The sequence below is a fragment of the Dendropsophus ebraccatus genome, chromosome 4, assembly GCF_027789765.1.
Source record: "Dendropsophus ebraccatus isolate aDenEbr1 chromosome 4, aDenEbr1.pat, whole genome shotgun sequence".
Classification (NCBI taxonomy): domain Eukaryota; kingdom Metazoa; phylum Chordata; class Amphibia; order Anura; family Hylidae; genus Dendropsophus; species Dendropsophus ebraccatus.
In genome coordinates this window covers 163,028,434-163,172,612 of record NC_091457.1, presented here as the reverse complement: position 1 = coordinate 163,172,612, position 144,179 = coordinate 163,028,434, and the positions used below count along the sequence as shown (strand labels likewise).

At 45.5% G+C, this 144,179-nt stretch overlaps 1 protein-coding gene across 3 annotated transcripts; it reads right to left on the bottom strand.

Annotated features, from left to right (window-relative positions):
• Positions 1–24,974: 24,974 nt before the first annotated feature.
• Positions 24,975–103,666, bottom strand: LMO4 (LIM domain only 4). Of its 3 annotated transcripts, none has more exons than XM_069969070.1 (5): positions 103,497–103,666; positions 60,448–60,686; positions 39,958–40,054; positions 39,626–39,781; positions 24,975–25,781 (listed from the first exon to the last, which is right to left on the bottom strand). In XM_069969070.1, the coding sequence occupies exons 2-5, from the start codon at positions 60,681–60,683 to the stop codon at positions 25,773–25,775; spliced, it is 498 nt and encodes a 165-aa protein (XP_069825171.1). In that variant the 5' UTR covers positions 60,684–60,686; positions 103,497–103,666; the 3' UTR covers positions 24,975–25,772. The 3 variants fall into 3 exon arrangements, with proteins under 3 accessions (XP_069825171.1, XP_069825169.1, XP_069825170.1); XM_069969068.1 differs by lacking the exon at positions 103,497–103,666 and adding an exon at positions 66,087–66,175; XM_069969069.1 differs by lacking the exon at positions 103,497–103,666 and adding an exon at positions 64,654–65,103.
• Between the last annotated feature and the right edge of the window lie 40,513 nt (positions 103,667–144,179).

Sequence of the window (144,179 nt, the reverse complement as noted above, 5' to 3'; positions counted from 1 at the left end):
AACAAGATTGTGTTCCTTACAAGTAGAATGTTCCACATTTGTTGTCCCTTTAAAGGGCTACTCCGGAGAAGAAAAAAAATCAACCTGTGCCAGAAAGTTATGAAAATTTGTAATTTACTTCTATTTAAAGAAAAACTCTAGTCTTCCAGTACTTATCAGCTGCTGTATGTCCTGCAGGAAGTGGTGTTTTCTTTCCAGTCTGACACAGTGCTCTCTGCTGCCACCTCTGTCCATGTCAGGAACTGTCCAGAGCAGCAGAAAATCCCCATAGAAAACCTCTCCTGCTCTGGACAGTTCCTGACATGGACAGAGGTGGCAGCAGAGAGCGCTGTGTCAGACTGGAAAGAATATACCACTTCCTGCAGGACATACAGCAGCTGATAAGTACTGGAAGACTGGAGATTTTTTTTTTAAATAGAAGTAAATAAAAAATCTATATAACTTCCTGGAATTTGTCACCCTCAAAACTACTGCCCCTGTGTTATGGTCATGCAACCTTTGTGACCAAGAAAAACCTTGCTTGACATCCCATCTCCAAAGTGTCCAGGAGGCGGGGTCTTCATGTTAGGTGCCCAGAGCTTCCTTAGTCCCTCCTCTCACATTTGAGTGACATCTTCAGCATCCAATCAGGTGACCACTATAGCCGTCAGGCCGTAATGCAGAGAGTTTATAGCCCGCCTTCTTGACTCTTGCTAGGACTGTGACCAGGGCGTCCATACACACCCCATCTAATGTATAAGGCCTAATTTGTTGCAGAATTCCTAACACCCTGCCTTCAGTCTATCGTTGCTACAGTTATTACTATCTCGAAGGTCGATAATCTGTTAATCCGTCACGGCGGCGCGGTCAGGTTACCGTATAGCTCAGTATCGGCCCCCGTGTTCATCCCCCGGCTGATCCATTAGCATATCCAGCTATTACTTGTGTTCCCTGGGATAATATAGAAATGTCAGATCTACATAAATAAATGAAGGCGTAATACAAGTCAATAAATCAAACATCCATCCCGGCCGATACAGAGGGAGAAAGTCACGGGCAACAGCGCACGCACACCAAACGCTTCGCCATCCTTCCGGCCGCCGCGCACAGACAGCGCTCTCATTGAATTAATTTATTCCGGTTATTACTTCTGTTCCTGGGAGTATATCCACATACACGCAATCTGCATCCAGCGCCGCGCTCCTTACAAGACACAGACGTCTTATTACACCGACGCAGCTCCCAAGACGCTAGTCACAAATTAGGGGAATTTATGGCGCCAACTTAACTAGTACTGGGAGGAGCCTGGGACTCGCTTTACTACGTGTTGTGCTAGGGATATTCTATAGGCGTTCTCTTCTGTTCTCTTGGCAACCCATCGACAATTACTCGACTTTTTCGGGATAATTTGAAATATTTAATTTAATTCCGATGTGAATTTTTCCCGTGATTGAAAGCGAATGGTAAATAGATTTTAGGGTCTCTCGGACCCTGTAAAATTTCGCTTCCAATTACAGAGCAGGGTAAGTGTGCGGCGGCTTTGCAGGATTTATTGTGGTATATTGCTGTCTTCTATTGCACCGAGTTTAAGTCGTTTTAAGAAGTGCTCCCTCTTCCAGGACTATATTACTGCGGGAGTGGGAAAGGATCACAGAACAGGAAGGGATTGTTTCTATGTATCATGGTGGAATATAATAGAAATCATAGCCCTTCCATTGAGAGAATAACGGGAATGGTTGGTTTTGTATTAAGACATGGGGGGAGATTTATCAAACATGGTGTAAAGTGAAACTGGCTCAGTTGCCCCTAGCAACCAATCAGATTCCACCTTTCCTTCCTCACAGACTCTTTGGAAAATGAAAGGTAGAATCTGATTGGTTGCTAGGGGCAACTGAGCCAGTCTCACTTTACACCATGTTTGATTAAGCTCCCCCATGGTATTTCTCATTAGGGAATTTGGGGGGGGGGGGGGGTTCCAGGATCTTTATTGACTGGAGAACAGCTGCAAAGAGCGTCTCCCACTCTGGAGGACCTGCCCCGTCCTGTATCACCCAGACATCCCAATGTATTGAATGAGCAGTGTGTTATACTTAAATTCACCTGTGGTGGCGCTGCAGGTAAAAATAGCACTTACTGTTAACTTTATCCATAAATTACAGCTGTTTGCTTGGGTGGTATGAGCGAGGAGGGGACTTGGTGATCGGCTTACTGTCTAAGGACTCAAAGTAGGGAAAGTGGAGAAGTCAAACCATGGTTATCCATGGTGAGCACAGGATCTGGGGGAAAAATGTCACACAGGAAGGCTTGGGAGAGTATTAGTGTTGAGACCAGGTATGGCACTAGACTACCGGGGCCGATGGAGCCACCAGACTAACAGCATTGGGAAAGGCTCAGGTGCAATAATGGCAAACAAATATGGTTGGGCGTACTAACCTGGGGACCACTGGTGGGTCGACTCTGGTGCATTAAGGCCACACAGCAATTGTAGAACATACCCACTAGAGTGTCAGCCTTGGGACTAGGCTCAGGTAAAGGAATGGCCCCCAAAAGTAATCAGAAAGATCCAACCAAGACGGGTCAGACAAAATCACCAGTCTATTAATGGTGGGACCCTGGGTGCAATAAGGTTACACAAGGGGCAGCATTGGGGATAGAGTCAGGTGTAGTAAAAGAACCAAAAAGTAATAGGACAGACCCACCAGAGGACAAGCATGGGGCAAGATTCTGCTCAGTAATGTCACACCAGAATGGACAGACGGGCAATAATGACACACCAGTCAGACAATATCACTAGATCACCAATGGTGGGCTCAGGCTCTGGTGCACACAGGAATTGTAGGAGCATACCCACTAGAGTGTCAGCAGGAGGACTAGGCTCAGGTAGAATGATGGCATCTAAAAGATATCGGACTGACCCACCAGAATGCCTGCAGTTTCCTAACCTCTGGGGCAATAATGACAGACAAGATGGGTCGGACTGAACCCCCCAGAGCTCCAGTAATGGGCCCAGGCTCACCACTGACATACTCACTATAGTGCTAGCACTGGGGCTAGGCTCAGATGCAGTAATGGCACCCAAAATTAATTGGACTGACCCACCAGAAGACCAGTGTTGGGCCAGATTCTGGTTCAGTAATGGCACACAAAAATGGACAGATGGGCTCCGTTACAATAAGGACACACAAGACGGGTCGGAAAAAATCCCCAGAACACCAGAGGTCCAGCAATGGGTCCAGGCTCATATTAACTAGGGTCAGACGGACCCACCAGTTGGGTTAGGTCTCCAGTGCCAGGAGAACTCATCCTCATTGATTCAATTATTAGAGGACTATCTATACATGGATTCAGGGTGGACTCTCAGAATCATTTGCCCATTGGGTCCACAGAAGCCAAGTCCATCATTGCGTACAGGCCGTAATAACTTGTTATAGCCGTAATTAAAGAATCCAATTAATACAAAGTATTATTTAATAGGGAACGAAAGTCACCAGAATATGGAGAGACTATAAAGAGAATCCATGATCACACATTACATAACTGTGCACTGTCGATTTTTTTCTCTGTCTCTAAGGAGTCATCGTCTACAAGACTCGGCGCAGGAGACGCTGCCAGGATCAAGTATGGCTGCAAGGAACATTCAACACCCACCAGGACATCAAGGGAATTACGCTGTCATCATAGCGGAGCTCAGGCCGGGCGGCACCATGAAGATAAAGTGAAAAGAGTGCAAAGTATTTGGGAGAAATTCCTCTCTCAGACCACTGGGACCTCGATGGGAACGACGCGCGTCGTAGTCAGGCACCAAAATATAAAAGAAAAGCTGGAGACGGATAATGGTGATTGCCACATAGTCAACACAATGGTATCTGCAATGCTGATAAGATTCGTAAACATTAACCTGTATCTTCATGAATAATATTACCATCTCATAAGGAGAAGGAAACTGGCATATCCGGTTTAGCCATCCCTCCGTCCTGCGCGGTGAAATCTGAGCCCGTGATTGATGGCGAGTTTGCTTTAGAATGAATTTGTGTGGGAAGCTGTAGTGACAGATAGCGTATTCTATAAGGAGTATTAATATTGCATAATGATCCGCATTCCTTAGAGAACACGTCAGACGTGGGGCAGGACACGTCGCATTGCATCAGCAAAGTCAACGATGGGTCAATGGAAATGGTGCGTGTCCAAATAATGGGATTTATTAAACTAGATGTGGAATTTAAGGTGGAACCATAGCGGAGAATGTCATCTGTGCTGGTAAACGTTATAGAATGAAAAGCACTGGGGGTTTCACTTCGGCTTGTTGCATCAAGTAAGAAAGATAATAAGAGTCGGACTGGCCCACCGAAGGACTGGAGAATCCTCCGGCAGGCCTCCAGCTTTAGAACCTGCACTGACACTGACTGACATGTCGTTTCTCACTGGTTCATTATTGTTGGGTCCCCAGGATTATTTCCTCTGGTGGTCCCCAGATACCCCAGTCCGACACTGGGGATAATAGTGCGATAATTCATCTCTACTTTACTCTGACAAATAATGATAAGGGCCCGTTGCCAGCTGAAGGCTTATTCTGGAGTGTGCATGTGTTCTTAGTCCGGAGACTGAAATAAGCTGCTGCCAGACACCTCTGTTAGCGGCTTATTCCTACTGAGAACAAAAGGGTCGGGCATTTTGATACTGCCTAGTCCTTCCCATTCCTGACATCTACCCAGTGTCAAACTGGCCCACCAGAGTACCAGAGGATCCTCCGGTGGGCCCTCAACTTTAGAACCTGCAGTTTTCTCATTGGTTCTTCATTGGTGGGCCCCCAGGATCATTTCCTCAGGTGGACCCCCATATACCCCGGTCCGACACTGCATCTACCACTGGGACAGACTGGGGAGGCATACACATAAGCTATTCACCCATCCCTGTTAGAATGAACAGGATTGGCCGACTTTGCTCTTATGTTTATGGACGGTTCCAGTGATGTAGTGTAGAGATCTAGTGTGTATGAGGACGGGCCGATCACCTGATTTCGTGCATTTGCACATGCCCTACTCCTTTGCTCTATTGTGAGAAAGCGCTACTAGAGATGAGTGCAAGTTGAGCATGCTTGAGCAACATTTGAATGCAGGTGGCTGAAGAAGTTGGATGAAGCCTGAGGAAGTCCGGGAAAACATGTATACAACCTATAGCCTATGGCTGTATCCATGCTTTCCAGGACTCCCACTGATAATCAAATGCTGAACAATCGGACTTCAGGACGCTCGACTCGCGCTCATCTCTTGGCTCTACCCAAAGTGGTCTACAAGATCCTTATTCCCAGTGCACCACTGACTGCCAGATTTCTTCTAGTCCTAGTAGTCCAGAGTAGCTGAGGCTGATGACCTCTTGGCTAGTGATGAGCGAACATGTTCGTATGTTTGTACGAACATGACGCTAATTGTTTGTGTTCGCCATTCGGAATAGTTATAACAATCATTTTCGAACATATTTGAACTTGCGAATGTACGCCACTACGCAATTTACGTTTTGCATCTGATAATCTGTATGCATGTGCGTAGACCGAAACGTACGCTTCTACTGTATGTTCGTTATTTGTTCGTGAATGTTCAGCGAACACAAACCAACCACAATAAGAGAAAATTTATAATCCAGCAAAGAAAATTTCGGCACAACCAACCGGAGAGAAAAACCGCACCATGTGTATGGTCCCTTGATCCCAAACAACGCTACTGGTGCTCTTTCAACACGTAGACTGCACGACTGATAGTAACTACAAGAGCACTTAAAAGTTGAGGCACTCACCACTGCGTCTTCATAAAATAGTTTTCTTTATTCACATAAATGCAGGAACATAGATACAAACGAATGGAAGGGCGGCAGTCTGTTTTGCGTGCTGACTGTGCGCGCGAAACAGGCTGTCGCCCGTCCATTCGTTTGTATCTATGTACTTGCAGTGGTGAGTGCCTCAACTTTCAAGTGGTTACTAAGTCTTGTGATTACTATTTTTTTTTTTTATGTTTGTGTTTGGGATCCGAACCAAACGTCCCAGTGTTCGCTCACCACTGCTCTAGGCATCGGCTTCTTTTGCCCCCAGCGATCCGGCCCTGAATCTTTTAGAACACGTAAAATGATTTCCCAGACTTCAGCAAGGAACGTCACTCCGGCTCTTTGTTCTGCCGAGTCCTGTTGTACGCTTACTGGGTGTTTTTGCTTATTTGTTGCCTTTTTGCTGCACCAGTCAGTCTTTTATAGGCTGATAAATGGAGCAAACATCTTGCAAATGAACAGCTTAATATTATTAATTGTCATTTTAAAAAGAGATAGCCAGAAAGCGCTCGAATGGAACAGATTATACCTTTAATTACATCCTTATTTCTGCTGATTTCTCACTTAGCAACCGCATTTTCTGTTTACTCTTTAATTGTTGTGTGTGCGAGGAAGAGATGAATCACCCAAAACACGGTCCGCAATCACAACTGCTTACAGATAGAAAATTGCAGAAAGAGCTTTTAATTTCTTCCTTTCTTTTTTTTTTTTTACGTTTTTTTTTTTTTTTTAAGGCCGCCGTCCCGCCTGCCCAAGTTTGAGAGGGCGAGCATGAAAACAGCCGAATGTGCAATGTATCTCCGGATTTAAAAGAAAAAAAAAAAAAGTAATTTTATTATTATAAAGATTAAGTCCAAGGGAAAAAAAATTCTTCTCTGTGAATCTGTACGAGCAACAAGCACTCAATTTCAAAGCCTCTAATCTTTTTTTTTTGTCCCGGTATTTCATAGTGCCTATCACTCCCCGGCAGTCTCTGTTCCCTTGCATGTATTTTATCTTCGCTCCGTTCCAAATCGGAAACATGAAAACCAATACACTTGGCCACAATGTAAATTATACCGACACATACGAGGCTGGGTGTATGTCTAATTATACATGTCCCCCCCCCCCTCGTATAATACTGATGAGCGGCGGCTTAGCACATGCTATTTTGACATGTGTAATCCCGTAGATTTATTTAAACTGGTTTATATATTCAAGTAATGAACGAGGTATGGAAAATCCACCCGTTTAATATGGAAGTAGCACGCGGGGAGCTCTCGCCAACTCCGCTGCATTGAAATGGAAATATTTTCACCGTGACCTTTTTGAGAGAGTTCAGCAGGTCTTCCCGTTTTTTTTTTTTTTTGGCTTATATTGTATTGTTACCGATTTCGAGGGCACAAAAACATCATGGAATACTATGAAATTCCTTTAATCCGGCAGCAATGGGCCGTGACAGATCCGGGTTAGGAGATATTATGTAGATCTGCTCGAATCACTCAAATTATGCAGCAATTTGAAGGCTCTTTTTTTTTTATCTGCTAAGTGTTCACCCTTTCTAAATGATATGAAGCTGGTCATACATGCCTGGAAAATGCCTGTTCAGCTACCTCTACCGTTCCCCATACGCATGTACGTTCCGTTCAATCGCATATATTTTCAATAATACTGGAAGGCAGCCGTTGACAGGCGCCAATAGCAGTGGCTTATCTTGCCTAGAACAAAAGCACAGGGCATTCTGTAATGCAACACACTGATGCTTCTCTGATGGTGCTCTACTTTCATCCAGGGGCAGACAAAGACTGCAGAGAATCCCTGTGTGAAGAATGTGTCTGGGCTTCCCATAACCTAACCACCCCCAACTTCTCTCATATAAGGGATTACAGTGCAGTTACATCCAATGACTCACATGGGACATCATGGAGGACCTTAAGAAGAAGGTAGTGCACTTTTGAAACGCGTCATCTGCAAATTCAATAAAGTAATGCTGATATGATTCCCGGTGAATGACAGTGAAGTGGAGTCTGAGTGCCTTTTAACCTTTTCTTTTCATCTAGTGATCTCTTCAATTAAACCTGATTCTGGACCTTTAGCTTGTGGTGGCCACTTCCCTGAACGTTGATACTTATTTACGTGCTTCTAGACATCCTACCTGTTTCCACGACCAACCCAGGGGAGCACGCTTTGATCTTTCCCAACTACCACCTCAATAACCACTTTGGTAATGGCCCACGCAAGCGCCTTGCTCTCTTTTTTCTTTTTCTTCATGTATAACTCAGGGGCAGACAAAGACTACAGAGGATCCCTATGCAAAGAATGTGCCTGGGCCCCCATTATGTAACCATACTCCATCTTCTTCCCCCATATAAGGGATTACAGTACAGTTACATCCAGTGACTCACATGGGGCATCTTCTCTGAGTGAATCACAGGTGACGCATTCTCTGATCAATGCTGTCTCTGCAAAATCTTCCAACACTTCTCACTAAAGGCCCTAATACATGGAATGATTATTGGCCGTAACGGACGATAATTGTCCTGTGTAATAGAAGGCAACAGTCAGCCGGCTGATCGCTGCTATCATAGTCGTTCGACTTTCAACATGTTTAAAGACAAACGACTGCAATGATCTGCTGTCGCCGCACCGTGGAATAGGAGCTGCGGCAGCAGGCCGCTATCCTCTTTGGGCTGCAGGGACGATCACCCTGGCAGCCCCGCACCCCCCCCCCCCCACCTCCAGCTCCCGGCAGCTCCTCGCAGCCTCCCCTATACTCACCACTATGCCGCGCGCCAACAGTGAGCGGGGAAAGAGGAGCTGACAGCCCCTGTGATATATCCACCACTGCTGTAATCCGCTGCAGATTTTTCATGTAAAAATACAGCAGGAAAATCTGCAGAATTTCCTTATTCCTTATATGAAACTCATAAGTGAGGATGAGGAATCCCAAAATATTTCCTCTTTGACGCGTCACGTTACATCACAGTTCTGCAAACTCGGCCTGGATTCGATTATTAGACATTTAGAATATTGGACGCCAAAAGGAAACGTTCCCGTCTTCTCTTTCGATGGAGACTGGAGCTTCACGCAATGGTTCACTTGGAAACAGAATAAGCAAATATCGTGTTTATACGTGTGATGCAAGAATTCCCGGGAAAAGAAGTTTCCTAATTATATGCAAATGGGGTCATTAACCCTCTCACAGGATTGTGACACCTATTTATTTTCTCTATTTTAATTTTCTGATTGGCAGGTGGTTGTTTTTTTTTTTTTTTTTTTTTTTAGTTTTTTGCTTTTTTTTTTGTCATTAGCCCATAATTCTGCTTTGTTTAAGGAGAAGTCCGGCCATTTTTAAACTCCAGCAGCCAGCGGGGGCGAATTTGATAACGAGTAGGAACTTACCTCTCCCTGTGCCTGCAGTGAGCAGTGGGACTGGCCTAAGGACCCCCCAGTCTCTAGGATCTCAGTGCTGCACTCGTCATGACCTGGTTGATAGTCTGGCTGCTCAGACAGTTAGTCACTGGGCCAAGACGCCACTCCTGTCACTGATTGGCTGAGCAGCCAAGTCATGACGTTGCCACAGCTCAGGGGGAAGTGCTTTCCAGCAGGGGTCCTGGGGCCGGTTCCATCCCTTACTGCAGGCAGGTAAGTTCCTATTCGTTATCAAATTCCCCCCTGCCCCTGCCGGCTGCCAGACTTCTCCTTTAACAAAATTTAAAGAGATTACAGCATCTACATGGACATAGAAAACAAAAGACTGAAGCCGACTTATTGATTTCTATGGGACAATGTAGTGAGCATGCTCTGTGACTTGTGCAGAAGTCATAGTGGGGAGATGGGAGGAGCTCCAGTGACTGATTGCTCTAGTGGTCTCCTGACTGGACACTATGGGTATCAGTCATAGTTGAAATTAGGGGCTGGGAACACACTCAGAGCTCTGGGCACCTAACCAATAGATCCCACCCTCTGGACACTTGTGAGTTTCAGCAATATATATCTCCATCATGACTAAGACTTCTCATATGGTTGCTCCCTTTCCTCACTTCCTTATAGCAATGTGAGTCATTTTAAGACCTTTGAGGAGTTAAAGGGCAGATCTTCACCTGTAAACAGTGTTTGTATAAGTGATGTCACGATTCCTAGAAAATAGTTTCTATTTACCAAAGTTTTTTTATGTTTTTAGAGTTGAGACGCAGCCATCATGATGTTGTCAAAAAATGCTTAAAGGGACAGTATCGCTAGAAAATGACCTATTGTATAAATCAAACTTTTTATGTTAAACATAAAAAAAAAAAAAATGCAGATTTTCCTAATTTTCCATTCTACTATTTATGCTATAAAGTAATCTTACAATCTTGCAGTTTTTATTCTGGCCACTAGACCTAAAAACAAGCTGTTCTTCCTGTTCTGTCTGTGATGATAAGGAGGAGACTGTTGGAATGGGAACCAATAGCAATGCCCCACCCCTCCTTGTAGAATTGCAGCGTCCTGGTCTCCATTACTCTGCTGCTGATATGAACTAATCTTTTGGGGTGCCAATTCTCTCACTTTATTGATGTCTAGAGGTACCATGTGTTTATATTCACTGACAGCAAGCATGTACTGTAGTAATATATACAAGGGTTAGCTGTATTTTTATGTGTTTTATGATGATTTAGTGTGCCATTTGCTTAGAGACAGTAAATCTGGTCACCTCCATCTTCTAAGCCTATCAGAGAGAACCATCCCCAAGATCCAATGAGTGCCGGAGTTACTTCAGTCCTCTCTTCACCAATAGGAAACCTCCTTGTACCATATAAAAGGGTGTATGGTGCAGATCTAGGGGTTCTTGTCTTTTTCCAGATTCTGCTGCAGTAGCCAGAGCAAGAGTCAGTCAGAGAGTCAGCCTTTCCAGGAGCCTGGCTGTCGGACAGGGCTCGCACCTGTAATCCAGTGTTCCTGAGTTCCTGTATACCAGCTATACAGTGATAACCACCTGAGGTGCGACTACCTCTGAGGTTTTGCAACTCCACCCTGCGAAGTCCATCATCATCTCTTGTCTTCCATCTTTGTCCAGGGTTGGAGAAGTTGCCATCTTATCTGCGTGCCCCTTGGCTCACAATCTACTTGTCTTCTTTCAGGCTTTCAGTCACAGAGGGTACTGATCGGCTTCCACGTAGGTGGTCATGGTCCTACAATGCTCCCGCATATGTGACAGTATCAGCAGAATTCCCTGTGGGTACGGTTATCCTCTGTTCCCTTCACACCCACCCCAAGCCAAACTATGCAGGACCTCACCGGCAGAGTCTATTGCTGTTTGAACTGATCATACCTTACATAGTCGCCCGTATCACCCATCTCACCTCTCTAAATTCACCTCTATAAAGTCCTATCTCTCAAGCATAGCCTTTCTGCAACTCCGCTCAACACTAGTCTTGGGATAACCCCGGGATCCTTACATCCCATATCTTACAAGATTACAAGATCCAAGATTTCATGGCCACCAAGGAACACGTGCCCGGGGATCCGTCGTCTTGTCGTTGTCTCCGTCAGCTTCTCATCTATAGCAACTTAATAGATACTATTCCCAAAGAGCGAAACCTGGAGAGGAGACCGATATCGCACCGCGAGTAAAATAATAATAGTAAGACGGTACAAGACAAGGCGACAACAGCTGATATCGTAATAGGATAATGTAGAACATGGCGCACACCCGGGCTTCTGGTGTCTTCTAAATCAAGGGATAATCAATACATAATAGAGCCGAACAAGTTTTCATTTTCCTCCCGTTATGCTGCAACCTGATAGCGGTATTGATTGTTTTTGGGGCGATATCAGGCAGTAATGAGGCTAAGCAAACAGCAGGGGGGGGGGGGGGGATCTCTATTGAGACTATAGCTAAATTGAGAGTGGCACATGTGCGAGCATGTCGGCTATGATGTCATCCGCCCGGGCCGCTCCGCCACCTTACGCCTAAGTGCTCGGGTCCGGGCCGTATGTTTTTATTGGTTGACGGCTGTCTGAATGCGAGCACAAGAAAAGGCATTACGTGCTGCACTTCTCTTCAACCCCTTTAAACGAGAGGAGCATGTCCCGACCCGCATCACGTCATCGATTGTAGCTCTTCAATTTAGCAGAATCAACATGAAGCTTAACACTTTCTCTCTGCAATCTGCAAACAGTGGTGTTATTACAGATTGCGCCGGGAGGATACGGTAAAATAATAAGCCGGCTGAAAGTTTAACCTTGCGAGCTCGGCCGTGACTCATTACAGATCTCTGCATGTTCTACATGAGATCAGCGCGCTCTGCGACACAAACACCTCTGGATATGACACGGAGCTGACATGGATATAGGTGAGAGGGCCGCGCCGGCCTGGCCCATTAGGCATTGCTCAGCATCTGTGCCGGTGGCGGTGGCGCGCTTGTTGACTGTTTAGCATGCATCCGCGGTATCTCCCAGCTAAAATGGCATCTCAGCAACTGCTTAATTATGACTTAATGGGAACAAATTGATAGTTATCTCCAATAAGCCGTTCTCTCATTCCGATGACCTAACAAGAGGGAGAAAACACCGACCGCACAGCAGAGCCGGAGTTACTGATAGGGCAGAGCCGGGAATAACCGGAGAGAATGAAGTATACAGGCATGCTGCTGAATGGAGGAGGTTATGTATGTATGTAGATGTAGCAGAAGAAGGGGCAACACGGTGGCTCAGTGGTTATTACATTTATCTTGCAGCATGGTGGCTCAGTGGTTAGCATGTTATCTTGCAGCACTGTGGCTCACTAGTTAGCATGTTATCTTGCAACACGGTGGCTCAGTGGTTAGCATGTTATCTTGCAGCACTGTGGCTTGTTGGTTAGCACATTATCTTGCAGCATTGTGGCTCAGTGGTTAGCATGTTATCTTGCAGCATTGTGGCTTGTTGGTTAGCACATTATCTTGCAGCACTGTGGCTCAGTGGTTAGCAGGTTATCTTGCAGCATGGTGGTTCAGTGGTTAGCATGTTATCTTGCAGCACGGCGGCTCAGTGATTAGCATGTTATCTTGTAGCACGGTGGCTCAGTGGTTAGTACATTTATCTTGCAGCACTGTGGCTCAGTGGTTAGTACATTTATCTTGCAGCACGGCGGCTCAGTGGTTTGCACATTATCTTTCAGCACTGTGGCTCAGTGGTTAGTATGTTATCGTGCAGCACTGTGGCTCAGTGGTTAGTATGTTATCGTGCAGCACTGTGGCTCGGTGGTTTTTACATTTATCTTGCAGCACTGTGGCTCAGTGGTTAGTACATTTATCTTGCAGCACTGTGGCTCAGTGGTTAGCATGTTATCTTGCAGCACTGTGGCTCGGTGGTTAGTACATTTATCTTGCAGCACTTTGGCTCAGTGGTTAGTACATTTATCTTGCAGCACTGTGGCTTAGTGGTTAGTAAATTTATTTTGCAGCACCGTGGCTCGGTGGCTAGCATGTTATCTTGCAGCACTGTGGCTTGGTGGTTAGCACATTATCTTGCAGCACTGTGGCTTAGTGGTTAGCAGGTTATCTTGCAGCATGGTGGCTCAGTGGTTAGCATGTTATCCTGCAGCATGGTGGCTCAGTGGTTAGCATGTTATCTTGCAGCACTGTGGCTTAGTGGTTAGCATGTTATCTTGCAGCACTGTGGCTCAGTGGTTAGCATGTTATCTTGCAGCACTGTGGCTCAGTGGTTAGCATGTTATCTTGCAGCACTGTGGCTCAGTGGTTAGCATGTTATCTTGCAGCACTGTGGCTCAGTGGTTAGCATGTTATCTTGCAGCACTGTGGCTCAGTGGTTAGTACATTTATCTTGCAGCACTGAGGCTCGGTGGTTAGCACTTTTACCTTACTGAATGATGGCTCAGTGGTTAGCATTTTGGTTACCACTTTGTCTTGTATCTCGGTGGTCAGTTAGCACTGCTGCTAACTGCCTCTTTTTCCTTGCAGCATGACAGCTCAGTGGCTACCTCTTTTCCTTTGTTGCATTGTCGCTTAGTGGTTATTTCTTTTTCATTGTTGCACAGTGGCTCAGTGGTTACCTCTTTTTCTTTGTTGCACAGTGGCTCAGTGGTTACCTCTTTTTCTTTGTTGCACAGTGGCTCAGTGGTTACCCCTTTTTCCTCGCAGCATGACAGCTCATTGGTTACCTCTTTTTCTTTGTTGCACAGTGGCTCAGTGGTTATCTTTTTCTTTGTTGCACAGTGGCTCAGTGGTTACCTCTTTTTCTTTGTTGCTCAGTGGCTACCTCTTTTTCTTTGTTGCACAGTTGCTTAGTGGTTACCTCTTTTTCTTTGTTACACAGTGGCTCGGTGGCTACCTCTTTTTCTTTGTTGCACAGTGGCTCAGTGGTTATCTCTTTTTCTTTGTTGCACAGTGGCTTAGTGGCTACCTCTTTTTCTTTGTTGCACAGTGGCTCAGTGGGTATCTCTTTTTCTTTGTTGCACAGTGACTCAGTGGTTACCTCTTTTTCTTTGTTGCACAGTGGCTCAGTGGTTATTTCTTTTTCTTTGTTGCACAGTGGCTCAGTGGTTACCTCTTTTTCTTTGTTGCACAGTCGCTCAGTGGTTACCTCTTTTTCTTTGTTGCACAGTGGCTCATTGGTTACCTTTTTTTCTTTGTTACACAGTGGCTCAGTGGTTACCTCTTTTTCTTTGTTGCACAGTGGCTCAGTGGTTACCTCTTTTTCTTTGTTGCACAGTGGCTCAGTGGTTACCTCTTTTTCTTTGTTGCACAGTGGCTCAGTAGTTACCTCTTTTTTCTTTGTTGCACAGTGGCTCAGTAGTTACCTCTTTTTTTTTTGTTGCACAGTGGCTCAGTGGTTATCTATTTTTCTTTGTTGCACAGTGTCTCAGTGGTTATCTCTTTTTCTTTGTTGCACAGTGGCTCAGTGGTTATCTTTTTCTTTGTTGCACAGTGGCTCAGTGGTTACCTCTTTTTCTTTGTTGCACAGTGTCTCAGTGGTTACCTCTTTTTCTTTGTTGCACAGTGGCTCAGTGGTTACCTCTTTTTCTTTGTTACTCAGTGGTTTTCTCTTTTTCTTTGTTGCACAGTGGCTCATTGGTTACCTCATTTTCTTTGTTGCACAGTCGCTTAGTGGTTATCTCTTTTTCTTTGTTGCACAGTGACTCAGTGGTTACCTCTTTTTCTTTGTTGCACAGTCGCTTAGTGGTTATCTCTTTTTCTTTGTTGGACAGTGGCTCAGTGGTTACCTCTTTTTCTTTGTTGCCCAGTGACTCAGTGGTTATCTCTTTTTCTTTGTTGCACAGTGGCTCAGTGGTTACCTCTTTTTCTTTGTTGCACAGTGGCTCAGTGGTTATTTTTCTTTGTTGCACAGTGGCTCAGTGGTTACCTCTTTTTCTTTGTTGCACAGTCGCTTAGTGGTTATCTCTTTTTCTTTGTTGGACAGTGGCTCAGTGGTTACCTCTTTTTCTTTGTTGCACAGTGACTCAGTGGTTATCTCTTTTTCTTTGTTGCACAGTGGCTCAGTGGTTACCTCTTTTTCTTTGTTGCACAGTGGCTCAGTGGTTACCCCTTTTTCCTTGCAGCATGACAGCTTAGTGGTTACCTTTTTTTGCCATGTAGAATGATGTTCAGTGGTTATGGCTTCTGGTGATGTTGAGCTTTAATCTGCTATTAGTGCTATAATTTTCCTATGTAATCTCTCTAGTCCCTGGGAGGTCATTGGTCAGTGGGTGCACCGCTATCTCTCATTCTCTCCACGTCAGTGATGGGACCAGAGCCGGGCCGTTCACTGGACAGTTTCTTCTATACTTACTAATTGCCCTGGACAGGCTGGTATTATACTAAGCCATTCTGTACAGTGACGGCAGGTGAAGGGAGAAGGGGTTACTCATACACTGAGTTAAATTAACAGAAATGAAAGAAACAGCAGCAGAACAAAGAAGGGGTTATGGATACACTGGCTGTGCAAGATGTTCAGAAATTAAGAAACAGCAGCAGCAGAACAAAGAAGGGGTTAAACTCAGCACTGAAGATAAGGGGGGAACCTTCATGTACCTTTTGGGCACAGCATGAATTTCCCAGAGGCTGCCGGGAGGCTCACAGGTTGCAGATATACAGTAACCTGTGTTCTGGTTAGTTGTCTTCTGGAGACGGACTGAGCCTAACAACAGGCAGTGAACAGCAGACTGCAGGGAGGTGAGACACCTAGTGGCCGAGACTTTAGAGGCAATGACATAGAGGGAAGTTGTAATGACAGGGACTAATCTATGCTCGATGACCTGTATACCGGACCCTCTAAAGCCGCCCGTACGCCAATTCACATAAGATAGCGACGGTCAAAAACTCAATCTGATGACGTTATTAGGACGGACTGATCGGCACCAATATGGCGGAGGCCCCATCGATGTTCCCATCTTCTGCTGTATTCACAGACCGGTGCAGAGATCTGCGTTTTGTCATTGTAATGAACGGCCTTGTTGTCTGTAACAACCATCTAAGCCGATCAATTACACACGACAAGTCATTCATCACTCCGCCATCCAAAATCACTAATGTACGGTCGGAGGAAGGCGATGGGGGCTACGAGTGTAGGAACCAGGTGGTGTGGAGGCGCGCGGCATGACTGATCAGCCTTACATCTTCCTTCTACCGTGTCTGTAAACATAAGAAATGCAGAACAGATAAAAAACAATGTATCCCAGTCCTTCCTGTGGTAAAGCGGGGGTCTCACCAGTATCCCCCATGTACAGAAGAGGGTATCAATGTCTGACTACTGGGATCTCCACAACGGGGACTCAAATCGCTTCATTCATTCTCTATGATGGGTGCTGGAGATAGCTGAACACTGTGCTATCTGACATATAGAATGGATGGGGGGGCCGTGCACATATGTACAAGCTACTCCACCCTGATGGGAGATTTAGTGGCCGGTTCTTGAGATTGTAGGATAGGGGATAACGTCTAATAGCGTTACTACTGCTTTAAAAGGATTGTCCAATGATAAAACCTATTTTCAACACAACTTACAGTCTGGTTCCTATGTACAGGACACTCTAGCTGGGAATTCAGCCAACTCTATCTTCCTGCCACTATGAGTTAAAGGAGTATTCTGGATTATTTTATTTATTTTCAAATCAACTGGTTATAAAGATTTGTTTTTTTACTTCTATTTAAAAAAAATCTCCAGTCTTCCAGTACTTATCAGCTGTTGTATGTCCTGCAGGCAGTGGTGTATTCTTTGCAGTGTGACACAGTGCTCTCTGCTGCCACCTCTGTCCATGTCAGGAACTGTCCAGAGCAGCAGCAAATCGCCACAGAAAACCTCTCCTGCTCTGGACAGTTCCTGACACACGGTCAGACTGGAAAGAATATACCATTTCATGCAGGGCACACAGCAGCTGATAAGTACTGGAAGACTGGAGATTTTTAAATACAAGTATGTTTAACTTTCTGCTACCAGTTGATTTAAAAACTATTTTCTGTCTCCAGCGTGCCCTTTTAAGTGACATGAGAGCGAGATAGAGCTGGCTGAATTCCTGGCTAGAGTGTCTTGTACATAGAAACAAGAAGTCAGGATGTCCACCTGACTTCCACATCCACAGGATGTCCACCTGACAGGACATTGGGCTGAAGACAACAGAGCAGACACTTCAAAATCAGAAGGAAAGCATGAAAGACTCCAGAGGTAGAAAAATAACATTATTTACCAACTTATGTTCATTTATTAGATGAAAAGAGGTTTCATCATCAGACAACCCCATTAAAGGGATTATCCAGTATTGGGGGGGGGGCGGCGCCATCCCTGTCCTCAGGTTGTGTGTGGTATTACAATTCAGCTCCATTCATTTCAATGAAATTCAGCTGCAAAAGCCATAACTAAACTGAGGACAGGAGAGATGCTGTTTCTGAAAGAAAGTGGACATGTTTTTCTAAGCCTGAACAAACCCTTTAATCTCCTATTATCTTTTATTATTATTATTATTATTATTATTATTACTATTATTATTAGAATGTGTCCCAGGAGATCAGTAGTAGATTACCCTCACTGCTCTCTGTTTCCGGGTCGTAAAGCAAATGCTGCAAACCAAAAGTTGGGTCGAGGTTTCGTGTTTGTAGTTCTGATCCATTAAGGATCAAATAAAAGGTATTGGAAGTGTATGTATGAGTTTCACAGTAGGAGGAGCTTAGTTGTCCCTGAAAGCGTAGTCCCGCCCATTCACTCCTAAAACAACATAAGGGGCGGAGCCTGACACACTTCCTGGGAAAAATTGTCATGGCGTTAACAGCTGTGTTATTTATATTATACTATAAAAGTGAAGGTAAGATATTACACGCAGTATGGAAGTTATGTATGTGTATATATATATATATATATATATTTCCTTCCAAAGACAGCTGGGCTCTAATCAAGTCAATGAAACTGGGCTGCAATACCACACATGACCTGAGGACAGGTGTGGCGCTGTTCCTAGGAGAGAGCAGACATGTTTTCCTGATCATAGAGAACCCCTTTAAGAATGAATTTATACCATGTTCCAGTCTATAGACTATAGGAGAGATTTATCAAACATGGTGTAAAGTGAAACTGGCCCAGTTGCCCCTAGCAACCAATCAGATTCCACCTTTCATTTTCCAAAGAGTCTGTGAGGAATGAAAGGAGGAATCTGATTGGTTGCCGGGGGCGACTGAGCCAGTCTCACTTTACACCATGTTTGATAAATTTCCCCCTATGTGCTTCTCCTACGACACGGCCAGCGACGTCCAGTGGTGTCACCTTGGTAAAGCTCTGGTTATGCACGTCCCGGGCTGTGTGAGCTGATCCTCTGCGGCCGTGTGCCTCTCAGGGCTGCGGACATCTGTCAGACGGCCAAGGCCAATGCATAGCAAAGCTCTTCCCAGGCAATCCCCTGTCAGCCGTCAGCCGCGCTCAGCCCGTCATGCTCTCCGCAGCCCCCATCTACATTAACTAGGACTGAACGTTTTAAATGCTTGTGGTAGGGAACGAAAAAATGTCGGAAAACCCATTCTAGTTACTACTTAAATATGCACTATTGTATATTAATAGTGCCATTAGCCCGTCTCCAATTTAGCACATCAAAGCAAAACCTTCATCTCCTGCCGGTGGATTATATGAACATGAGTGACATCTGTAATCTTATAGGTTTGCAATTTAGGAAATGCTTTTAAATCTTCCCATTAACTGAGTAGCAGTTCTCTAAGAAGCCGCGGATATAATGGCTCATTTAAAGCGCTAGCTGAACTCCGACCCTTACAACACTAAATACCTTGTTTTTTTTTTTCTTTTCGGATCCTGACTAATTGTTAGCAGCCATGTTTAGCATTCCTCGCCTATCATATAGGGGGCAGGATTTCAGCCGGTCACGGGGCAGGATTCCCACTAATGTCCTGGGATTCTCACTACTCAGCATAAGATACATGGACGAGTCCCCCTGATGAGTACGATATACGACCCGAGAGGTGACGCTCCAAGGGCGAGACTACTGGAAACCATTAACCTCTACTAGAGATGAGCCTACTCAAGTCTAATCATTCGGCATGTGATTACCAATGGGTGAAGAAGTTGGATGCCGCCCTAGGGAGTATAGAAAAACACAGATACAGCCATAGGCTATGGGCTGTATCCACCAACACGTCCTCGGGCTGCATCCAATCTCGCCAGCCACCAGTGCTGAAATGCCGAGTTGCGCTCCTCTCTAACCTCTACCAGTATCCTAAGGGCCCCATTACACCGGGCAAGTATCGTACAAAAAATCGTTAGATTGTTCGGATTTGGACAATAATCGTCTAAATTGTTCGGATTTGGACAATAATCGTCTAGTGTAATAGCAGAGACAGATTAAATGACCAACGAGAAATCGTTGGTTGTTTGATAGACTTTGGACCTATTTTTATCGTTGATCGTTTGCAAATCGTTCACATGGAATATGACGTCGTTCTGTCCTTCGCAGTAGCAAAGAACGCAATAGCGACAACAAGACGACCGCAAGAAGGATCATAAGTAACGATCATCATTCCATGTAATTAGGTAAACGATTTCAGGTTGTTCGCCATTGAGATCATTTATCGTTTTGATCGTTGAAAAATCGATTTGTGTAATAGTACCCTTGGGCTGAAATAGTCTGCGCTATGGCCACTGTCTTAGAGCCCTCTGGTCTGTTATGATTGGATGAGTATGCATGTTAGGCCCACAACCCCAGAACGCAACATAAAATCCAGTCATCAGTTTTATGGGGTTCAGTCTCCATGTGAATCCACAATAGATGGGAAAATCCAGGGATCAGGGTCATTTGGATGTGGGACCTGGTCATAAGAGGAAAGCTAGCTGGGGTCAGGATCTTACTGAGGAAGAAGGAAGGCCAGACAGATTTCTGTGGAGAAATATGGCCGGTCAGATGGATCCAGATCTCCATAGAGAAACATGGCCGGTCAGATGGTGGATACAGATCTCTATAGAGAAACATGGCCGGTCAGATGGTGGATACAGATCTCCATAGAGAAACATGGCCGGTCAGATGGTGGATACAGATCTCCATAGAGAAACATGGCCGGTCAGATGGTGGATACAGATCTCTATAGAGAAACATGGCCGGCCAGATGGATCCACATCTCCATAGAGAAACATGGCCGGTCAGATGGTGGATACAGATCTCTATAGAGAAACATGGCCGGTCAGATGGTGGATACAGATCTCTATAGAGAAACATGGCCGGTCAGATGGTGGATACAGATCTCTATAGAGAAACATGGCCGGTCAGATGGATCCACATCTCCATAGAGAAACATGGCCGGTCAGATGGTGGATACAGATCTCTATAGAGAAATATGGCCAGTCAGATGGATCCACATCTCCATAGAGAAACATGGCTTGGTCATATGGACCATGATTTTGGGCACATTATGCTGATAGGGGTGAACAAGCAACATTAATGGATGAGCCCTCTTGTCAGACGTGAACAATTCTGGCTGGTGGAGGAGATGTAATGGTGGGGGAATGTTTTCCTGGTGCACCTTGGCTCTTCTGATACCCGTGGATGGACATTTTGACAGTAGGGCTTACCTAAGCATTGTGGTGTCCAAGTTCATCCCTCAATGGCAACTGTTTCTTCTATGGCACAGCAACAGAATGGCCCCAGGAACATGACCTTCTCCGGCTTTCACAGTGCATAGATCTTAATCTCAAAGACATCTTTGGGACAAGGTACAGAGCATGTCAAGTCCTCCATCTCATATGTTTTAAGAAGTGATCCAGTCCACATGGCCAGATATTCCTGCAGAACACCCAGTGAAAGCCATGTTGTGATGAATTGCTGCAGGTCTAAAGGCCAAAGAAGGTCCATCGTGCTACTAGATGTGGGTCTATAATAGAGTGGCTAGAGAGTCCTACATTGACTAGTGTCCTATCTAGTAGGGTCATAATCATGTGACTTCCGGTCAGACTTCTTCTGCCTCTAGTGACTCTTGTTTGGAGGTGTCATGCCAACCATTGTCTAAAACAGTGCCATGGCCTTCAACATATGGTGCCACTCGATGGATCTTATGGTTGTGTGACCATCATGAGGCTGTGACTGCTGTGTATAGTTGTCTTGGCTTAAAAGATAACTTCGTCCTGGCAGACGGCCATCCAGACAGGTGCCACTTTGTTTTGTACACCTCTCGTTCCTAGGTGCTTGGTTATCGGTAGTTGTCGGCTACAGAGGACTGAGGAGATAAATACTATAATTAGCCAAAATTACGACTTAATGGCTTCTATGACGTGCAAACATTTAGGCGGAGGTTCCACCAGATGATAATGGTACGTTCTCCTGCCGATTCCAGACTGAGCACATGATGAAGCGTTCTAATGGCAACCCGATATTCCGACATCAGCTGCATTTCGTGCCGTGCTGTGGCGAGTGCATAGTTCAGGTACCCATAATGCTCCCATACACACAGAAAAACTGTTCAGCAGAGAATGTGCTCATTGGGGAGAATGGAGAAAGCTGCTGCCGGACCTCCCGGAGTCCTCCATACTCCTCTGTTTTCTCCAGACTCCTCCGGCATTGGCCTATCCCTCCAAGAAGAAAAGGATCACGCAGTTGAAATTCAACATGCCTGATCGCTTTCTCCCCTGATCTCGGCCCCAGGGAGGCCACCACGCAGATTACATGGTTGACCAGTCCTGCTGATATTGGAGGGTTCTGATAACATGTACGGCCAGCTTAAAGGGATATTTCAGCCATTCTCTATAAATTAAAATTGGCCAAAACCCATCTGGGGTGACTAACTACTCCTCTAGCAACTTTCTGACATGCTGTACGCAATTCTATGTCACTCATTTCAAACTTTTTGAATACTGATATATTTTCAAGATGGCGCCTGGCTGGGAACTACATCTTTTGGCATGCAGTGCAAATCCTATGTTCCCAATGGGTACCCGCCCCTGTCCATTAGTCTGGGCCTATCCCAAGCCCAACAGACCCCTACCCATTTATAATACCTTGGACCCAGCCTAGTCCTGTGCAATCTGTACATATTTCTCCCATAGTTTTGTTTTTTTTAGCCAATATTCTTAAAGGGGTTCTCCAGCACTACAAGAACATGACCACTTTCTTCCACAGACAGCACTGCTCTGGTTTCCAGTTTGGGTGCAGGTTTTGTAACTCAGTTCCATTGAAGTGAATGGAGCTTAAAGGGGTTATCTAGCGCTACAAAAACATGGCCACTTTCCCCCCTACTGTTGTCTCCAGTTCAGGTGCGGTTTGCAATTAAGCTCCATTTACTTCAATGGAACCGAGTTTCAAAACCCCACCCAAACTGGAGACAAGAGAGGGGGAAAGTGGCCATGTTTTTGTAGCGCTGGATAACCCCTTTAACTGCAAACCGCACCTGACCATGAGACAAGAGCGGTGCGGTCTCTGGAAGAAAGGCACCATGGTTTTCAACCCCTTTAATTCCCCTCTCATACCGCTGCCTACCTTACATATTGCCAGTCTCTATACTTACCTACTATGTCAGCTGTTTCCCCCTGGTATCAGCCAGACAAGTATCTTTGATAGAACCTAAGATTTTTCCGCTGTTGGACAAATGGCCCAATACATGGAACAGAGGCCTATTAGCAAGATGTGAGCTTAGGGACGGGGTCTGAATGGAAGAGGGAAGTGTTTTTTAAAAAAAAACTTTTAAGACAAGAGGACACAACCTGTGGTTATTGGGGGAAAGATCAGACACTACGTGAGAAAATATTACTTTACTGTAAGAGTAGTAGATGCTTAGAACAACCTTCCAGCAGATGTGGTTGGTAAATCTACAATGACCGGTATATACATATATCTATCCGAAGATAATAAGGGAGGGAAATGTTAAACATGGGGGCTTTTTCTGCTGACAGTCTATGTTTCTAAAGGCCGTATTACACATACCCCGTGCAGTAGGAATGTGTGTGGGGGTATATTAAAAAAAAAAAGATTTTAATTTAAAAGAAATAAAAATAAAAAAATCAAAACCCATTATAAGCCCCCTCCCAATAAAATTTTAAAATACCTCCTTGCTCATTATAGAATATATTTGTTTAATTTTTAAAAAATATTTTAAATTTTTATATCGTAGCGTGTGGAATTGTCCGATCTATTAAAGTAAAACATTGTTCCCGCACGGTGAACGACGTAAACGGGGAAAAAAAAAAAAAAAAAAAAAAACAGGATTGCTGTTTTTTCCAAATTATATATCAGAAAAAAAAAAAAAAGTGATCAAAATTTCTCATACACCATATTAATACAAACTAGAGAAAAAAAAAAGACCCTGCAACTAGCCCTATAAGTAAATAAAAGCGCTATGGCTCTTAGAAGGCGGGGAGGAACATTGCATTAAATTGACCCAAACATCCAGGCATCAATGGGCTCAGTCTTGAAGGGGTTAAACAGGACCTGTAACCAATGGCTGCTGGACATAAGACGACTGCCTGACCATGCAGGAGGACACACAGCAGGACGACCCTCATCTTCAAGGTGTGCACCCCTTGTTAGGAGGAGGTACCGGCTACATTTACATTCCCAGTTGTATTATCAATCCCTGAACCTGCTGAATTAAAAGGGTTATCGAGAGAGTAGAAAAGGTCCTGCCCCTCCTGCTCTCCACCTCCGGCTGCCCGTCCGTGCTGATACTTCCACAGGCGAGAAGGGAAAAAGTTGCGGGCAATGACCAATGTAACAGTAATATCGGGCAGCTATTGGACATTGTGTGTGGCCGTTGTTTCACCCGCCCATAGTACCTGCAACATGTCAGTTTCCCATGCGGCCAGATGGAATCCCAGCTGGAGCGTATACTATGTGTTTGTATATATGCACTATGTGTATACGCTCCGGCCAGGATTCCATTCATTCTAATGCATCGTATGTTTTGCATAAATCACAGCTGTTGTTGCAAATTGCAACAACGGCCGTGATTTATGTAAAACCTACATTGTGTGAACATTGCCTAAGGCTAAAATTATAGACTGTGATTGAGCCTCAAAAGTCTTTGTGAAAGTGAACACAAAAAAAAAATCATTAAAAAGGATTATCCAGGATTAAAAAAAAAAACAAAAACAGCACCACCCCTGTTCTCAGGCTACGTGTGTAATTACAATTCAGATTCATTCCCTTCAATGGAGCTGAGCTGCAAAAACTCCAAATTGGAAGAAAGTGGCTCTGTTTTTCTAAGCCTGGACAACCCCTTTAAGGATGTGTTTACAAGCCAAAACCGTGAGAGGAACTGTGTGACAAATCTTTCCAATATCATTACTGCTTAGCATCTTACAGCATAGGAATGGAGAAGCAGAGAACTGGAGAGGTTTTCTATGGGGATTTGCTGCTGCTCTGGACAGTTCCTGACATGGACAGAGGTGGCAGCAGAGAGCACTGTCAGAATGGAGAGAATACACCACTTCCTGCAGGACATACAGCAGCTAATAAGTACTGGAAAATTGGAATTTTTTTTTTTTATAGAAATAATATAAGTTTCTGGTATCAGCTGATTTGTAAAAAAAAAAATAAAAAAATCCCCTTTAATGGAACTTAGCTGCATAATTACACACAAACTGATGACAAGAGGGGCGCCATTTTTGGAAGTAAGCACACCATTTTTTTTTTTTCTTTAACGGCAGCATCATACAACAATCAGGCAATACACCAGTCATGAACGCCTCTGTACGGAGAAACATTACAGATCAGCCCCGATACGTGTTCACTATAAAATTGTACAACTCCATTTAACTATAGCATTTTAATCTTTTATTACTTAAATACACCATACTAGAGCAAGTCTCTGAAAATATCACAAATAAAAGTTTTTTTTTTTCTTCAATCAGCAAATAGGTGAAAATTTCTACACAATAGCAGATTCTTTCCCCGCCCCTTCCCTTTCGCTGTGGGAAGCAGCAACAATAGGACAAACGGAAAAAAATAAAAAATGTTGGTTTTCAAAAATAAAAAATAAAAATAAAATAACACATACATGCATACGTACATTGTATTTTACAGAGAGATACAATAAAAGTGTTTGTGATAAAGTACCACAAAAAGCTACAACTCCCCCTTCATCGTATGTTCACTTTGATCGGAACATTCTTCCTCACAGCACGTAAAATAGACAAAGAGTGAGAAGAGTTGTCGAGGGAAGGGGGTGCAAACTCTGGCCAGTGCCCTGCTAGTCGGTCAGGAGGGTCGGAAGCGGGCTCTGAAGGCCTCTCCCAATGGATCTCAGTCTTTTCCCCCTCGTCGCGAGGTCCTCCGCTCTACTGCTCAGGTTTATTTTTTTATTTTTTCTCCCCCCCCAAGAGTCTCCCAATGAGCCCGGGTTCATGGAATCCTTAATATGTGTCCTCAGTCATTTTCATACACCAATAAATGTGGGAAGGGCAACCAAGAAGAGAAAAAAAGGTGCAATGGCATGAAGCTGGCACTGATGCTAGCTACAAAGGTGACTTGTCTACTGGAGACGTATGGGATCCATCTGCGATGAACAGAACTTGAGATGAAGGCACGCATTCTGTCGGACTCTGACCTTTTAACAAACCTAAAAAGAAAGAAAGAGAAAGACTATTAGTCTGGTTGCAAACTGCAAATAATAATAATACAACATGACTTTCACATCTGGTAAACTCGAGGTCGGTTTTGGTGGGAAGTCCACATCTGCGTTGGAGGCCCCATCACTCTAGTCCATCCATGCCCCAAAAATGGAGTCGGAGGGTCAGTTGCACAGTGGACATCAACGGTTCCAGACCTGGCAAACTGCTCACATTCGGCTATGTTTTCCGAACCCGAACGTTCAGCATTTGACTCCTCATGGCTGTAGAAGTTGGATGTATCCATATTCTCCTGGCAGCCCTTAGGGTGCATCCAACTTCTGCAGCTGCGGGAAATCCAATGCCAAGTGTTTGCGTTGGGAGAAAATTGGGACAGGTCTGCTTGACACTAATCCTATTGAATTCCCAGAGGTCCAATGCAGATGTGAATGTACCCCAATAACAGCACGCAGCATCATACAGCCTATTTTCTTAGGATATGGCCCGCATCTGGATGAAGTTCTGTCCACATGGCCACTTGATTTTTGTTGTGGTTTTACAGATTCAGCCATGGTTTCACCCGCAGGAGGCAGGTGCATCATCCTGTAGGGCTAGAAAGCTTCTTTGTTTGAAAGGTACACTGCAGGCCAGAAAGAGGTCACGACAGGTACAATGATTGCCGGACTGTACGTGCATCCCACCGTTGTCGATAATTTTCCTGGCCGCACAAAAGATGCGATCAGCTTATAAACAATCATTTTCTCGTTTATCGGTTATCACTGGCCCTCATATACAGGCAGATTATCAGGAACGAGCATATTAATAGCTCATTTGCCAGATAATTAGCCTTTAGTCTTTTGTTATCTCTCTCATTCCCTCTAAATCCAAAAAATAAAAAAATCCAGTGTGAAATTTCCTAATGCGGAATATTAGGCACATGGGGTCTGCTCTGATTCAAGGTTTATTAGCAACACATTAAGGTGTTAAGTACATTTCACGGACAGCTGCAAAAAAATTCGCCTTTAAAAACAAATGATCCCAATGGTTTATGTACAATGGGCTATCCATGAATTAGAATCTAATTTCATTCGTAGAATAGATCCTCACGAACAGAAAAAAAAAAAAGTTTTAGCTTTTGTTTCATTATTAGTAGAAAAAGTTTCGTGAACAGCGTTTAAATTCTTTTGTTTGACCCAAAAAAAAAATTTTTTTAAATTTATAAAAGACAAAAACAAGATTTGAAACTTAACAAAATTTTCAATTATATGTTAAGTGCTACAAAAAAATTTTTAAATACTCAAAAAGACAATTAAAAAGAAGGAAAACTTCAGGGTAAAACCTAAGTGTAAATGTATGCCGCTTTTAGCGTCTCTACAGGATTTTATGCAGCACAATGTAAGTTCAGAGGAGTTGTAAAATGATCTTCTGAACCTACGAGAGCACCGAGTGAGTAAAAAAACTTGAGGTCTGTGAATAAGTTGCCGATCCCCACCCCCCCTCCTCCTTCTGGAGCTCCGGACTTTCAAGCTAATTAAAGTGGTGCGGGAGTAGAGGTTCAATTCCCAAGAGTTGAAGCTCAGTGTGAGGAAGGTAATTTGGCTGTCCAGAACAAAGAGATTAGAGAGCAGCCAGTGAGCATATTTAATAAATGAGCATCAAATGTCCTCCACTATGGACACAGACAACTCCAATTATAGAACGGCCAGGGAATTGGTGAGTGATATGTAAACTAGGAGATTTTATTTTAATAACCAATAAAGTGAATGGCGCAGACCTTGGTGTAGAGAGACCCAGAAGAGATAACATAATACTCTATATGCTGATTGATTGTACAGGTGAGTTTGCTCGCCTTGCCAGGCTCTCCCACCCCCTTGCCAAACACAAAGTAACAAAGAACTTAATTAACAAGTAAGTAAATACTGAGGGGCACATCTACAGGCTGCGGCCGCCCGGCCTGGAATTACAAAGAGGAAACTAAATGAGAAACTCCAGGTCCTGGATAGAAGCTTCAAAGTAAACACCGTCGCTTTTCAAGTTCTATAAAAATTAGAAGAAGAAAAAATTCTGCCATTTTTAATTTTCATTAGAATTTCTAAGACGAGGTTTCTATTTTGACATTAAGCGGCATATTAATTAAAACGTAAGCTGGTATTTCTGTGACCTTTTATATAGGTGCTCCGGTTTTAGGTTTGGATTTATAGAATGGTTCGTTCTTTGGCTGTGGATACGTGTCGAAGATTTGACATTCATTTAAAAGTTTTTCGAAACAAATTCCGAAGACGCGTTCGGGAAGATCGACAAGCATTGTATAATTTAATATATAACCTGTAATGTATTTATATATATTTAAATAAGCGCTGCGGAATCTGTTGGCGCTATACAAATAAATAAATATTATATTATATATTATCCTCTCTTTTCGGTTACAGATGGAATGAAAGGCGATGTGGTTGTCACTTAAGTTGCCCATATACACAGAAGTCGGCCTAAACCTGAATCATTTTGGCCACCCATCATTTGGGCGGTTCCTGTGAATGATCAAGGACATGGGCCGACCGCAAAGTAAGGTTTTTTTTTAGTTGTGGTTGAGTATAAACGAATGAATATGACTTTTTTGTCTTCTATAAGAGGTTTTTCCTGATGGCCTACCTTCACACGGCCTAATGGGAGGCAGCAAACGATCGTCTCTTGCATGCAAAGCATTTACAAGCCTTGATAACCATAAGGGTTGTGCCACACGAATGGTTCTTGGATTATCCATGGCGCCATTCGAATATCTTTTTGTTGGCCGCACATCCCATTTACTTGGGCTGATTATCAGGTACACGATCATGCCTACAAACACTCATTACCAATAATTGGCCAGTGTAAAAGGGCCCTTAGTCTGGCACATTGCTTGTCTTATGTACATGGTCAGCTTTAGTACACTTTCAATAGCTCTTGGCCAAACACATCTTACTTGATCCACCCAAACACATGAACATTTGTTTGTTCTGCATGGGGACTAATCAGAAGTCATCTGTAGTGTTGAGAAGACTTGTCAAACTGTTTAGGCTCAGCAATGTTCTCCAAACCCGAACGCTCTGCCGCCATAGTCTGTAGCCATGTCTTCCTTGCAGCCCTAGGACTGCATTCAACTTCTGCACATGAGGGGAAATCAAACGCAAAGAGAACGTTGCCAAACCCAAACAGTTTGACAGGTTTGCTCAACACTAGTCGTCTGTTGACCCTACTGGCGGTACATATAGATGTGTCTCACGATGCCTACAGTTGGTGAGAAATCTTCACTTTCACAGTTGCTGACATGGTGGAGGTATCAAACACTTTATAAAAGGTGGATATACACCTTAGGAAGCTGTGAAGCAAAATCTTGTTGGGCCAAAATTTATTTCTTCCCCCCCTCCCCCCCATAAAACAGACGCTTGTTAGCGCACGGCCTATCTGCTAGGAAGAGAGAGGATTAGCCATGTTGAAAAGCCAACATGGCTGATTCTTCTTTGTTGCATCATCTGTTGCAGAGTTGAGAGGCCATCGGGTTCCGCTGACTTTCATAGTGTATGGAGAAGACCATCAGAAGTTCTTAAGACCTCAAATTTTTATCTAACTCAAGAATGACACATCAATCACAGATAATTAGAAAATTTAAAAAGTTGGGAAGTTAAGATTGTGAGATCAATTAAAACGTTCTCAACTCCAATCCACTCAATGGAATAGCTGTCTAAACACTGACTGACAGGATTACATGCTGGAAGCATCTCCACATATTGCTGGGGGGAAAAAAACATTTGGAGGGAAAACCCCACTGCAGGGTTGGGTGCAACTTTTCAACCAAGGCCAGAAATGGATTCAAAAATGCATGGGAAATACAGAGGAACGACGTGTACTTCTCCATCCTGCTGGATCCACTTTTAGCTTTGGCTCAAATAACTGCAGTAAAGTTCATAGAAAAAAAAAAGTAATAAAGAGCAAACATGAATATCCCAAATATGAAGGCCAATAAACCAGCTGATATTCTTTGCTCCATATTTATTATGTGTTTTAGACATTGAGAGGACATTGTCCTACACCGGTGCCCCATCACCTTTATAGTCAATGATTGTAATCCTGGAGATCGGACCCTCCACACATGTGACCGCCCATCCTAGTCATAAGCCGCCACCTTATGACATGGGAATACCTCTAAACTAGGGATTGGGAACCTTCAGCTTTGCCTCTCCAGGCATGATGGGAAATGTAGTTTTGTAACAGCTGCAGGTTCCCAATCCCTACTTTTAAGGTAGACTTGGCCTCGCTAAAAACTGGGTTTAGACAGACATTACCACGATACATGTTGTATTGATTGCACATCACCCAAACAAAAAAAACAAAAAAAAAACAATACTAATGTAGAGTATTAAAGCACTGCACATCAATACGCCTACATTACAAGAATAGTACTCCTATCCCAACATGCTCCCCACTCCATCACATTTTACTAATGCCATACAGAGAGCCGCCTTCTCCGCATATTTATTTCCCGGATAAATTATTTGGAGCACAAATAAAAGGAGTAATAAATCCATTAGGTCGTGTTTAAATGTAATCCTATACGGAGGTAATTGCTTTTGGGAAATGGCGCTAAGACACTGGGTAAATAATTCTCTAAATGATACCTAGGTATTAGAATGCGGCCGCCTCTACGGGGAAATGTGTTTTGTTTTTTTTCCTTTTTAACCAAATCCAGAATTATCGTCGGGTTCGGCTATGCAGAGCGGAGAATAAAAAGCATTTTCTTTATTTCTCGGCACATTAATGAAGTTTCTATTGCAAATCCATATAGTAGCAGGGAGTGTAGCAGGGAGTGAAGTATGCATTTTTTGTTTCACTGCAATAACTCAGTGCAGCGTGATTGCCTGGGTTAATGATGAAAAAGTCAAATACGCTATCAGAGCTGATGGAAAAATCTATCACCAATTTGAAATTAAAATTCATATGTGGTCAATAAGATTTACTACCCATGCAAGTGGAGCTGTAAAGAGTAAATGAATCAATGTCATCAATACATAATCAGTATGAAATATGATGTGAATACAATTATGTGCCGGAGTCGAGCATTCCCTCTTTTCCCCTGAACCAGTGCGGAATGAACAGACTTGGTGAGGACTGACAGTAATTGGTACAAATTAGACACAGCAGTTATCAAAATGCACTCACTAGAATAGCAAGGAGACTTATTAGGAAAATGAAGCCAGATCTTAACCAGTCTCCTTCTCCCAGAGATCGGACAACTGTTGAGCTGAACCGCCGCTGCCTGCGTTACCGGGAAACATTCAATTCCGGCTATTGAGGGGGGATGTATGGAAAGGTGGAGGATTGCATTTTTATTGCCCCCGTTTTGCCATTATTATACATACTATATTATGGAGAGTAAGACCTCATTAGTGTTAAAGGAGAAGTCTGACCTCCGGGGCATGGGGGAGAGTAACAAAGGGTACTAACTCTCTTCTCTGCCGACGTCAGAGCCCGGGTAATGGAATGGCCGCTCAGCTGGTGACTGGGGCAGGACGCCGCTCCAGTCACTGAGTGTCTGAGCGAGCTGTCCATCAACCGGGACGAGCATTATGGGGAAACTTGGGGGAAAATGCTATCCGGCAAGAGTCCCAGGGCTGGTGAGATGGCACATCACGGGTAGAGATAATCGAATAGGTGCGGAGTGCAGGTTTGAACAAACCCAAACCAATCGGCATTTGACTCCCGCTGTTCCATGGGGAAGGTGGAGACAGCCCGAGTACTGCCTGGAAAACAGGGGTACAGCCAGGGCCATATTTACCACTAGGCACCCGTGGTCCGGTGCCTAGGGCAGCAACTTGCAGGGGGGGGGGGCAGCACCGGGGAGCAGGGGGAAGGAAACAACATTTTTTTTTGCCAGTAGATCTGGTGACTTTTCTAGGGGGGGGGGGGGGGGGAGGATGGGGTTATGATGGAATTGGTCAAGTCTGGTATTGCGGTGGTATCCAGTCATAGTATGGCGTATGGGGCGTCCTCAGGTTTAGTGCCTAGGGCAGCAGCAGCTGTTAATACAGCCCTGGATACAGCCTAGGTACTTGGGCTGTCTCCATCTTCCCCACAGAACGGGAAGGCAGCGGGAGTCATATGCTGATGACTCTGGTTTATACGAACCTGAATCTCGGCCCTATTCGATCATCTTTGATTACGGGCACGGAAAGAAGTAAGCAATGCTGACTCCCAATGACATTGACACGGAGTGTAACTCCCCACGGACAGTGCGTCCTGCCGCGTGACTCCCCACGGACAGGGCGTCCTACCGCGTGACTCCCCACGGACAGGGCGTCCTACCGCGTGACTCCCCACGGACAGGGCGTCCTACCGCGTGACTCCCCACGGACAGGGCGTCCTACCGCGTGACTCCCCACGGACAGGGCGTCCTACCGCGTGATTCCCCACGGACAGGGCGTCCTACCGCGTGACTCCCCACGGACAGGGCGTTCTGCCACATCCCGTTGTGTTGCCCCCTAAGACAATTTGTGTATCAATAACTATAAAATACCCCATTTAATAACACATATAGCAGGGTCCTACAGACATCCATGGGCGCCATATTACAACTCCGTACAACCTATAGGTTCTGCACAGCCATAAGGTGTTTGTCTGCATGAGCCCTATGGAAGTTTTACACTTTGTATTGAACCTGTCAGGTCTCCCGGCTCTATAATCCTTCCCCGGTCTTCGGTAGACGTGGGGCAGAGAATTGGGACATTTAAATAAATCTCCTTTACTCACTGCTCCCTATAGGCATGGCAGATCATCTACTCCATGGCAGTATGTGTAGACTATATGGCGGGAGTCTGGATCCATACGGAGCTCCCTCAGCAGTAATGCATCTGTGGTTTGCTCATATATAGAATTACTCAAATTCATTCCATCAGATCCAATAGAGAAAAGAGGAAACGAGACGACAAGTTAAATGTTGACAAAATACATATTGTGCGAGACAGGAAGGCAGCACATGACTCCGGGGCGCTCTGCCCGATGCCGAGGACTGAGATCACTTCCTATCAGGAACCATATGCAGGAAAGAAGCGGAGGCCACACACCGGATTAGGAAGCTACGGCCAGAGACTTCCTAGAGTTTGGAACCTTTGCACTGATTTTTTTCTTATTACTCATTTTCTTCTTTTTACACATCGGCCACTAATTCACTTTCCCAATCCCTCTATATACACGTATGCTCAGCCAAGCGTTCACATAGTACTTTATGGAAGCGGCTTATCTCATTGAGCACAAAGGGATCTGTCATTTAAAATAGAACATGCTCTCCCCCCTTTGCTTCCCTCGGTGTTAGGGTACTTTCACACAGTGCAAACGGATGAGCAAAACTTTTACGGGGATTTGACAAGGAAATCCGTGGCTAAAATCTACATCAAAGCTGATTTTCAAGTGCAAATGGTCAAGGACTTCCCCAATACATTCAATAAGGATTTGGATTTTATGCATGGAACCGGACTCCATGCATTCAGCTTACACAAGACCTTAAAGAGAGGGATAAGGCTACACACATTAGATCAATGTGAAGAGAGTAAGGAGAGCATACATGGAGGGCAACGGACACAGAGAAAGCAGAGAACTCACAGCCAGCTCTAGATCCCAGAAATCCCCGACCTCACATCTAAAGGTGCTTTCATTTAGACTAATAGATTTCTCAGCGAGATCAGTGCCCGTTTGCGGTGCCTTTACACCAAGCGGCCGGGCAGTACAAACAATCTGTGCATCGTTCGTGCAGCCATGGAAACTGACAGCACGTATACACACATATCTGTGCTGTCAGTTTCCATATCGCACAGCAGTTCATACTTACCAATGCTGCAGTGATCCGGCATCCTGTTCCTCAAGCTCTCCAGTCCAGCCCCTGTCTTTGGGCCCAACCTCCTCCAGAATGATTGACAGCTGTAGGAGGCGGGGCCTGAAGACAGTGGCTGGACGGAAGAGCCATAGGAACAGGATGCCAGATGACAGCAGCATTGGTAAGTATATACTGCTGTGTGATATGGAAACTGACAGCATGGATGTGTGTATATCCTATGTGCACAGTATATTCTATATACACATCCATGCTGACTGTTTTATTTTATCGCTATTGGCCTTACATCCCCTGTTCACACAGGAAGATGTAAGGCTGATGGCAAGAAATTTTGAAGCCACGGAAGATCAGCCGTGGATCAGGCGTTTTCATCGTCCCCAGCTGATCACTGTCACCTTTATACAGGCCAACTATCAACCACAGGAACATTTCTAGCAACATGCCCTTCCGATAATCAGCCTGTGTAAAAGGCCCTTAAAGGGGGAGTTCACAAAAAAAAAAATTCTTTCAAATCAACTGGTGCCAGAGTTTCTATTTAAAATAAATAAATAAATCTCCAGTACTTATCAGCTGCTGTATGTCCTACAGGAAGTGGTTCTTTACAGTCTGGAGAGCAGGAGAGGTTTTCTATGGGGATTTGCTGCTGCTCTGACATGGACAGAGGTGGCAGCAGAGAGCACTGTGTCAGGGCTCATGCACACTGAGCAATAGGTGAGGAATTGAAGCAGATTCCGCTCTTATTTTCAGCTTGAAATTCCTCCCGTAAAATATGAACAAAGCAACGTCCTATTGTGTTTAATGGGATTTCTGCTCTGTAGAATTTACAAGCAGAATTTTCTGCCGCAGATCCGCTTTCCGCCCAAAGAAGTGACATAGAGGAATCCTATAGGTGTGTGCACACTACGGAATTCCCGTGTATGACCCGCGGCGAATTCTATTGCTCGTACACGCACGCGGCGGCGCGCATCTCCACCCGTGCAATAGACACTATTCTATGCACAGGCGGATTCCGCATTCCGACGAAAGAAGTGACATGTCAATTCTTTCGGCGGAATGCGGAATCCGCCCGTGCATAGAAAAGTGTCTATGGCACGGGCAGAGATGTGTGGGTACGAGCGACGGAATCCGCCGCGGGTCATACGCGGGAATTCCGTAGTGTGCACGCACCCTATAGAAGCAAATGGGGCTTGAATTCTGCTTCAAATTCTGCTTGAATTCCGCTCAAATTCAACTCAAATTCTGCTTCTATTCTGCCAGATAAGAATAGAAGAGGAATTTCAAGCAGAAATCTTTCCTCTTCAATTCCTCACCTATTGCTCAGTGTGCATGAGCGAGCCCTCACACTGGAAAAAATACACCACTTCCTGCAGGACATACAACAGCTGATAAGTACTGGAAGACTGGAGATTTTTTAATAGAAGTAAATTACAAATCTCTGGCACTTGCTGGGACCAAAAATTTTAAAGGTGAACAACCCCTTTAAAACATCAACCTCAAAATGAAAAGTATCTGAACCTAGGAGCGGGCTGCAAACTGCATCAGGGCATCTAAAAACAAATGAAGATTCCCGACTCAAACTTAGCGTAACGTTTTTACTCCCTAACCTACGGTTTTCCATATCAACCCCATGAAAGGTTTTTCCACAGCTTTTAATTCTAGTCCTCTGGCTCCCAATTAGCCGCTCTACGTCAGATTATCCCGGCCGATGATGATGGGACTGAGCATCTATAGGGTGAGGGGGGAGGGGGGATTACAACCAATAACACGGGACAATTAGAGCATGGTTGTGTATAAAGGAGCCCCCCGTCTGGTGTCGGCCCCTCCGAGGTCACCGCTTAGTTTCCTGAGCTTTAATTAACAGTAAACAGACATAAAAAACCTCATTAATTATTTCAGCTGGAATTATAATTAAAAATCCCCTGTGAACAAAAGTCCTTGTGTTGTACTCGCTGAAAATGCTTCAGATTGCGTTCAGCAGTTTCTTAGTTACATCTGTTTCTCAAAAGGCTTGTTGACAAATACGGCCGCGGATAGAACTCGGAGGGGTCATCGCCCAGTTATACAGCGTCCGCGCATTGCTGCCAGTCAGGACTCTAGAAGAGCCGAGTGACAACTACTCAAGGAGCTGGGTACTTCTCAGATTCCCAAGCGGATCACGTCCATCTTGTTCTGTTTTAATGGACTAATCAGAGGCCGATTTTGCTTCTCTCTCGGGGTCCGCTACCTCATGTACATCCTGACTGATTTTAATATATTAATTGCCAATCCCATCTGCGAGGGGCCAGCAGCTGACCTCTATGTCCACCAGTAGCCATTGGTGTATGACAGGCTCCGCTCCACCGCACTATTACATGGACAATCCCCGGGGTCCTGTGTAGGCTCAGACTCTGCAGCCGGTACAGAATCCTTCATCTTGTGGTTACCCCACAGTTCAGCGATGAAGAACCTTGTACTGAATTCTGCTGCATTAGGTCCTATACTATAATGTAGGGATGAAAGTAATAGCAGAAGACGACGAAGAAATAGGTTAAAAGGGACTCGAGAACAAGTAACTAAGTCTCCCTATAAAACCTGAAAGCAACGGCAGTCGGGAACGTACCCTATAACGCACCGTTATAGGGCCATAAACCTAAAACCTTTATAGGATATCACCAACTGGTTCCTTGTTGTCCACCATTTTGGATTAATGAAATCCTGACTAATGGGTTAGTCAATAAGAAGAGCGATAAAAAAATTCGGGAAAATGTCTGCCTGGCAGGGGTGTACTAATAGGGGGTACAAAGAAAACATTGGTATAATGGGACACGGTTAGAGTAGGTCCGCTATGAGCCATGCATTGGGGTCCAGAAGCTTCAGGTAATGAAGAGGTGGTAAAAACTCTATAAAGTACTTCCAGAATACCCCTTTATTCACATTTTCTATAAAAATTTAAAAAAAAAACAAAAAAAAAAAACACCATAACAATAAAAGAAAAAAAAAATCTAGTTTGGCACTTTTTTTTTGGACACTGAAGATAATCTGGAACTTTAGAAGGTGGGGAGGGTCTCCTAAGGGTATGTTTACACGGCCAATTTCTCTTGGAAAAAACACAGCAGATAGCGGAGACATATCCTTGCATTTGTGCTACGTATTTCACTGCTGCGGTGGATTTTACTGGCGCTTTGGAGGTGGATTTGCCCAATTCAACAGGCGAATCCATGTCCTGGCAACCGACGCAGAATAAACCATGTTGTATGTAAATAACACGTCACAGTACACAGTGACCCGTGCTGCTTATTTTCAATAAAAACTATAGAACACCTATTAAATTCACTCTTCGGGTACGTTCACACTTACCGGATCCGCAGCAGATTTCATTTAAATAACTGAACACAGCATCAAATCTGCACCATCAAATCTGCGAATCCTGTAGGTGTGAACGCACCCTTCAAGTATATTCTGACATACGTGAACCTGCCATTAGAGTGTGTTCAGATGTGACAGGATTTTCCTGGGCCGATTTAACTCAGGAAATTCACTGAGAATTAAAAAAAAAAAAAAAAAAAAAAAGGAGGATGGAGTTTTCCACGTGGAAACATGAGCACGTTGTGGATTTCCAAATCCGTTTGTAGAGATAATGCCGCAGATTTCCGTCGCCCCTATAGGTGTAAAATCCACAGAAAATCCATAGAGAAATAGAGGAGAGGATGTGTGTGCATTCTCTCCGTCCCCGTGCCGGGTACATGGAGTAAGAGGAGAAGAGTGTAAGTAGGTGTGAATGAAGCGGGGACAGAGAGGATGGCGGGAGGTGGTGGTGCGGTATGAGGGGTATTGTCTAATTGCTGATTTTTCTTTTACCTCCATTTTTCTTCCCTCTTTTATTGAAAAAGATTTAGTATGGAATTTTTAAAGTTAGGGTTAAGGTTGGTTTAAAGGGGAACTATCAGCAGGTTAGATGAATGTAACCTGCTGATATCGGCCAGGACACTGAGGAGGAAGGTATGGGTGTTATCTTCCTCCTCTGCGGTGTTGGTCCTGCGCTGTTAGTCAGAGTAATCTTCGCTTTGGTGCACTGTCGCGTCATTGGCCCGCTTCTTCCAATGATCATCAATGGAGTGGGGGGAATGGATGACACGGCAGTGCTCCTAACAGTGCACCAAAGTAAAGATTACCCTAAGAGCGCAGGACCAGTGCCAAGGATGAAGGTAACACACACACCTTCCTCCTGAGTGTCCTGGGCGATATAAGGGGCTATCAGCAGGTTAGGTTGGGAAGGAGAAGAGAGGGGAGCAGAGAAGAGAGGGGAGCAGAGAAGAAGAGAGGGGAGCAGAGGAGAAGAGAGGGGAGCAGAGGAGAAGAGAGGGGAGCAGAGGAGAAGAGAGGGGAGCAGAGGAGAAGAGAGGGGAGCAGAGGAGAAGAGAGGGGAGCAGAGGAGAAGAGAGGGGAGCAGAGGAGAAGAGAGGAGAGCAGAGGAGAGGAGAAGAGAGGGGAGCAGAGGAGAGGAGAAGAGAGGGGAGCAGAGGAGAGGAGAAGAGAGGGGAGCAGAGGAGAGGAGAAGAGAGGGGAGCAGAGGAGAGGAGAGGAGAAGAGAGGGGAGCAGAGGAGAGGAGAGGAGAAGAGAGGGGAGCAGAGGAGAGGAGAAGAGAGGGGAGCAGAGGGGAGCAGAGGAGAGGAGAAGAGAGGGGAGCAGAGGAGAGGAGAAGAGAGGGGAGCAGAGGAGAGGAGAAGAGAGGGGAGCAGAGGAGAGGAGAAGAGAGGGGAGCAGAGGAGAGGAGAAGAGAGGGGAGCAGAGGAGAGGAGAAGAGAGGGGAGCAGAGGAGAGAAGAGAGGGGAGCAGAGGGGAGCAGAGGAGAGGAGAAGAGAGGGGAGCAGAGGAGAGGAGAAGAGAGGGGAGCAAAGGAGAGGAGAAGAGAGGGGAGCAGAGGAGAGGAGAAGAGAGGGGAGCAGAGGAGAGGAGAAGAGAGGGGAGCAGAGGAGAGGGGAGCAGAGGAGCAGAGGAGAGGGGAGCAGAGGAGAGGAGAAGAGAGGGGAGCAGAGGAGAGGAGAAGAGAGGGGAGCAGAGGAGAGGAGAAGAGAGGGGAGCAGAGGAGAGGAGAAGAGAGGGGAGCAGAGGAAAGGAGAGGGGAGCAGAGGAAAGGAGAGGGGAGCAGAGGAAAGGAGAGGGGAGCAGAGGAGAGGAGAAGAGGGGAGGAGAGGAGAAGAGGGGGGAGCAGAGGAGAGGAGAAGAGAGGGGAGCAGAGGAGAGGAGAAGAGAGGGGAGCAGAGGAGAGGAGAAGAGAGGGGAGCAGAGGAGAGGAGAAGAGAGGGGAGCAGAGGAAAGGAGAGGGGAGCAGAGGAAAGGAGAGGGGAGCAGAGGAAAGGAGAGGGGAGCAGAGGAAAGGAGAGGGGAGCAGAGGAAAGGAGAGGGGAGCAGAGGAAAGGAGAGGGGAGCAGAGGAGAGGAGAAGAGGGGAGGAGAGGAGAAGAGGGGGGAGCAGAGGAGAGGAGAAGAGAGGGGAGCAGAGGAGAGGAGAAGAGAGGGGAGCAGAGGAGAGGAGAAGAGAGGGGAGCAGAGGAGAGGAGAAGAGAGGGGAGCAGAGGAAAGGAGAGGGGAGCAGAGGAAAGGAGAGGGGAGCAGAGGAAAGGAGAGGGGAGCAGAGGAAAGGAGAGGGGAGCAGAGGAAAGGAGAGGGGAGCAGAGGACGTCAGTCAGGGAGTTTAATATAGTTAATACTGGTCTGGAAAATTTGAAAGACTTAATTGGTGGAACTCCTATGGATTTTATGGTTTAAAATTTATATTTAATAAAGACAATTTAAAGAGTGGGAAAAAAGTTAAAGAAATAGTCACATACAAAAGTGCAGTTACATCTTTTTCTTCTTGCAAAAAAATAAGAAAATAAAATTGAAGCCTAAAGCCTAGAAGAAATAAGATCTGCTCGGATACAGCTGAACATGTAAGAAATGCAAAGCAGGACAGAAAAGATAATTGTGGCAATTAGCCCCTGGGGAAAAAAAAGCTTGTTAATAAGAAGTATTCACCTTCTGGTCTGGCAGTAGTGGATTGCTCTGAAGTGAATTCAAATGACCATTGATAAGAGCTGTAGGTCTATCATGTTCGCAGAATAAACTGCCATTGATGTAGTGAAACCGGTCCCCGGGGACGAGGCGATTCCGACAGGTTGAGCACGTAAAACACTGCAAGGCAGAAGAAGAGGGAAGGTAAGAGAAACAAATTAATCAAAAGAAAAAAAGCTTGATAAAATAAAACTCTCTAGATCACCGTTCAATCAAGCAAATCTAATATAGCCGCATTTTAACTCCTTTCGTGCCGGCTAAAAACTTCCCCCAGACCTGATTCCACCTTGTAGTACCTTAAGATGATAGACGTTTCCTTGTGCCCTCATGACCAGTTCGCTGGCTGGAATTGACTGCCCACAAGCACTGCAAGCACCGCTATTCCCGAATAACCTAGAAGAACGAGACAAAAGGGGAGAAAATTAAGATTGATTATCGGAATGACGCAGCGTACCTCCAAAATCATTACAGATCGAAAAACCTCTGAAGACGCGCCGCTGGGAGAACATACAGGGGGGCATTTGCTTTGGGTTTTTTTTTGTTTTGTTTTTGCTTTCGATTCGCAAGGCGTCATAGTATTTAATAATAACAACCCCCCCCCCCCCCCGCCCCAAAAAAAAAAAAAAAAAATCCAGAACAATTCTGTTCTACACACATTTTATCAGATTTTCCAGGCTCATCACATAAAAAAAAAAAAAATAAGGCAGATACAATTCATGACTGGAGTTTAAATGCATTGTGTCCTTGAAATTATTTGAAGAACTCTCTTTTTGTGGTTTAATCATATCAAGAGATATGAGTCATCAAAGGGGTTAAGGGGATTTGATTGTATATCTAAGAAGACATCATGCTCTGTGTATTGAAACTCTAGCAAACCGCCATCAGAGCAGAGTTTCCATTAGGAAGTCACTGCTATCCAGGTTGATATATAATGTGTATGGGTTAACCTTTTCAATCATAGTGTCAACACTTTAGATTTGCCTCCGCTCATCTCTTTCATTCTAACCTTCTCTCTCTCTCTCTTGATAATGAAATGCTTGCTCCGACTTCCCTCTATCTGCTCCTGAGTCCACAATTTAGATTACTTCATCTCTGCTAGCAACAAACTGAATGAAATTTCGATTTGAGCAGAAAGTAATTTACCGGGATCTGGACCCATTTGTCATCATATCTCTCTGGGTGTTTGTTGTATCACTGCAGTTTTCCTATGCAATCAAATGAGACCACAACATCTGCCATAGGGGGGGAGTGTAGAAAAGAGGGGGGCGAGATGGGGGAAGAGAGGAAAAAAAAAATAAATTATATACATAATTTCTTAATACGTTTAAGCACTCGCCAAAACAGTGCGCGCGTCGGCTAATGAAGATTGCATTTTACCTCCGTCACGCGAGCGAAAAGTTAATTTCGTTTGACATTTTGCCTTTCAGACGGCACCGGTGGCTGGCTGGTAATATCGTGAACCCTAGGATAAGTCTTCTCTAAATGGACAGATGTTAATTACGGAACGATTTTTTTTTTTTTTTTTTTTAATTTAAAGGGGAAAGCGGAGGCGGATCCGAAATTGAATCTTAAGATTGGCTTGCCTATTATATCTAGTGGATGAGAACACTTGACAATGAAAGGACAATGGTGTGACAATCCCATCTGCCTAATAGGACTTCACAATGGGCCTGGGGTCTATGAGTGAACCTGCTGAAAGTGTCTGTATGCATGTTTTCCTCGGGCGGCATCCACTTTCTTCAGGCAGAGGCCGATTGTTCGGGTTCGTGCAAACCCAAACTTTCAGCGGGTTTGCTCATCTCTAGTGTCTACATAATGGGGCGACCATAAAAAAAGTGGAGACCATGCCCATAGGAACCCATTAGAAAGTGAGAGATGGGATTTAATATGGAGGAGGATAAGAATCACGCTTTGCATGCCAAGTTCTGTCATTTTCAGATTGGTTGCTATGGGCAACAGACAGTATTGCTTTATGGCAGTATCATAAATTTGCCTTCAAGTTGTTACCATGCTATGTTATACGGTTGTTGCTTTGATTAAAAGCTACGCTGTGATTGGTTGCTTTGGGCAACAAACAGTTTTACTTTCAGGCAGTGTAAAGAAAAATAATCTCAAAAGAAAACTATGTTGCCCATAGCAACCGATCACAATTTTTATTTCTAATAGCCTTTCTGTGCCTGGTTACTATGGGCAACAGACTGTTTCACTATCTATAAGAAAAACAGTCTGTTGCCCATAGCAACCAGTCACCGCACAGCTTCCATTTCCTATACAGCGCTTGAAAAACTCAAGCTGCGCTTTACATAACTGGTTGCTATGGACTTTTTTTTTTTAGACAGCATACCTCAGAGTCCTTGCTGCCCATAGCAACCAGGCCAGTCCAGTTCAGTTTAGAAAGTGGGATTCTTGTTGCTATGGGAAACAAGGCCCCTTTCAGAAAGTTATGAGGCCGATTTCTTTGTAAGGTCCCAATGCTGGGCCCAGTACACACACAGCATCTTGCTGAATACTTCATTATATGTCTATACTGAGCACAAAGTTGGGGACTTCTCACAGGATAGAGGCCTCAAGTTGATCACATAGTGGCCATACTGCCATAGCAACAACAGACCCGCATATCAAAAATTGGATTTAACCGGCTTCAATGGGCAGAAAGATTTATGATACTGTCCAAAAGAAATAAAACCAGTCTTTGTTGCTCTTAGCAACCAGTCTTAGCCCAGCCTGAATTATTAGAAAAAGTTGTGCTGTGACTGGTTTCTATGGGCAACATATAGTTGATAAGTTTGTGACACTGCCTAAAAGTAAAACCTTGCTGCTCACAGCAACCAATGACAGTGCAGCTTTTAAGAACTATACTAGAAATAAAAGCTGTGGTGTGACTGGCGGTAACGGGCAACAATTTGGTTATTACGGTACCCATAAAACTAATACTAAAGTCAGCTGGCCCCATGGCCACCAGTAGATTTGGACGACAGGTGTGTGAGGGACTAGCTACCAAAATATGATGTCGATAAAGAGATGAGTTGGGCGAGAGATGGATTTTCACCACTCCATCCCCTTGTTCTTGGAGGGATAAGCCAGTGCCAGAGCCGGCATTCTGCTGACATACCTTATGTATAGGAAAGTGCAGCAGACCATTGCTATGAAGTGGCCACCACAATAAATATGTATTGTAAACTGGGGTACACACTTTATAATTTGAGGGGGCACCTCCAATGCATGGAATACATCCACAGCCTTATTGTGTCAGGCTTAAGAAGTTGGATGCAGCCCTGGAAAACATGGATACAACCTATGGCCTATGACTAGAGCATTCGAGTTCGAGTTGCACTCTTCTCCGGCCTTGACGTAGGACTGGGGTTTTCTACAGCTTGGTATCCGCAGAGTGAAGAGAATCCACAACTTTCCGCCTGTCTAACACAGTCATAAGCGTAGACCCCATTACCCCCACCATTGGCGCCTTCTCTAACAGGAAGTAATATACCGGGGGCGTCTCTGCCGACAGCTCTTCCACACATGAAGCTTGTAGATCCCTCTCTCTGGACGCCATCGTATCATTTGTTGTTGTAGATAGCAAAGTGATTGTTTTACCAGGTGCTTCACACATGCTATGAAACCAGAGAGATAGACCCCCCCAAGGGGGAAAACCAGTAGGAAACTTCAGTTTTTACTAGAATGTCCCATAAAAACTTTGCACCTGGGTCTTCAAGCGCGGAAAATAACGCAGAGTCAATAAGAGTCATGGCTATGTCATACCAACCCATAGCTTCCATAGGCCATGACATCACATACATTGGTATATAGCAAGTTACACCTCTGACCCCTAACCGTAATCTTGAGACCACGTGCACAAAAAAATATCTTCATTTCCTGTGGAAAGGTCTTATTCTTAAGTCTTTATATAACCAAGAAAAAGCCATCAATAACTGGTACTCAATGGCTGCAATCAATGGCAGCCGTATACAACACACATATACACAGTCACACATGTCCATTTCTCACTAATATTCACTTTACTGGGATTAAGCTGCAATACCAGACACAACCACTGGACAAAAAGGGGGGCGCTGTTGCAGTAAATTCTGTAGGCTTGAACCTCGATATTCATCGGCTCCATTGTGTTTCCAGTTCCCGGATGATATTAATATCTGTAACAGTTCACGTCCTTCTACTTTACCTTGAATATGTTTTATTAAGTATTACCTTGTGTGTAATGTGAATATTGAGCGTCTTTCTAACGTGCTGTCGGGATTACATTAAGTCAACGACTGGATGGATCTAAATGGGAATAAATTACAATCTTTAAAGTTGTAAAAAAAAAAAAAAAAAAAAAGTCAATGTTACTTGTGCTTTACATTCAACAGGTTCCGAAGGTTTCACAGAGCGGAGAGCAGGTTTTAATTGTAAATATTGTGGGATTTTTTTTATACGTTTATAAATATTTAGTCTAACAGTACGGACTGTAACGGTGGCCGTACACGCAAGAGCAAAGAATTCCCGCACCCAGTCCTTGGGTGGAACATGGGGGTTTGACTTAAACTTACTGCCCTCTTTTCCTCGTAAAGGAGAAGCATGCTCAGCCAAGGCAAGCGTGCATGTACATAGAGGAGGGGTGTCGGGAGGGAGAGCTGGGGGGCGGACGAGCATTGGAACTAACAGCTATTGAAGGCGCTTTGTCCCCCTTCATTTTATGAATAAAACCAGGTTCCAATGCATGGAGTATGTACGTTATCCCTGTAGGGCTGAGTTCACACTGTGTACACTATTATTGCAGATTATAAAAGGAACTTATGCTACTGGCAAAATGAAACCAACAGATGTGTAAGGTATGCTAATGTATAGTATATGGTACTGAATGTTAGAGTGGTATTACACCGGACAATTTATTTGGCGATTAACGATTTCAAACGACGAACGGTCTTAATCGCTCACCCTATTACACAGGACGATGATCGTTACTTAGTCGTTCTTGCGCTCGTCTTTTCCTGGCTGAAAGACCAGGGAACGAGCGAACGACGTCTTATTATACCGACTGGTGTTTGAATGATATGTGAACGAACAACGATGAAAATAGGTCCAGATTCTATCAAACAATCAACGATTTCTAGTTGGTTGTTTAATCATTGCCTGCGATTATCGGTTAAATCTGAACAATCTAAATTGGGCCAAAAAAAATAAAAAAAATTGCATATGTGCTATGTACTACAGTATAGATCAGGGGTAGGGAAGCTTTGCTCTCCAGCTGTTACAAAACTACAACTCCCATCAGGCCTTGACAGCCATAGCTTTAGCTGGTAAGCCAAGGTTCCCTACCCTGGTATATCGTAGAAGGCCTTTGCACAACCTGACAACCTTGTTCATGTCTCAGAGACATAAGTTCATAAAAGAAAAAAATTAAAAAAAAAGTTGCACTTTTTTCTTTTTGCCCTTAAAAAAAACGATCATGTCAAATCACGGCGCGCTCCATTGGATGACATTCTGCATGAATTAAATCTAAAAAAGCCATGATGTGCATTTATACGGAGCCCAACATGGCGGCACACAGCAGTATGGAGCCACTCTTGGTACAGCCCGGCTCTGCACTGTGCACAAGGCCTCGATAGAAGAACCTTCCCTGTTTCTTTGCCCTTTGATTTCGTCCAATCCTCTATAAATCTATTTCTGCAGAATTCATCCCTTACTAAAAAAAAAAAAAAAAACTCCGCTTATGAAATAAATACATTAAAAGGCTGCCCACCTACAACGTCCCAAACCAGGCCCGTCTTTCAATAATTGCTTGGAAAGCCTTGTTCAAGTCCGATTACCCCCAGGACATCTCTGAAATAAACCGAGGAATGCCCAGTGTGCTTTTAAAGAGGTTCTGCAATTGAATTGTCCTGCGGTTGAAGAGACAGCCTTCAAGATAATGAATGGTGGGCCGCAACACACAATAGCGAGACTGCAACTGTCCCTCCGCCACCCAGTCGGAATGTAGTGCAGCCCAGCAGGGGTTAATAAGGAGTCTTCGCCACCACCAGAGCTTCTCATTACAGCGACATGCTTCCTCCTTAGGAAAGGAGGGGAAAAAAACTAATTGCCCGGAGTTTTCTGGATCTGATCTTGCAGGAGGCTTGTCATGTTCAAACTACTAATTTGCTGTCGCCACTTTATTGAAAATAGCCTGTAAGTTGTTATTAAATGTATCGACTGAACGACAGGGAGAGTAGTAAAAACTGCCCCTTAAGATGGCTTTTAATAGGAAGCCCGAGAAACAAATTTTGCAGCAGCATCGATTTGGAGAGTTCAATCAAAACTCCATTTCAAAACTAATTAGTCTGAGGCCCGGGATCGCACGCTGACACGTTCCTGCAGAATGCTCAGGGTGGTGGGAGCGGGGGAGGGGGCCACAACACGTGCTACTTCCGGACATAGGAGCCTCTGGGCTGCCAGGCCCCTAATACAGAGAAAGGCCGGGAAAGCGGAGGAAATGAGGGGATCCCAAAATACTAAAGAGCCTTGTTATAGAGGGGGCCAAGAGGGCAACGTAGGAAAAGTAGAGACTGGAACAGCAGCAGTCCTATGTAAGGATCAACAACGCGCCTACCATTGGAGACATGATATCACCATCAGATATTCCGGCCTATACCAGAACCAGAAGTCTCAGCAGTACCTGATTATTCTGGGGCTGGTAGTTCAGCCGGACAACATGGCTACAGTTTCTTCAGTCAAAACATAACCTGGTGTATATATCTACGAGCGACGCATACGGAGAAGGTCTGAAATCCACATGCAGAACACGCAATTTCACACCAAAACATGAAAAAATAAAAAAAATAAATTACAGAAAATCAAATTTTTACCCCTGGTGTCAGTAAGGCCTCAATTACACCTTTAGGGTGCGTTCACACCTACAGGATCCGCAGCAGATTTGATGCGGTGTTTAGTTATTTAAATTAAATCCGCTGCGGATCCGGTAAGTGTGAACGTAACCTTAGCGATTTTTTTCCAGACTGTATATTACGTCTGCAATCTGTAAAAACTTTATCCGTACCGCATCCGCGGATCCGCGCATTTGCGGATTTGAAAAAAAAAAAAAAAAAAGCAGGTGGGGGATAATTTAAATTAGGGTGGTCCATATTTTTTTGCAGACATTACGGACATAATATCTGGAATTGACTAAACTCTTCTGCACGTACAATTACATTCTGCACTAGGGCATGTCCTGAATACATTGCATATCCGTAAGACAGCGTGAACACCGTGAACCAATAGAAATCAATGGGCCCCAAATTTGCCCCTAAATTTGATCCGCAATTTACGGAGCGATTTCCGAAACGTGTAAATAAGATCTAAGGAAATTTAAAAATTTTTTTACATTTTCTGAATTTGTCATCTGAACTTTTTTCACTCCACTCTATTAGTTTGCACTTTTTTTTTTGCCAACATCAGAATTGATCATGATGGGGTCAGGGAAGAGGGAACCACGGCTCTCCAGCTGCTGTACAACTACAACTCCCATCATGAGGAGAGCTGGAGAGCCAAGGTTCCCTTACCCTGATATAGGTGCAAGAGCAAGGATAAATTCTCCTAAAAAGATTCCAGGATTTGGTGCAGATTTGCTCCCTGTAGTTTTCTGCATGTATAATAACTAATGTATAATAACACTGAGAGATGACTGCCAGCCTCAGGCATGTGTGATGATGATGATGATGATGATGATGATGATGATGGAATTACACTTGGTACGTGATAAAGTGCAGGCTATTGTTATCTGTTATCAGCCATTTAGGAAAGAGATCGTGCAAGCTATATGCAAACTACACCGGTATCTCGGGAATATCTATAATTATGAACGCCCTCAGCGAGTCCATGATAAACAGCGGCAGGTATCGCAGAGATGGTGGAGGGATGGAAGTGGATTTACTGCAGAGAGTCAAATCTCCCTGGTTATTTTAGGGTGGTGGGTGGAGCCATACAAATTAATCCCAGACTTGTATCCAGAACTGCAGGAGTTAACTGGTCCCAATGGCTGAAGACCTATAAAACTGTATAGAAAGTTATAAGCGAAGAATATAATCTCAATACAAATCACCAGGCAAATGCAGCTACTCTCTTCAAGCTCACAGGGCATGCTGGGATTTGTGGTTTCACAACCTGTGACTCTCCAGCTGTTAAAAAGCTATAACTCCCATCATGTCCTGACAATAAAAAAAAATGCTGCTACAAAGCTACGCTCATCAAGGGACATGCTGGGAGTTGTAGTTCCATGAACTTAGTTATATTGAAGATTGGTGCATTGGAAAACTACAACTCCCATTAGGCTCCAATATCTGGTAATCTATAGCAGTGTCCCTTCTACCATTGCAGAGCTACAACTCTCATCATGCCCCAATAGCCTTTGGCTGTCCAGGCATGATGGGAATTGTAGTTTTGCAACAGCTAGAGGGATGAAGGTTCCCCATCCCTGGTGTAGATGATAGGAATAGTAGTAAGTACTCTGGATTCTAAGCATAGAAGGTTTTGGAGGAAACGGTGACATAGTTACATTGGTGACGTAGTTGCTCCATTGGAACCAGCTGTGTTCTGGATTCCGCACACAACCATCTCCATTACAAGTCATTAAAGTGTCATCTTTTGTTCCAGCCTCAGCAGTTTGTCACTTAAGTGAATCACTGGACCCTTATACAAGTTGGGAAGCCACATTAAACTTCTGCAGTCTGCTGTTCTGCATGTGGATACAGTCAATTTACCTCCTGTTAATGGACCCAGCATCCGGCTTCAGACCCTTCCATCAGGGTACAGGGAGGACGACAGCTTATACATGTAACATAAGAGAACGGGGGGGCTTACTGCATGGATATAGGGGGTAAAGGATCCAGGGATTGTATATGGATCAGGCTTGTATACAGATGCAGAACTCTATTTTGTGAACCCCTAAAACCACCGCAACTTATACATGTATATTAAGTATCGACAACTTTTATTTTTGCCATGTAACAGCGCCCCCGTTACCAGAGGCTTTGTCTGGTACTGCAGCTCATCCCCATGTTATTTTTGTTATCTATCAGCTATTGTTCTCCTTTATCATCCAATCTGAATTGAAGCAGCTGGATATGATAAAATGAAGGGAGATCTTATTTTCTATATTAGAGGAGACAAAGATCTCATATTAATATATCTTATCTTGTGGGATATCAAGTATGGGCCGCGCCTGTAACACATATACACGTCAAACCTGATCACTAACATCAATGATACAGCGCAGCGTTCTTCCCACGTCTTCCAGGAAAAAAAAAAAAGTTCATTATAAATAAGCCTGGTTGGGAGATCTAGGATTTCATAAATTAAAAGTCGGATTCTGACTCTAATAGATTAGAGAAGGATAGGTAACTTTGCTAATGAAGCTTTATAGAGAATCAGGCCTCAGGAGCTGAACTCCAGGCGCCATCTAGGACCACAGGGCAGTTCAGATGACGGACTGGATACATTGTAAACATTTCTGCATCTGTAGAGGACAATTTCTGATTCTGTAAGTAACATAACTGCAACTTTTTCCTTTTCTCAAAACTTCTAAGTAGTGGTCAGTGAGGAGCACGGGGTTAACCGGATCTCTGGGTCAGGTGGTTTCCAACAGATTTCTATGCGATGCATGGCGGCAGCGATCACATGATGGGAGACTAGGCCGAGCAGCCATGAATCACGGCTAATATAAGGAAGTGTGGTCAAATTACCGCCCACAACTTGATTCGAGAGTCGTAAACTATTGCAGGTTGCCATACGACCACGCTGTGAATTACGACCCACAACATTCGAGAGGCGTGGAAGCATGCATGTCGCAACCGCACCACACTGCATAGTAGAAGTCCTGTATAGCCGCAACCATTGGTGCAAACTGTAGCACATGATCTCATTTCACGTTCTGATGTTTAATGGGCGTTTCACGGAAGATGTGCTGCTATGAACTGGATAGACAGGGGGTCCGACGTCATGTGTCATTATGATCGGTAGCACATGTTTCACTGCCCACCCCCATAGCGCCGATCCAGCCCCAGCTGGTCTATCCCTTTCTAATGATAATTATTGGAGTGGGCTGGTCAGATCGGCATTATGGGGGCGGGCAGTGCTCCTAGCGGTCTTACCGGACCATGGAGCAAACAACTAACTGCACCGCGGAAGAAGGTAAAGGTCCTATTACACAGGTCGATGGGGGCCCCATAATAACTGTACCCGTTTACTGGGCCTATTACACGGCCAGATAATCGTTTAACAAGGGCTGCATGGACATTGTTACCGATGTCCTTGCAGCCCTGGCTTACACTGTATACATTATCTATCCATGCTGCAGGGTCCTCTTTCGCTCTGCTTCTGCCCAGGTCCGCGCGCTCCAGCTTCAGAGCGGCCTATCAGACAGGGAGGAAGCACAGCGCAAGAGGAGCCCTGCAGCATGGATAGGTAAAGTATTCTGTTTGCATATCGTCAGCCAGACAATTATAGGTCCAAACCTATATCAATGATCAGCCGATGACAGCGATCATTGGCTGATCGTTGTGTTTATTACACGGAACAATAATCGTCTGGATAGGGCCAATTCGGCTGATCATCATTCCGTGTAATAGTACCCTGAGAGACATAACATTGGTGTCTCCTGTACAATAGGGACATTAGGGAAAATAGATTCGTTAACCTGCTGATAGTTCCCCTTTAAACTGAACATAATTGGAATAAATTGCGCTAATTTTTTTTTAAACTGTCATATGAAACCAGTCGGAATAAATCTTCCCCACATTGGGTGATTAGTAATAGACGACACAATCATCATCAGGAGAATGAGTAAATCCAACTATGTAAAAACTTTCCCAAACTTTTGCAAAACTTCTCTAACTCCTACGTCCAGGCGTACCCGCTATCCCTTGTGTCCAGCCATGGACAGGGCTCATCCTTATAACGTCCAGTAGATGCTATACCTTTCCAGCAACAAGTACAGTCCCCGGACCCTGGAAGCCATCAGTCCTGCTGCACAGGGTCCTTATTGTACGCCCCATGTTGTCTTCACTGCCTTTGTATGAAACAACCACCCAAGACCATATTGCCCGCACACAATGCCATCTATTGTTCCCTTTTTAATTGCCTGGATGTTGGTTATCAGTCTTAGTGCACGAAGGTCATTTGTAGGTCAAACCCAATTTCCCTAAAGCCGTCCAACATTACGTAAGGGAGCGTGAGAAAAAGAGGAAACGGAGAAGAAAAACCAACAACAATGTATGTTACAGTAAGGGAATATCTAATGATATCATTTCTGCAAATTGATAAATCTGGGTGAATGTAAAGCGCGGCAAATGATGAGAAGCAATTGCCTTTCTCTCTGAGCCGAGGAGGAGGAGGAAGGCGTCTCGGTAACTGTAGCCTTTTCTAAAAACTTGTTTTCTGGGAGTTTGTGAGGCAGCAGAGTTAATTATGTAACCAGGGGATTGTGCCGGACAGTGTTTGATTTAGACGGCTCGAGGCTTTAGGTGCTCAATTAAGTCGCTATCAGTCTCAGTCTGGACTTTAATGGGCTTCTCCTTCCCCTCCTCCTCTGCAGCCATGGGGGGGGGGGGGGGGGGCAGACACCCCGGGTCAGGCTAATTAAAGCCAGGGGACTCCTTAATTGTGATGACAGAATTGGTTTCAGTTTCCTCCGGCCGGGTCTGAAGACCGGAGGAGAGCGTTAATATTTTAGCATTTGGGGAACACAATCAATCTGAAAACAGCGAGATACAGTGCCTAATACAGTGAGACCATTTACAATTACAGGCAGATCATTGTTCGCAGGGCCAGATCTGACATAAGAGATTGCCGGCCTGTAAATATTTTATTTAATGATCTCCTCGGCTCGGTGTCACTGGATCTCGGCTCATGGACGGACGCCGAAGTGAATGCACTAAAGACTGCGCTCCTAATTGCACTAAAATACGGGGGCTTTTTTTAAAAAAAAAATATTTTTATTGCATTGTCTTATAACAGGGATGGGGAACCTTCAGCAGGCTGTTGCAAAACTACAACTCCCATTATGCCTGGCCTGGGCAGCCGAAGGCTGTCCAGGCCAGGCATGATGGGAGTTGTAGTTTTGCAACAGCTGCAGGGCCGAACTTTCCCCATCAATGTCTTATAACATGACCAACAAAATCCGCCATCTTCTATGGGCCACCCGGATGGTTTAAGTATCGTCCACGCAGTCCCTCCTGCGCTGACTTGACTGCTCTCTTGCTCCTTATCATCGGCCCATAGGATTGGTGGGGGTCTCAGTAGTCGCACCACCACCAATCCTCAAGTCCCCTTGAAAGGGATAAATTGCTCATAAGAGAAAACCTATCATTCAGGATTAGAAAAACCATACTCTTACATGAACAGCGCCACCCCTGTCCTGAGGTTATATGCGGTATTACAACCAACCTCCAGTCACATAAACAGAACTGAGCTGCAATACCACACACAACCTGAGATAAGAGGGGGTGCTGTTTTTGGAAGAAAGTGGCCACGTTCTTCCAATCCTGGAGAATCCCTTTAAGAGTCTGTGCCAGAAACTTTTTTTGCCTCTGATTTCTGGATTTACACTCACACAGTCTCACAGTTTCGGACTTACAAAGGGGCCGATCCCCATCCTGGAAACTTAAGAGATTTCCACTCACAAACACAGTAATAAGTGAGAAGCGACTGATTTTATTGTTCGCATGTTGATTTTCAATAAGTTCCGCCCAGATATAAATCCCGCCCAGATAAACTGTGACCAAGATTTTCATAAAAAGTTATGGGATTCAGATTTGGATTAGAGTTCACCCGGATTTCTTTACGATTCCACGTCATAACCCATGTGACCCTATAGGAGGCATGCTGGGAATGTATAGAGACTGCGGAGTCATTGGGGTCAATCTCTTACTGATCTGTTCTATGGTTGGCTGATGATGTACTGAATGGGTGGGGCTTCACCAAGGGGCGGGGCTTATTTTGTTGACCCTACTGAAAACAAGGCAGAGTGGGGGGAGGCTCCTGCTGCAGGCCACTGACTTATATCCAGTTAGAGGGCAGTAAAGCAGAGGATGGGGACCTGGCTTAACTCCTGGGACATATAGCTTCCATTTCTACTTGTTCTGTGACACAGGATAGGTTTAAAGCCGCAGAGAAGAAAATTTGGTGCATTTTATATGAGACTTTCACTGCATTTTTGTTTGTTTTATTTAAACATACACAAAAGCATCAACCACACTTGTAAGTCAATGTAAGTCAATGGGAAAGAGATTCTGCTGTCAGCATTACCGGGCCTCATCACGTGATCAGCATTACCGGGCTTAATCACATGATCATTATTACCAGGCTTCATCACGTGATCAGCATTACAAGGCTTCCCCAGATCGTTTTTTGACAAAAAAACACCTGTGATGAAGCCTGGCAATGCCGATCACATGATGAAGCCTGGCAATGCCAATCACATGATGAAGCCTGGCAATGCCAATCACATGATGAAGCCTGGCAATGCCAATCACATGATGAAGCCCGGCAATGCCGATCACATGATGAAGCCCGGCAATGCCGATCACATGATGAAGCCCGGCAATGCCGATCACATGATGAAGCCCGGCAATGCCGATCACATGATGAAGCCCGGCAATGCCGATCACATGATGAAGCCCGGCAATGCCGATCACATGATGAAGCCCGGCAATGCCGATCACATGATGAAGCCCGGCAATGCCGATCACATGATGAAGCCCGGCAATGCCGATCACATGATGAAGCCCGGCAATGCCGATCACATGATGAAGCCCGGCAATGCCGATCACATGATGAAGCCCGGCAATGCCGATCACATGATGAAGCCCGGCAATGCCGATCACATGATGAAGCCCGGCAATGCCGATCACATGATGAAGCCCGGCAATGCCGATCACATGATGAAGCCCGGCAATGCCGATCACATGATGAAGCCCGGCAATGCCGATCACATGATGAAGCCCGGCAATGCCGATCACATGATGAAGCCCGGCAATGCCGATCACATGATGAAGCCCGGCAATGCCGATCACATGATGAAGCCCGGCAATGCCGATCACATGATGAAGCCCGGCAATGCCGATCACATGATGAAGCCCGGCAATGCCGATCACATGATGAAGCCCGGCAATGCCGATCACATGATGAAGCCCGGCAATGCCGATCACATGATGAAGCCCGGCAATGCCGATCACATGATGAAGCCCGGCAATGCCGATCACATGATGAAGCCTGGTAATGCCGATCACATGATGAAGCCTGGTAATGCAGAGTCTACATAATCAGTTAGGCTTTAAATTATGTAACCACAAAATTGTGTTTCTTTAACTCTTGCAACCCTGATTGTTTACGCAGACCAACCATAAAGGGACAGATATCTAAACATAAAGTTTAAATTAGGGGGGTAAACAACCTTGGGGGCCACACAGACATGTCACTATTGGTTACAGGAGACACTAAGGGATCAGCTTAAAGGGTCTTCTCTTTTCTTTTCTATTCTTTCTATAAACAAACCAATCCCGTCCATGTGAACGTGTCACTGAAAACTTCGCTATTGGCAGAAATCTTACCAACAAAGCTGCAGTGTGTGAACACGGCCTATACAGCCATCTATATTCTGTACGTACGGGCAATTTGTTGGCGCGTCTGTATGGAAAATAACTTGGCGGCTTGTACGCTTGAAGTTTGCTGTTGGGCTATGAGCACATATGTATCCGAGGAGCGGAAGCAGTCACAGCGCTGCTGCCTCCAGAAGTAGGGACATTCATCACCAGCCATAGGAGCCGTCACAGATGTCACTCAGCATACACACATTTACATAGCGCCAAATCCCGGCCCTGCGAGATTACTACACTTATCGATCCGGACTTAAACGCATAATAAAGCGAGGCAAATATTTATAAAGGGCGAGTTATTCAATAATAATAACCCTGATAATAATATTGTAATGCCAGCACCACAATCAATGCCGCACAATTACCATTTTAATTGCATCCTTAAGACCTGCCCCCGCCGATAACGCCACTAAAAAAAACCCGCTCATTACAACAATAATCCACGACACGGCCATAGAGCCATCGATCTTCTCCCCCCGCCGCCATTCTTAAAATAGGGTAACGAGTCATTTACGCCCCTCAAGGTCATATGCATTATTTCATTTTTCATCTTTAAAAAAAAAACGTTCCGACGGGTTTCTAAGCCCTTGTACCAGTCTCCTCGCCTTTTTCATCAAAGTCCCCTTCTGCAAAGAGGAGTGCAATGCATTAACCTCCAGCTCTCCAGGGGTTAATGGGAGGTGTATTAAATGCTACAAAGTGATGCCAAGAGCCAAGTCCATTAAAGGTACTTCATACTAACTGGATACTAAGGCACCTTAAAAGCTCTAGGAGCTATTGATACTTAGAAGGGGAAAGAAAAAAAGGGCTGTGCATAATGGCTGCAGCTACATTAGAGGAGGAGGAGGAAGGAAAAAAAAAAATCTGCCAAATTACGCTTGGTTAATTCAGAGTAACAGATCTGCCCCCAAGTGAATTGGAGGCCTTGAATTAATTCTGTTATGACAAATCAAGATAAACGTTCCCCCTAAATTGCATGCGATTTAATTAATTTTTGAGATCCAGTTTTTTCCCCTCTCTCCCGGCTAATAGTTCACATGCTCCTGTGCTGTCATTGTGCTTGAGTGGGCAGACTTCAAAGTGATATTAAATAACCAACTATTAGATTTACCTAGCACGTCCTATTGGAAAAACGCCATTTAATTACCTAGCCTGTTCAATTAAAGGGACAGCATTCCCTGAATATAGCAGCTTGCTGTTGATTACCAGGGAAATTAACTCTCTGCATGATGTCTCTTGGATTCCTTCTAAAGAAATAAGGAGGGGCCCTAAGGGGGGCGGCGGGGGGGGGGGGGGGACTTATTACTCCGGCAATTACAGAGAAGACCTCTGTCTAAACTGGGATTTAGGACTGGGGCAGCAGACAGCGCCATTATTAGGGCTCCAGTGTTTCGACACACTCTAATTATTCGATTTAAATGTTCTGCATTTTGCAACATTGTAACGACACCACCTGGTCTACAAGGCTGGAAGGTTTGTTTTATGTCACTAACATAGTCCAGGGTGCTGTTGTCACTTGTATGGACCTCAAAGTCATGTCACAAAGTGATCTTCTAATTTTGGGGGGTGGGAGGGGAAATTGTGGCAAAACCCATGCAAACTCAAGAACAGCAAACTTCAAACAAACTGAGGAAAAACATGCAAACATGCAAAAACAAGGAGAGCATGCAAAAACAAGGAGAGCATGCAAACACGGAAAGAACATGCAAACACAAGGAAAACATGCAAAAACAAGGAGAGCATGCAAACACAAGGAAAACATGCAAACACAAAAGGAGAACATGCAAACACAAGGAGAACATGCAAACACAAGGAGAACATGCAAACACAAGGAGAACATGCAAACACAAGGAGAACATGCAAACACAAGGAGAACATGCAAACACAAGGAGAACATGCAAACTCCATGCACTCATGGAGGGAACATGCAAACACGGAAAAAACATGCAAACACGGGAAGGAACATGCAAACTCCATGCAAACACAGGAAGGAACATGCAAACATGGGAAGGAACATGCAAATTTCATGCAATCATGGAACAAACATGCAAAAAGGGAAGGAACACGCAGCCAAAGAAAGAACACACAAACTCCATGCAATTACGGAATGAACATGCAAACACGGAAAGAACATGCATTCAAGGAAAGAACATACAAACTCCATAAGTCATGAAAGAACAAACATGGAAAGAACATGCAATCACTGAATAAACACACAAACTCCACGCAATCATGGAACAAACATTCAAACAGGGAAAGAACATGAAAACTCCATGCAATAACAGAATAAAACATGCAATCATGGAATAAACATGGAAACATGGAAAGAACATGCAAAGACCATTCAAACATGGGAAGAACATGGAAACCGGAAAAAAAAAAAAAACATGCAAACTTGGAACAATAATGCGAACGCGGAAAGAACATGCAAACTTTATTCAAACATGGAGCGAACACAGAGGGAACATAGAAACTTCATGTAAGCAGAGAGAGCATACAGGCTCCATTCAACTACAGGGAGAACGTTCAAACAAACATAGTAAGAACATGCAAATAAGAAAAAAAAAAAAGTCAAAACAAGGGGAGAATACACAAACACTAAAAGAACTTTATGCAATTGTTGCCCTTGGTCTGATTTGAACCCAGGCCCCAGCACAACCACAGTGCTAACCACTGAGCCACGTCATGTAAAGTTGGGGAACCTGCCTGGGCTGCAAATGGTTAACTGGGGTCGATAACATAACAGGCAAGTACATGGAGAATCCATGCAGATGTGGATTTTGTCCAGATTCGAACCCAGGACCCCAGCACTGCAAGGAGACAGACCTATTCACTGATCCACAACATGTAAGTCAGGAAGCCTGGACCACAAAGGGTTAACAGCTGCCAACCCAACAAGCATTTACAGCAAGTTGTTCCCTATGTGGAGGACATACAGACTCCATGCAGGTATTGCCCTTGGTCAGATTTGAACCCAGGACCTCAGAGCTGCAAGAAACACAACGTTAACCACCATGTCCGTGAAAATCAAGACTACAAAGGGTTAACCGGGCAACCGTTGTACAGACGATAACACAACAGGCATTAACAGACTGTCATTCCCTATGTGACCCATCAACCAAGGAGAATCGATGGCAAAGAAGCATCAATAGAAGCCTATTGTAGTGTAAAGATGGAGGTGAAGCACTCAGGCTGCTCGCTGCTGCTGCCGGGATCCGAGCCGGCCCAGATCAGAAGGTTCTGTAATCACATCATCTCCTCTCCCAGCCCCTGTAATGTCTCCCCGGCCGCCAGGCGCTGGCCCTTTAACAGCGTGCAGCCGCGGCCCCGGTTAATAATCCCCTCTCTTACAGGCCAATTTTGTTAATTAAATGTTTTGTTTGCAATGCAGCTCTCATTCATTTCGGACACGTCATCCCGAGCAGATCTAAGCCAGGGCCCAGATCTCATTAGATAAAACCTATCAGGACTCAAAGAAAATGGAGGAGTCACTAATTAAAGCTTTTAATTGTGTGTATTCACTGTCAGGCGGTTTTATCTCCAATCGAGGATTGTGAGCTACATGTCAGTCTCCCACCAAAAGCACTTTCATTAATGGAAGAGGTGGATTTCAGCCTTCCCCCCCCCCCCCCTCCTGGAAATGAAGGGGAGAGCCGAGCACTTTGTTTGGCCTCACTCAGAAGGTGCTTTTCAAAGACAATCATATCCTCACATCAAACTCTCCAGACGTTCTGCCCGGCCCCTTACCTTTGTGTTTGCCCATCATTTAGGCCAATAGAGCTGTGCAATCAATGCAGCTCGCCCTATCCGGGTCACCATTTGTTTCTGTCTCTTTAAATTGTTTAGTAGAGTGAAATCTGCAATGTTGTATCACACACAGCCAAACCGCTCAAAAAAGACCAGACTTATACATACTGATCATCTTGAGACCACCCCCACCAACATTTATCAATGCAATTTTGGACAGTTGTCTCAAAAAAAAAAAGTTTCATTATTCAAAAGAGCTTTATGTAAATAGAGCCTTAGTAAAAAGGCTCTAATAATTAACTATTGAAAGCAACATCCATAAATGTCACCTTCTCTGATACAAAAAAAGAAGTAATTTTGAAGGTTTTACAATACAGAGGAGTAGAGCTTTAGCAAATAAGGCTCTAATAATAAAATATATCTAATTCAACTGATATGTAAGACCACCCTTAGTGAAGCCATCACTACTTTGACACTCTTTATTTATTTGGGGGGGGGGGGTTCTCATACAATACAGAAGACCATCAAATCTTATGTAAGCAGAGCTTTAGAAAAAGGCTCTAACTAATACAATGTTCACCTCCTATAATAAAGAAAAAAAAAAAAAAAAGGACTATAAGAATAACCCCTTACATAACCATTACATGATGCAATATTGGATGGCTGTCTTCACTATACGTATGGCCACAGGCTTTTCTGGAAGTAGAATTTTAGCAAATAAGGCTCTAATGATACGGTATATCTAAAGGCAGTTACCTTCCTTTTGGCCACCCTCTTTGAGAAGAACCATCTCACACACACACACACACAACTACTTTTTTTTGTCTGGTGGTCACCTGAGAGAAGTTTCACTTTTCAGAAGACCTTCCAAACCAAACAGTGGAAGCAGAGCTTTGCAAAAAAGGCTCTAGAGAAAGTCAAGCTTAATAAACTTCCTCACTTTTTTTCAAGAAGACCTCCCCCTTTACACTGCTTCTTTTTAATGCAATTCTGGGTTGTCTCTAAGAGGCTGCACTATACAGAAGACATTTGAACCTTATAATCAAATCTGAGCTTTATATAAAAAAAGGCTCTATTAACCATGTATAGCTAACACTACCTCTGAATAATATACATTACAATAAAATGTTAGGATCCTTATCTGGAGGGGGGGGGGGGAAATCAAAACTTTATCCTGAAGACAGTACTGCATAGGTAAACAATCCCATCGACCTTATGCGGTTTTGCCACCCAAGTTCTTTAGGTTTTAATATTATAAGATTTCATTCACATGCAGCATCATTGCAGTTTTACTTGGTTGTATTCATAAGGAATGGGAGATATCTACATCTCCTTCCTGCGGGATCTGCTTCTGGCTTTAAATCAAAAAGTTGCATTAAAAACAAAGCTCTAGGCTGAAAACATGCCGCCCTATTGCTGTTACAAACGTACACGTACAATGCTGGAGATGATGGGATCCAACTCTGCAACCAGTCTCCAGAAGTTGGCTGTTACAGCACGCTGCCACCGTTTATGGCTATAGACATCCGTAGCCCAGGAAGCATTGAGACACTGGTGTCAATTTTTCCACTTCAAACAAATGGCTCCCGTCCCCCCAATGTTCTGCTCCATTTAATTAAAATCCCGTCCAGCCCACAGTCGCTCTCGCAGCCACACAGGAGCGGCTCCGGTTTGGTAAAGCATGTGCTGATTTCCTAACATTTAAGTCTAAAAAAAACCACTTAGTGAAATTAATGTTACAATCCCTCAATGGGCTTTTCGGCGAGCATATTCCTTCTATTTAGCTGATTGAGGACAGTGGGATTGGGCAGGACATTGGTTATGTGAACGGTAACACTAAAGGAGGTCTACCGGCCGGGCCACCATGGCGTCACCGGATCCTCACAGCAAACTCCCCAACCACTATCCAAAGAAACAAGGTGTTTGACGTTAAAATTGGTTATTTATGGGCTGGAGAGAAGATATGGCGAAGAGGTAAAAAAGTGCAGGGCAACCAGGTGCATCAGAGTATTAAAGCGTTCACTCAAATTAAATATGTAATCCTTCAAATGCCTTTCAGTTTAATGACTTAAGAAGCTTGGTTTCACCTGCAGGGATGGCATGGGCACACTACGCTTATTGATTCCCATCCTTAGAATGACATTAGGAAGCGTGATGGACGTCTGACGGATCTGCGCTCACGTCTCGGGCAATTAATGGGTTATTACTTAGGGTGATTACACATCCACCAGTCAGGAAATGGACCATTGTCTTAAGGAAGAGAAAGAAGATGCCCAAACCAGTTTGGCAATTAGACGTGTTCCATCACGTAAAAGTATGTGCAGATCGAATCATGCAAAAACGTTAGGCATCACATGGCTTCGCTCCGACTACTTTCTAGTAAACATCGGATACGGAGAAGTAGAGGAGACCTACCTGATATAGTCATTTCTGCAGAGGATCATTCCACTCTTTGTATAACAGGAGGTGCCAATTTCCCCAAGTTGAGCCTGACAGCATGAACACTTGAGGCATCTACTGTGCCAGTAGCTGTCCATGGCGTAGAGCAGGAAGCGATCCGCGATCTTGCCCCCGCAACCGGCGCACCTTTTCCATGAGAGGGTGCTAGCAGTCACAGGGGGAGGCTGGGCACTACTACCTGGGTTCACCATGGTCTGAAAAAAAAACAGCAAAACAAATAGGGAAAAAGTTATTGAGAATGTTCTTCCACCTTCCTATGGAGTTCTAAAACAGTAGCAGTAATGGAGATAGCAGGGGCTTGTTTATTTGGTTTGGGGTCAGCGATCTGTCAGGGGGGCCACCCACCAGATCACTTTTACTGATAGTCCTCCTCCCAGCTGTGTGAAGTTGCATCAGGAACTTTACCCATCATAGGAAACCATAGCAAGACCTTCCCCACCTCTCCTATAGAGACGACCTACAGCGTTTTCACATATTCATCGCCATTCGTGAGAACGGGGGGTAAGAGAAGAAACTTGTCGGGCAGGTTCCAGTATTTTTAGCTGCTACTTTCCCTTTGTCATGCCGGCCATTGAATCAATGTCTTATTATTGTCGGATCAGCTGAAATCTCATTTGATTTGGAGGCAATCAATGAATGTCATTTCGGAATTAGGAGCAAATAAACCAGGTTGAACTTTAGGAAGCCCCCCCCTGCTAACTCGCTATGCAAACAAACAAGACGAGAGTAGCACTAATCTGTCCTTGATCAGCAATTTAAATGCAATGAATGGACACCTTCAAAAAGAAGAAAAAAAAAAAAATAGGGCTTCCATTTACAGATAAAAGTCAGGAGAGATACAATTGTAGCCATAGACTCAAGTGACATCTGTCAACACCAGTGAGAAGCAGGGACCCTCCTTATCTCTGTACAATAAGGAGAGCCATTAGATAGAGTATATGCAAAACCAGGACCCTCTCTAAAAGTAGGACTAGATACAGCCAAGTAGTAGGAAATGTAACCATACATAACCTGGCCAGGATCCACCTGCTTCCTTATCCAAAACTAAGGCCAGCAGTACATCACTACACATAGCAAGAACAAGGAATTGTCAGACACCATAATGGCTTTATAGCAGGCCAATAATGATGTCTGCCACAGCACTAGGTGAACTGTATACAGGATGCTACATAGTTGTCTGCAAAGATACATGTATCCCTTATAGGTTCTGCAAAGACACATGCACCCCCTGTGCTTCCTAAGTGTCTCATGTGTTTCCAATGTGTCTGTATCACTTATGTTTACAGACAGACTTCTATTGTTATGGGTTTATAAATACACAGGTATCTCTTATGTGTTTCCAAATCCCCATGTAGGACTTGTGTGTTTGTATCTTTTAGGTGTCTACAAATACACATGAATCTCCAATGTTTACACATATCCATGTATCACTTGTGTTTGTATCTTTTCAGTGTTTACAAATACACACGTAAGCCCCCCATGTGATCTCATATACACACGTATGTCCTTGTGTGTTTGTACCTGTGTGTTTCCAAATACACACGTATCTCCTATGCCATTCCAAATACACACGTATCTCCTAGGTGTTTGTATCTTTTGTGTTTCCAAATACACATGTATTACTTGTTTGTATCTTTACAGTGTTTACAAATACACTATGTAAGTCCTATGTGATCTCATATATACACGTACCTCTCATGTCTCTGTATCTGTGTTTCCGTATACACACGTACCTCTCATGTCTCTGTATATCTGTATACACATGTACCTCTCATGTCACTGTATCTATATACACATGTACCTCTCATGTCTCTGTATATGCTGTGTGTTTCTATATACACATGTACCTCTCATGTCTCTGTATATCTGTATACATATGTACATCTTATGTCCCTGTATGTCCCATGTGTTTCTATATATACCTCTCATGTCTCTGTGTACACATGTACCTCTCATGTCTCTGTATACACATGTACCTCTTATGTCTCTGTATCCCCCATGTGTTTCTATATACACATGTACGTCCCATGTCTCTGTATCCCCCATGTGTTTCTATATACCTCCCATGTGTTTCTATATACCTCCCATGTCTTTGTATCCCCCATGTGTTTCTATATACCTCTCATGTCTCTGTATACACATGTACCTCTTATGTCTCTGTATCCCCCATGTGTTTCTATATACCTCTCATGTCTCTGTATCCCCCATGTGTTTCTATATACGTCCCATGTCCCTGTATCCCCCATGTGTTTCTATATACCTCTCATGTCTCTGTATCCCCCATGTGTTTCAATATACCTCTCATGTCTCTGTATCCCCCATGTGTTTCTATATACCTCCCATGTCTCTGTATCCCCCATGTGTTTCTATGTACCTCCCATGTCCCTGTATCCCCCTTGTGTTTCTATATACCTCTCATGTCTCTGTATCCCCCATGTGTTTCTATATACCTCTCATGTCTCTGTATCCCCCATGTGTTTCTATATACCTCTCATGTCTCTGTATCCCCCATGTGTTTCTATATACCTCCCATGTCCCTGTATCCCCCTTGTGTTTACAAGCCCCCGGACACGTATGTCACAGACGCCACCGTGCACATAAAGTTTGGAGCCGGTGAAGTTGATGACAATATTCGAAGCCATTTTTGCCAAGGACAGTAAATAAACCACATAATCTGCTATAATCAGAACTCTACCTTTTAAGCTGTAACAAAACCCTGGGACTTGGGAAACGGAACCACTCTAAAAGCCATTATCTGTGTGTACCCAAATGCATCGTACCTTTATGTAAATTGATTTATCTGATGCATTACCCACCCAATGGCTTTTGGTAACAATTTCATCTCCAGCCCCTAAATGAAGCTGCATTTCCTGCCCTCAGCCCTCCCAGCGCTTTCAGCTCTTCTCTTTTTTATTTATTTTTTCCCTTCCTCCCCTTCGTTTCGAATTTCTTTTTTTAGAAGGACCAGGACCCCGGCCTGAATCCTCCCAGAGAGGTAAATAAAAAAAAAATAAGAAAAGAAACGTGACCCGGTGCCAGGCATCCAGTAACCACATTAAGTAAAGCTCTTAAAGACAAGCAATACCTTAATGCTGATTCAATCTACTGGAGATGAATCCTTCTTTACTGACCAGAGAGGAGTCTCCGGATAACTTAAAGGGGAGGGGGGGGGGGGGGGCTCATCAAGTTTCATTGCAGTTGAGGAAATAAAAACCTTTTAACTTTAATAGAACGGCCACATAAATTATATAGCCAGGCGATTGTAGAGGGAAGCTGGCGGTGGCAGCTAGAGGCAACAGCAACGTCTCCTGCTTAATGGAGAAGAAGGGGGGGGGGGGGGTAATTTGTAATAGAAAAAAACAAAAAACTATAGGTTGGGTTTTAATGAGGCAAGTGGCTGGGACTGGGGGCCACTTTGATCCTGGTGCCATGGCTTCCCCAGTTCTCCCAGTCTGGAAGGCGGGTGGGCGAGCGCCCAAATTACAATTAAGCCAGGGAATCCTTTCTACAGAAGAGAGAGTAGAGGAAGGGGTGGAGGAGAGGAGGACGGAGAGCTGCTAGGAAGAGCTCCGCATCTATATAGGGGGGGGCCCCCAAATCTGTGCCTGTCAGCGACTAGTCACATTGCTTCATTATTGCTGTAAGGGTCCCACCAGGAGCAGGGACAGGGGCTGCTGCATGCCTGGTGGCAGAGGGTTAGGCACCCCACTAAGTGCCCAGCACCCCCGTCACCCCACTAAGTGCCCAGCACCCCCTGTCACCCCACTAAGTGCCCAGCACCCCCTGTCACCCCACTAAGTGCCCAGCACCCCCTGTCACCCCACTAAGTGCCCAGCACCCCCTGTCACCCCACTAAGTGCCCAGCACCCCCTGTCACCCCACTAAGTGCCCAGCACCCCCTGTCACCCCACTAAGTGCCCAGCACCCCCTGTCACCCCACTAGTCCCTCTCCTCTCCTTCTGGCTGTACAATCTATTGTTGTGTCTGTCAGCAGCCATCTGAGGTAGTGGAGAGGCTGACCAGTGGGATTACTGACAGGAGGTGCCCCGCCACCACCACTACTTTAGCTGCCATGCAGGGACACTAGCTGGACTTTTCCCTGGCTTTGCACTTCGGGCCCCCTTTAACCCTTGCCCCCCCAGGCTGCTGCTGGGCTCTTACCTTTTGCCTGTGTCCCCTTCTTGCACAGTAGCAGCAGCCGCAGTCGCTGGGATCAGTGTGAATGCAGCTCCAGTTAGAGGTAACGCAGCTTTGCGATCCAAGGCGCAGCTAAGCTCCACGCAGGCGCAGATCCCGGGGCTAAATGGCGCAAGTTTATCTCCTTGTGCTCCGGTGTGAGTCCGGGGAGGCGGCTCGGTGCCCGCTGTGTGGAGGCCCCGTCCGTGCTGTGTCCGTGCTCTGTGTCCGCGCTCCGTGTCCGTGCTCTGTGAGCTCTGCGCTCTCTCTCTCTCCAGCAGCCTGACATGTGTTGGTGCCGGAGCTCAGCCCAGCTCTGCTGCTCCCCGGCTCCGCCCAGCCCGATCCCGGCTCCGCCTACTCCGATCCCGGCTCCGCCTACTCCGATCCCGGCCGCTGATTGTTCAGGCGGAATAATAAAATGAGCTGAGGGAAGGGCCGGAGCTGAGGCCGGGGGCAGAGCTGCCCGTGATGGATGGAGGAGGAGGAGGCAGAGGAGGAGGAGGAGGATTCTCCCCCCTCCTCACCTAATTAAGAGATCCCAGTCCTAAGTAAAGATCTGAGCTGCTGCTTCCGACAATTACACTTAGCGACATGTCGCAGGTTTAACCCTTGCAGCGACGCCTCTGGCAGCGAGATAGTTAAAGGGGAAGTTTTGCAGGGAGTTATTAGGCGATGACTGGAGCTGCGACTTTTTTCCCCCGTAGGAATGCATGGGAGCTGCTCTGCGCCACTTGTGTGCAACTGTCGCATAAGGCTGGAGACGCACATCACGACACTTAGGACATCTTAGGTTGTTGTTCATGCAGCCTTATTTATGTCATATCCTTCTATGTATTCTCACACAATAGTATAGATGCGTGAACATACAACTTCTGCATCACTCAGTCCTAATATACAGTATGCAACTTCTGCATCACTCAGTCCTAATATACTGCATGCAACTTCTGCATCACTCAGTCCTAATATACTGCATGCAACTTCTGCATCACTCAGTCCTAATATACAGTATGCAACTTTTGCATTACTCAGTCCTAATATACTGCATGCAACTTCTGCATCACTCAGTCCTAATATACTGCATGCAACTTCTGCATTACTCAGTCCTAATATACAGTATGCAACTTTTGCATTACTCAGCCCTAATATACAGTATGCAACTTTTGCAACACTCAGTTCTGTAGCCTGCATGCAAGGTTTACTACACTTAGACATATAGACAGCGTGCTACTATTGCACCACTCACTGTAAACATCATGCTGCAAAATGTCAGTGTGCATCTCTCCTTGTGCAACTGTGACTCAAGTCAATGGAAATTGGAACTGTCATGCAACACAGGGCTGCCCCCCCACCCACTCACTTCATGCTGTTTCTAGATTTTATAGCTCCTCTATGTGGCCACAACATCAGAACATTACTTTTAGCATCTGTTGGGAGTAGTAGTAGAAGGGACTAAACAGGTCCACATCTTGCCTCGGCCTCCATCCTCCTCTTCAGTTTTTTTTCTTCCTAGTTATAATCCAGGACATGTGTTATAAAGATCAAAGGAAGTTTCCTACAGATCATTAGAAGCCAATAGAATACATTAACCCTATGTGTAATTAAAGCCAGCCCAGTCCGCTGGGATGTCACCGCCAAGGCATGCATGGATTACTGGGCGCTTACATTGCACATACTCTATACCAGTGATTGCAAAACTACAATTCCCAGCATGCCCTAACAACTTGGGAACTGTAGTGTTTCAACATCTGTAGGTTGGAGATCACTGCAAAACCACAACTCCCATCATGCCTGGACAGCTAAAGCTTTGGCTGTCCAGGCATGATGGGAGTTGTAGTTTTGCAACAGCTGGGTTTTTTACCCCTTTTTTAAGGGGTTAAAGCTATCTCCAGTAGGTGGCACCAGAGAGCAAGTTTTTTTTTTTCTTCTTACGTCTAGAGCTAATTTGCATATTTTTCCCAGAGAGCATTGCATGGCCTATAAGTCTCCCTAATCCAGCTTGTGTCTCTCCTTAAGGAGACCCGTTACCCTGCTCAGACCTATAGCGGCAACTCTCTCTCTCAGGATATAGATGTGCGGCGGCTCCTACAATCCTCCTGATAATAAGTTATTGGACGTCGGCCCTGATTGGGGCCATAATCTTAATGCACACACCGAGCCTTGAAGCTAAACATTCATCAGCATGCCGCTTGTTTACAGCCCTGGCATTTTATTTTTCATGTGGAAAGGTTACAGCAATCTCTTATCCAAATAATCTGATTAGCATAATAAAACCAGCAAAATAGTAACAATAAGGATAAAAAAATATATATATATATTTATGGTAATTTGGCAGAGATCTATAAAAAGCGGAGAATGCCACCCGAAATGCCATCTCCACAGAAAGCCCCGGAATGTTCTGGCAATAGGGAAGGCGCTGGATCCACACAATAGTTACAATGTTTCCATCTGAGGACGCGGGGTTATTAATTTAACAGTTATTCTAAGTCCTGTTGGGTGGATTGTGTTCACGCAGTTATTAATTGTTGGCAGAAGGCGCTCGCTAATGGAGGTGAAGGCCGCGTTTCGCAGGTGGAACACGCCATTAAGTGATTATTGATTTTAGAAGAGAAAAAAAAAAAAAAGCACAAAGTAAAAAAAATAAATAAATAAGTTTTTTTTTTTCCCCTTTCTAGTCATAAATGTTCCTGAGTGCTCCTGTGGTGATATGACGTATTTACGCCTAATGCGAATGCATCAAGGTGATGCCTGTGTAACCCGCCATTGTCAGGTTCTTCTCGGAGGGCGCTTTTAGAGGCGAATGCAACCCGGATAATGGGCTACGTGTATTTGGAGTTTTGATATGAGATTATTTAAAGGGATGATAAAGAAGTGTAAGTTTGTGATGGGTGGGGATCCGAGTGCTGCGTGTGAGATTGGGGGTCCGTAATGTCAGGCTCTATGGCGCTGCTAAAGAGAGCCGAGCGCCGTACTCTACAGTAGTCCCATAGAGTGTGAATGGAGCGGCACTACATGTAATCAAACAACTACATAGACTTAAAGGGGTAGAAAAACATGGTGGCTTTCTTCCAGGAACAACACGACTCTTGTCTCCAGTTCGGATGGGGTTGTGCATTTAAAGGGGTTGTCCAGCGAAAATCTTTTTCTTTCAAATCAACTGATATCAGAAAGTTATATAGATTTATGTTTCACTTCTATAAAAAAAATCTCAAGTCTTCCCATACTTATTAGCTGCTGTATGTCCTGCAGGAAATGTTGACACTGCTCTCTGCTGACATCTCTGGCCAAGATCTTGGTTTTCTATGAAGACAGTTCCTGTCTCGGCCAGGGGTGGCAGCAGAGAGCACTTTGTCAGACTGAAAATAAAACATTGCCTGCAGGACATACAGCAGCTGATAAGTAGGGGAGGACTTGAGATTTTTTAAAAGAAGTAAATTACAAATCTATAAAACTTCCTGGCACCAGCTGATTTGAAAGAAAAAGATTTTCGCTGGAGTACTCCTTCAAGTTCCATTCACTTCGATGTAGCTAAGTTGCAAAACCTGACCCAAACTGGAGAGAAGAAAGCGGACTTTTTTTAAAAAAAGACTGTATAACCCCGTTAAGAGCCTATCCTCATAATCGGTGGGTATCCCAGTGGTCAGATTTCCATCAGTCAGGCACGATAGTTGGAACCTTGGAATAATCCCTTTAAGGGTATGCTCATACAGTGGGAATTCTGTGTGTATACAGTCCTGTGTAATGTGTAACAGTGCAAAGTACATGGGCGCGGATAAACCTCAACCTGCGCACTATAGATGTATAGGAGTCTGGGCTCCAGGCAAATGCACGGGCCATGGAAGTTACAGCCATAGAAGAGAATGGGCCCTATGCTATCTGCAATTGTGGCTAGTGCCGAGGTGTTGGGTTTGGCAATGTTCTCAGAACTCATACGATTTGACTCCTGGGGGCTGGAGAAGTTGGATGCAGCCCTGATTCCTGGAAAGCATGGATACAACCATAGGCCATAGGCGGCATCCATGTTTTCCTGGCAGCTCTGGGGCGGCATCCAACTTCTCCAGCCGCCAGGACTCTTCTGAGAGCAGGAAGTCTGCTTATTGCTAATAGTATACAGCTTATTGCTAATAGTATACAGACCATATACTATTCGCCTTGTTAGCACTAGCCCTATAGGCTGGTCTCATATTAGTGTAATACAGACAGACTTTTGTATCTGGGTTCCAGCTACTAATCCCGGCCTCAGGTCTGATGACCCCAACAAACAGCTGTGAGACCCCCAATCAGGACGGAACTCGCAGCAGCCTGTACCGTACTAGTGTGAACAAAGCTGGAAATTAGTAATACTTTGTTTGCCTTGCAAGATTTAAACAAATCAGAAAATGTGTGCACCTTAACTGCTCCATAATTCCCATCATGCACTGAGAATTAAGGCACCAGATCACTAAGTCACTCATGCAGGTACTAGACCAGTGTTCCCCATTCTGTGGTCTTGTGTTGCAAAACTACAACTCTCATCAGGCCGGAACAGCCACAGGTTGGACAACATTGCACTCGAGTGAATCACTCAGCAGACCCATTTTCTCCAGCCGGTACCAAACTACATCATGATAGGAGTTCTGAATTTCCGCAGCAGCTGGAGGAGGGCCGAACGTTAGGATCCTCTAAACTAGACATTCAAGAATGACCAAGGGTCATATTCCACGGGCTGACCAGGGCCCGATCAACAAACTAGCAGATCGGCGCTCATTTACTGGGCCTATTCCACGGCCCGATAATCGTTTAGCGAGGGCTGCAGGGACATTGTTACCGATGTCCTTGCAGCCCTTGTTTAAACAATATACTTTACCTATCCAGGCTGCAGGGCTTCTGCTTTCCTTCTCCCCCGGTCCCACGCACTGCAGCCGCTTCGGAGCGGCCTGTCTGAACTGGCAGACCGCTCAGCCAATCACTGGCCTCGGCGGTCCCGGCCAGTGATTGGCTGAGCGGTCTGTCAGCTCAGACAGGCCGCTCCGAAGCTACTGCTGCGCGCGGGAACGGGAGGAAGAAGAAGCGCAGGAGAAGCCCTGCAGCCTGGATAGGTAAAGTATGCTGTTTTTAAATGGTCGGTCGCCCGCCGCGCACCTCTATTCCACGTAGCGATGTACGGGTGGCGACCGATGATTTTAGGTTTGAACCTAAATGAACGATCAGCCGATGACACGATCACGGAGATGATCGGGCTGATTCGGCTGATTATCACTCTATGGAATAGGCCCCTAAGGGAGGCAGGGATGCGGCCCATGGCCTATGGCTGTATTCCTGTTCCGGCAGCCTCAGGGCTTCGTCCAACTTCTTCAACCAAATGTGGAGACTTTAGGTCTGGACGGACTGGAGCGTGCACAATTTGCGCTCATCTCTAATAGTAAATATATCAGTATTGCTATGTATATCTATATAGTCAGCACTGGCGTGTAAGCATTTGCAGAGCGGCGCTATAATTCTGGCATGTTTGCATTACAGTTATGGCATCCTGATCCTCTTATTTCTCTGTTTTACATCAGTTTTGTCTTTTGCATTATATATATATGCCATAGCATTAGCCCTGATCCTATGTCCTCCCTTCCCCATCACTATCCTGCACTTCATTAGACCCCAGAAGACTGTTGTCCTAATGTGCCGGAAGGTAAGCCCCCCCCCCCCCATCCATCGCCTGCCTCGATACTTTTCCTATTAACTCTATCCATAAAGTATTCATACAGGAAGTGAACTCAATTTATAAAGAAATTGAAAAAAATATTTTCTTGCATCATTTTCGCCCATGGATATTCCAAGAGAAATGAGCGTAAAAAGCGACTGTATATAGAGAAGCTCGGTAATATCCATGTTTATCTGAGCACAAACCCAATGTCCTGGTGGTGGAGCGATAGAACGGCAAATGGTGACCCTTCAATTCCCCGCGGGGTGGCACCATATCATCCTTAATTAGATTTTAATGAAGGATCCATGTATGCCTATAGAGGAGAGCAAGTTTATCCCGCAGGCATGCATCTACATGGATACAATACACAGACTGCATTCACTTCTATGCAACCACTTGTTTTCTCTTGACAAATTGAATGTAACGAACAGTCAACGGAGGAGTCACGGTCCTCTCCTCGGGCCCTAAATCTGTCCCCCCTGCCATAGCTTCCCCTAAGTAAATGCCCACGCCGGGGCCCGTCACATTGGCTATAATGAATGGCGCGGCTCCGGCACCCTGAGAACATTACTGCGATGAGGCTTTGGGGAGATCTGTTCACCAGTAAAATGGAAAAATGTCTCTTATCTAAATAATAAAAGGGAAATGGATGTTGTTTAAATGAGACGTAAATATAGGAAGCGCGTTAGTGAAAACACTCGCCGTATAGACAGATGTAATATTTATATCCTACTGATTACATTAGTAACAAGAAGAGTTACTTCTGCGGGAAGGTGAGACGGGTTTTATGTCTCATTGCGGCTGGGCCTTTACAAGAGCGCCATCTGTTGGATGTTTCCATTTACTGAGAGATTGGAACCGATTTTGTTTTGAAAACTTGTCTGTGATTTTACCATAAAAATATATATAAATATACAAACAATATAAAACTATAAATAAAATATACGCTATATAAATATGTATATTATATATCTGCTACATAAATATACAAACAACATAAAACTATAAATAAAATATACGCTATATAAATATATACAGTATAAAATGATATATAATATGTACGCTATATAAATATACAAACAATATAAATATTTACAGTATAAAACTATATATAATATAAACCCTATAAAACTATATATAATATATAATTAGATGTGTATAATATATACACATCTACTGTAAATATACACACAATATAAAAATACACTATATATATATATATATATATATATATATATATATATATATATATATATACACACATTATCTAAATATATACAGTATAAGGCCATGTTCACATGGTGTAAGAGACCGACCATTCTGTCACCTGGCTGGGTCACGGAACGGCCGGTCTCTGAAAAGATCATCCAGGCCGGTACCGCAGTTATAATGTGGGCGCATCCGCGCACGCTCGCATCAGAACTCCCCACAGCACACAATGAAGCTTGCGGCCGGAACCGCTTGCTTCATTGTGTGAACTGACAGGGCTTTCTTCAGACGCTATTCAATGAGTAGCGGCCGCAAAAAACTGACATGTCAGATCTTTGCGGTGCCGCTAGGGATCCCGGCCGGAGCGTATACTATGTGTATATGCTCCGGCCGGGATCCCATAGAGGGCTAAGCATCGTAGCTTTTCGTAAAAAAAACTGCTGAGTGCTGTACTTTTACGAAACATAGAAGATTGTCGGCAGAAAAAGACCACTGGGTCCATCTAGTCTGCCCTTTTAGTATTTTCTTTCTTATTATCTTAGGATAGATATATGTTTATCCCAGGCGTGTTTAAATTCTGTTATTGTGGATTTACCAACCACCTCTGCTGGAAGTTTGTTCCAGGTATCTACTACTCTTTCAGTAAAATAATATTTTCTCACATTGCTTCTGATCTTTCCCCCAACTAACCTCTCACTGTGCCCTCTTGTTCTTGAGCTTAGTTTTTTACTAAAAACACTCCCCTCTAAAAGTTACGTTGTTTGAACATAGCCTAAGGCTGGGTTCACACAGCGTATGACACCGTCCGTTGTGTGACCCGGCCGTTTCACAGAACAGCCGGTGTCAATGAAGAACATCCCGGTCGGTACTGATCCTTATTTGTGCATCCGTGTGCGTCCGCATCCCAATTCACCGTAGCCAACAATGGAGAGTGCGGCCGGAGCTGGTTTCAATCAAAACCATGAGTGGGACTGACAGGACAAAATTGTAATGGAAAGATTTGTTCAGTCTCTGTGTTTTCCACTCCTGGTTTTGGTTAAAAATATCTGCCCAAAATACTAACGGAAATACTATGTGTGAACATAGCCGAAAACTATATACACTATGGAATACAACACTAACAGCAACAATGTACATGCTATAAAACTTATATACTGTATAATGTAAACACTATGTAAATATACACCATAAAAAGTATATATTATACACACTATAGTATATAACACTATTAGGAATGATACATATATATATGGGAGATGTATCGTTCTGTCTTACAGGGAGATTCGCTGTGTTGCTAATAGCAACCAATTGCAGCTCCCATAGTAACCAATCACTGCTCAGCTTTCATTTTACCAGAGCAATATGAGAACTTATGGCTGAGCTGTTATTGGTTGCTATGGGAGCTGCGGTTGGTTGCTATGGGCAGCACAGAGAATATTCCTATAAGACAACGCCATAAATCTCCCCCGTTATACACACATTGGGGGAGATTTATCAAACATGGTGTAAAGTGAAACTGGCTCAGTTGCCCCTAGCAACCAATCAGATTCCACCTTTCATACCTCACAGACTCTTTGGAAAATGAAAGGTGGAATCTGATTGGTTGCTAGGGGCGACTGAGCCAGTTTCACTTTACACCACGTTTGATAAATCTCCCCTGTTATACACACAATATTGTACAATACTAATAGACTTAACAAACTAGTAACAGATGGAAAAATTTTCATTTTTCCCATTACTGATGGTTGTGAGCCCTTCGGTCCCATGTACCGTCGCTGTACGCTCAGCCATTCTCATCCCAGGCTTCTATCGCTATCATTTTCTAAGACTTAAAGCCATTTGATGTCCCGGCTGCTCTTCTTCCCATCGTGCCTCTTGTTATCCTCCTACATTGGCTGGAATAGGACTGGACATGGTGACCGTCATGTACTGCAGGTTACATGGTGCTATTCCTGTATCCTTCCCCAATAGAGATGAGTGTAACTGGAGCATCCCCGAGCCTGATCATTCGGCATTTGATTACCGATGGCTGAAGAAGTTGGATACAGCCCTAGGGAGTCTTGGATGGCCATAGGCCATAGGCAGTATTTTTGTTTCCCCGGACTCCCTAGGGCGGCATCCAGCTTCTTCAGCCACCAGTAAGTGCCGAATGATTAGGCTCGGGGATGCTCCAGTTGCTCTCATCTCTGATCCCCAACTTGTGGCGGTCTGATGCTTTAGTAGTAGCATCAGGTAGTCCATGTGTTCCTGAAACTAAGCGCTCTGCACATTATAGGGTCAGGGCTACACAGAGGCTTTGGCTGTGCCCCAACTACCTGCACGTTTCCATGGCTGTGAGCAGAGAACGTCCCTGGGAGGATTCCTGGAGACTTTTGGGTCTCAGTCTTGGTAACTTGTGGCTCCCAATTAGGGATGGTCCGAAACTGCCGAGGTTCGGGTTCGTATGAACCCGAACGCTCGGCATCAGATTCCCGCTGTCTGCCCGCTCCGTGCAGCGTGTGGATACAGCGGGAGGACCGCCTGGAAAACTGGGATACAGCCTATGGCTATGGCTGTATCCCAGTTTTTCACAGAGAGGGCAGACAGCGGGAATCATTGCCGAGCATTCGGGTTCGTACGAACCCGAACCGAACTCGGTTCGGACCATCCCTAGTCCCAATGTGAACACACTGGGGGACATTTATAAAAGCTGCGCCCCTGGCATAATACAGGTAGAAGGCACAGATTCACCCCTTCCGTCTGGCGTATGCCAGCCATATCCCCCACTCCCCTGATTGGCAGGTGGGGGGGGAGGGGGAGGTCAAGGCGGGGAGGAGGTGTGTCCTCCTCCTGTGCCAGATTTACCACGATTTACACCTTTACCCATTCATGGTAGACATCTACACCTACTTAGGTCAGGACGGTTTTGCTGAGAGATCCGGCAGGTCAATTGGGGGTGGCGTCTAATTTAAGACCGATGTACTTGTACGCCAGTCTTCATAAATGTCCCCCACTGACTTCCATCATACCTGCTCATTGTTGACTTGTTTGTCCCGGGTCACCTAACCACCTGTGACCCCATGCCCCATGTCTGGATTTCTGACTTTATGTGTCCCGGCCTCGGTTAGTCTCATTTTATTGTTTTTTTTTTACTTTGAATCTATTTATACTTTATTTTAGCGTTCACATCTCTCCGTTCTAACGCCATATCATTTTTTACCAAAATCCTTTGGAAATCCTCTGGCATCGCACTCTACTTTCTATTCCTGGCCTGGCTAGACGACTACGAGACTTCCATCGCTTCCTTCACGATGGATGATCCTGCACAATATGAACCATCCATGATCCAATGGTTCCTCTGCAAGACTACCTTTCCTAGGGTCCCTCTGGGCTGTTAGAGAGCCATAGCAGAGGGACATGTGTGGTAGTCGGCCAGTAGTTGAGATAGCCAGTGACGCCAATTCTGTGGTGTACAGCTAGTGATGGTAGTGTCGTGATGCCAGTGCTAGTTCAGCACACAGGTGTGATGTTGGTACCTGTTTTGTATATGGCCGGTAGTGTTCCCCAAATGGTTGGTAACCTGCCGGGTTGTTGTGGGTCCCTTAGGCTCCTATCACGGTAATCCTGAGTGGCAACTGACCCACCAGGACTATCGGTACCGCCACCCACAGAAAGGGGAAAAATAACCGAAGGTATGCTGTTGGTTTGTATAGGTGCTGGTGCAGATAAAGTATGCCAGAGTCCCAGTGATGTAAAAAAAAATAGAACAGCTTTACTGTAAAGACTCTCAGCAACACAATACACTTCAGTAGAATAGATAAATCTTCACACAGACTCGAGTGTTCGAACTTGTTTGTGCTTGAGGAGGTGCTTAGAGAAGTAGCGTAGAAGATAGGTAGTTGTAGCAGTGCTTGGAAAGTTGAGTAGAGTAGAGGAGAAGAGTTTGTCAAAGAAGCCCTGACCCAGTGTAGCAATGTACTCTGCCAGGACTTTGAAGAAATACTTTAGAGTAAATACTGTATTTGTACCCATGTATAGACTATGTCTGACCACCTTCTGCCCTACAGTGTCAAGTTACCCGTCTTAATAGGGTGATACAAGCCCCAGTCTTGGTTATCTGGGTGTAGCTAAGCATCTGAGCCTTCCTGTTTACCTGCACTGCGAGATAGGATACAAAGACCTTCCTTTGGTAGCTTTGCCCTATCCAGGCTAGTTCCTCTAGTTCTTCGGATACTGCTATGCACTTTTTAGACTTGTTCTCAGCGTGGGTTAGGGTGTTCCTGGACTCTTCTCCCTTTGAAAGTGCTTAGCACTGCATAGTAAATGTAGTGATAGTAAAGAAAGAACTGGTTGTCTCTAGCTGCATCTGTACACACTGGTATCTTAGACTAGACTGCCCTCTTTTGGTCCCAGACAAGGGTCCTGGCATAAGCCAGGCCCTGGCTTGGCTACAGCAGAGACACTTACTCTGTGCGCCTTTCTTCCACGAGAATCTGACTAGAACTGAGGCTGCACTTCCTCCACCAAGTAGCTCTTCCTACAGGGCCTAAGTAAACTTCCCTGTGAGTGTTGGGGATGAGTGTGTGCATAAGGAAAAAGGAAAGAGATTGGTTAGAAGTAGAGAGCACCTCCTATGGGTTCACCGATAACACATGGCATACAGTAAAACATTAACCAATTACTGGCCTCAGCTGTGCAACACATGAAGCGGCCAGGGACTAGATTACCAGTATAAGATCGCTGCAGCCGGGGAGGAGAGCATGTTATTTCTTCTATCCCCCCACCACCACCACCACCACCACCACCACTTGTGAAAAAAATCCAATAGAGCACCATGACCAAAGGAACAGGCGATCCTCCAGGTCAAGGAAAAAGCGATCCTCCAGGTGAAGGAACAGGCGATCCTCCAGGTGAAGGAACAAGCGATCCTCCAGGTGAAGGAACAAGCGATCCTCCAGGTGAAGGAACAAGCAATCCTCCAGGTGAAGGAACAAGCGATCCTCCAGGTGAAGGAACAAGCGATCCTCCAGGTGAAGGAACAAGCGATCCTCCAGGTGAAGGAACAGGCCATCCTCCAGGTGAAGGAACAGGCCATCCTCCAGGTGAAGGAACAAGCAATCCTCCAGGTGAAGTAACAGGCCATCCTCCAGGTGAAGGAACAGGCCATCCTCCAGGTGAAGGAACAGGCCATCCTCCAGGTGAAGGAACAGGCCATCCTCCAGGTGAAGGAACAGGCCATCCTCCAGGTGAAGGAACAGGCGATCCTCCAGGTGAAGGAACAGGCCATCCTCTAGGTGAAGGAACAGGCCATCCTCCAGGTGAAGGAACAGGCCATCCTCCAGGTGAAAAAACAGGTGATCCTCTAGATGATGGAACAGGCGATCCTCCAGGTGAAGGAACAGGCGATCCTCCAGGTGAAGGGGCAGGCGATCCTCCAGGTGAAGGAACAAGTAAGGCTCCAGGTGAAGGAACAAGCCATCCTCCAGGTGAAAGAACAGGTGATCCTCTAGATGACGGAACAGGCGATCCTCCAGGTAAAGGAACAAGCGATCCTCCAGATGAAGGAACAGGCCATCCTCCAGGTGAAGGAACAGGCGATCCTCCAGGTGAAGGAACAGGCCATTCTCTAGGTGAAGGAACAGGCCATCCTCCAGGTAAAGGAACAGGCGATCCTCCAGGTGAAAAAACAGGTGATCCTCTAGATGATGGAACAGGCGATCCTCCAGGTGAAGGAACAAGCCATCCTCCAGGTGAAGGAACAGGCGATCCTCCAGGTGAAGGAACAGGCCATCCTCCAGGTGAAGGAACAGGCCATCCTCCAGGTGAAGGAACAAGCCATCCCCCAGGTGAAGGAACAAGCCATTCTCCAGGTGAAGGAACAAGCCATCCTCCAGGTGAAGGAACAAGCCATTCTCCAGGTGAAGGAACAGGTGATCCTCCAGGTGAAGCATGGCATTTGGCATCACTCTACCTCTGGATATCACAGGAGCTATTTACACCGTTAACATTTTTTTATCAGAAGAATAAAAAAAAGGATGAGTTTCAGATGAGATGACCGCTCTCTTCAGCCGGCTGTAATTTATACTTATTAAAGGTCTTGAAGCGCTCAAGAGACACTCTCCACTCTAAATGCTCTATTGCACTTACTTTTGGATAAGTGCTTCTTGTTTTACATGGGAGGGGAACATGAACTTAAAGGGCATAGGAGCAATGTCTACCAGACAGACGATGGGTGAACTGAGGGCAACTTTTACCTGGCATTGCTGGCTATGGAAGCCTATTGGTGCTGCCTAGGCTGCTTAGTACCGGGAGATTACCTAATCTCTCCATGCTACTTAGGCTGCACCATTACACTGCTGCTCGAACAATCTACCAAAACACCAATGGCAAACAAAAACATCTCTTCCTTCACCATCACAACATAGGGTCAAGAGCACCTCCACAACCAAAGCACCCACACAGCCACTGAAATCACAGGATACACCGATAAACAGACCCAAAAACAACCCCACAGGGCAAAGTATGTCACACCAAACAGATAAGTAAGGACTGGGACGGAGAGCAGCCTGAGGTTCCTCTGTATCTGATAAGGCAGAACTGGTAGGGCTGTGATAGGCCCAGAGGTAGGGAGGTGGCCGGCAAACTTCCACTCACGCACTTACAAATGTGACATATGCAATTAACCCCTTCAGCATCCTTTAGCCTGTGCTCACTGTGAAAGAAACAGTGCCATCTTGTGGCCAAAATGCAGTAGACACCTTTATCCAAAAAAATACCTTGAAATATACAGAACATCAGAGCCAACCTAAAGACATACATATACAGCAGTGGCACATAGGTTCTGGGACACTGCAATTCTGCTTTATTCCACCTATTGCTGTATGATGGAGGTATTTTCCTAAGCAGCATTGACTCTAGTGGAGAATATACTGGTAATAGGGCACCATGCAGTTGTAAGATGCTTTGATATAACACGAAAAGGACTGTCCTTGCATGGCATCCCCAAAATGTGGATATGTGAAACATCTACGTGGAAACGTTGTGAAGCAGCTACAGGAAATGTTTAAGGGGGGGGGAGGGGTTGAGGTTATTTAATTAAATATTCACTTTTCTCCCTGTACTGTAGATGTTTACTCAATGTGTTTTTAGTTTATTTACATTGCGTTTGCCTTAAACTGTGAAATACAGGTAATTTCAAGGGATTCACTTACATTTTCTCCCTGCACTTAAGATGTTTACCCAGTGTTTTTAATCAAAGTTCAAAGACATGAACTGTAGAACTGTCAGTGTGTTGTGAGATTGGATATATTGTCTTTGTCTATAATTGTGAATTAGAAAACAATCAGACCACATTTTATTAATAAAGGGTATTCCCATCTCTAAAACTTTTCATATATAATAGATAATGCAAAAATTAGCAATAAGTAATAAGCAAAAATTGCTTACTTTAGCGTTTAAGTTGACTTTAGTTGACAGCTCATTGCCTAGGTTCCCACCCCAACCACCGCTCTCGGCATTGTCACAAGGATGGACCTGGTAAGTATGTTTTCACCAGTTCTTTGTCTCCCATTGACATCCCACACATCTCCAGGGATTGTGGATTCTCCCCGGAAGCATGTGTTATGTCAGTGGGAGACACTGGAAGTGAAAGTGGAATGCAGCGGTGCGAGAAAACCCGTTCAATGCAGTTAAATGGGTTCACTTTTGCTTTCTCCCTGCACTGAGGATGTTTACCTGATGTGTTCAATAAAATGCATGAATGGTACAGATGTCTTTGTTTTATTAGTTATATTGCGTTTGCCTATAATTGTGACTTAAAAAACAATCAGGCCAATTGTGTTAGTAATTAATGCAGAAATCAAAAAATTCAAGGCATTAATTTTTTTTTTCTCTCTGCACTGAGGATGTTTACCCAATGCGCTGCATTTGTCTTGTATGTGATGTGAAGAACAATCAGACCACATTTAATTAGTAACCAATGCAGCAATTCAGGTCATTTTCTCCCTCCACTGTGGATGTTTACCTAAAGAAATAAACAGTATAATACCTACTTCTTGCAATTGCGCACGGACACGCAGGTTTTACATAGACTCATGATTGCTAAAGGACTTAAAGGGGTTATCCAGCACTACAAAAACATGGCCACTTTTCTCCAGTTCAGGTGCGGTTTGCAATTAAGCTTCATTTACTTCAATGGAACTGAGTTTCAAAACCCCACCCAAACTGGAGACAACAGTAGGGGGAAAGGGGCCATGTTTTTGGAGCGCAGGATAACCCCTTCAAAGCTTGGAATGCAGCAAGATGCCAGTCCCCCCCTCCCCCCATTGTATTCAATACTATGACAAGTCAATTCAGTAATAATGTCATATATGACATTTTTCAAATTCCTCTGACAGTTTTAAAATAGGAAAATTTCAGCATTGTGCGGATACGTAGGCTTAGGTCATTCGGCGGTGTAATCGCGCGGCTCCGACATAGACGCTATTAATAACGTTATTAATAAACATATTTTCTGCAATATGTAATCAGGGGTGAAAAACGAGCCGAACGCCATTGGTGTGAATAGACTCCCGGCCTCCCTCCCCGCTCTTCCCTTATACTCTCTTTCTCTTCTTACACACGGAACAGAAATGCCATGTCTGCCGGGAAAACAAACTGTCTTACAAGACTATAAAGGATTAGTCGAAAAAATGAGAATGTTATACATATATAATTATCTTTCTATTAAAGCAATTATTCTGAAGTACCCTCCTAGCATATGACTTTGCCTGTGAATAACCTTTCTATCATGATATTCATATCTCTGCCTCTGAAGCCTGTAATTAAACCAATACATTAGAAAGTGTCATTTTCGGAGTTCACTGGATATCCTTCATGTGGAGTGAACCCGCTGAAGTGCTCGGTGCTGACGGTTTAGTGCATTCACCTGTGTTCAGCAGGGAAGCTGCAAACTGCAGAGTTGGAACAGTCTATACTGTGGTCTCCAACCTGTGGCTTTACAGCTGCTGCAAAACTACAACTTTCATAATGTCAGGGCATTTTTGCAATATCTGGGGGGTCAGAGGTCAGTGTGCACTGGTGACTCTCTGCAAAACTACAACTTTCAGCATGCACTGACAGCCTATGTATGTTAGGATATACTGAGAGTTCTAGTTTTGCAATCGCTGGAGAGTCACAGGTTGGGGAACATTGCGCTATACCATTGGTGAGGGAACCTGGGGCCCTCCAGCTGTCACAAAACTACAATTCCCATCATACCTGGACAGCCAAAGCTTGGTGACCTCCAACCTGTGAATTTATGTCTTATTAAGGTTACAAACGCACTTGCCGGATCTGCAGCGAGTCTCCTTGCTGCGTTTTTGCAGGGAGACTCGCTGCAGATCCCAGCCCTATACTTTCAATAGAGAAACAACTGAACCTCTGAGATATTACAACATATAAATTTTATTGATTAAAATTACACATAAGTGACAAAAATGATGAGTAAATAAATACACAATGAACCATGGCTGACAAAAATGGTTAAAAATGACAAACATACAGTGAGGGGGCTGCTGCAGATGGACACTGGTAACTAAATAAGTAAGTAATTCAAGTAAATAAATAAATAATTTAGATGAAAACAGGTACACTAAAGTGCTAAATACAGTGCCCAAAGACCTATGTGTTGATGCTATATGGTAAATACACCAAAAAAGGTGCAATATATAAATAAATAACACGTGTCCCAATGGATGCAGAAATGAATAAATAGATTAATAAATACAGTGTCCTACCATAAATAGTGAGAATCAAAGTGTCCACCGGCGGCCCCCACCCCAACGCACGTTTCGGCGTAGCCTTGAAAAAGGCTACGCCGAAACGTGCGTTGGGGTGGGGGCCGCCGGTGGACACTTTGATTCTCACTATTTATGGTAGGACACTGTATTTATTAATCTATTTATTCATTTCTGCATCCATTGGGACACATGTGTTATTTATTTATATATTGCACCTTTTTTGGTGTATTTACCATATAGCATCAACACATAGGTCTTTGGGCACTGTATTTAGCACTTTAGTGTACCTGTTTTCATCTAAATTATTTATTTATTTACTTGAATTACTTACTTATTTAGTTACCAGTGTCCATCTGCAGCAGCCCCCTCACTGTATGTTTGTCATTTTTAACCATTTTTGTCAGCCATGGTTCATTGTGTATTTATTTACTCATCATTTTTGTCACTTATGTGTAATTTTAATCAATAAAATTTATATGTTGTAATATCTCAGAGGTTCAGTTGTTTCTCTATTGGTTTTTAGCTTGCTACTAGAACCCGAAGTTCTTTCTTTACACTTTACACCCATTCCCCATACTTTAGATTAATACAGATAGTATCTTGTATGGTGGAGCTCTACAGACTTTTTATATGTGCTATACTTTCAATAGCAGAGAAACTCGCAGCAGGGATGTACATCCCTGCTGCGATTTTGTCTGCAGCCCGCCCCATTAACCCCCCGGCCGCCGGACATTATACATTACCGGGTCCCCGTTCCTGCTTGCTTCAGGGCTCCCGGTGTCTTCACGGCCCGCCCAGCCAATCAGTGCGCTGCGGCGGGGCAGCGCACTGATTGGCCGGGCGGAACGTGCCGGGAGCCGCTGAAGCAAGCAGGAGCCGGGATCAGGTAATGTATATCGCCCCCAGCCCCCGGCCGCACGATCGCCCCCAGCCCCGCAGCCCCCGGCCGCACGATCGCCCCCAGCCCCGCAGCCCCCGGCCGCACGATCGCCCCCAGCCCCCGGCCGCACGATCGCCTGCAGCCCCCGACCGCACCATCGCCCCCAGCATCGCAGCCCCCAGCCACACCATCGCCCCCAGCGGGCGATCGTGCAGCCGGGGGCTGCGGGGCTGGGGGCTGCGGGCGATCATGCGGCCGGGGGCTGCGGGGCTGCAGGCGATCGTGCGGCCGGGGGCTGCGGGCGATCGTGCGGCCGGGGGCTGCGGGGCTGGGGGCGATCGTGCGGCCGGGGGCTGCGGGGCTGGGGGCGATCATGCGGCCGGGGGCTGGGGGCGATCGGGGCTGCAGGGGGGCGGGCAGGATATACATTACCAGGTCCCCGCTCCTACTTGCTTCAGCGGCTCCCGGCACGTTCCGCCCAGCCAATCAGTGCGCTGCCCCGCCGCAGCGCACTGATTGGCCCGGGCGGGCCGTGAAGACACCGGGAGCCCCGAAGCAAGCAGGAACGGGGACCGGGTAATGTATAATGTCTGGCGGCCAGGGGGTTAATGGGGCGGGCTGCAGACAAAATCGCAGCAGGGATGTACATCCCTGCTGCGAGTTTCTCTGCTATTGAAAGTATAGGGCCGGGATCTGCAGCGAGTCTCTCTGCAAAAACGCAGCAAGGAGACTCGCTGCAGATTCGGCAAGTGTGTTTGTAACCTTAAAGAAACCATAATTTTTAGCATGCCCTGGTGGGTATGCGAATTTGCCGAAGTTCGGGTTCGTATGAACCTGAACTATCGGCTTCTGATTCCCGCTGTCTGCAGCCTCCGTAAACAAGGTGGATACAGTGTAAGGACCGCCTGGAAAACTGGGATACAGCCTATGCCAATGTCTGTATCCCAGTTTTCCGGGCGGTCCGTAAGGCTGTATCCACCCTGTTCACAGAGGCTGCAGACAGCGGGAATCAGAAGCCGATAGTTCAGATTCATACGAACCCGAACTTCGGCAAATTCGCTCATCTCTACTGGTGAGCTGGGCATGTCAGGGCATGCTGGGAGTTGTAGTTTTGCAATAGCTGGAGAGCCACAACGCTGGTCTATAAACTTGTGACTCTCAGAATATTCCCATCATTTTGTAACCGCTACAGTGGGACCATCTCCTCTACTTAGATGTGGGCAAAGGGTTAAAGTGGCCCAGTCTGTTGTATTATAAAAAGAAGCTACAGAGTGGAGTAAGTGGGTGACACACCACATGGCCGCTGTACGTAAGAGATGTGCGCACTTATAGTTTTGGGTTCTTGTTTTCAGCCATTTTCAATCTCAAATTTTTTTTGTAATTTTTTTCCCATTTTTGTATTTTTTATTATTAATTTTTTTTAAGTTTTTTCCTGTCCGCTCCTCTGCTGTACTCCATGTGCGTCCCGGGGCTGCTTGTGTCTGTTCTGCTACAATGACACCTGTGGCCACCAACTGCTCTGGATTTGTAGAGGCAGCTTGTCTCCTCTTACTACTGCTGTCTGCTTATCCAGAGACACCTGCATCAATTTAAACTGTCTCCATCTTCCCATTGCTGCCTGAGCATTGTTGGAGTATAGCATTGCAAGTGAAGGTGTCTGTGTGCTGTTTTGGCTGTATCCCCATGTATTCTGACCTGTGTTTGTTCTTCGGATTACGCTTTCTTTCTGACCTTCATTTGTATTGCCTGCCTGTCCTGTTGCTTACTAAGATTGCCTGACCTGCCTCTGAAGCCGCCTGCCCTGACCCTTCACCTGTCTGACTACAATAACCGTCACATCCCTCGTACTGCACTGACTCTTCTGCTGACGACCCAGCTTGCTTACCACATATAATTGTCCTGTTCCCTGGTGCCTTGCACCGATTCAGTCTGGTTCTTGAGAACCATATGGACTACCGTATTTTCCAGAGTATAAGACGACTTTTTAACCATGAAAAATCTTCTTAGAAAACAAGGGTCGTCTTATACGTCGGGTATGGTCGCCCCATACGGTGAAGGGGCTCAAATATGGCCCCATCCATGCTGTATGGGATGACCACTATGAAAAACCCAAACATTTAACTCACCTGGGGCTCGTTCCCGGCATCGGCGTGCCTCCCGTAAGTTCCCGGCGCAGGCCGTGTGATGTACACTACCTGCGCCAGAGACGGAGATCGCTGAACCTCTTCCAGGCAGCCGAGGGTCTCATCGGGAAAGCTCAGGTGCCGGGAGAGATTCGGGAGAATGACAGAGGCTTCGGGAACTTCCTGCCCCTCTCTCATTCTCCCGAAGCTCTCCCGGCAGATGAGATGCTTGGCTGCCCAGGAGAGGTTCGACAATCTCTGTCTCCAGCACAGGTAGTGTACGTCACACTGCCTGCGCCGCGAACGGTACGGGAGGCATGCTGATGCCGGGAACAGGCCTCAGGTGAGTTAAATGTTTGTTTTTTAATTTAGCTGCAGCTAACCAATTAACATTTTCCGTTATACGGTATTTAAACAACAATGGAATTTATTTAAACAACTAAAAACAAACAAATAAAATCAATGTTTGTTTTTTTAACTTTTAAATTACAACCATCGTTGACCAAAAAGTCGTCCATTTACATTAACAAAAAATCACAACAAACCACTTTTTGTTCTAACGTTGAATAACTAAACCTGAAAGAGACATCGACTAAAGTGGATTGAAGGGGAGGGCGCAGAAATTGTTACCGCAGAGCACAAACTATATATCAATTTTAATCCGCAGAACTATTTATCTAGAATCCGTTTCCCATCTTCATACTCGCTCCTGAAATCATTTTGGCTGATTGATCTGGGACTGGTTCACCCATCTGTACATTAAGGTAAAATTATTACGGTTTATGGATAATCTGTGCATATAACATTAGGTTCCTTTTAAAATAATAAGCATGACGAAATAAGAGTATTACCGTATTGGTTTAGGATCGTATGTGAATCACTAATGCATCTCGGGGCTGGGTGGCTGCTTTGGTCTAAAACAAGATGTTCTATAGTCAATGTACTTCCAGAACATTCAACAATATTACTGGTGGAGGTCACAGAGGACCTGCAGCCTGAAGACGGGGCAGATCATGGAGGAACTGGTGTCCAGTGCGAAAACTGCTGGGGGGGGGGGGGGGAGGGGGACATGTTGACCGGATGACTCTGCCTGAAAATGAAGAGGATAGCCTCAGTGGTGGTGACAAGGGTGGAGGCACAGATTTTGGAGTACAAAGTGGGACAGGGTCAAGATACCTTCCCTTTTGTTTATGTTGGCCGTTGGGTCTAGTGTTAATGTAGCTTTTCTACTTGCCAGTCCCTTAGCTGCAATGGTGGCATATGTCTTTAGTGGCGTTGAGCGGATATGTCAAAATGTTCGACAATGTTTTTAGAAACCGAACGCTCTGCATTTGATTCCCGGCGGCTGCAGAGGTTGAAGAAGTCCTGGAAAACACAGCCTATGCAGCCTTTGGCCTGTGGCAGTATTAATGTTTTACTGGCCGCCATAGGACATAACCCAACTTCTGCGGCCGCTGGGAATCAAACATCGAGTTCGGATTGTGTTGCTGAACCCCACCATTTTGACAGATCTGCTCAACACTAGTCTTTACCATATGTGAAACACTGAGCTTATGGGGTTGCGTGAAGTTTTCCTGCGATAGTCTTTGATATTATGTCCTGCAAACAGACAGATGCTTCAAGAAAACTCTCTTCTGTTGGAGCCCCGCTGCTCTTGCAGGAAGCTCTGGGTAGCTCGTGTAGGATTTTTCCAGCTTTCTTAGTTCTCAGTGGGGAGTGTAAAGATGGTGTTTTCAGACCGATCCCCGGTGAGAAGGCCAAGATGTAGGTTCTGAGAAGAGATGAATGAGCCTGGCCAAGGTTTGAGTTCGTATGGACCTAAACCATCGGCATATGAATCCTGCTGTCTTCCCTGTCCGTGGGGAAGGTGGAAATAGCCTGAGTCCCCCCTGGAAAACATGGATACACCCAAGGTCATAAGTTGTATCCCTGTTTTCCAGATGGGACTCGGGCTGTCTCCACCTTCCCCATGGACCGGAAAGACTGCGGGATTCAAATGCCAAACCTCGGCCCGGCTCGCTCATCTCTAGTCCTGACCAGCACAAGGCTGAAAAATCCGAGATCAGGTTACTCTTATTTCCAAGTCTACCTATTACTGTATTCCATTTGGCCATCTAAAGCCAACACACTCCGGCTCTACTCTATTGTCAAAGAAAGACATAGAGAAAGGGAGGGATAAACCGGACCCAACAACGTCTCGCTGTGTAGACAGGTTAACAAAGTGTTATGTTGTAAAATGTCACCACAAAATTGTTGTTTGGGAAGTTTTTGGAAAAAAACACCCATCTACCGTACTGAACGCCGGATGTGCAAGGTCTTGTGTTTGACTTTTCACATTGCAGCCAATGGCGCTTTGCTCAAATGTTGCAGTAAACATGCCGGAGGGGTTCAGGCACTCAACCTACTGAAGAAGCAGTCCGACTCCCTGCACCGACATCATGGTCTGACATGTCTGTACAAGCATGGGGGATTCAGTACAATTTGTGAATAATAAGCCCATAGTCCACAGTAAATACTGTATAGATTACACAAAGCACCAGGATGTGCGGAGCTCTCCATCCATCCATCCATGTTTACCGTGGCTGTAAGTACATTCACTGCATTCTTCTCCGGCCAGTGAACCCTACCTGAAGAGCCGGTTAAGCTACATTTACAAGCGGGTGAAAACCTCTCGTACATATAAGATCTAAGGGCGGTGACAGCAAAATCTTTGAAATAGAAAATGTTCTTTACTGACAGACTCCGGTCAGAACGCACTGCAAGTATACAAGTCAACAGTGAGGCCTCAGATACTGTACCATCTAGTCTATAGAAGAACGGTATTATTTCTGATGGGAGCGCTCAGATTCAAAAACTCTTTGAAAAGAGAAAAAAATATTTTTCGGATCACTCGGTGTCGGAAACTTCTAAAGATTTGTAAATTATTTAAATAATAATGTAAAAAATCCAAGCTTCCAGTACGTCCAACCAGCAGAGCAAATTCTCCAGCTCTGGACAGTTCCTGACATGGACAGGAATCCATGTATCACTCTCGCCCCGTACCCTTGTATCATGCTCGCCCCGTACCCTTGTATGACTCTCACCCCATGCCCTTGTATCAGTCTTACCCCCTGCCCTTGTATCTCTCTCGCCCCGTACTCTTGTATCACTTTCACCCCATACCCTTGTATCACTCTCACCCCGCACCCTTGTATCACTCTCACCCCATACCCTTGTGTGTCTCTCTCTCGCCCCGTACCCTTGTATCATTCTTACCCCGTACCCTTGTATCACTCTCGCCTTGTACCCTTGTATCACACCCACCCCGTACCCTTGTATCACTCTCGCCCCGTACCCTTGTATCACTCTCGCCTTGTACCCTTGTATCACACCCACCCCATACCCTTGTATCACTCTCGCCACGTACCCTTGTATCACGCTTGCCCCGTACCCTTGAATCATGCTCACTCCGTACCCTTGTATCACACTCGCCCCGTACCCTTGTATCACACTCACCCCGTACCCTTGTATCACACTCGCCCCGTACCCTTGTATCTCTCTCTCCCCGTACTCTTGTATCACTCTCGCCCCATACCCTTGTATCACGCTCTCCCCATACCCTTGTATCACTCTCGCCCCGTACCCTTGTATCTCTCTCACCCCGTACCCTTGTATCACTCTCGCCCCGTACCCTTGTATCACTCTCGCCCTGTACCCTTGTATTACTCTCGCCCCATACCCTTGTATCACTCTTGCCCCGTACCCTTGTATCCCTCTCGCCCCGTACCCTTGTATCCCTCTCGCCCCGTACTCTTGTATCACTCTCGCCCCGTACCCTTGTATCACGCTCGCCCCGTACCCTTGTATCACTCTCGCCCCGCACCCTTGTATCACTCTCACCCTGTACCCTTGTATCATGCTTGCCCCGTACCCTTGTATCACTCTCGCCCCGTACCCTTGTATCTCTCTCGCCCTGTACCCTTGTATCACTTTCGCCCCGTACCCTTGTATCACTCTCGCCCTGTATCCTTGTATTACTCTCGCCCCGTACCCTTGTATCCCTTTTGCCCTGTATCCTTGTATTACTCTCGCCCCGTACCCTTGTATCCCTCTCGCCCCGTACCCTTGTATCACTTTCGCCCCGTACCCTTGTATCACTCTCGCCACGTACCCTTGTATCCCTCTCGCCCCGTACCCTTGTATCACTTTCGCCCCGTACCCTTGTATCACTCTCGCCCTGTACCCTTGTATTACTCTCGCCCCGTACCCTTGTATTACTCTCGCCCCGTACCCTTGTATCACTCTCGCCCCGTACCCTTGTATCACTCACACCCCGTGCCCTTGTATCACTCTCACCCCGTACCCTTGTATCACTCTCGCCCCGTGCCCTTGTATCACTCTCGCCCCGTACCCTTGTATCACTCTCGCCCTGTACCCTTGTATCACTCTCGCCCCGTACCCTTGTATCACTCTCGCCCTGTACCCTTGTATCACTCACACCCCATACCCTTGTATCACTCTCGCCCTGTACCCTTGTATCACTCTCGCCCCGTGCCCTTGTTTCACTCTCGCCCTGTACCCTTATATCACTCTCGCCCCGTACCCTTGTATCACTCTCGCCCTGTACCCTTGTATCACTCACACCCCATACCCTTGTATCACTCTCGCCCTGTACCCTTGTATCACTCTCGCCCCGTGCCCTTGTTTCACTCTCGCCCTGTACCCTTGTATCACTCTCGCCCCGTACCCTTGTATCACTCTCGCCCCGTACCCTTGTATCACTCTTGCCCTGTGCCCTTGTATCACTCTCGCCCCGTGCTCTTGTATCACTCTCACCCCGTACCCTTGTATCACTCTCGCCCCGTACCCTTGTATCACTCTCGCCCTGTACCCTTGTATTACTCTCGCCCCGTACCCTTGTATCACTTTCGCCCCGTACCCTTGTATCACTCTCGCCCTGTACCCTTGTATTACTCTCGCCCCGTACCCTTGTATCACTCTCGCCCCGTACCCTTGTATCACTCTTGCCCCGTACCCTTGTATCACTCTCGCCCGTACCCTTGTATTACTCTCGCCCCGTACCCTTGTATCACGCTTGCCCCGTACCCTTGTATCACTCTCGCCCTGTACCCTTGTATTACTCTCGCCCGTACCCTTGTATCTCTCTCTTGGCCTGTACCCTTGAATCATGCTCACCCCGTACCCTTGTATCACACTCACCCCGTACCCTTGTATCACTCTCGCCCCGTACCCTTGTATCACTTTCGCCCCGTGCCTTTGAATCACTCTCGCCCCGTACCCTTGTATTACTCTCGCCCCGTACCCTTGTATCACTCTCGCCCCGTGCCCTTGTATCACTCTCGCCCCGTACCCTTGTATCACTCTCGCCCCGTGCCCTTGTATCACTCTCACCCCGTACCCTTGTATCACTCTCGCCCCGTGCCCTTGTATCACTCTCGCCCCGTACCCTTGTATCACTCTCGCCCCGTGCCCTTGTATCACTCTCGCCCTGTACCCTTGTATCACTCTCGCCCCGTACCCTTGTATCACTCTCGCCCCGTACCCTTGTATCCCTCTCGCCCCGTACTCTTGTATCACTCTCGCCCCGTACCCTTGTATCACTCTCGCCCCGTACCCTTGTATCACTCTCGCCCCGTGCCCTTGTATCACTCTCGCCCCGTGCCCTTGTATCACTCTCGCCCCGTACCCTTGTATCACTCTCGCCCCGTGCCCTTGTATCACTCTCGCCCTGTACCCTTGTATCACTCTCGCCCCGTACCCTTGTATCACTCTCGCCCCGTGCCCTTGTATCACTCTCGCCCCATACCCTTGTATCACTCTCGCCCTGTACCCTTGTATCACTCTCGCCCCGTACCCTTGTATCACTCTCGCCCCGTACCCTTGTATCACTCTCGCCCCGTACCCTTGTATCACTCTCGCCCCGTGCCCTTGTATCACTCTCGCCCGTACCCTTGTATCCCTCTCGCCCCCTTATCCCCTTCACTGCTTTGCTTGTATTTTTGCTTCAGACCTGGCATCCTGCTTCCACCTCCCTGTACGCTACACTGCCTCTCCTCCTAATTCCTTAAAGTGTCCTCTAACATCTCAGCTCGGAGCTTAGGCCTCTTCCATCTGATGGATTATAACAGCAGATCCATCTTAACCCGGCTAATGAAAACATAAGTATATGACAGTCACCTCTCCCGGAGCTTCTAGGCAGCAAATTCTTTTTTTTTTTTTTTTTAAAGCTGCGTTCAGCTCTTTCCTATTTGCAGAATGTAAAATCCATAGAAATAGTTGGCACTGACAGCCTATATAATAGTTGGAGTTAAGATTGGATATGTTCAATACGTAAACGCATTAGCGTCCTGACGTATCCGCTCGGACATAAATCATATATCTCTTAAATTGTCTTTGATAAATAGCTGTCAGTCCATTTGAACACAGTAAGTCATCGGCCTTGTATTTCCCAAGGTAGAGAAGGAACGGTGGCGTATTACCAGCTCGGGTTCTATCGGGAAGAGATAACACATGCGCCATTTATTGTATTACTAAACACTAAATGACTAGAGTGCTTTTATGTATCGTAGGCAAAGAAGACATTGTTACGGCAAAAGTACAGCGCGATCGTGAGACAAAAAGATGGGGGGGAAAAAATCCCAGGGTTGTGCATAAATATATTCTCCCTCTTAGAAAATGGTAAGTTTACGGCTAATAGCTACTATTAGCTCCGGTGTACGGCGAACGCCGCGTACGGTCTACAAGAATAGATAAGTAGATTAGCCGTAATCACCACGTAGATGAAATACGAGCTTAGGAACCGTGTCATTATTTCCATTATTGATAGAGACGCTAACGCACAGAAATTCTTAAGAATTTTATATAATAACACGGATTTTCTGTGAAAAAGAAAATGTAGATGAGTAACGTGGGTACAAAAGTTCAAAAGAAGTTTTCTCAATGTGAAAAGCGGAGAGCTGAATGCGGATGGGGCCGAACGCTACGTGGGCTGTGAGGCGGCTTCATCGTTCGTGTATTGTTCAGAGTAGGGCTTTAGCTGTAGTAGCTTCCTCTCTTGGGTCTTAATAATGACTTTTAGTACTCAGATACCCCCAGGACTTACAGTAAAGACTAGAGTTGATTGAGCACTTAAAGTGTCACTGTCGTTTACTTTTTTTTTTTGCAGAAATCAATAGTACAGGCGATTTAAAGAGACTTTGCGATTGGGTTTATTAGCCGAAAAATGCATTTTTATCATGAAAAAGCAGTTTGAATCTCTCCCCCCTATCTTCATGGTTTTCTTATGGAGAGGGGAGAGAGATGAGGCACCAAAACAGGACAACCAAGTGTTAATTTACAGCTACATCACCGGGCTATCTCCTCTAAAGTCAGCACTGACCTCTTTGACCTCTGAATACTGGCTTTCACACAGGTCCCGCTGTGCAATCCTTTGTTCTCTTCTCTCTGCTGACGATTAATCTCCCTCCTCCCCTCTCCCCCCTCCATAGAACAGACAGGGCCCGACTGATGTAAAAGAGTCGAGATTTCCTGATAATGAGTAGTGACTGAGAGAGAGGAGGGGGGGGGGAGGGACCTGGGAAAAGTCTTTTTGAATGCAGATAATGGCATATTTGCCTAATAAACCCAATTACAAAGTTTCTTAAAATCGCCTGGACTATTGATTTCTGCAAAAAAAAAAATGAGAGTGACACTTTAAATCCTCAAGTGCTCGTTACTCGAGTTAGGCATTTTTTAGTGCTCCAGTGCTCGATTAACAAGCTCAGTTGAAATCAGTGGGAGACTTAAGTGGAGGGTGCCTGGTTAACCTATCATATTTTCTGTTCAAAGTTTTGTATATTTCATTCCTTGAAGGGGTTATTAAATAAAATATAAAAAAAAATCAGAACAAAAAAATCTGATACATTACCATAAGGCAGCCATACTTACCTGTCCACCCCCCTCCCTGGTTTCAGTTCCCCGCCCACTGACAGCCTGCTCAGCCAATTACTGCTCTATCCTGTTGCAGTCACTGATTGACTGAGCAGGCTGTCAGTGAGCGGGAGACTGGAGCTGATGCTGGAGAGCATAGGGAGGGGCATGGACAGGTAAGTATGGCTACTTTTTTCTTTTACTGTAAAGGCAACCTTAAACAGTTTTATATCTCCCGATATGATAATATACGATGATGCCAGGTGCTCCTAAACTGTTTCAATATTCAAGACATTGTTCTGACACTGTTTAGGTACAGTAGCACAAGTATTTAAAAAACACCTGAGAAATACCCGCACCCCGAGGCCCACTTAACACAAGGCAAGTCAAATAGTATGAAACGAACATGGAGAGTAAGGAGCTGCTGCACCACACACCTATGGATGACACTAATGCCTCTTGGATGCATTTAAAAACCAACGCCAGGATGTTGGTATATAATTTGAAAGAACCATATTGCCCCGTGTACCACGTGCAGGTCTTTTAGCCCACATGAGTCCGTACACTAAATCAACACCGTGTCGGTCAGCCACTGCCAACCCCGCAAGGCAAGCGACAATAGGGGAGGGGGGACCCTAGAACAGCCCTGCAACCCCAATGTCACAGGACCAAACCCACTGGGCCCCCCCACACCCCTCAGGCACCGCTGGCGGAGAAGGCGGCCACCAAGCAACACGAGTGTGAGCAAGGTTTTACTACTCACCACTGCACCGGAGGTAGAATGGGAGAAAGAAAGGTACTTACCATATGTGCACAGGTGCTTCCTGCTAATTGGGGTCACATGGGTCTTACAAGGAGGAGTGCCAACCACTCAGAAAAGGGAGAAAAGTAAAATATGGACATGGAGAGAAAGGAGCTGTAGACAACAAAATAGCAGTAAGATCCTACTATTCATAACACCCTGTGAACAGCCAAAGGGCCTAGAAAACAGCTATACTTACTGTATCCAGGTCCAGTCTCCTGAAGGCTGCTATATAACAGCTATACTTACTGTATCCAGGTCCAGTCTCCTGAAGGCAGCTATATAACAGCTATACTTACTGTATCCAGGTCCAGTCTCCTGAAGGCAGCTATATAACAGCTATACTTACTGTATCCAGGTCCAGTCTCCTGAAGGCTGCTATATAACAGCTATACTTACTGTATCCAGGTCCAGTCTCCTGAAGGCTGCTATATAACAGCTATACTTACTGTATCAAGGTCCAGTCTCCTGAAGGCTGCTATATAACAGCTGTACTTACTATATCCAGGTCCAGTGTCCTGAAGGCAGCTATATAACAGCTATACTTACTATATCAAGGTCCAGTCTCCTGAAGGCTGCTATATAACAGCTGTACTTACTATATCCAGGTCCAGTGTCCTGAAGGCAGCTATATAACAACTATACTTACTGTATCCAGGTCCAGTCTCCTGAAGGCTGCTATATAACAGCTATACTTACTATATCCAGGTCCACTCTCCTGAAGGCTGCTATATAACAGCTGTACTTACTATATCCAGGTCCAGTCTCCTGAAGGCAGCTATATAACAGCTATACTTACTATATCAAGGTCCAGTCTCCTGAAGGCTGCTATATAACAGCTATACTTACTATATCCAGGTCCAGTGTCCTGAAGGCAGCTATATAACAGCTATACTTACTGTATCCAGGTCCAGTCTCCTGAAGGCTGCTATATAACAGCTATACTTACTGTATCCAGGTCCAATCTCCTGAAGGCTTCTATATAACAGCTATAGTTACTGTATCCAGGTCCAGTCTCCTGAAGGCAGCTGTATACCAGCTATACTTACTGTATCCAGGTCCAGTCTCCTGAAGGCTGCTATATAACAGCTATACTTACTGTATCCAGGTCCAGTCTCCTGAAGGCTGCTATATAACAGCTATACTTACTGTATCCAGGTCCAGTCTCCTGAAGGCAGCTATATAACAGCTATACTTACTGTATCCAGGTCCAGTCTCCTGAAGGCTGCTATATAACAGCTATACTTACTGTATCCAGGTCCAGAGGATGCGACCCCTCTCTAAATCCCCATAGTGGACACATGACCTACCAGGCACGTCATGTGTCCTTAAGGGGTTAAAGGGGTGCTCCAGCAAAAAGTCTTCCAGTACTTATTAGCTGCTGTATGTCCTGCAGAGAGTGGTGTATTCTTTCCAGTGTGACACAGTGCTCTCTGCTGCCACCTCTGTCCATGTCAGGAACTGTCCAGAGAAGCAGCAAATCCCCATAGAAAACCTCTCCTGCTCTGGACAGTTCCTGACATGGACAGAGGTGGCAGAAGAGAGCACTGTGTCACACTGGAAAGAATACACCACTTCCTGCAGGACATACATCAGCTGATAAGTACTGGAAGACTGGGGATTTTTTTTTAATAAACGTTAATTACAAATCTCTATAAGTTTCTGACACCAGTTGATTTGAAAGAATATTTACTTAGCTGGAGTACCCCTTTAAATACAGCACCTACAGCTCCACAATACGGAGGGACTCTAAGCCACCATATAGTCTCAGTGCACATTATATGCTTTATTATTTAGCTCTATTATAAAAATATAGAGATTTTTTTTTTTTTTTTCTCTTGCCTGAAATTTTCTTTTCACCCGGTGAATAAGAAGAAGCCGGCACCTCCCATTCTAAGTCAGAACTTAATTTTACAATTTATCGCCTTCTGCTTTGAACTCTCCGGCTCCTTTGCCAAATCTTGGAGGTGTTAAGTCTCGTCTCTCCAATAACTTTCTCCATTACGTTTTGACTTTGCCGTTATTTAATACCCCATGTTAATTCTCATTATCCCTCCATAATGGATAGCGATTGCGTATTCTTGCCGGATCCATGTTAATGAACATCTGCCTGGATCCTCCTCCTTTGAGCATGGTGCGTAGCAATCCGACATTATTATTTCCTCTTCTCCTCTATTTTGTGCTTTATTAAAAAAAAAAAAAAAAAAAAAGTAGCGCAGCTAATTTGCACATAGATAATAAATCCTGTGACATGGTTCCAGTGTTTGCCAGCATAGACAATATATAGGGATCCATGGAGCAAGCCATCTAATTGCTGCGTTAACCAGTGCGCGCTCGGATCCCGTTGTCACTCGTTCCCAGGCTCGCCCCTAATTGCTCGCCAAAATCTGAAGGAGTGCAAATCTTTTCCATACGTTGCACTGAGTAATTGAGGGATGAAATGGTTTCCAAATGTATTCTCTGTCCAGTCGCAGTCCAATCTCTCCCGGGACTCTTTAAAGTGCAAGGGAAAGGTGGTGTCAAGAGCAATCTAGTATTGGTAAATAACTGAGCTTGGATTCATTAAGGAAGATGAAAGGGTAAGCCGGACCCTTTCAATGATTCCGGCTTCTAGACCCTAGCCCTGAGCGTGTCTGACAGTTTAACCCTCGCCGGTCCGTGGTCCCCAGAAGGCGGCTCCCACCACTATGGCTGAAGGGCTGTGAGAACATCTCAGATGAAATGGGATAATATATAATATATAATAATGGAATGGATTGGTATGGACGGTGTGTGCATGCTGGTAATCTCCCGAGCGACGTCCACCCTGCGGTGTATTGTTTTCTAGAGAACGCAAATTAATTCCTCCTTAGTTCTTCATGATGGGGATTTGGATTCTGGCTTTAACTATCTCCTGACCGTACGCAGGTCTGTACACACGGCCACCTACCCCAGGTCTGTACGCACGGCCACCTACCCCAGGTCTGTACGCACGGCCACCTACCCCAGGTCTGTACGCACGGCCACCTACTCCAGGTCTGTACGTACAGCCACCCACCCCAGGTCTGTACGTACAGCCACCCACCCCAGGTCTGTAAACACGGCCACCCACCCCAGGTCTGTACGCGTGGCCCCCCACCACAGGTCTGTACGCACGGCCACCTACCCCAGGTCTGTACATACAGCCACCCACCCCAGGTCTGTACACACGGCCACTCACCCCAGGTCTGTACACACGACCACCCACCCCAGGTCTGTACGCACGGCCACCTACCCCAGGTCTGTACGTACGGCCACCTACCCCAGGTCTGTACGCACGGCCACCTACCCCAGGTCTGTACACACGGCCACCTACCTCAGGTCTGTACACACGACCACCCACCCCAGGTCTGTACACACGGCCACCCAACCCAGGTCTGTACGCGTGTCCACCCACCCCAGGTCTGTACATATGGCCACCCACCCCAGGTCTGTACACCCGGCCACCCACCCCAGGTCTGTACACGCAGCCACGCACCCCAGGTTTGTATGCACGGCCACCCACCCCAAGTCTGCACACGCGGCCAACCACCCCAGGTCTGTACGCACGGCCACCCACCCCAGGTCTGTACGCGCGGCCACCCACCCCAGGTCTGTACGCGTGGTCACCCACCCCAGGTCTGTACGCGCGGCCACCCACCCCAGGTCTGTACACACGGTCACCCACCCCAGGTCTGTACGCGCGGCCACCCACCCCAGGTCTGTACGCGCGGCCACCCACCCCAGGTCTGTACGCGCGGCCACCCACCCCAGGTCTGTACGCGCGGCCACCCACCCCAGGTCTGTACACGCGACCACCCACCCCAGGTCTGTACACACGGCCACCCAACCCAGGTCTGTACGCGTGTCCACCCACCCCAGGTCTGTACATATGGCCACCCACCCCAGGTCTGTACATGCGGCCACCCACCCCAGGTCTGTACACGCAGCCACGCACCCCAGGTTTGTATGCACGGCCACCCACCCCAAGTCTGCACACGCGGCCAACCACCCCAGGTCTGTACGCACGGCCACCCACCCCAGGTTTGTACGCGCGGCCACCCACCCCAGGTCTGTACGCGTGGTCACCCACCCCAGGTCTGTACGCGCGGCCACCCACCCCAGGTCTGTACACACGGTCACCCACCCCAGGTCTGTACGCGCGGCCACCCACCCCAGGTCTGTACGCGCGGCCACCCACCCCAGGTCTGTACGCGCGGCCACCCACCCCAGGTCTGTACGCGCGGCCACCCACCCCAGGTCTGTACGCGCGGCCACCCACCCCAGGTCTGTACGCGCGGCCACCCACCTCAGGTCTGTACATATGGCCACCCACCCCAGGTCTGTACATGTGGCCACCCACACCAGGTCTGTGGATATGGCCACCCACCCCAGGTCTGTATATGCAGCCACCCACCCCAGGTCTGTACATGTGGCCACCCAACCCAGGTCTGTATGTGCAGCCCCTCACCCCAGGTCTGTATGCGGGGCCACCCACCCCAGGTGTGTACACGCAGCCACGTACCCCAGGTTTGTATGCACGACCACCCACCCCAGGTCTGTACATGCGGCCACCTACCCCAGGTCAGTACACACAGCCACCTACCCCAGGTCAGTACACACAGCCACCCACCCCAGGTCTGTACACGCGGCCAACCACCCCAGGTCTGTACGCACGGCCACCCACCCCAGGTCTGTACGCACGGCCACCCACCCCAGGTCTGTACGCGCGGCCACCCACCCCAGGTCTGTACGCGTGGCCACCCACCCCAGGCCTGTATGCGTGGCCACCCACCCTAGGTCTGTACACTCGGCCACCCACCCCAGGTCTGTACACGCGGCCACCCACCCCAGGTCTGGACGGACGGCCACCCCAGGTCTGTACGCACGGCCACCCACCCCAGGTCTGTAGGCACGGCCACCCCAGGTCTGTATGCACGGCCACCCACCCCAGGTCTGTACGCGTGGTCACCCACCCCAGGTCTGTACGCGCGGCCCCCCACCCCAGGTCTGTACACACGGTCACCCACCCCAGGTCTGTACGCGCGGCCACCCACCCCAGGTCTGTACGCGCGGCCACCCACCCCAGGTCTGTACGCGCGGCCACCCACCCCAGGTCTGTACGCGCGGCCACCCACCCCAGGTCTGTACGCGCGGCCACCCACCCCAGGTCTGTACGCGCGGCCACCCACCTCAGGTCTGTACATATGGCCACCCACCCCAGGTATGTACATGTGGCCACCCACACCAGGTCTGTGGATATGGCCACCCACCCCAGGTCTGTATATGCAGCCACCCACCCCAGGTCTGTACATGTGGCCACCCACCCCAGGTCTGTATGTGCAGCCCCTCACCCCAGGTCTGTATGCGGGGCCACCCACCCCAGGTGTGTACACGCAGCCACGTACCCCAGGTTTGTATGCACGACCACCCACCCCAGGTCTGTACATGCGGCCACCTACCCCAGGTCAGTACACACAGCCACCTACCCCAGGTCAGTACACACAGCCACCCACCCCAGGTCTGTACACGCGGCCAACCACCCCAGGTCTGTACGCACGGCCACCCACCCCAGGTCTGTACGCACGGCCACCCACCCCAGGTCTGTACGCGCGGCCACCCACCCCAGGTCTGTACGCGTGGCCACCCACCCCAGGCCTGTATGCGTGGCCACCCACCCTAGGTCTGTACACTCGGCCACCCACCCCAGGTCTGTACACGCGGCCACCCACCCCAGGTCTGGACGGACGGCCACCCCAGGTCTGTACGCACGGCCACCCACCCCAGGTCTGTAGGCACACCCACCCCAGGTCTGTACGCACGGCCACCCACCCCAGGTCTGTTGATAATTGGCTAGTCCACTGTCCATCTAGAATAAAACAATAGCAATAAGAATTTGAGGCAGGGAAGATCCATATTTGTGCGGCGTCCCTTTGACATGCAATCGCCCCCCATTCAGGCAGACTAGGAATTGTATACTTTTCACTAAGGAATAATTAATTTGTCTCAAGTATTAGAACAGAGAGATGTGGAGAGGCTTTGAGCGGTGGCCTCAGAGGGCCGCCATTGTTTGTTCCTTCCAATCTTTAATGAGCATTAGTAAATGGCCGGGGAAAAAAAAAATTACCTTCTTTCAGTAACTTGAGAGATGTGAGGAATGAAGAGAAGCTATTAAATCTTGAAAAGGAAAAAAAGAAAGAGCCCGGAGTGTCTTCATTTCCCCGGGCTCGTTTGCCACCATGTCTATTAGCATGACGTTCTACATGCAGCTTTTGAGTCAGGAACTGAGCGGGGTCTACGGACAGATAGGAAGGCTGGCGGTGGATTTTACATTTCAGCCTGACCCGAGTTTGCACTTTTTATCCTCGCATGTCACTAGGATTCGTGGAGTCCATTTAGTCGCCTTCACCGCGCTCGTAGTCCATTGACCTTGTTTACACCTCGCAGTTCTGGTGTTGTTTTTTTCTTGCATGCTTTATTTCGTGCAAAGGCGGCAGGAGGAGAACAAGGATAGATGTCCCCCCCTCCTTTAACTTTCCTCGAATGTAAGACTCTGATTTCTAACAATAAAAATTCAATAAGTTGCGGCAGAGACGGTCACCCAGCGTGAACATCAGAACTGCGGAGAATCACAGCCTCACCGCACGTCACTCATCCCGGGATCAGACTAACAAAAGTAACAAACAACATAGACGACGTACTAATAAATACTGTGTCAAATTTTTCTCCCGATCATGGCCATGGGGGCAGGGCTTATCTAAGGGGGTGGGGCTTAATGTTGACTAATATAGGCGAGGAAGGAGGAGGGGCCTTCTGCAACCAGCTGTATGAAACAGGGGACACATTTATTTATCATCAAACTCCTCGTTGAATTCCCACAAACCAAATCCAATTATATTTTAAGGGTGACTGTTTTTTCAAACAACGTCCTACCATGTAATGGCCAGTGTTATTCCTAGCATATAGGTCAATTACTTCGTTTACCAGAAATAAATCCTTGCCCCAGAAAAACTGCTCTATAGTCCTGCCCACTTCTGCTGTTCACTGTCTGTTGTCAGGGAAAATCTGTCTCTAGTAACAGATAGATCAGGACAGACCGCAGGAAGTGGAGGTGAGGTATACCACGTGCTATGTTCACTACTGCTAGTGCATCACTAACCCCATCTCCCCCACAACATGCCTTCTACAGTAGTGTACTGTAAATTATTCTTCGACACAGCACCAACTTGTGCAGTCCAGTGCAGTTTTATCAGCACTCTGTCATGGCACAGCAGAGAGGAGTAGGTACTGTGATTAGCCAGAAAAGTAAGGGAAAGGTAGTCCTTGTATTAACGTTTCTGCACAGTTTTGCTGCACTGGTAGTTGACTGACATCAAGGAAGTGAAGAAAATTGGTCACCCTGCAATCCCCTCTCCTGCTTCCTCTTCCTCCCCCTAAGGAGACAGAGATCATGTGACCACTGTCTCACATTCAGTTTGTTTGCTGAGCACAGACTGTGGTTGCAGACGTGCCTGGGGGCAGAAAGGGGATGGGGCATGGGTGGGAGGGGATGGGGCATGGGTGGGAGGGGGTGGGGCACAGGTGGGAGGGGGCGGGGTTATGGATGTGGTAGAAATAAGACATTCTGAGCGTGCACTGCAAGGACTAAGGGTACTATTACACCAACAGATATGACGACAGATTATCTGCCAAAGATTTGAAGCCAAACCCAGGAACAGACTATAAACAGAGAACAGGTCATAAAGGAAAGACTGGATTTCTCCTCTTTTCAAATCCACTCCTGGGTTTGGCTTCAAATCTTTGGCAGATAATCTGTCGTCAGATCTGTTGGTGGAATAGTACCCTAAGTCTGATGGCAAGAGACATGAAACAGGCAGAAAACTGCATCAGAGGAGCAGGACTACTCTATAACCACATGAAGAGTGTCAGAACCTTGAATTGTTTCACTGCCCGGGGTTCCCCTTTAATGGAAACAACATACATTTCTGCTCCCATAGACAAAGAATGGAGCAGCAATGGAGTCTGCTCATGGCGTTCCTCTAGAGTCCAGCTCACGGGGCTGAAAAGGGCAAAGGGGACCCAGCAGTTAGTCCGCAGGATCCGACACGTATCTTCTATCCTGTGTCTTTCGAGATAGAACCCATTTATGATAGTATTAATAAATCTGACCCACTATGTCTAATTTATCAAATCTCCAGTCTTAAAAATCTCCAGTCTTCCAGTACTTATTAGCTGCTGTATGTCCTGCAGGAAGTGGCGTATTCTCTCCAGTCTTACACAGTGCTCTCTGCTGCTACCTCTGTCCATGTCAGGAACTGTCCAGAGAAGCAGCGAATCCCCATAGAAAACCTCTCCTGCTCTGGACAGTTCCTGACATGGAGAGAGGTGGCAGCAGAGAGCACTGTGTCAGACTGGAGAGAATACATCACTTCCTGCAGGACATGCAGCAGCTGATAAGTACTGGAAGACTCGAGATTTTTTATTTTTTTAATAGAAGTAAATTACAGATCTCTGGCACTTTCTGGCACTAGTTGATTTAGAAGGAAAAAAAATTTGATGAACAACCCCTTTAACCCTTAGGGCCGCCCACAGGTGTTCAGAGCGGGGCCGTGCGGTGGCCACGCTCTGAACCGCCGCGGTCCCGGGCTACATGCGGCACCCGGGACCACGGCGGTTCAGAGCGTGGCCACCGCACGGCCCCGCTCTGAACACCTGTGGGCGGCCCTAAGGGTATTAGCGGACACGGTCCGATCGTCGTGCCCGCTAATAAGATAACCGGATGCAGTTTTCAAAGATGACAGCTGCATCCAATTACCTGATGCAGCCGTTCCCTGGTGTCTACTGGCGGAGATCGCCCCCCATGCTATCCCCATGTCTTCACCGGGCCGCGGTCTGTGCCGTAATGGCCCTGATCCCGACTCAGCATTCGGTTGTTTTCGGCTGCAGCAGCCGGAAGCAATCGAGTGCCTAACTCATCGATCTATGCTGCATATCTATGCAGCATAGATCTCAATGAGAGCTCAGTGTACTTATACTAAAAGTCCCCCAGGGGGAATAACCCTTACCCCAGGGGGGAATAACCCTAACCCCAGGGGGGAATAACCCCAACCCCAGGTGGAGTAACCCTAACCCCAGGGGGGGAATAACCCCAACCCCAGGTGGAGTAACCCTAACCCCAGAGGGGGGAATAACCCTAACCCCAGGGGGAATAACCCTAACCCCAGGGGGGGAATAACCCCGACCCCAGGGGGAATAACCCTAACCCCAAAGGGAATAACCCTAACCCCAGGGGGGGAATAACCCTAACCCCAGGGGGAATAACCCTAACCCCAGGGGGAATAACCCTAACCCCAGGGGGGAATAACCCCAACCCCAGGGGGAATAACCCTAACCCCAGGGGGGAATAACCCTAACCCCAGGGGGAATAACCCTAACCCCAGGGGGGAATAACCCTAACCCCAGGGGGGGAATAACCCTAACCCCAGGGGGGGAATAACCCTAACCCCAGGGGGAATAACCCTAACCTCAGGGGGGCTTCTTGTATAAATGTAAAAGTAAAAAAAAAAGTTATTAATTAATAAAAAGCCCCCTCCCCTAATAAAAGTCAGAATCACCCCCCTTTTCCCATGTTGTAAATACAAACAAATAAATAAATAAACATGTTTGCCCGAACTATTAATAAATCACATTCCTGATCTCACACGGTAAATGGCGTAAGCGCAAAAAAATTGTGCATTTTTGGTCGCATCAAGTCCAGAAAAATTGTAATAAAAAGCGATCAAAAAGTCGCATATGCGCAATCAAGGTACCGATAGAAAGTAAACATCATGGCGCAAAAAATGACACCTGACACCGCCCCATAGACCAAAGGATAAAAGCGCTATAAGCCTGGGAATGGAGCGATTTTAAGGAACATATATTTGTTAACAATGGTTTGAATTTTTTACAGGCCATCAGATACAAGAAAAGTTATACATGTTATATATCGTTGTAACCGTAACCACTTGAGAAACATGCATAACAAGTCAGTTTTACCCCAGCGCGAATGGCGTAAAAAAAATACCCTCAAAATAAAAGAAATGCGTTTATTTTTTTTCAATTTCACCACACATTTCGCAGTGTACTTTATAAAAAAACTCAGCCTGTCATTGCAAAATACAATTAGTGATGCAAAAAATAAGGGTTTATGTGGGTTTCTAGGTGAAAAAAATGCAAGTGCTAAGGCCTTTTAAGCACAAGGAGGAAAAAACGAAAACGCAAAAAATTTAAATCTAAGGGTTAATTTTCTAACTTTTTCCAACTCATGGAAGTGTGAGAAGGGATTCCAGCATCATTTATATCATATCCTGTACATCAGGAGATGTAATAAACGCATATATATATATATATATATATATATATATATATATATATATATATATATATCCCTCTTTGTGAGTGGAGTGGATGGGGCTGCAATGCTCGCGCTCCTCACCTGGTGTACATGCTTCTATACTGTGATCACCTGCGGTAAATCCTGGTTTATTTCTGGAGCTGAGTGGGAGGTTAGACTCCGGCGCACAGATAGCGGCTCTATAGGCTCCGTGCTGTTTTTTTAGGAGTTCTCCGAGCCGCCTGTTGATGCTTCCTGCGTTATTAGTGTTAAATTCTCCTCTTTTTTTGGCTCTGAATCCAGCTCTGTGTTTTTGTGCTGAAATTATTGGATCATCTGGCGAACGCTGAACTTTGCACAGAGTCCTTGTAGAGCGATGAACAAATAGTGCAAAATGAATAGTATTTGTCAAAGTCGCGTCCCAGAAATCATCCAGACACCGGTCACTTTTGGTATCAAAGTTGTCAATCAATCCAGGAGAAGCTGCAGCTTGAGCTTTTTTTTTTTTTTTTTTTTAATTATTATTATTATTATTGAAAACGAATTGATAGAAGTGACCGGATGGTGGCGGCCATAGACTGTGATTCCCATGGTATCCCTGGCTCAGAAGATTCCCAATGCCAGCTTAGCAGTATAGTAAAGTAGATACATAACCCTCTCACCCTAAATAGATCATAGCGTCCTCTTGGGGACTTTACCAGCCAGGACATGGTAATGTTGGGATCCCTGTTCCCTGTTCCGTGCGTGTGCATGCAGACTCCGATCTCATAAAAGGCCACCCTTTTGTGGAGCTTAAATGGTTGTTCACCCAAAAAAATTCTTTCTAATTGGTGCCAGGAAGTACCAAAAATTTGTAATTTACTTGTAATTTTTAAAAAATCTCCAGTCATCCCGTACTTATTAGCTGCTGTATGTGTGGTGTACACCCCCAGTGTGGAGGAGCAGCCGGTCACTTGTCAGATGGTTAGGTGTGACGCCAGTGCCGGTTGGGCACACAGGTATGGGGGCACACCTGCTTTTATTTTAGTCGGCTGGCTATACCTTGTTCCCCTGTGGTCAGTGACCTGCCGGGCTGTTGCGGGGTCCCTTGGGTACTTATCACGATGGTCCGGAGTGGTGTAGTGACCCACCCAGTATATTGGCACTGCCACCCACAGAAAGGGGAGATGACCCAAGGAGTGTGTGTGTGCTGTGTTGGTGCTTAGTGAAGAACCACAGAGTCTCTTTATCATAAATATAATCCTGTTTACTCTGAAGATACTTGAGGTAGGCGGTAGATATTACAACTTTGCCTTGATAAAACACTTTACACTTGATGTTACTTAATACTTTAGGATCCAGAACTTTAGGATTTTTAGCCTTTGCACCACCTATTGCCCACCAGTGTCGAGTGACCCGTCCTAGAGGGTGACACAAGCCCCAGACCTTGTTACCTGGGATGAGCAGAATGCTGAGGGGTCCCTGCTTACACCCACTCTGCGAGATAGAGTTCATAGGCTTCTAGCAACTTTGCTCTATGCGGATCAGTTCCTTCACTTTCTATGGATACTGTCCTGCACTGTGTCTCTCCTGGTCCACGGCGTGGGTTGAAATGAAAACTTAACATTGCATAGTGTTGAGTGGAAGTACTGGAGAAGAAACTGTACTACAGAGTCTAAAGACAAAAGACCCTACAATTTCTCTACCCATGTGACTTCCTTCCTACAGCGCATGTAAGGTGTGCTGTGAGTGGGTGAGGAGTGCGTATGTCAAAAGTAAAGAGACAGATGATAGGTGAGAAGAACTCTCATTGGCATACAGATCCATGTGGTACACAAATAAACAATAACCCTTTGAGTACTACAGCTGTACAATAACAGAGTATTCACACTTGCAATAAAGACGTCTTGTGGCAAAACTTTGGTGGTACTACTACATCACCACTTACACTTAAAAGTACAGGCTTTTACGAAGGGTGTGACCAATAGCAACACCCGTGGTGGGACACCACATATGTCCTGCAGGAAGTGGTATATTCTCTCCAGTCTGACACAGTGCTTTCTGCTGCCACCTCTGTCCATGTCAGGAACTGTCCAGAGCAGGAGAGGTTTTCTTTGGGGATTTGCTGCTGCTCTGAACAGTTCCTGAATTATCCAACTGTAGTAACTCGGTGAGTCCACTTCGCTGGTAAAGTCCATCTTTATTATAATTCGCACCTCCTCATTGTTCTACTTTACTCCTGGCCGGATCCCAGGCTAATGCCGTCTCCGTAGTTGATGCATGAGACTTTCCGCCACCTCCAGCGGCATAGTTATCGTAGAGCTGGAATAGCTATATATTCCTGGAGCCAGTCGCCGCTAGATCAACCTGAGTAAACCTATAATGAGCGCCAGTGCGGAGTGATAAATCTCGTAATTATTCAGGACTCAGAACCGGCACCGAGATTCATCAGTCAGAGCAAATTAGCCGAGATTCATTAGAAGCCGACGTCTACCAGTCACATGTATATTATTAGCCACTTACACCAGTAGTTTTAATCCGGAGCATATATCACGTCTCGGGAGCGAGCGGAGGATTTGTTTTATCCGCTTTATTTACAGTAATAAGCCATCAAACCAACGACTCTAAAATGGTCTTTTGATTTAACGGGAGAAGTATTGGATCCAACACTAGTAGATGATTATTGAGAATCTTAATCGTATCAATCTTGAAAATGGGACGCGGTTACAAAGACGTGTTTTACAGCGCCACCGAAGCAAAAGACATTAGATTTTTGCATCTGAATTTCAAATGCATTACATTGTGTTTGCAGGCCGGGAAGAGCTGCTTACATTGCCTGATAAAGGAAGCCATTGCGGGTCACTGGAGCAGTGAGAGTGATAATAAGCCGTCATTACCACCAAATAAGTCGCCCGCTAATCTCCCCGCAGCCCCTTTATTTATCACATCACACCAGATAATTTAGTAATAAGGAAAATAAAGAACCTTCGCGCCATGGAAGAAAGGGATGGCAGGGTTTTTTTTCCGGTACGTATATTGAGTGATCATTTTCTAGAATAACTGGAGAATGGGAATACATTTTCTTCTTTTGCATAAAACATGCATGAATGAGATGAGTGTATATAAGTGTATATAAGTATATACCGCCACCTGTACGGAGATAATAAAATACATTAAAATCATCCTTGGACCAACTAGTTTCATTCTCCTGTTTAGCTCGTGTGATGCGCTGCCTAACCAGTTGGCTGCCCCTATGGTCGGTAACCTTGGGCACTTGGTAACCTGGAGTGGTAGCATACCCACCCGGGCTGTTGGTACCTCCACTCACAGAAAGGGGAAATAACCCAAGTATATGGTGGTGTGTGGGTGCAGGTGCTAAAAGAGTAGACCAGAATCCTATGCGTTTAGTAAAAAAATTATACTTTACTGTAGTATGACTGTAGTTGAACCGTACATGCGATAACAGTAGTGCAAATCTTGACATAAAAGTTTGGTGCTGAGGTAGAACCAGTGCTTGTAGAAGTAGGTGCTTTGTAGAGAGAAAAGAGGAGAGGAGTTGCCAGAGGAGCCCTGCCCAATGTAGTAAATGTGCCCTGATGGAACAGGTGTATGAGTAGAACAGATAAGAAGATACCAAGAAGATCCCAATAGTGTCTCTGAACCGCCTTATGCCCCCCTAGTTGCGAGGTGCCTATCCCAGCCATCAGTTATCTGGGTGTAGCAGACTTCCGAGGTTTCCCAGTCATCTTGCGCTGCGCAGTAGGATACGTAGACCCTGCACAATAACTTTGTCCTACTGGGGTCAGTTTTGCTTCAGAATACTGCCCTGCACTTTTTAGGGAGGTTCCTGGCATGGCCAAGGGTTATTCCTAGGTGTCTTCTCTCCCCTGAGTATAGCATAGCACTGCATACTGATCTTAGTTACTTGCATAAAGAAATCTTTAGTTTGCTAGCTTTAGTCCCTGTCAGGGGTTCTGGCCAAAGCCGGGCCTTGGCTTAACTTCTGCAGAGACAGAGGTTTTTTTTGCTTCCTCTCACACTAAATACTAAGTCTATACTGAACTCACTTCCTCCACCAAGACTAACTTCTCCTACGGGGGCTGAAACTAAACCTTCCTGTAAGTGGTGGGGCTGAGTGTGTGCGAGAGAGAGAGAGAGAAGAAAAGTGATAGGATAAGAGAGAACAAGCCCCTGCGATTGGTCAGCATATAAACATGTGGTACAAAACAATTAACTCTTGGTAACTTCAGCTGTGCAACAGCTTAGGCAGAAACAGTAGTGACACCTAGTGGGGAAAACACAATACTACATCTCCTACTCTTGTGAACCTGAGGGAGTGACTTACTAAGGTGCCATAGACAGCACCAGTGGTGGGACACCACACTCGGCCTTACCAGTAGGCCGTTGCTAGGTACTTCCGTTTCCCACCAGACTTCACTGCCCCGCAACTCCTCTGTGCTCTTCAAACCATTATGTCCCCTCCAGAATCCTCTGTCCCATCCTGAGACCTCTGCCCCTTTCAAAATTCTCTCTAAGACTCCAGACACTTTTGTTTCCTCCAGACTCCTGTGTGCCCACCTTAAGACCTCTCTGTTCCCTCCAGACACATCTGTCCACCTTTAGACCTCTCTGTCCCCTCCAGACACATCTGTCCACCTTTAGACTTCTCTGTCCCCTCCAGACACATTGTTCTTTCTTCCTTCAGACTCCTCTTTCCCCTTCATGCACATCTTCCCTCCTCCAGACTCCTCTGTCCCCACCAGACTCTTCTGTCCCATTCAGACACCTCTGCCCAGCTTTAAATGCCTATGTCCTCTTCAGACTACCCTGTCCGCTCCAAACTCACCTGTTTCTCTCTCTCCAGACTTTTCTGTCCCATCCAGACCCTTTCATCACCTTCCAGACTCTTCTGTAACCATCTGACTCCTCTGTCCCCTTTAGATACCCTTATCCTCTGCTGAGGTGGCTTATTCCCCCTGAGATCCAGTTGGGTATATTGAAATGCATCGACCTTCTGTCTCCCGACCTCAGAGGAAGATCAGGAGACCCCCCATACACATAAGATGGTCATTGGCGATCAGCTGAGGCATGTCGGCCTTTAGCCTGTTAACCATGTTGGGTGTAAAGTGCTGCGGTCACGGGCATGAGGTTCTCCCGACCCGATGGACTAACCACAGGTGGGGGCCATAGTTTGGTTGTAGTTGTGGGTCATCTATCTATAGCCTCTAATCTTTACCTACTCATATAAAAGCACAGACAAAGCCAAGTATTACGGATTATTCATCCATACGTCTGTCTTGTTTGAGGTCAGGGGGAGATGACATTTCCCAAAGGTGAATGCGGTTGATCTATGTGAACGTGACTTAACCTGATTATATTTCCATAGAAACACAGAACCAAGTAATAGGAGGTAGAAGGCACCGAGGCCGAATTACTGCCTGATCTATGGACGCATGATCTTTGCCAATCCCTGTCCACATTAATCATGGTATAGCCATCCTAATTTCTCTTTCTTACTTGGAGGGCAGAGGACCCATATTGGATGATGTCATTTTATAAGGCACCTCCATGATTCAGGTCAATACAAAGAAGAAGTCGTTACAAATAGAAATAGTCAATTCCATGACATCACAATGGTTGGGTAGGTGGTCGGTGTCACAGTAACATCCACATGATGCCACATGATACAAGGTCTCCAGCAGAACATGGCCCATCACACTTCCCCCGCCATCTTGTCTTCTTCCCATAGTGGATCCTGGTGCCATTTCTCCCCCTAGTAAGTGACGCACACGTCCCCAGCCATCCGGGTGCGTGAAGTATATGATGAACGTGATATTTGCACCTTTGCTTCTCCACTGTCTGGATATTATAGAGATCACACATGTTCCTCTACTTCTTCTGTGCTACTTATGGTCAGATGTGGCGTAGGGAAGCTGCCCTGTCCCAATGGTGGAGCCCCCCCCTATGGTGAAGTCCCCTGTCCCTATAGTGGATCCCTCTGTCCCTATAGTGGAGCCCCCCCCCTCATCCCTATGGTGAAGCCCCCCATCCTATAGTGGATCCCTCTGTCCCTATAGTGGAGCCCCCCCTCCCGTCTTTATGGTAAAGCCCCCTGTCCCTATGGTGGTGCTTCCCCTCCCCATGGTGGTGTCCCCATGGTGAAGCACCTTGTCCCCATGGGGGAGCCCCCTGTCCCTATAGTGGAGCCTCCCTGTTTCATATGGTGGTGCCCACCTGTCCCCATAGTTGAGTGCCCTGTTCCTATAGTGGAGCCCCCTGTCCCTATAGTGGAGCCCCCTTTCCCTATGATGGAGCCTTCCTGTCCCAATGATGTTATGGTGGAGCCACCCTACCCCATGGTTGAGCCCACCTTTTTCCTTTGCTGTAGCCCATGCCCGACAGTGGAGCCTCCCTTGTCCCCATGGTGGCAGCCCCCCTGTCCCTATGGTAGAGCCTCCCTTGTCCTCATGGCGATACCCCACTGTCCTTTTGTGAAGCCCCCTGTCCCCTTGGGGGATTACCCCTGTCCCCATGATGGTGCCACACTGTCCTTTGGTGGAGCCCCCTGTCCCAATAGTGAAGCCCCCTATTATATAACTACCGTATAACGGAAATTCCAATGCTAAACAGCATTCTGTTAGGAAAATCTGCGTCTTAGTCATAAAGCCGGAGCGTGAATCCCCAGATTAGATGTAAGATCCCGGAGTGGGGTCATCTCCATGCTGTTTCCTTTGATCATTTGCACTTACGGTAATTCACACTTTATCTGAGTTTCTCTTTCTTCTTCTTAAAAGGTTCACGGGATACACCGTGGCTAAATATTCATGGCTTCACATGCAGCGAGTGCGGTTATTAGATAGAAGGATCCCGCGCCGAAAGAGAAATAGATTTCAGATCACAATAAACAATATCGGGAATGAAGGGATCACAATGGCGTCAGATGTCAGTGCTGGGAGATAAGAGGCGGATAATGAGGACGCACCTCCATGTCCCGGCAATTGTGCCGCTTCAAAGCACCATGGAAGCTGGGTGATACGTCTAGTAAATGTGTCATTGTTTCATTATAAGGGGGGATCCTCGGCCACGAGACGTCCTGCTGACAGATCGTTTCATTGGGTAAATTGGGTGGAGACGACGATATGTTAACTAGTATAAGTGAGCGACATCCGTGCTGGAGAGCGCACAAAGACCCCGATGTCTGAGCAAATCATTCACGCTAACTGGTAGTCTTATTTGTTTTATATACATGCTTAATATGGCGATAGGTGGGAACATAACCAGTGATACCACAAGGTTTGGAGATGATACTAAAGGAGTTCACAAAAAAAACAATTCTTTCAAATTAACTGGTGCCAGAAAGTGCCAAAGATTTGTAATTTTGTGACGTCCCACTAGGGGTGTTACTGCTGTTCACACCCTTCGTAAAAGTCTGTACTTTCTGTGGTCTTATTGCAGCCAAAGTATTAGTAGAAGATGACCACTAGATGTCGCTGTATCGTATATTGAAGTGTGGAAGCTGCACGGCTGAAGTGTCTTAAAGGGTTATTGTGTTTGTATGTACCAGATTCTGTAAACCAGTAGGATCTTTACTTTCTTCTGTCCTATCTGCACTCTTTCCACCCAACTACAGCGCACCTTACACACTGGATAGGAAGTTAGTCCCTTGGGTGAAGGAGGAGTCTTAGCTGAGCTTCGGTCGAGAAACGACGCAGCTCAGATAGCTCTCCACAGTGGTTCTACCTGGGCCCTGGCCCTCTATCAGGTCCCCTCTACAGAAAAGTCTTAGTCGGTACCCCACATGGGTAGGACGCAGGACAGTCCCCTCTTACAAAGTGCTAAAACCTTCAGGAAAGGAGTAGCCAACAGATCACCTCAACCCACACCGAGGACTACAAGTAACTGTCCAGAGCAGGAGAGGTTTTCTATGGAGATTTGCTGCTGCTCTGGACAGTTCCTGACATGGACAGAGGTGGCAGCAGAGAGCACTGGGTCAGACTGGAGAGAATATACCACTTCCTGCAGGACATTTAGCAGCTGATACGTACTGGAAGACTGGAGACTTTTTACTAGAACTAAATTACAAATCTATATAACTTTCTTAAAGCAGTTGATTTGAAAGATTTTATTTTTCCACCGGAGCACCCCTTTAAATCCCAGCAGAAGAAAAAAAATCCATCCTTAGCAGCGCAGAATAGAAGCCGGTAATTCTTTTCAGAATCAATTAACATTCTTTAGGAAGAATTTTATGGTCAAGAACACATCTGTATACCGGGGAGATATATATCCAGTGATGTTGGAGATACCTAATGGAATGACCCCCCTCATCCTCACCTCGGGCGCGTATGTGGCCTTCATAATTGATAGGAGATATAATGATCAGGGATGGATCTGTGATATACCATAACCTAAGAGATCAGTATCTGGGCTGTACGCTGGGGGCCACATGCGGTTTCTGTTGCATATTAGATCAGTGTCTAATAAAAGCCACAAATACATATCAATAGGATAACAATGCGCCAACCACAAGATGGACTCTGCAGATGGGATTCAGGAAACCATTGTTCTGCTGTGTAGCTGAAGGATTCTGCAAACAATACATCTTTATCCTTGGGTAATATCTGGTGCCCCGGGCGGTGGAGGAGAATTGCCGGAGTCACCTATGCCGGAAGTTATCCTTGTCTTCTTCTATGTAGAATTCTTCATGTTGTCACGAAAGCTGAAATACACAGAAAGACGATTGGCTGGGAATGAAGCTATTGTTGGGAATGTATAATACGTACGGCCATGACATCCAGTCCAAGGAAATATACTGCAATAGCAACAACGTATAGTGGTACCTTGGTTTAAGAGTAACTTGGATTAAAAGCGTTTTGGTTTAAGAGCTCGCAGTTTTTCAAAATTGGGACTTGGTGTAAGAGCATTGCTTTGGTGTAAGAGCTCCCTGTACTGGGTGGGAGGGGGGAGGGGCATGGTTTTCATAGTGGGGTCTACTGACCTGTATTCTAACCCAGGAAGTCTCCCTCACCTTCAAAATCATGGCAGATCCCCTTAAGGCTGGGGCTTACATCAGGGGACAGCACTGTGAAGGTAATCTCTTCATAGCTGTAACCTCTATCTCCCCAGACAGTGAGGGCTGCATGTATGTGCCTACATATACCCTACTCACTCCTTCATGCTCACTGCAGTCTCTGTCAGCCCTTGTGCTTCCCATCCTCTCCATTCCGTCTATAATGTGCCTGCACTCACACTCAACTATCAACACTGCTGCTGTAATGTGCCTGCACACACACTCAGCTATACACACTGCATCTGCTATAATGTGCCTGCACTCACACTCAGCTATACACACTGCAGCTGCTATAATGTGCCTGCACTCACACTCAGCTATACACACTGCAGCTGCTATAATGTGCCTGCACTCACACTCAGCTATACACACTGCAGCTGCTATAATGTGCCTCCACTCACACTCAGCTATACACACTGCAGCTGCTATAATGTGCCTGCACTCACACTCAGCTATACACACTGCAGCTGCTATAATGTGCCTGCACTCACACTCAGCTATACACAATGCTACTATAATGTGCCTGCACTCACACACAGCTACACTAACGTTCAAAAGTTTGGGGTAACCCAAACAATTTTGTGTTTTCCATGAAAAGTCACACTTCTTCACCACCATACGTTGTGAAATGAATAGAAAATAGAGACAAGACATTGACAAGGTTAGAAATAATGATTTGTATGTGAAATAACATTGTTCTTACATCACACTTTGCTTTCGTCCCAGAATCCTCCTTTTGCAGCAGTTACAGCATTGCACACCTTTGGCATTCTAGCTGTTAATCTGTTGGGGTAAGCTGGAGAAATTGCCCCCCACGCTTCTAGAAGCAGCTCCCACAAGTTGGATTGGTTGGATGGGCACTTCTGGCGTACCATACAGTCCAGCTGCTCCCACAACAGCTCAATGGGGTGGTGATCTGGTGACTGCGCTGGCCACTCCATTACCTATGATAGAATACCAGCTGCTGCTTCTGCTGTATATAGTTCTTGCACAATTTGGAGGTGTGTTTAGGGTCATTGTCCTATTGTAGGATTAAATTGGCTCCAACCAAGCGCTGTCCCCTGGGTATGGCATGGCGGTGCAGAGTGATCGCCTTCCTTATTCACAATCCCTTTTACCCTGTACAAATCTCCCACCTTACCAGCACCAACCCCAGACCATCACATGACCTCCACCATGTATAACAGATGGCGTCAGGCATTCTTCCAGCATCTTCTCATTTCTTCTGCGTCTCACAAACGTTCTTCTTTGTCATCCAAACACCTCAAACTTGGATTCATCCGTCCACAACACTTTTTTCCAGTCTTCCTCTGTCCAATGTCTGTGTCTTTTGCCCATCTTAATCTTTTTCTTTTATTGGCCAGTCTCAGATATGGCTTTTTCTTTGCCACTCTGCCCTGAAGCCCAAAATCCTGCAGCCGCCTCTTCACTGTAGATGGTGACACTGGTGTTTTGCGGGTACTATTTAATGAAGATGCCGGTTGGGGACCTGTGAGGCGTCTGTTTCTCAAACTAGAGACTCTAATGTGCTTATCTTCTTGCTTAGTTGTGCAACGCGGCCTCCCACTTCTTTTTCTACTCTGGTTAGAGCCTGTTTGTGCTGTCCTCTGAAGGGAGTAGTACACACCGCTGTAGGAAATCTTCAATTTCTTAGCAATTTCTCGCATGGAATAGCCTTCATTTCTAAGAACAAGAATAGACTGTCGAATTTCAGATGAAAGTTCTCTTTTTCTGGCCATTTTGAGCATTTAATTGACCCCACAAATGTGATGCTCCAGAAACACAATCTGCTCAAAGGAAGGTCAGTTTTGTAGCTTCTGTAACGAGCTAGACTGTTTTCAGATGTGTGAACATGATGGCACAAGGGTTTTCTAATCATCAATTAGCCTTCTGAGCCAATGAGCAAACACATTGTACCATTAGAAGACTGGAGTGATAGTTGCTGGAAATGGGCCTCTATACACCTATGTAGATATTGCACCAAAAACCAGACATTTGTAGCTAGAATAGTCATTTACCACATTAGCAATGTATAGAGGGGATTTGTTTAAAGTTAGGACTAGTTTAAAGTTATCTTCATTAAAAAGTACACTGCTTTTCCTTAAAAAATAAGGACATTTCAATGTGACCCCAAACTTTCGAACGGTAGTGTATATATACTGCTGCTATAATGTGCCTGCACTTACACTCAGCTATACACACTGCTGTTATAATGTGCCTGCAGCCACTCACACTGCTGTATAGAGAAGTTTCTGTCACTCTCTTCCTGCACAGCTCTATGATTCTTACTTCCTGATACAGATTCCAGATAGGTAGTGTATGTATACAGTGTATAATGTATATAATGTATAATGTATACAGTGTCCAGATTATTATTCACATATAGAATTATCAAACTGGTGTAAAGTGAGACTGGCTCAGTTGCCCCTAGCAACCAATCAGATGCCACTTTACATTCCTCACAGATTCTTTGGAAAATGAAAGGTGGAATCTGCTAGGGGCAACTAAGACCATTCTACTATACACCATGTTTGATAAATCTCCCCCATAGTGTCCAGATAGGTAGTATATACCGTGTCCAGATAGGTTGTATATACTCCCAAATAGTGTCCAAATAGTTAGTGTATACAGTGTCCAGATTATAATACCTATCTGGACACTATATGGGAATATTGGGGGAGATTTACCAAACATGGTGTAAAGTGAGACTGGCTCAGTTGCCCCTAGCAACCAATCAGACTCCACCTTTTATTCCTTACAGACTCTTTGGAAAATGAAAGGTGGAATCTGATTGGTTGCTAGGGGCAACTGGGCCAGTTTCACTTTACACCATGTTTGATAAATTTCCCCCATAGTGTCCAGATAGGTATTATATACAGTGTCCAGATAAATAGTCTTATACAGTGTCCAAATAGGTTGCATATACAGTGTCCAGATAGGGATAGGTAGTATATACAGTGTCCAGATAGGTAGTGTACACAGTGACCAGGTTAATAATCCCATAAAGTGTACAGATAGGTGGTATATACATTGTCCTGATCAACAGATTTGAGATAAATAATAGTTAGATAATAAATAGATAGATAGATAGATAGATAGATAGATAGACAGACAGACAGACAGACAGACAGACAGACAGATAGGAGATAGATAGATAGATAGATAGATAGGAGATAGATAGAAGATAGATAGGAGATAGATAGATAGGAGATAGATAGATAGATAGATAGATAGATAGATAGATAGATAGATAGATAGGAGATAGATAGATAGATAGATAGATAGATAGATAGATAGATAGATAGGAGATAGATAGGAGATAGATAGATAGATAGATAGATAGATAGATAGATAGATAGATAGATAGGAGATAGATAGATAGATAGGAGATAGATAGATAGATAGATAGATAGATAGATAGATAGATAGATGATAGATAGATAGATAGATAGATAGATAGATAGATAGATAGATAGGAGATAGATAGATAGATAGGAGATAGATAGATAGATAGATAGATAGATAGATGATAGATAGATAGATAGATAGATAGATAGATAGATAGATAGATAGGAGATAGATAGATAGATAGATAGATAGATAGATAGATAGAAAGATAGATAGATAGATAGATAGATAGATAGATAGACAGACAGACAGATAGATAATAGAAGATAGATAGATAGATAGATAGACAGATAGATAGAACATAGATAGATAGATAGATAGATAGATAGAACATAGATAGATAGATAGATAGATAGATAGATAGAACATAGATAGATAGATAGATAGATAGATAGATAGAACATAGATAGATAGATAAATAGATAGATAGATAGATAGAACATAGATAGATAGAACATAGATAGATAGAACATAGATAGATAGATAAATAGATAGATAGATAGAACATAGATAGATAGTCTTGCTCCTTTCTCAGTTCTGCTTTTCCTATGACTGCCGGTGATGTCGCAGACAATGGATTCTTCTTCCCATACTATAGTAATATGAAAACATGTTGAAGGTTTGTTTCTTTGTCATGAAAATGTAATTTTCGAGGTGAACTGCTAATACGATGTGACAGAGAAGATGCTAACCTTCCATTAAGGTCCTGCTGACTCTCATCCATAATGCTGCAAACATGATTGGGCCATTATTTTTATTGACGTCCAGATAACCCTTTTAGGCCTGGATGGGCTGCACTGCATTGTGGGAATGTTAAAGTGAAAGCGGGAGCGGAATGTGTCTGTACATGAGAGGTGCAAGGTAAATGAGCTAGATAGAACAATCTGTATATCGGCTCTGATCATGCAACAACCTTACAGGCGAACGCAGTGCCACAATGTGCAGGCGCTGTAGGACGTCCATGGAGGAACAGCATGTAAGGAGGACAATAATGGAGATTTCCTTAAAATGAAAGTGGTGACCTTGGTGAAAGTCAATGACCTTGTCACCATCGGCGTAAAGTCTTCTCAGTGCAAAATCAGGACTATAGGGGACGCAGAGACTATAGAGGCCCCTCTGCCATAGATGAATGGTATATACTAGGTGGGGCCTGATATTTTATTGTAGGTGTGTTTTCTTTATTTGTATAGGCCGTGGTGCATATATATATATATATATATATATATATGTTGTGTGTTGTGTGTGATCTACACATTGAACAAGCACCTTTAGTATCATGTAGGATGGCAGACCAGGTAGTATCTCCCATGTATAAGAGCATTCACCTGTAGGTAGTCTCCCTGTTAGTCGCCCAATAGGTAGTATCCCCCATGTAGTAGATATCCTCCTTTAGTTAATACCTCAGCGGATAGCCCCCCAGTTGGTAGTAACCCCCAAGTTGTAATTTTGTAGGCATCTCCCTGTAGGTAATGTCCCCCGGGCCCGTAAGAGTCAGAGTCTGTGTGCAATGTTCCTGCAGGTTGTGGACTAGGGGCCCACTGGAGCATCCTCCAGTCCTCCGGGAGGCCAATCAAACACTGGCCCTGACACTTATAGTTTCTCTGACTGACAGTTTTATTGTAGGCCCAAAAAGAACCTGGCACTTATTTATATGTGGGTATTGTGTTGCTGAAACATTGATCAACTGAGGCTAGGGAGAGAACATACAGTGTAGTGATTTACCTCCAGAAAGGGAGTGCGTGGTAGAACCACTTGGGGCCCTGAAGAACCTGCAGTGACCTGAAAGAAAAAAAAAAGGCTTGAGCTGGTTCACTGTGAGAAGGTAGGTGGACTACAATGACAAGGGCCTGAGCAGCATTTGGTACAGCGAGGCACAAGTAACATCACAGAGTGAGTCGGTGAGTGCATTGGGTAAGACGTTCTATGTACATTGAGCTTTGGTGTTACTCGTGCTGCTGTGGTAAAAGTGTATGGTGAGGGAACAAATGGCGCCATTGTAAATAAGACCTGGACACTGCGGAGCACCACATGCAGTGATCTGAGAGCTGAACATCAGCTACGAAGGTGTTTGAGGGTGGATGACATGCTGCTGGAGCAGCCCACCGCCATAATGACCAAGGAGGTTACCAGAGGTGTGTAACACAACAGATCAGTTATTGGTTGTCTTCTCTGATGATCGGTAAAGGATTGTCTTCTCTGCTAATTGGTTATGGGTTGTCTTCTCCACTGGTCGGTAAAGGGTTGTCTTCTCTGTTGATTGGTAAAATGTTGTCTTCTCCCCTGATTGGTAAAGGCTTGTCTTCTCTGCTGATTGTTAAAGGGTTGTCTCCTCCTCTGGTTGGCAAAAGGTTGTCTTCTCTGCTGATTGTTAAATGGTTGTCTCCACCTCTGGTTGGTAAAGGGTTGTCTTCTCCGCTGATTGGTAAAAGACCATCTTCTCTGCTGGTTGGTAAAGGGTTGTCTTCTTCTATGATTGGTAAATGGCTGTCTTCTCTGCTCATTGGTAAAGGGTTGTCTTCTCTGATGATTGGCAAAAGCTTGTCTTCTATGATTGGTAAAGGGTTGTCTTCTCTGTTGGTTGGTAAAGGGCTGTCTTCTCTGCTGATTGGTAAAGGATTGTCTTCTCTGTGGTTGGTAAAGGGTTTTCTCCGCTGATTGGTAAAGGTCTGTCTTCTCTGTTGATTGGTAAAGGGTTGTCTTCTCTGTTGATTGGTAAAGGGCTGTCTTCTGTGATTGGTAAAGGGTTGTCTTCTCTGATGATTGGTAAAGGGTTGTCTTCTTCTATGATTGGTAAAGGGCTGTCTTCTCTGCTGATTGGTAAAGGGTTGTCTTCTCTGATGATTGGTAAAGGGTTGTCTTCTCTAATGATTGGTAAAGGGTAGTCTTCTTCTGTGATTGGTAAAGGGTTGTCTTCTCTGTTGATTGGTAAAGTGTTGTCTTCTCTAATGATTGGTAAAGGGTTGTCTTTAGAGATGAGCGAACCGGGTTCGGGTTCGAGTCGATCCGAACCCGAACATTCGGTATTTGATTAGCTGGGGCTGCTCAACTTGGATAAAGCTCTAAGGTTGTCTGGAAAACATGGATACAGCCAATGACTATATCCATGTTTTCCACATAGCCTTAGGGCTTTATCCAAGTTCAGCAGCCACCACTAATTAAATGCCGTATGTTCGGGTTCGGATCGACTCGAGCATGCTCGAGGTTCGCTCATCTCTAGTTGTCTTCTCTGGTGATTGGTAAAGGGCTGTCTTCTCTGATAATTGGTAAAGGGCTGTCTTCTTCTGTGATTGGTAAAGGGTTGTCTTCTCTGTTGATTGGTAAAGGGTTGTCGTCTGTGGGATTTTCTCATGGAGTTCTGTGGGCCACTCATCCACATGAAGGCACTCTCAGCTGATCTGGCAAAGAATCCATCCTTGCAGATCAAGTACACCTATACATGCTGACTGTCTTCTCTGGGGAGCATGGGACTTCCAGCAAGACAATGTGACATGTCTAACATCGGTAGAAGGATCGACACCAAGAACAAGTACTACCTTGGCCCCCTAATTCTCCAGACATGAAGCAAATCTTCATCTGTATGACCACCTTGATGTAGGAACACCTATGTATGATACCTGTGATACCTACTAGGACCTTATTGAGTCACTCTTGGCCTATCTAGATGCTGTCCGTGCTCCACAAGCCAGTCACTCGGGATATTGGTTGTATTTAGTACCTGTATTTAGCCATGCATTTATTACCAATGACATCATCAGGAGAGATATCTGTCAGTGGGACAAGCACTTGGCCAACAGTTTTCTATTATACATGGGCAGTCTTATAACTTTATGCACACCAATGTATTTGATTTATAATCTGGCAAGTAGTCACCTAGAATATTGTTCAGGAGAGAAGAAATAAAAGCTGGAGACTCCTGCTGGATTCATAGCAAACAGTGTCCGGAGGCTGTAGAAGAGAAACTAAGCAACATTCTTAATATTAAAAATGCTGTGTCTACGGCCTCCGACCTAAAGATGAGTAAACCGCTCGAGTCCCTTCTGCTGTCGGACGGGTTAATCCCGATGTTTTCGTTATTCATCTCTTCCGGCACAAATATTAAGTGGAAACACATTGAGAACATCGTCTGATTTAGCATTTTATTTTGGTAATATTATATTAGTTTGATTAGAAGCTCTGAAGACTCATTAATCAAAAAGATGTGAATGGTTGGTATAGTACGAGGCACAAATTGGAAACACGTGCTCCCCCTCAAAGTTTACAACCCTGGGATATCTCATAGGGGGAGAAGAAAGGCAATTCAATAATAACCCGGCCATGTCGTATCATGGCAATGTGTAAGTGACCTCATTTCTCTTTTTTTCTTGTTTCTAGTAGTTCGTGCTGCTTCTATTTGGAGAGCGCCCTGTTCCACATGTTGCAGTATGTGATATAGTATATAGTATTGTACAGCATAGAATGTTATTGTATAGTATAGTACAGTTTATTATTGTATAGTATAGTACAGTTTATTATTTTATAGTATAGTATACTTTAGTATAGGATAGCATGTTCAGTATAGTATTGTATAGAATAGTGATTGTATAGTATAGTATAAAGTTGTATAGTATTTTATAGTACAGTAATGTGTAGTATTGTATGGTATATTAGTGTTGTATAGTATAGTACATTATGGTATAGTATTTTGTAGTATAGTATAGCATTTTATAGTAAAGTATTGCATAGTCTAATTTAGTAGAGCAGTATAGCAGTACAGTATAGCATAGTATAGTATAGTAAAGTGCAGCAGGTTGACACAAGTAGCCGGCACTGCTGAGCCAGTAGACACCGCTAAGGATAAGGAGTATCACTCTGTAGTTCTTGGTTACTCAGTAGCTCTTCGGCTGTCAAGGCATGATGGGAATTGTGGTTTTGCAACAACTGGAAGGCCGAAGGTTCCCTATCCCCATTTCTTTTGTTGCAATAGTATAGTAAAGTATTGTACAGCATAATATAAAGTTATATAGAATAGCTTTGTATAGTATAGGGCTATGTGCACACTGTGTAAGAGACCAGCCGTTCCTTTGCAGCCGCAGAGTTTTGATGCGGGCGCATCCGTGCACGCCCGCATCAGAACTCCCCACAGCACACAATGGAGTGTGTGGCCAGAGCCGCTTGCTCCATAGTGTGCACTGACATGGTTTTCTGCGGCCACTATTCAATGAATACATAAAAACACAGAAAAATGCAACGGCTCACCGCAGTGGCAAGATACCGACCCACTACAGACATGAAAATAGTTAAAAGCAGCCCCCCCAACTGCCCAAAAAAACTTCCATAAAAATAATGAGGCTCTTGGTTACCACTTGAAAATGGTATAAACTGCCCCACCACGTTACGATGGCCTCATGCTCGGGACAGTCCTACACTGTACTATGGCCTCTCCATTGCATGAAATACGCCTATGCTCTGGGCATGCAAGATCTGTCTAATGCTGCGTTTACACGAAACAATAATTGGCCCGATCGTACGATTAACGATGTTGGAGTAACAATTTTTTTTTTCATAACGATCAGCGTTTAGACGGTACGATATATCGTACAGAAAAATCGTTTTGCGATCGCGCGCCCCTAGCCCGGCCCGCCCGCAGCCCGGCCCCACGCTCGCAGCTGGCCCTCCGCTCATCCGCAGCCCGGCCCAACGGTCAACCGCAGCCCCCTGCGCCGCCCCGATCGCCACCCCGATCGCCACCCCCGCCACCGCTCTGATTGCAGGGGCTGCGGATGAGCAGGGGGCCGGGCTGCGAGCGGGCGGGCGGGTGGCGGGCGGCCGGACTATCGCGCGACGACTGTTTACACAGAACGATCTGCGAATTTTTTGCGAACGACAAACGACGATTTGATAACATGTTGAAAGATCAAAATGAACGATTTCTCGTTCGTCGTTTGATCGTTCGCTGCGTTTACACGTACGATTATCGTTCAGTTTGATTGTTATCGCGCAAATTCGCACGATAATCGTTCCGTGTAAACGCAGCATAATACCAGCAAGAGTAATTACACCACCTGGGTGGGACAGGTGGAGTGCACGACCAAGTAGAGGCAGCCACTCCCCCATATGGAACACAGGAAAAAAAGGACAAAATTGGTCAGCTCTGCTAGAACACCATTCACACTAGGCAGGAGCACGTTGCTATGGCTGAAGTTGCAAACACACAAAAACACAGAAAAATGCAACAGCTCACAGCAATGGCAAGATACAGACCCACTACAGACATGTAAATAGTTAAAAGCAGCCCCCCCCCCCAACTGCCAAAAAAAACTTCCATAAAAATAATTCTATTCAATGAATAACGCCCGCAGAAAACTGACATCTCAGTTGTTTGCGGCATTGCTAGGGATCCTGGCTGGAGCGTATACTAAGTATATACGCTCCGGCCGGATCCCATAGGCAGCATAGGCTATGTTCACACTACGTATGAGACCGGCCGTTCCTTTTTCTCTGACCAGCCGGTCTCTGTCCGGATCATCCTGGCCGGTACTTAAGTACCGGCTGGATGATCTTTCCAGCCGCAGAGTTCTGATGCAGACGCATCAGCGCGCGCCCGCATCAGAACCTCCCACAGCACACAACAAACCAATCGTCCGGAGCCGCTCGCTTCATTGTGTGAACTGACAGGGTTTCCTACGCCCAGAAAACTGCAGAAAACTGACATGTAAGTTATTTGCAGGTCCGCATGGGATCCTGGCCGGAGAGTATACAATGTGTATACGCTCCGGCCAGGATCCCATAGAAATGTAGGCAATGTTCCACACGGCATAAAGTACGGCCATTGTTGCCGATGACAACAATGGCTGTACATTTACGTAGTGTGAACATAGCCTTATATAATATAGTATAGTATAGTATTGTATATTATAGTATGGTAGAATATTGTATAGTATAGTGTTGTATAGTACAGTAATGTATAGTGTTGTATAGAATAGTATAGTAATGTATAGTGTTGTATAGAATAGTATAGTAATGTATAGTATAGTGTTGTATAGGATAGTATTGTATAGTATTGTATTGTATAGGATAGTAGAGTTTAGTATTGTACAGTATAGTATTGTATAGAATATCCTGTCCAAACTTGCAGCACATTTCTTCGGCCGCACTTTTCACTTTTCATCTTTTTTTTACCTTTCCTCCCAAACACAGTAACCTAAGTGGTAATCTTCCGGGAGCATAAATATGATTTATTATTGTAAGATAATGGAATCGGTGTGGACCCGGCAAAAAAGGATATATTGTTTTTTGTTCCGTTTTTTTTTTTTCTCCTGAAATGGCTCTTTTCTTCCCAAATGGGAAAATTTAGAGTATGTACTGAGTGATTATATCCTGAGGGTGAATGAATGGCAAATCCCCCTACAGAACGGCTTCTTGTTGGCCATAGAGCGGCCTCGAGAGTGTCCCCGGATCTCCCAGTGTTTGACAACCTGCAGACACATTTGATGAACTGTATTCTTCTATCAGAGACAGCCTGTCTGGGAGGAGAAAAGAGATCCTTTATCGTCTGATCAGCTATTATTGTCTTGATCTTTCATAAGCAATCTGCAATGCACGTGAATGTAATATCCTTTCACACAAGTGCCAGGGAGAATAGAAATCAGTCATCCCCCCCCCTTCGGCCCCCACCGGCCCCCCTGGCCCACCAGTTATGGAAATGTCCTAATAATATAATTAGAAAAGATGGTTTGTGAATGATAGGAGGAAGAAGAAGGGGGAACCAGAAGGCTTCGCCATTATCTGTCTGTTTAAAGACCAAGGAAGCCACAATAAATAGATCTTACCCGAGCGATCAGGAACCCGCCGTATATTGAATTCTTTGTCTGGGAGAAAACATTTGGAGTATGATCTGAATTGAGCGGGATAATGGCGTTTTATTTTCATAAAACATGTAAAAGGCTGCTGGGCCGGGGCCAAGAACGATTAATGCACTGATAGAGCGCAGAACAAAACAACTCGCCGGCTCAGACCGGCCCGCGCACGCTCTAATGGCATTACCAAGAAGATAGTAATTTAATTGTGCGCACGGACGAGCCGGCCCGGAACGCCACCGCAACGGAGGGAAAGAAAAAAGCTTTATGTAATGTCTCTCCGATGGTTGTTTGTATCTGATCGCGGAGTTAAAGCATTTCTACATCGCTAATCTCTGAGATCTGGGGGGAAAGTCATCTACACAATGTCGCGAGTATGGACGGTGGTGTCAGCTGTAGGTAACGGGGCGGCGGATGTCTGCCGTACGTGTACAGAGGAGATCTATGGGGTGTGAGAGGTGAAATATAGGGAGTCAGTGCTGGTATCCCAGAAATATTGCATATTGTAGGAGATAGATAGATAGATAGATAGATAGATAGATAGATAGATAATAGATAGATAGGAGATAGATAGATAGATAGATAGATAGATAGATAGATAGATAGATAGATAGGAGATAGATAGGAGATAGATAGATAGATAGGAGATAGATAGATAGATAGATAGATAGATAGATAGATAGATAGATAGATAGATAGATAATAGATAGATAGATAGATAGATAGATGATAGATAGATAGATAGATAGATAGATAGATAGGAGATAGATAGATAGATAGATAGATAGATAGATAGATAGATAGGAGATTGATAGATAGATAGATAGATAGATAGATAGATAGATAGATAGATAGATAGATAGGAGATATATAGATAGATAGATAGGAGATAGATAGATAGGAGATAGATAGATAGATAGATAGATAGATAGATAGATAGATAGGAGATAGATAGATAGATAGATAGATAGATAGATAGATAGGAGATAGATAGATAGATAGATAGATAGATAGATAGATAGATAGAAGATAGATAGGAAGATAGATAGATAGATAGATAGATAGAACATAGATAGATAGAACATAGATAGATAGATAGATAGATAGATAGATAGATAGATAGATAGATTGGAGATAGATAGATAGATAGATAGACAGACAGACAGACAGATAGATAGATAGGAGATAGATAGATAGATAGATAGATAGATAGATAGATAGGAGATAGATAGATAGATAGATAGATAGATAGATAGAACATAGATAGATAGAACATAGATAGATAGATAGATAGATAGATAGATAGATAGATAGATAGATAGGAGATAGATAGATAGGAGATAGATAGATAGGAGATAGATAGATAGATAGATAGATAGATAGATAGATAGATAGATAGTAACGTGAGGTTACCGAAACGTCGTGTCTTGTTTTGGAATGCTGCAATAAATCACTTACTTTTTCACCGTTTAACCCCATGAGTGCCGTGGATTATCTATTGCTATTTGGGAACGATGTGTGGTCAGGATCCAGGAACGCTGGCACTCGAATATTTTTGAGCAGTGCTGCTTAGATTTTCTGTTACATAAATAGATAGATAGACAGATAGATAGATAGATAGATAGATAGATAGATAGATAGATAGATAGGAGATAGATAGATAGATAGACAGATAGATAGATAGGAGATAGATATGAGATAGATAGATAGATAGATAGATAGATAGATAGATAGATAGATAGGAGATAGATAGGAGATAGATAGATAGATAGATAGATAGATAGATAGATAGATAGATAGATAGGAGACAGATAGATAGATAGACAGATAGATAGATAGATAGATAGATAGATAGGAGACAGATAGATAGATAGATAGATAGATAGGAGATAGATAGATAGATAGACAGATAGATAGATAGGAGATAGATATGAGATAGATAGAGGTCTGGGGTCCGGCCACTTACCCAGACCAGTCAAAATGGGATCCAAGCCCAACAGAGACCTTTCATCTGGAGTTCTGCAAGAACCTCCTCCAGGTTCATCGCAGCACCTCCAACATGGCGTGTCGGGCAGAGTTGGGCAGGTTCCCACTATGGTTCCAGGTGCAGAAGAGGGCGCTTTCATTCTGGGCACACTTACAAAGAAGTAGCCCAGACTCCTATCACCACAAAGCCTCCCTGAGCCATGGAGCCCAATGTGCCCTCCAACAGGGCATCACCCACCAGTCCAACCAAACCCCACAACATGCCCTGACAAAAGCCCAAATAAAGGGGGTGATAGAGACATACCAGGGGCAATATACAGAGAGATACCAGGGGCAATATACAGAGACATAGCAGGGGCAATATACAGAGAGATACCGGGGGCAATATACAGAGGGATACCAGGGGCAATATACAGAGACATAGCAGGGGCAATATACAGAGGAATGGAGGAGAGAAATAAGTAACTCCCAGAGACTCACCATCTACCAGTCACTGCAGAGAGACTACACCATGGCGCCATACCTGGAGAGGCTGCACCACCCCAAACACAGGCAAACCCTAAGCCTCTATAGACTGAGCTCCCACAGCCTGGAGATAGAGATGGGGAAGCACAGACAGACATACAAGCCGCGGGAGAGCTGACTGTGCCGGCACTGTGAGCAGGGGGTCCTAGAGGATGAGGCCCACTTCTTGCTACACTGCAGCAAATACTCATCCAGCAGGGTCAACTACTTCCAGAGACTCTCCACCATCATCCACCAGGGCCAGCTACTTCCAGAGACTCTCCGCCATCATCCCGGACTTCACCTCCATAGATGAGAAGAGGAAACTCTACATTCTGCTGGGGGAAGAGGAGGCCACCTGGAAGTAGCTGCCCAATATGTCTCCACCTGCCAATAGCTGTGAGGATCATAAGAGACCATGAACTGTTATATGCCCTATTATCCCCCAATCCTGCCCCCTACCCCATATCCACCCTGCTTCCCACATGCAAAATCTACAAAGCTGCCCCTAATAATGAAGAGGCTGTAGAGCACTGCAGCCCCCTCAGTCAGCTAATCGGAGGGGTTAATGGAGTCTGTTAACCCAAGGTTTTGCCTCTGGGAATGATTGATAGGATTGGAGTGGAATATGTGGCCCAGAGGGAAATCAGTTGGTGTAATAGAGAAGGAGGCCCGTGGGATGCCTGAGAGTTGTAGTCCTCCAACCAGTGATGGAGGCCCCTAGGTGGCCATATAATTCAGCTGGATACAGTATGTAACAGAACACACACATATATATATATATCTGTGTCATGAACCATACAGCCCCAGCGCTCCCTCCCACATTCCCCTTAGATATAAATATAACAAAGTTCCATGTGCCATGTAATAAATAATAAGTCATTGTGTCCGTGCCCGTCATGCACCTGCATGCGACTTTGTCTAGCTGTGTTGCCCAATCAGCGCAGATTTGTTGTAGCCTGGGATCCCAGATTAGCCGCGCGCCCGGCATCCCATGAAATAATGAGAATAATGCGGCTGATTGTGGTCGTTATTAGATAAGTCGTTCCTAATGTGGGAGAGCGGAGTCGGCGCCTCTTGTCCGTTCTTACCCGGCGACTCCTGCCATGCCGCTTTCTGGAACACAATGCATTAGCTAAATCTTTGCATTAGCTTCTCTAAATATTCCGCTCGCCCCATTAAACTAAAGAAGTGTAAAATAGTCATGAATATTTCCTTTTGTGAACTTCCTGACGTGACAAAAAGCGACTGTAATTAAGCGACTCCATGACTTTTTCAATCGCCTTTATTCCCCAACTTAAATTGCTGATTTGCAGCAAATATTTCACAGCACTGACATCCTCCGCGTCTGGATTTGTGGTCGACATTCGCTTTGAAGTTTGAACTCGCAAATTAGGCTGATTTCGATTCGCAAATTGTCCTTTGTACCGATCCGGCAAAAGTTGTTTTGGAAAATTTAATTAACAGCCGGAGCTGTGATGTAGCGAGAATTACAAACACTGCTAATGCAGTCACCAGTCAGGGGATCAACAGCGGATCCAAAGCAAGGGACTATTATGGTTACCAGCCAGCACCCGGCTAATCTGCCGCTTACATACAAAAGATGTCAAGAGCCGGAAGGGGGGGGGGGACGAAAAGGACAGGAGTACTTTGTTTTGTTTTTTACAAAATTTTTATAGAATACAAGGAAAGCCTTTAATCCAGAAATAAGGCCACAGATACATTGTTGCAGTTTTAGGCCCCATTCACACGTCCGTGTCAGTTTTTACTGTCAGGAAATCCTGATTAGGAGGCCTCAAATGGCATCAGGAAACCTTCAGGAAACCATCAGGAAAAGCCTTCAGGATTTCCTGATGAGAAGAAAAAAAAGAAAAGTGTTTTCAATATGGTCTAGTATGCCAACATACATCACAAGTACCCACATTGCCCCTCGTGTACCGTGCCACCATCTCCCCCTCGTGTACCGTGCCACCATGTCCTCTTTGTGTACCATGCCACAGTCTCACCCTCATGTACTGTGTCACCGTCTCCCCCTCCTATACTGTCTCATCCTCTCATCTGTTGCAGAACTACAACTCCCATTATGAACTGCCAATAGGACACGATGGGAGTAGTATTTCTGCAACCTGAATGGCTGCAGGTGGCAAAACTACAACTCCTACTATGGACTGTCAGCAGGGCATGATGGGAGTAGTAGTTCTGCGACCTACATGGCTGCAGGTGGCAAAACTACAACTCCCACCATGGACTGTCAGCAGGGCATGATGGGAATAGTAGTTCTGCGACCTGGATGGCCAAAGGTTGCAGAAATACAACTCCCATCATGACCTGTTAGCAGGACATGGTGGGACTTTGAGTTCTGGGGGGGGGGGGTGATCTCACCTGTCCCGGTGCCAGTCCAGGGTGGTGGTGGGGAACGCCACGGGGCAGCTCGTGCAGTCTAGCGTTGTCGGTGCAGCAGCGGCAGCAAGTGGTGAGTTCCCGGGGGGGAACCTGCTGCGGTTGCAAGGGGCAGGTCAGGCGGAATCACCAGGCACCGGGGGGAAGTGGGGGAGGAGGTATTGGGGGGGTTGTGGGCGAGAAGTCCCGGCATCAACAGCCACCGGAGTAGACAGTGGGCGGCTTCAAGAGACCACGAGGGGGATACTACCAATTTAGGTCTATCTACTGGGGGGCTAGCAGGGGTATTAACTACCGGGGATATCTACTAAAAAGGTCATACTAATGGGGGCTAGCAGGGCGACTACCTACAGGGAATACCTACTACATGGGGATACTACCCACTAAGGGGCTAAGCTATCTACTGGGGGGCTAGCATGGTATTAAAGGAGAAGTGCCGCAAAAATTTTTATTAAAGTATTGTATTGCCCCCAAATGTTATACAAATCACCAATATACACTTATTACAGGAAATGCTTATAAAGTGCTTTTTTCCCTGCACTTACTACTGCATCAAGGCTTCACTTCCTGGATAACAGAGTGATGTCACTTCCTGGATAACAGAGTGATGTCACTTCCTGAATAACATGGTGATGTCACTTCCTGAATAACATGGTGATGTCACTTCCTGAATAACATGGTGATGTCACTTCCTGGATAACATGATGATGTCACTTCCTGGATAACATGGTGATATCACTTTCTGGATAACATGGTGATGTCACTTCCTGGATAACATGGTGATGTCACTTCCTGGATAACATGGTGATGTCACTTCCTGGATAACATGGTGATGTCACTTCCTGGATAACATGGTGATGTCACTTCCTGGATAAATTAGTGATGTCACAACCCGACTCCCAGAGCTGTGCAGGCTGTGGCTGCTGGAGAGAATGATGGCAGGGGTACCTTGAGGGACACAGGGCACTGGAGGGACACTGAGCACCCCCCTGCCCTCACAGGGCAGTTTCTAGGCCATTTTGGCAACAGGGCAACTATGAAAAAAGCGCCCCCCCCCCCCCTACACCTCCTCTGGAGCAGGCGCAGGTCCCACTGAATTTACTAAAGCTAGGTTTACGCTACGTTTTCGCACTTGTGTGCATTTATTTTGATTCGTTTTTCTATTGACTTCCATTATTTAAAAAAAAGCATCTGCTTTTTTAATGTACACAAGAACGTGGTAGACTGAATTTTTGTGTACGTTAAAAAAGGATGCGTTCTGAGATGATTGACAGGAAAAGAGGCTTCTAAGTGACCTCTTTTCCTGTCAGTCATCCTGCAGAGCTCCCTGACAGGCAGAGAGCCGTGACTAGTCACAGCCCAGATGACTAGTCACAGCCCAGATGACTAGTCACAGCCCAGATGACTAGTCACAGCCCAGATGACCAGTTCCCGACTCTTTGCTTGTTTCATGCGCCAAAATAATAGACTTCATTTCAGCAGCTAAATGTTCTACAGAAGACAGAGAACACAAGGTAAGGGAGCGTTCTGGCATCTTCCGCTAGTAGCGCTACCGGGACAATCTACGTTAATGGTTTTCTTTATCTTTTACAAGTCTATGGCACTATACATTCTTCCAGCAGAATGAAAATCCGCCTCAAGAATGCAGCTCCATAGACTGTAATAGAAATCAGTATCGCAGCAGATTTCACTGTGAAACTCGCAGCGTGAAACCTACTGCACATGTGGTGTGTGTGTATGTACCCTTATAAACCTATGGTAAGTTCCAGAACCAGAACCGGATGTTGCAGCTGTATCTTTTTTTTTTTTCCAGGCTGCCTTAATCAACAGCTGCACCATGCGGGTCTGGTTCTGGTACTTACTGTAAGGGTGGCTGCACACTTACTGCATTCACAGTGGATTTCACGCTGTGAGTTTGCAGCAAAATCCGCTGCGAATCCTGGTAGTGTGATTTTCAATGGGGTTACATATCCGCAGCAGAATTTGCATCCTGCTGCAAGTATGTAACCCGGCTCCTTTAACCCCGGCCCGCCACTCAGCATACATTACCTGCTCTGTGCCGCGGCTGCATGTGAGGCTCCCATCAGTCCTGCTCAGCCAATCAGTGACTGCAGCGCGGCCGTGCACTGATTGGCCGACCGAGTTAATGTATGCTGCGGGCAGTAGGGGTTAAAGGGGCCGAGTTACATATTCGCAGCAGAATGTAAATTCTGCTGCGGATATGTAACCCTATTGAAAATCACACTACCAGACTCGCAGCGTGAAATCCGCTGCGAATCCGGTACATGTGGAGCCGCCCTAAGTTCTCTCATCTCTAGTATATATACAGACAGATCAATAGATATGTACTAACATACATATATATATATATAAATATATACACACACACACACTAGTATACTACACAGTATGGACATCACACATACATAGAATATTAGCAGCACACTATACATACTATAGGACATCACACATACATAGAATATTAGTAGCACACTATACGTACCATAGGACATCACACATACATAGAATATTAGCATCACATTATACATACTATAGGACATCACATACATAGCACACTATACATACGATAGGACATCACACATACATAGAATATTAGCATTACACTATACATACGATAGGACATCACACATACATAGAATATTAGCAGCACACTATACATACTATAGGACATCACACATAGAATATTAGTAGCACACTATACATACCATAGGACATCACACATACATAGCACACTATACATACCATAGGACATCACACATACATACAATATTAGCATCACACTATACATACCATAGGACATCACACATACATAGCACACTATACATACCATAGGACATCACACATACATAGAATATTAGCATTACACTATACATACCATAGGACATCACACATGCCTTTCACATTGAATTCTTAACTTTTTGTAGCTGGGTGCAGTCTAGGAAGGGTTAAATCATCAGGCTGAGGTCCTATACTAATAACCCTCCCCCACCTCCTCCTCCCTGAAGCTGCAGAGGCTCCAGAGCTAAGTGGAAAGGATGAGGAAGATGAGAAAGTATAGACTGTGGGGTATAAAGCTGCCCATCACCCCCCACCCCACAATTACATACACCCCAACACTGCTGATCCCCCTCAGTGCCCCCCCCCCCCTCTCCCCCTGCAGACAGCGGCAGCACTTACACAGACTCTCTCCTCAGCCTTGTGCAGGCCGGGTCGGGGGAGGAGACGCCTCACACAGGAGCTGCTGCCTGTGCTGGATGATCAGTAGAGCTGCAGGGGGAAGGTGGGGAAGACCTGCTGCCTCCTCTATCCTCTTCCCTGTACACAGGCCACAAAGGAGCCCCCAGGAGCCAGGTGCTGTGTGTGGGGGCGCTCTGAAGTCCGAGCCTGCTGCCTGTGTGCAGAATGTCACTGCTGCTGAGTGAGGTAGGGAGGGCGCCCCCTAGCTGTCATCGCCCCGTGCAGTGGCCCGGCCTGCACGGTGCTAGAAACGGCCCTGGGCCATCATCCTCTCCAGCAGCCACAGCCCGCACAGCTCTGGGAGTCGGGTCGTGACATCACCATGTTATCCAGGAAGTGACATCACCATGTTATCCAGGAAGTGGCATCACCATGTTATTCAGGAAGTGACATCACCATGTTATTCAGGAAGTGACATCACCATGTTATCCAGGAAGTGACATCACCATGTTATCAAGGAAGTGACATCACCATGTTATTCAGGAAGTGAAGCCTTGATGCAGTAGTAAGTGCAGGGAAAAAAACACTTTCTAAGCATTTCCCGTAATAAGTGTATATTGGGGATTTGTATAACGTTTGGGGGGCAATAAAATACTTTAGTAAAAATTTTCGCCGGATGTCTCCTTTAATTACAGGGAGGTAACTATTACATGGGGAATACAACCTATCTGGGGTTGGCAGGGTGGCTAACTACAGGGGAATGCCTACCTGGGGGGGGGGGAAGTACTACCTACTGGGGGGGGGGGAGTTAACTAAGATTACGTACAGGGGGATGACTAGTTCATAAGGGTCATAATAGATACTACCTGTTTGTGGGGGGAGGGGGATTACTTACAGGTGGTTGACTAAGATAGGGTATGCTATCTACTGGGGCAAGGGGGCTGAAATCCAAGGGATACATACTGGAGGATACTATCAACTGTGGAGATTACCTACAGAGTGATGACTACGAGGGGGAAAGTACCTGCACAGTGATGCCTAACTACTTTATGGATGCACAGAAGGGGGCCTAACTATGGGTTGCAGAGGGGCCTAATTACTATATGGTTGCACAGAAGGGGGACTGACTATAGGTTACAGAGGGGCCTAACTACTATATTGATGCACAGAAGGGGGACTGACTATAGGTTACAGAGGGGCCTAACTACTATATGGTTGCACAGAAGGGGGACTAACTATGAGTTACAGAGGGGCCTAACTACTATATTGATGCACAGAAGGGGGACTGACTATAGGTTACAGAGGGGCCTAACTACTATATGGATGCACAGAAGGGGGCCTAACTATGGGTTATGGAGGGGCCTAACTACTATAAGGATGCACTAAAGGGGATCTTACTACAGAGGACACCTATACAATATGAACAAGAAGACTAAAATGTTTGTCTTGCAGATTCATTGGAGAAGAGTTGTGGCTGAAGAAGTCTTCATTATGGACGGGCCAGATGGAGAAGAAAGAGAAAAATGAGCGGCTGCAATCAGAGAAGATGCCCCCTGTGAATCACTGGATGTAATCTACCTCCATATGGATCAGTACATGGGGGGATACTGGTCTTTGCTCCTGCTGATACCACAATCCCCTTTAACATTTACAATGTATACATCACATGCATTCACTGATACATAAATACAAAGGGAAAACAAATAAAAGTATCACTGTGCAGTCCTGCAGATGCAAAGTGTCCATTTAAAGTGGCAACAACAGTTTCTAAAGGATACAGCTGCTTGAACGGATCATCCAGTTTATCCCCCAGCAGGCACTGCTGTGCGTTTACCGGGCCTAAGTGATGCACTTATAATATATAGGTGATGACTTTAATCCCCAATTATAAAGACTGAAAATTCCAGACAAGCGAAATTCAGCTTCTCACCTATTAAAAATGTTACTTACCTGGGGTCTATTGATGTGGAAATCTTGGCAGCTCTCCAGCCCTCCTTCCTACATATAATGGCAATCTAGATCCTTTCATAGCAAACACAGAAAGAATTTCCTAATATAGAGAAGTGGAGGGACGGGGAGGACCCCGCAGTGACAGCGATGGAAGACCCCTAGGGGAATTATACAATTGCATGGAAAGTGCGATGTCCGGTGTTATGTAAATAAAGGGGATTTATTGTGTAAAGAAAAGTTATTGTTCAAATAGACGACGGCAGAATGAGAGTGAAACTACAGGCAAAATGGGAAAACCTCTACTGGCCTAGTCGTGTTTTACATCAACATCAGTATATCAGTATCAGTATAGGTGGGATATATCGGTAACAATATAGGTGGGATCTATCAGTATCAGTATAGGTGGGATCTATCGGTATCAGTACAGGTGGGATATATCGGTATCAGTATAGGTGGGATATATCGGTATCAGTATAGGTGGGATACATCGGTATCTGTATAGGTGGGATATATCAGTATAGGTGGGATATATCAGTATAGGTGGGATATATCAGTATCAGTATAGGTGGGATATATCGGTATCAGTATAGGTGGGATATATCAGTATCAGTATAGGTGGGATCTATCAGTATAGGTGGGATCTATCAGTATAGGTGGGATATATTGGTATCAGTATAGGTGGGATCTATCAGTATCAGTATAGGTGGGATATATCGGTATAGGTGGGATCTATCAGTATCACTATAGGTGGGATCTATCAGTATAGGTGGGATATATTGGTATAGGTGGAATATATCGGTATCAGTATAGGTGGGATATATCGGTATCAGTATAGGTGGGATATATCAGTATAGATGGGATATATCAGTATCAGTATAGGTGGAATATATCAGTATAGGTGGGATCTATCAGTATAGGTGGGATCTATCAGTATAGGTGGGATATATCAGTATCAGTATAGGTGGGATCTATCAGTATAGGTGGGATATATCAGTATAGGTGGGATATATCAGTATAGGTGGGATATATCAGTATCAGTATAGGTGGGATATATCAGTATCAGTATAGGTGGGATATATCAGTATCAGTATAGGTGGAATATATCAGTATAGGTGGGATCTATCAGTATAGGTGGAATATATCGGTACAGGTGGGATATATCCGTATCAGTATAGGTGGGATCTATCAGTATAGGTGGGATATATATCGGTATAGGTGGGATATATCCGTATCAGTATAGGTGGGATCTATCAGTATAGGTGGGATATATCGGTATAGGTGGGATATATCGGTATCAGTATAGGTGGGATCTATCAGTATAGGTGGGATATATCGGTATCAGTATAGGTGGGATCTATCAGTATCAGTATAGGTGGGATATATCGGTATAGGTGGGATATATCGGTATCAGTATAGGTGGGATCTATCAGTATCAGTATAGGTGGGATATATCGGTATAGGTGGGATCTATCAGTATCAGTATAGGTGGGATCTATCAGTATAGGTGGGATATATTGGTATAGGTGGGATATATCGGTATCAGTATAGGTGGGATACATCGGTATCTGTATAGGTGGGATATATCAGTATAGGTGGGATATATCAGTATAGGTGGAATATATCAGTATAGGTGGGATATATCAGTATCAGTATAGGTGGAATATATCAGTATAGGTGGGATCTATCAGTATAGGTGGGATATATTGGTATAGGTGGGATATATCGGTATCAGTATAGGTGGGATCTATCAGTATAGGTGGGATATATTGGTATAGGTGGGATATATCGGTATCAGTATAGGTGGGATACATCGGTATCTGTATAGGTGGGATATATCAGTATAGGTGGGATATATCAGTATCAGTATAGGTGGAATATATCAGTATAGGTGGGATATATCAGTATAGGTGGGATCTATCAGTATAGGTGGGATATATCTGTATAGGTGGGATATATCCGTATCAGTATAGGTGGGATATATCCGTATCAGTATAGGTGGGATATATCCGTATCAGTATAGGTGGGATCTATCAGTATAGGTGGGATATATCAGTATAGGTGGGATATATCAGTATCAGTATAGGTGGGATATATCGGTATAGGTGGGATATATCCGTATCAGTATAGGTGGGATATATCAGTATCAGTATAGGTGGGATATATCAGTATAGGTGGGATATATCGGTATAGGTGGGATATATCCGTATCAGTATAGGTGGAATATATCAGTATCAGTATAGGTGGGATATATCAGTATCAGTATCGGTGGGATATATCAGTATTTGGACTGCTCCGAAAACTGCAGAGATCAGAAGATCCACAAAAAAGGGGGTAACAGCATTAGCCACCTCCCACTGATGATGTCACATGACAATTTCAAGTGTGAGTTCTATTTTAGTTGTAATAATTTTTAGTTGAAGTTTTAAAATGGTACTCCGGAGAAAATCAACTGCTGTCAGAAAGTTATACAGATTTGTAAATTACTTTTATTTAAAAAATCTGAAGTCTTTCAGTACTTTTCAGCTGCTATTTGCCCTGCAGGAAGTGGTGTATTCTTACCAGTCTGACACAGTGCTCTCTGCTGCCACCTCTGTCCATGTCAGGAACTGTCCAGAGCAGGAGAGGTTTTCTATGGGGATTTGCTGCTGCTCTGGACAGTTCCTGACATGGACAGAGGTGGCAGCAGAGAGCACTGTGTCCGACTGGAAAGAATACATCACTTCCTGAAGGACATACAGCGGCTGATAAGTACTGGAAGACTGGAGATATTTAAATCAAAGTAATTAACAAATCTATATAACTTTCTGACACCAGTTGATTTAAGAACATATCCCCCCTCCCCCGAAGTATCCCTTTAACAATACTAAATGTGAACCTGTATCCCACTTATAAACCTAACAAAGCACGACAGTAACTTTGTGCCAAATCCTTTAAATAATTGAAGCGTCTGTGATCTCTATTTATTGGCTCCATTCATTTCTAACCGCTTGTTATTTGCTTCTAATTAACTTTGATAAATACCGATATTTGTTCACGTTCTTATTTGTGCTGTTGTAAGGCGATGGCGGCGATTCCTCCTGATACTCTGTATATCTTGGCTCCGGGCCGAGCTCGCCAACTATAAACAGATTATTAGTTTGAACTTGTTTGATAAATGACGGGGGAGATAAATATTGCGCGGTGGTAATGGCGGCGGCGGCTCCGGCCTTGTTCATCCGGCTGTTGTGTATTTCATGGAAATCAGTAATTAGAACAAGCGAAATGTTCCGAATTTTATAAAATGAGGAAATATTACAAACCATAAATCTACGGCCTAGTGTGTTATACGTTCTTGTATTCCCGGACGTAGATCTTTACTGAGAGTCTCAGCGCTCCATCACTGTGCTGGTTTATTTGTTCCTGGATCAACTCTATATACTCTATATACTCGATAGACTGCTCCCAGCTATTGTTCTATAATATAGTCATCCAGCTTTTATAGCTCAGACCCTGCTTCTTGCTAGTGTTGTGCTCGGTCAAGCATGGTGCTCCATCTAGTATCTGGGTACTCAATCGAGCTCGATCAGGTGCTATAATCTCGGGGGGGGGGGGGGGGGGGATTATATTCACCGCTTCGGGCTTCTATCTGTCTTCACTAGCTGCTTAGCCAATCAGCAGTTGCAGTGGGTTTCCCTTCTTAGCCGCTGATTGGCTGAGCAGTGACAGAGAAGATAGAAGACAGGAGCGGTAAGTATAATTCCCCCTCCCCCCCAGGAAGTTAATGTAACCCCCTGAGGGTCGGACTGTTACTTTGTAAGATTTAAGGTTTAAGAGGAACTATCAGCAGGTTAGACCAATCTAACCTGCTGATATGTCCCTACTGCACAGGAGACGCTGAGGAGGAAGGTATGCCTCTTACCTTTCTCCTTGGTGCCGTTCTGGTGCACTTCATCTTTTACTCCGCAGTTTAGTAAGACCATTAGGAGCACTGCCCATCCCCATAGCACCGATCTGTCCCGTCCCCGGCTGCCCTGCTCTATTCATCATCATTAGAAAGGGGCAGGCTGGCTAGGGGAGGATCAGCGCTATGGGGATGGGCAGTGCTCCTAACGGTCTCATCGGACCTTGGAGCAAACTACCAACTGCACTGGAACGGCGCAGAGGATGAAGGTAAGACACATACCCTCCTCCTCAGCGTCTCCTGTGCATTAGGGACATATCAGCAGGTTAGATTCGTCTAACCTGCTCATAGTTCCCCTTTAAGCAGCCACTCTCCTGTCTGCGAAGCAGGTACTCTTCTCTCTGCCAAGCAGGTACTCCCCTCTCTGCCGGGCAGGTACTCTCCTCTCTGCCGGGCAGGTACTCTCCTCTATGCGAAGCAGGTACTCTTCTCTCTGCCAAGCAGGTACTCCCCTCTCTGCCGGGCAGGTACTCTCCTCTCTGCCAAGCAGGTACTCTCCTCTCTGCCAAGCAGGTACTCCCCTCTCTGCCGGGCAGGTACTCTCCTCTCTGCGAAGCAGGTACTCTCCTCTCTGCCAAGCAGGTACTCCCCTCTCTGCCGGGCAGGTACTCTCCTCTCTGTACAGTATTGCAGCATCATGTGACACCAGTAGATAGAGGAGACAATAGCAGCTCCCTGTGGAATGACCTCTGCACAGGTCACAGAGCACGCTTAGTAGTGTCTCACATTCTCAAGGGGACAGAATCTGTCTATTGTCGTCTATGTCCATGAGTCTTGCTGTAAAGCATGTCACTAAAAGCTGTTAAAAACAACCCAGACAATATAGCCGCTCCCATAACAATGTACAAAAAGTGAAATAAAAAGAATTAAAGCCAGAAATCAGAAACAGATTAGAATACAAGAAAATAACTTTTAGTATCTGACTCTTAACAGCAATAGAAAATTTAGGTGACACCTTCCCTTTAAGGCTCCTTATAGACTCTCTCTATTATTACTATGTATTGTATTTTTTATTTCTATTTATTTCTATAGCTGCACATTTCCCTCTTATTTTATTGCACTGTTCAGTCCTTTCCTATGGTATACATTCACTATTCACTCACCTTGTGGCTCAGGATGGAGGATTGTGACTTTTGTAACAACCAACGATGTGAACGGGATCCTATTCAACACCTGGGTTAAATAGAAACATATACATGTCCATAATATCGTTTTTTTGCATATATCACCCAGTGTACCCGGACGTTGTTCCCGGCAGAGGATGAAAATCCAACATATCCATGAGGAAGATTGCAACGTTTCAAGAGCGCATGCACCCTTTGTCAAGCCTTTGCCGCTACAACACACTGGGTGATATATGCAAAACAACTATGTCATGAACATGTATATGTTTCTATGCAAAAAGAAAGAAAAGATAATGAAGTTTTGAGCAGTTTAAAAGAAGTCGGTGGTGTGTGTGTGTTTTTTGTTTGATGTGGATTGTGACTTTCCCCAGAACTCTATAGACAAAGCACCAGATTCCATTTTTAGCTGCACAATTAACAGGGACGTCAATACAGAAAAGTTTGGGCTAATCAGCCGGAGTCGGATTTTATGAACTGGCCTCAATACATGATGGTGAACTCTACAGAAGTTCAGACTACTTTAATATTAGATTCGGGAATGATGGATGGTTGAAATTAACTCCGGACTTGGAAATAGATGTGTGTGGTTTTTGTGGGATGGGAGGCTGACTTGGAAACTAGTTTTTCTTTTTTTTTTTTTTTTTTTTAAATAGTAATATAAGGTAAAAACGGATTTTCATTTGTGCTACTTGAGCTATTTCCCTCTTTTACCGCGATTGCATGAATTTTACCTAAAGATTAAAAAACTTGAAAGGTTAATTCCATAGCTTATTAATAAAAAATGCAGAAGAGCTCCACCCTAGTCCACAGGCAGTGACTGGTACTGCAGCTCAGCATGTTATAAAAGCTCCTGATGTAGACATTAAAGGGTTACTGCAGCGAAAATCTTCTTCTTTCAAATTAGATAGTTTTAGAAAGTTATATAGATTTGCACTTTACTTCTATTTAAAAATCTCCAGTCTTCCAGTACTTATCAGCTGCTGTATGTCCTGCAGGAGGTGGTGTATTCTCTCCAGTCTGACACAGTGCTCTCTGCTGCCACCTCTGTCCATGTCAGGAACTGTCCAGAGCAGGAGAGGTTTTCTATGGGGATTTGCTGCTGCTCTGGACAGTTCCTGACACGGACAGAGGTGGCAGCAGAGAGCACTGTGTCAGACTGGAAATAGAAGTAAATTACAAATCTGTATAACTTTTTGAAACCAGTTCATTTGAAAGAAATAGTTTTTGTTGGAGTACTCCTTTAAACATGTCCATTGGCTTCCATTATGAGATGGAGGTCGATGAAGTGTGTAAAGAGTTGTTGTTTATCTGTATGTCATATGAATCTGCGGACCAATAGGAATCTGTTCTTCCTCTCTCCTATCAGCTCTCTCTTTACTTCTTCTCTTTGCACTCTTCACCCACTCACAGCGCACCTTAGATGCTGAGAGATAGGAAGTCAGATGGGTGGAGGAGGTGTGCAGGTCTTTTGTGTTGGACATTGTACCTCTGCCAGGTCCCTGTACCCTCAAGGCAGTCTTAGCTAGAACCCCATATGGGTAGCAAGCAGGACAGGACACAGCTAACAGCTTCTTCTTAAGTGATGCTACACAACACCATGCAGTGCTAAACCCTTTCCAGGAGAGGACAAGCAAGAGACAAACTCAACCCACGCTGTTGACAAGAAGAGTAGCAGTGCAGGACAGTATCCACAAAAGCCACAGAAGCTAGGAACTGATCCAGATAGAGCAAAGTTGCGATAAGCCTAGGAACTCTATCTTGCAGCGCGGGTGTCAGCAGGGAACCCTCAGCATTCCGCTCATCCCAGGTAACAAGGTTTGGGGCCTGTGTCACCCTCTAGGAAGGTTCAGCTGAGTCTAGAGGGCATAAGGTGGTGTAAAGACTACTCAAAGGTCAATACACGGGCACAGGTGTTCTTCTTATTCTTCTACAAGTATTCTACCTCATCCTCTAACATCCCGGCAGAGCACAGTACTACTTGGGTTGAGAGTCTCACGACATCCTCCTCTCTGCTACTCTGCTTCTCTGCATCACTCTACAAGCTACTCAGTCGGTACAGATTCAACACTTTATTCCTGTCGCAGATTTGGTTGCTGTATTACCAAGTATTTATCTACAAGTGTTATCAAGTGTATTATCTAGTACTTTATCAAGAGGAACGTTATAATCTTGTAACCTACTGCAAGCAAGCACTTTCCAGTAAAGAACAACTTCATTCATAATAAAGAGACTCTGGTCCTTGAGAGTCACCCAATACACATTTAGCACAATTTTTCTGAGGTGGCTGTCAGCTGTCCCACCACTCTGCTCAGAAGGGGGGGAGGAAGACTGACTGGCTCCAGGGAAGCAATAATAAGCGAGCTGACCATATATGGTAACAGCCCATATATGGTCACTGTTCATAGACAGTGACATCATCAGAGCCTCCCTGGGGCTCCCTTTCTAGGAGTGGGCAATGTATATGAATATATCCCTTTATAGTAGGATATGTTACATTAGAAATATATGTCAGGACTCCCCCTGAGGTAAACCTCCAACAGAATGTGAACAGGCCCTATTACATAGGCTGATATTTAGGAGCAAGCAAGTGCCGACCTGTCAGGTTACTGCTTTTTTTCTGCTCCTTCCCCACTCACTGCTATTGCACACACAGCCATCGTGTGGGGAAGAGCGAGGGGCCACGCAGAGCTGCAGAAGGGGCTGTCCGGACGTTCTTTAGTCATCCAGGAGGCCCACAGAAGAAAGCAGAGATCGATCAGCAGACCATCGATATCTTTATCGTTTTTATTCAACATGCTGAAAGACAACGATCAGTCAACATCATGCAAGACTGTTGTCTTTCAGCATGAGCTATTACACAAAACGATTATTGGCCGGACCGGCCGTTAACTGACCACGCAGGGCCGATAATTGTTTCGTATAATAGGGCTCTTAGGGACCAATTAGACAAAGCGATTTTTAACGGTTAATGATAAACGATTGCAAATGAGATTGTTTATCGTTAACCGGAAATCATTCACCATATTACACAGAGCGATAGTCGTTATTACAATCGTTTTCCTCCATCTGATCCCAGAAAATGAAGGAAAGAATATGGAATTACAGCGAATGATTAACAAAGATTTTGTTGTCGACACCAAAACGATGAATGATTTCGTTTGACCATTGCTGCATGTACACAAAACAATTATCGTTTAAATTTGAACATTATAACGATAATTTGCATGATAATCATCCTGTGTAATAGGGCCCTTACTGCCGCACCCCTGCTGTTATTACCGCACCCCTGCTGTTACTGCCGTACCCCTGCTGTCATTGCCGCGCCCCTGCTGTTACTGCCGTACCCCTGCTGTCATTGCTGCACCCCTGCCCTTACTGCCGCACCCCTGCTGTCATTGCCGCACCCCTGCTGTCATTGCCGCACCCCTGCTGTTACTGCCGCACCCTGCTGTTTCTGCCGCACCCCTGCTGTTATTGTCGCACCTCTGCTGTTACTGCCGCACCCCTGCTGTTTCTGCTGCACCCCTGCTGTCCCTTCCGTACCCCTGCTGTTATTGCCGCACCCCTGCTGTTTCTGCTGCACCCCTGCTGTCCCTTCCGTACCCCTGCTGTTATTGTCGCACCCCTGCCGTTAATGCCGCACCCCTGCTGTCATTGCCACACACCTGCTGTTTTTGCCGCACCCCTGCTGTTTTTGCCGCACCCCTGCCGTTAATGCCGCACCCCTGCTGTCATTGCCACACACCTGCTGTTTTTGCCGCACCCCTGCCGTTAATGCCGCCCCTCTGCTGTCATTGCCACACACCTGCTGTTTTTGCCGCACCCCTGCTGTTATTGTCGCACCCCTGCCATTAATGCCGCACCCCTGCTGTTAGTGCTGCACCCCTGCTATTATTGCTGCACCCCTGCCATTGTTGCCACCACCCTGCTGTTATTGCTGCACCCTTGCTGTTAATGCCAGATTCTTGCCGTTATTGCCGCACCCCTGCCATTAAAGCTGCACTCCTGCTGTTAATACCGCACCTCTGCTGTTATTGCCGCACTCCTGCTGTTATTTCTGCACCCCTGCTGTTACTGCCGCACCCCTGCTGTTACTGCCACACCCCTGCTGTTACTGCCGCACTCCTGCTATTATTTCTGCACCCCTGCTGTTACTGCCGCACCCCTGTCATTATGACCGAAACCCTGCTGTTACTTCCATACCCCTGCTGTTATTGCCGCACCCCTGCTGTTACTGCCGCTCCGCTGCTGTTACTGCCGCTCCACTGCTGTTATTGCTGCACCCCTGCTGTTACTGCCACTCCGCTGCTGTTATTGCTGCACCCCTGCTGGAAATGCCGCACCCCTGCTGTTATTGTTGCACCCCTGCTGTTACTGCCGCACCCCTGCTGTTATTACTGCACCCCTGCTGTTACTGCCGCACCCCTGCTGTTATTGTTGCACCCCTGCTGTTATTACCGCACCCCTGCTGTTTCTTCCGTACCCCTGGTGTTATTGCTGCACCCCTGCTGTTACTGCCGCACCCCTGCTGTTATTGTTGCACCCCTGCTGTTATTACCGCACCCCTGCTGTTTCTTCCGTACCCCTGGTGTTATTGCTGCACCCCTGCTGTTACTGCCGCACCCCTGCTGTTACTGCCGCACCCCTGCTGTTATTGTTGCACCCCTGCTGTTATTGCTGCACCCCTGCTGTTATTGTTGCACCCCTGCTGTTACTGCCGCACCCCTGCTGGTAATGCCGCACCCCTGCTGTTATTGCTGCACCCCTGCTGTTATTGCTGCACCCCTGCTGTCATCCAACTGTCTGCAGAGTATTTCAGCACTAGACTGCAGCTTCCTTAGCGCTGAGCCCTCTCTGGCAGCCTGCAGACCATCTTGGGAGCCAAATATTACAATGGAGAAAAGAATTTCTTCAGTTAAAGAAAGTAAAATTCTCAGGACTTCTTGCCGTCTGGAAAGGCTCTTTAAGGTTAAATCTGCTGCTACCGAAATAGCTCAAGTTTCCAAGTTATTTTAATGTATCCTGCATGTATTACAAATGGCGTATCCTATAGCAGTATATAACGTTCACAGACCTCTCCTATTCCTATCATCCGCTGCACAGGAGAGAGATTTTCTGCTCCATTATGATTACTGCTCCGGTGGCATCACATGGTCATTTCCATTTCAATCTCTTCTTTTCTCCGGACTATAACAGGAGACGGGATACATATTTTGCTGGATTTGACTAATCCCTAAGGATGGAGCACCCCGGGCAGATAATAGAGCGGGAATAAAGGACGGCCACATACCATTACTGAACCTCCATCTCTCCATTGAGATGGATCTCCGCAGGTAGCTGCAGAGGAAGCATGCCGACGTACACCGCACAATGGTCACATGCTATTCCATTAGG

Coding starts and splice junctions, on each gene's coding strand:
- LMO4 (XM_069969068.1), bottom strand. Junction 40,055..60,447: donor TGCAGAAATGACTATATCAG/GTAGGTCTCCTC, acceptor TCGTTCTTCTAG/GTTATTCGGGAATAGCGGTG. Junction 39,782..39,957: donor GAAACGTCTATCATCTTAAG/GTACTACAAGGT, acceptor TCTGCCTTGCAG/TGTTTTACGTGCTCAACCTG.